At 57.3% G+C, this 139,208-nt stretch overlaps 3 protein-coding genes across 6 annotated transcripts; all 3 read right to left on the bottom strand.

Moving 5' to 3' along the window:
• Window positions 1-431: 431 nt before the first annotated feature.
• Window positions 432-2,854, bottom strand: RPL29 (ribosomal protein L29). Of its 2 annotated transcripts, none has more exons than XM_045862243.2 (4): window positions 2,712-2,854; window positions 2,301-2,345; window positions 1,942-2,006; window positions 432-937 (listed from the first exon to the last, which is right to left on the bottom strand). In XM_045862243.2, the coding sequence occupies exons 2-4, from the start codon at window positions 2,335-2,337 to the stop codon at window positions 548-550; spliced, it is 492 nt and encodes a 163-aa protein (XP_045718199.1). In that variant the 5' UTR covers window positions 2,338-2,345; window positions 2,712-2,854; the 3' UTR covers window positions 432-547. The 2 variants fall into 2 exon arrangements, with proteins under 2 accessions (XP_045718199.1, XP_045718200.1); XM_045862244.3 differs by having other exon boundaries at window positions 2,301-2,416; window positions 2,712-2,782.
• Window positions 2,855-46,664: 43,810 nt separating this feature from the next.
• On the bottom strand, window positions 46,665-52,843 carry DUSP7 (dual specificity phosphatase 7). The gene is made up of 3 exons (XM_045862242.3): window positions 52,154-52,843; window positions 50,247-50,681; window positions 46,665-47,524 (listed from the first exon to the last, which is right to left on the bottom strand). The coding sequence occupies exons 1-3, from the start codon at window positions 52,668-52,670 to the stop codon at window positions 47,217-47,219; spliced, it is 1,260 nt and encodes a 419-aa protein (XP_045718198.1). The 5' UTR covers window positions 52,671-52,843; the 3' UTR covers window positions 46,665-47,216.
• A 16,946-nt stretch (window positions 52,844-69,789) lies between these two features.
• On the bottom strand, window positions 69,790-138,907 carry POC1A (POC1 centriolar protein A). Of its 3 annotated transcripts, none has more exons than XM_064595565.1 (11): window positions 138,495-138,905; window positions 136,280-136,364; window positions 135,185-135,356; window positions 134,617-134,796; window positions 133,215-133,322; window positions 132,135-132,250; window positions 124,507-124,640; window positions 115,078-115,146; window positions 112,884-112,982; window positions 89,289-89,432; window positions 69,791-70,515 (listed from the first exon to the last, which is right to left on the bottom strand). In XM_064595565.1, the coding sequence occupies exons 1-11, from the start codon at window positions 138,510-138,512 to the stop codon at window positions 70,417-70,419; spliced, it is 1,224 nt and encodes a 407-aa protein (XP_064451635.1). In that variant the 5' UTR covers window positions 138,513-138,905; the 3' UTR covers window positions 69,791-70,416. The 3 variants fall into 3 exon arrangements, with proteins under 3 accessions (XP_064451637.1, XP_064451635.1, XP_064451636.1); XM_064595566.1 differs by lacking the exon at window positions 138,495-138,905 and adding an exon at window positions 138,227-138,358; XM_064595567.1 differs by lacking the exon at window positions 89,289-89,432 and having other exon boundaries at window positions 69,790-70,515; window positions 138,495-138,907.
• Between the last annotated feature and the right edge of the window lie 301 nt (window positions 138,908-139,208).

Raw genomic sequence — 139,208 nt, 5'->3', positions numbered from 1 at the left:
CCTAGGACCACTGTACCACTTGCCTCACCAGCTGCTGTAACTTTGCAGAGGGAGCAGCTGATCCGGGAGGCACAGTCAGGTCCGGCCCAGCTGTATTAACAAGGCAGTGAGTGCCCCCACTGCCCTGCGTCCTGGGGCCCGAGCACAACCCAGAGTGGTGGATGCTGGCTGTGTACCCTGGACCACCTCGGGCCGGAGCACAGAACTCAGCAGGGTCCTTCTCTTTATCCCCAGGGTAAACTTCAAGACTTATCAGGGTATTTGGGAATTCTCCTTCCTTACCAGACCGACCGATCCAGCAGGCTATGTGCCCCAGCCTCCCTGAGGCCCTCCACCATGTCTTTCACTAGGTCCCTTTCTTGTACTCCAAGGCCCCATTTCCCCCGACTCCCACCCATATCCCAGTCTCTGGACCACAGACACAGGCCAACTGACAGAGCCTGCCGCAGGTTTATTTGTACAAAGAGCAAAGGAGGACACCAGCCCCATGCAGACAGAAGCCCAGGGGTCACACCAGTCCTGTCCTCACACTGGCAGACACAAGCCTCTACACTGGAGCCTTTGTGGGGGCCTGGGCACCTTTGGGAGCCTGAGCTGCAGCAGGAACAGGAGCTGGAGCTGGAGCTGGAGCCGGAGCCGCAGCCTGGGCCTTGGTTTGAGCCTTGGCCTTGGCCTTTGGCCGGCAGAGCCTGAGACCCTTGGCAATGCGGGCACGAGCACGTTTCCCGAGCTTGGGGTGAGCGATGTAGGCAAGTCGATTGAGCTTGCGGCTGCCGCCCTTTGGGATCTTGGGCTTGACCTCCTTGGGCTTGACAAGGGCCTTGATAGCCTCGGCACGTGCACTAATGGCCTTGGCGTTGTTGGCCTGCATCTTCTTCAGGCCCTTCTTGTTGTGCTTCTTGGCAAAGCGCATGTTCCTCAAGAACTTGGGGTCTACCTGGAAGGCAAGGAAAGGTACAGGCTGTAAGTGCAGCATGTGGGGCCTCAAGCCACCACTGGTGGCCCTCTCCACAGCTGTACCAGGAGACTACTGGGCTCCAGCCAAGGCCTATTGGGGGCGTAGACAACATCAAGTCAAACTTAAAATGCTGAAATACACACCCCTTACAAACTACCTGCAGAGAAACATGTACAACCCCCAAAGCCACCATTCCACCCTGCTAATGCTACATACAGACCATATTTCCAGGGCTACATGCCCAGAGCCCAACTGAGCTCAAAGGCCAAGCGCAGAAGGAAAGAACAAATGAAGGCTGCCCCATCAGCCAGGCTTGCAGGGCTGAGGTTTTCCTGAAACCCCTCAGGGCCATCCCCACCTCTTTAAAGGAAGGAGTCAGTTAAGCACCAAGCCTGGTCCAACAGATACACAGCAAATGAGGTTGAAAAACAGACCAAGATGGGGAAACCGAGGTTCAGAGATTTAATGGTTCATTCCACAGACCAGAGACCAAGGGCACAGGGGACAGACAGGACCCCGTTCTCTTGCTTAGACCCTCCAGCCCCAGCCTTCTCAGCTGAGAACTCCTTGGCACAGCAAGGAAAGCTGCCCCCAAGCCCTGCATGAGGTCAGTTCAAGGCCACAGGCTGGTGGAATGCAAGGTTCTCACAGGGTACCTGGTACACAAAGGTAAGGCCGTTTCTCTCCTTGAAGTGTTGTGGATAAGCAAGGGGCACAAACTACCCTCCGGAGGCAGGTTACACCTGACTAGGGAGTTACAATCTGGGCTGGGAAAAGCCAAGCAACGGTTTATTATGGCTTTGGCAGAACTTGAAGTCCAGGCAAAAGCTGGCTGGAGAGAAAAACTGTGGGCTTTGGTAGTCCAGGCAAGACGAGGGACAGTTATTAACAGTCGCTGCTCAGGCAGATGCTGAAGCCGGAAAGAGAGACAGGAGGCGCTCTCGCTGTGCGACGGGGGCCAAACGGACACCTTTCTCACTCACCCCCTTAAGAGATTCGTATCTTTGTGACCGGGGTTTCTTGATGCCATTTCTGTGCCATTTTCGTGCTGTGGGGAAGCAAAGGTATTAGACCAAGCAAGACTTGCTCTAATAAGACCACACAACGTCACAGCGGGCCAGCCTGGGAAAACCATTACTTCCCAGGGCAGGTCTTCTCGAGAGCTGGAATAGCCCCCATCCCTGAATGCAAAGCACTGTGGGCAGCTCAAGAGGACCCCTGGCTTCTTAAACTACAACCCAGAGGTCATCCTGGCCGAGAACAAAGCCAGCCCCAGGCCCAGAGTGTCCCCAGTCCTTGCCAGGGTCCGAAGTGAGACGGAGGCGGGGCCGGGGGAACTTACACTGGTTGTGCGTGGTGTGGTTCTTGGACTTGGCCATGTCTGCACCTGGGGAAGGAGAGCGGAGATGAGGGCTGGGGGCCCGCCAGGCTGGCTGGGACTCTCACCGCCGCCCCGATCTGGAAGGACGTGAGGCCAGAAGCCAGAATGAAGCTGCAGCGCAGGGGCCCCGCACCTGCGGCCTGCCCCGGCCTCCACTTACTCAGCACGACCCGACGCCGGTCCCGGCCTCCCGAACTCGGGTAAGAGGGCCCTGAAACCAACCCTCCCTCACCAGACTGCGCTCCACCCCAAATCCGCGTTCTCCCTCCCCCATCCACTCCTTGAGAACCCCTCCCTGTCCTTCCCGGTTTTGCGTCCGGCCGCCGGCTAGGAGCCGCGGATGGTTCCCGATACCGCGCAGCCGATTCTCACCGAAGACCGCGGCTCCCGAGGCACCTCGGGCCGGAAGAGAAAGAGAAAGAGGAAAGCCGCGGTGCAGCACGGGAAAGAGGGTCGTCGAGGCCGGAAGGTACTTCTGGAAAAGCTTCCCCCAGCGCCGGGAAGAAAGGTTCCGAAGCCCGGGAGGGTATAAGCCAGACGCGAGGGCGGTACTATGAGTCTGGCCCTGCTTTCTGCAGGTTTTACGTAGCTTATTCCTCCTGGACCAAGCTCTTGGGACCCAGTTCTCGTGAAAGGTCCCGAAGACGAAGGGAGTCTTTGAGGGATGCATGCTAGGCAGGGAGTGACAGACTCGTGTTCTTGAAAAGTACCCTTGGGGGCACCTGGGGGGCTCAGTCGTTAAGCGTCTGCCTTGGGCTCAGGGCATGATCCTGGGTCCTGGGATTGAGCCCCGCATCGGGCTCCCTGCTCAGCAGGGAGCCTGCTTCTCCGTCTACCCCTCCCCCCTGCTCGTGATCTCTCTCTCAAATAAATAAAATCTTCAAAACAAAACAAAACAAGCATTCATGCTTGGCAGGAAAGAAAAAAGCCCATGGGTTTGGAGAGAAGTGAATGATAGGGAGGGAGTTGCCAGGGCTAGGGGAGGCAGAGTTTATTTCCAAAGGAAGGGAAGGCCTTTGAAGACTTTCAATGACAAGATCTGCCTTGTGTCTTTAACAATGCCCTCAGCCCCCACTGCTGTGTGGAGACTGAACGGGGGGGGGGGGGGGGGGGGGGAGTTGTCGGGAGGCAAGGTCTAACTCATTTTGGATGTCCAATAGGCCTATCACATTTAATGCATCTAAGCAGAAACATCTGGATCACTGGCCTCCTCAAAACAAAGCAATAAAAGCCCTGTCCCTCCCAACCTTCCCCATTTCTGTGAACAGTACCAGCATTCACCCAGATGTTCAAGCCCAAAACTCAGGGGCTACTCTGGCCTCCATCCTCTCCCTGATCAGCTGCATCCCAAGTCCAGTACCTATCCACTCTTTTCCACACTCACTGCCCCGATTCGGTTCCAGGTTCCCCCAGCCTGCTCACAGCTCCCCCGCCTCACCTCTGCCCCCTACAGTCCATTCTCCGCACAGTAGCCAGGGGTACTTTTCTTTTTTCTTTTCTTTTCTTTCTTTCTTTCTTTTTCTTGTTTGTTTGTTTTGTAAGATTTTTGTTTATTTATTTGACAGAGAGAGACACAGTGAGAGAAGGAGCACAAGCAGGGGGAAGTGGGAGAGGGAAAAACAGGCTTTCTGGGGAGCAGGGAGCCCGACGCCGGGCTCAATCCAAGGGAGCCTGATACAATGTGATGGGGGGCTCCATTCCAGGACCCTGGGATCATGACCTGAGCCGGAGGCAGACGATTAACTGACTGAGCCACCCAGGCGCCCATGAATGCTTGTTCTGACTTCAGGGCCTTTGCACTTGCTATCCCCTCCCTCTGGACTACCTTCTCCCTGCTCTTTGGATGGCATGCTTTCTTGGAGAGGCCTCCCTAGGATGCCCTATCTAAAATAGATACACTCCACTCCATCTCCCCAGGTGTTTTCTGTCCTATCATTCTCTTTGCTTCCTTCACAGAACTTTCCAGACTCTAATTCTATTCTTTATTTACTTGTGTATGTGTCCATTGACACAAGAGTCATGAGTTCAGGACGGTTTGGTCACTTTTCCTTTCCCATTGCTTGACATAGCACTTGATGCAGAACAGGAACTTAGTAGACACCGGCTGCGGGGACATTTCTTTGGCAAGGTGGATTCATGGAGTGACAGGAGCATATTGCAGAGAGTTGGGGAGTGAAGGGGGGAAAGAAGGATGTGGAGGCCAGACATGGCAGTGACGCCTTACCAAAGCATTCCTGAGAAGGGGGAGAGAAATCTGGCAAGTGTGAGTCAGGAGAAGGAAGAGCACGCTTAGACGCTGGCAGGGGGACCTAGGGCCAAGAAGCAGTTGAGGCCAGAGGGAAGGGGTCCAGAGGAGCAGTCCCGAGGGCTGCTGAGAACAGGAGGGGGTGCCAGTGGGCAGAGGGGGGGGCTGTGGGAAGTAGGGGTGGCACAGTCTCTGTTGGGGAGTCAGGGCCTCAGCTCAGGGAATGGGAGAGCTGGGCCCGGAGGGTGGGACAGGGAGAAGAAAGTTTCACTGCTGCACCCTTGAGAAAGAGGAGCAGGCAGGGTAGGGGCCAGCAGAGGGGGCTGGAATGACTTTAAAGGAAGCAGGTTGCTCCACCGCGTGGCCTTCCAGCTGAGCAGTAGCTGCCACAGTGAGCGCCTAAAAAGTGAGCAGTGACACCTGCTTGGGACTCAGTCTTGCCGGGCTCTTACGACAGTGGCAGAGCAAGCAGTGAGCAGAGAGCCATAGTCCAACGACGGAGGCAGATTCAGAGACAGGTGATGGTCGCACATTGACGTTGGAGCTGCTAGAGGGATTGGCCCAGGGTGGAATCCTGGCTGCCAGGCAAAGGGGGAGCAGTGACAAGAGCCAGGAGCTTTGACGGTGATCTGAGGGGACTTGTTCAGGGGCCAAAGGGGAACATGACCTTGGAGACACTGGCCTGCCATGCTTTTCAAGATAGGAAAGATGGTAGGGCCTGCCCTATGTATAGGGAGAATTTCCTCTCTCTCTTTCCTTCCTTCCTTCCTTCCTTCCTTCCTTCCTTCCTTCCTTCCTTCCTTCCTTCCTTCCTTCCATAAAAGCTCTTTTGGGGCACCTGGGTGGCTCAGTCGGTTAAGCGTCTGCCTTCGGCTCAGGTCATGATCTTGGGATCCTGGGATCGAGCCCCGCATCGGGCTCCCTGCTCAGCGGGGGGTCTGCTTCTCCCTCTGCCCACCACCTCCACCCCTGCCCCATTTGTGCTCTTTCTCCCTTGAGCTCTCTCTCTCAAATAAATAAATAAAATCTTTAAAAAAAAAAAAGCTCTGTTTTAACCTGATTCTATTCATTCAGTCATAATTCGTGGACATCCTTCCTTGTTCATGAAAATCCTTGGTAATCCTATTTTATTTTACACATTTAAAAACATTATTCTGGGAGCGCCTAGCTGGCTCAGTTGGAAGAGCATGAGACTCTTGATCTTGGGGTCGTGAGTTCGAGCCCCACGTTCGGTGTAGAGATTACTTTAAATAAACAAACAAACAAGCTCCCCCCCGCCACATACATTTTTCTGAAAGAGGTCAGTAGAAACATCACCAGATGTCAAAGTAGTCTCTGACACAAAAAAGGTGAAAAATTTAACCCTTCCTCCCGGGTTCACACACTTCTACCCTCTGTGAGAGAGCAGCTCTTGCCCCATCTCAGGTCCATGTGGAGGCCTAGGTCCGCTTGCCAACCTCTGTGGCCTCGCCGTGGGCAGAGCCACTCGCTGGGCTCAGCAGAGTGTCTATCCACCAGGCCCCTTGCCAGTGTCTTGGGCACAAGATGGAGAGGTGAGGCTTGGAGACCAATGAGCCTTCCACCGGGCAGTATGTGACCCACCCATCCAGGCCTTGTCCAGAGCAACAGCCCAACCGCAGCCCAAGTAGGATCCAGTGGGGCCCACTCAGCAAAGTACCAGGGTCGGAGACATCCGGGGTTGTTTCTGCTGCGCCTAGCACAGCCCCAGGTACATGCAGGGACCTGATAAATATTTGAGGAATTAAATGTACACATTTCACAAATCCAGGCAGATGGCAGAATCAGGAGGCAGGAAGCCAGTCAGCCTGGAGGGATTTCACAGAGATAAGAGTCTGCTCTTCTACCAGGTCGGGTCTCTGCTCTCTAAGCCTCAGTCTGAGCGTAACCTGGGGACAAACACAATAATTGCCTCACGGGGGGCGCCTGGGTGGCTCAGTTGTTAAGTGTCTGCCTTCAGCTCAGGTCATGGCCCCAGGGTCCTGGGATTGAGTTCCGCATTGGGCTCTCTGCTCAGCAAGAAGCCTGCTTCTCCCTCTCCCACTCCCCCTGCTTGTGTTCCCTCTCTGGCTGTCTTTCTCTCTGTCAAATAAATAAAACCTTTAACAAAAAAAAATAATTGCCTCACGGGGTGAAACTGGATACTTGGAGCAAAGCACTGGACACTGGGCTCAGTACACATTAGGTGCTCAATCATTATCAGTCCCATCCATGCTTTTTCCCTACAAGGCCTCTGGAGAGGGGGACAAGGCTGAGGGAAAGTGTCAGTGGCAAGTGAGTGCTAGAAATGAGGACAGGATCCAAGGGAGGGCCAGGTTGGGGGGAAGTGACAGTCCTCAGGGGTCCTGGGTCCCCCCAGTCCTGCAGTTCCAGAGAGACAGGGACTCCCAGTGTGCCCAAATAAGAGGGACTGTGAGTGGATTATCAGAACTGGGATGCTTTCTTTGTAGAAGACTGGGGGACAGAGAAGAGGAGCCCCTAACCACTGGATTAGAAATGCCCAAGTTGTGACTGAGGGAGGCAAATACCAGCTCCATGGATGAGGATCATTTATGCAATCAAAATTTCCCCCAAACCACGAAGCAGTGAGTTTCCAGAAACAGTGAGTTCCCTGAGACAAGAGGTGTGTCAGCAGTGGTTTAATTACTGGGGATGGAGGATGAAGTATGGGATAGAAGGATGGGGAATATAACTCTTAAGTTCGCCTAACTCTGGGAGTCTGGGATTCAAAGCTCCTGGAGAAGGAAAGGTGGTGGGCAGGGTTTGACGCCAGGCTGGGGCTCAGGACCTGGCAGGAAGAGAGCACAGTTGAGGTAGAGGCTTAGAGGCGCGGACCATCCCTCAGGTCACTGGGTATGCCTTCAACAGCCTCAGGCCCTGATTTTCCCTGTGGCGGGGCCTCTGGCCGGGGAGGGATGTGGTGTGGGCAGCCGGGGATGCGAGCCTGTGGTCCACACGGGGGCAGCACAGGCCCGTGGATGGAATGATGCGGCTGCTGGCAGGCCGGAGTGCCCCTCTCCTGGGAACCCTCTGAGCCTCCCCAGTCTCTCTCTCTCTCCCTTTTCACACACACACACATACACCTGCTTCTCCACCCGCTCCCCCACCCCACCTATGGATCAAGCCTCGGTCTGCCCATTCTTGGCAGGTGCTCCGGGGTAGGTTGGGTCCCCCGGCTCCAAGCTCCTGGTGGTGATGGGGGTGGGGGTGGGGGGTTTTCCCCAAAGAGAGCTCAGGGCAGAGAAAGCGAAGCCTGTGGGTACCGCCCCTGCTGGCCCACTTCAGAGTGGCTGGAGGACGTGGTTTTGACATCAGGTGGGCTTGGGTTCAAAGCTGACTGCCACCCACCTGCAGAGTGACTTCACAGCTCTGAGCCTCAGTCTCCTCACCTGTAACAGAGAGGGAGAGCAGCACCCAGTGTTGAGCAGGCGGGAAGCATCCCAGAGCCTGGCTGTGCATTCGCGGACCTCACAGCAGCCTTGGAGGGGCGGGGGTGATGGGGTTCTCATTATGTAGTTCACAGATGGAGAGACAAGAGTCCTTGGGCATGACTTGCTAGAGGTCCCACAACCACATGGAGAACTGCTGTGGTCCAGATGCCCACCAGGACCCAGAGGAGCATGGGATGGTGTATGCCCGGTGAGGCCATAGAGGGAGCCCTGTGACACTGACCCCCTCCCCCCAGGGGACCTGGGAGAAGCCTGTGGCCTCTACGGTCAACAGATCTCCCAAGTGGGGGCATCCTCTGGGCTACCCCCTGCCTCAGCTCAGACCCACTCACCCAAGACAGGCCTAGAAAGGGGGTGGGGTGGGGTGGTGGTGGCAGTGACCCTGGGAGGAGGCAGGGGTCAGTTGGCCTCGGGCGGGCAGGGACTGGCAGGATGGGAATGGAGGAGAGGCTCAGCGGCTCAGAGAACTGACTTGCGGGGTGGGGGTGTGTGGAGTAGGTGCATGTGAGGGGGCTGGACAGGGCAGGACTGCACCCCTGAGTGCCTCCCAACACCCCCCCCCCCCCCCCCCCGCCTCTGAGGTGGAAGACACAAAACAGCCAAGGGGACTCCTTCTTAACAAAGAGGGTCTGAAAAGGAAGAATGAAGCCAGGGAGCTGGGAAGGACCCTTTCCTTTCCCTCCCCAGCAGTTTCCAGGGAGCCAGGGTGTTATTGCCGTGGCACCCACAGCCCTTCCACCTCCCCTTACCCCGTCCTGCCTGGATGCCCACCGTCTGGGTCCAGGCTAAAGAGAGGCCGGGGGTGAGGGGAGGATCTTACTGTCAGACTGAAGGACAGAGAGGCCATGAGGGCCGCAGGAGGGTCGTACCCCATGGGGGTGGGCTGGGGGAGGTCTTGGGAAGGCTCTGGGCTTGCCGTTGTCTCCTCCCCATTTAGTGCTTCAGTAAAACCCCCTCCGAGGTCCCAGCACATCATGGATGGAAAGAGGCAGAAGGAGGCCCAGCCCTGTTTAAGGAGGCACAAGGGACACCAGAAAGAGCAGAGGGGAGCTGGGGATCTGAGGAAGGGCACACTCAGGAAGGCTGGGGACCCTAAAGGGCAAGGAGGGCTTGTGACCACAGGCAATGAGCTTTGGCCCAGGCACTGCCCTATCCAAGCTGTCACTGGGTAAACCCTTCAACTTCCCAGGGGCTGCCCCCCACTCCCCTTCTACCCCACCTCCATGTAATAGGTTCAGCCACTCAGGCTGGGGCAGAGGCTTGCCATGCAGCAAAGAGAAAGGATGACCTCGGGATCCACCCAAGAGATCTGTGGATGGACCCCAAGCTTGAAACCCCTTATGTTTGCTGGACCTGAGCTGTGGCCACAATCACCAGGAGCATCTCCTGTGCACAGAGCCTGGAGGGCTGGGAGGAGAGGAAGCTGTAGGCCTAGCACACCAAGATGTGGAACAGAGAGGGTCTATCCCGGCCAGGAGCCTCTGGAGGTTGGAGGAAGAACCTGGAAGTCTCCCTGGCAGAGGAGGCACACTGTTGGGCTTGAAGGCGGGGAGAACAGGCAGAGGTGGGGAGGAGGCAGGGGGCTCTCTGGCACCAGACCCCAGCTGATCGAGGCCTCCCTGAGCTGTACCCCCAAAGCCCCGAGGCCTGGCCCACAGGGGTTATCCCCACCTTCCCAGCACACAGCCCTAAGTCCAGGGCTCCAGCAGGGAAAGGGGCCCCCTGCTGGGGCCTGGAACCAGGAGGTTTGCCTTGCTCATCCCTGGTCATCGCCATACCCTCAGAGTGGCTTCTCTCGCTACTCCCATGCTGCAGGTGGGGAAGCCGAGGCTGATAAAGATGAAATGACTTGCCCAGGGTCACAGCTTCTTCTCAGTCAAAGCCACTTCTGGAAGCTCTTCTGGGCTTGGACGCCACCTGAGACTCTCAAACGGGTGACAGCTTGGGGAAAGGAGGACGATGCCTCTCCTGAGGGAATGACTCCGGGGTAGAGTGTGCTCTGGACCCCACGGCAAGTGGCCGAGAGTGGGGGGCTTACCTCTTCCTCCCAGGACAACACTGGTGAGTCCTTCCTCTCTGTGCCGGCCCCATGCTTGTTCATTAGCTGGCCATCACATTCCGGCCCAGCCCATCCACTGGGGAAGGTTGGAGAGTACGACCCAGATCCTGCCTGACACTTAGCAGCTGGGTGAGCTGGAGCAAATACTGAACCCCTGTGGCTCAGTGTCCCCTCCTGTAAGACTAGGATGAGGACACTACCTACTTGCCAGGTTGTGGTGAGGCTTCAGGGACCTGTTCCAGCCAAGCACTTACCAGGGCCTCTCCCATGGTCTCTGTCGGACTCAGTAGCCCTCCTGGGACCAGGCTTAAAGCAACCAGAAGGCCAGGCAGGCAGCATAGGGGTCCTTCCCCACCCCCCAAACCTTCTCTGGAAACAGGGGAGCTGCCCTCCCCCAAGGTGCCCTGCCCAGGGGGAGAGAGATGGGAGAGCGGGGCTGCCCTGGGATGCCCTGCTCACTGTAGGCAGGCTGAGGAGCAGCTGCTGAGCGGTGATGGCCGTGAGGGGTGTGTGGAGACCCCCGTCACTCCTGGCAACGAGGCCGCAGCTCTGGGAGCCAGCAGCGAGAGCCCGGCGGGCCTGAATGGGCCTGTCTCTGCGCGGCTGCCCGCCTGGCACGGGCCTGGCAGCTCTGGTTTTAATCGTTTTCCACAAGCAGCTCCTGGAGGTGTGGGGGCGGCTTCCCCTTGACTTGCGGCTCCTGGAGGATGAGGCTTGGCTAAATATAACTTGAATTGCTGTGCTCCCACCCTAGCGGGAGGAGGGGCCTGGGGGCTGCGGGGGTGGGAATGTGGCAGCAGCCTGGAGAGGGGGTTCCCTGAGAGGAGATGGAGAAAAGCTGTGCTGGTAGGTGGGCAGGGGTGCAGGATATTGCAGGCAATGTGGCCCTTTCCCACCTCCTTCCCCGACGCCTGCTCCCAGAGCACAGTGCTTACGGAGCAGAGCTAGGGGCCGAGGCTGGCCTGAGCCCTGGGCTCGCATCATGGAGGGGGACCAGCCTGGCTGAGGTGGTGGCAGTGGGCTCCTTCCAGCACAGAGTCTGTGTTAGAGGAGATCCCTTCCACATACTTTTAGGGCAGGAGCCCCCTCCACTCATTCCGGCCTAGACAGGGGCTTGGATCAGGGCTCCTGTCCCCAATTTCTCCCTTCCCTGCCATGAGCCTCATTTGAAAACCGGGTGCAAATGCAAGATGAAGCACTTGACTCCTGGGCCTGCTGAGGCCTCTCCCGATCCCACCTGCTCCATCAGTCTGATGAGACTGGGCTCCCTCTCACCCCCTCGGTGCAGGACTGACAGGGACTATCCTCAGAGCAGGTGGGACTGTGTCAGGGTCCAGGAGGCAAGATTCTTGATATGCTCAGGTAGGCAGGAGTCAGATAGAGGTGGCACACATGGGAAAATTCCACCCATGAACAACTCTCAAGAGCCCATAGGGTACTGGGCACAATTGATACCGGAGGGGATGCGGCCAGAGCGAGACAGACAGGAATCCCAGGCCTCAGGGAGCTTAGGTCTCGCAAGGCAGAGCTCATTCCTATGCCTGTATTGTGGGGTCGGTCACCGGTGGCCATTATATTATTATACATTGTCACTTCCAGATATTCTTTTACATTAAACAAATACTGTATTTAAACAGATAGATAAGGAATAAACACAAATTGAGTTGATTTCTCCCTCAAAAAAAAAAAAAAATCCCAAAGTGGGTGAGCTCGGGAGGCTGACCTCCTCTCTCTGTCTCCTCACCCTGATATTCCATCACATTCATCCAGTAGGAGTCCCAACCCCTGCACCCCTATCACCCCTCCAACCTCCAATCCCAGTGGCACATCCCACAAAGTCATTCTCTCACTCATTGGCAGGCAAGGGTCAAATTTGACTTGGGGTTCCAGACTGGTAGGTGGGGCAGGATACCTGACCTCTGGGAGAGCCAGAGCCGGTTGGGAAGATAAAATGCAATAGAGAGGAATGCAGAACCTGGGAAAGATCCCTCCCTTGGCCCAGGGCTCTTGTACTACATTAACAGAAGCAGAGGATGCAGAAGATGGGAGGTTAACATGTTTGCTCTGTCTCAAGCTCTTCATGTCCACTTGGAGGGCTGAGTCTGCTGTCTGTTCATCCATGCATCCATCCGTACATCTATACATCCATCCAAACAAACATCTATCCATCTATGGTAGGCCGAATAATGGCCCTCAAAAGATGCCTATATTCTAATCTTCAGACCCTGTGAATATGTTACTTAACATGGCAAAGGGGAATTACGATTATGGATGGAATTAAGGTGGCTAATCAGCTGACCTTAAAATAGGGAGATTATCCTAGATTATCTGGGGGGAACCCAATGAAATTACAAGGGTCCTTAAGGGTGGAAAAGGGAGAGGCGCCTGGGTGGCTCAGTCGTTAAGAGTCTGCCTTTGGCTCAGGTCATGATCCCAGGGTCCTGGGATGAAGCCCGGATCGGGCTCTCTGCTCCGAGGGAAGCCTTCTTCTCCCTCTTCCACTCCCCCTGTTTGTGTTCCCTCTCTCTCTCTGTCAAATAAATAAATAAATAAATAAATAAATAAATAAATAAATAAATAAATAAATCTTTAAAGAAAGAAAGAAAGAAACTTCAGGAGGAACACAGCCCTGTCAACGCCTTGATTTTCTCTAGGCAGTGAGAGCCATTTCAGATTTCTAACCTCTGGAACTGTAAGATAATAGATTTGTGTTGATTTCTGCCACGAAGTTTGTGGTAATTTGTTAGAGTGGCCAGAGGAAACGGATACATCATCCAATGATCCAATCCATCAGGCAACCATCTATCCATCCATTTATCCACCCGTCTGTCCATCCAACCAACCATCCATTTCTTTAACAAACATTCCCATTAAAGGAGTGTCTCCTTTGTGGCAGCCGCCAGACTGTGAAAAAGAACAGTGGCCACCTCCCGGGAGGTCCCCATCCACTGAGGGAGACAGACACAGGGTGACGATCCTGGGGTCCTCAGTATACGGCGGTGGAACACAAAGCATTTGGGAAGGATTATGGGAGGACTCATGCTAGCAGGAACAGGACAGGAAGCACAGCAAGACAACCGTGAGTCGATAGGGGTGGGTGCTTATCTGTGTGCACGCACGTGTGTATGTGCGTGTGTCATGGCGTTCTGGCTCCTGGCAGGAGCCTGGAGGCCCCACATCCCTACAGCGGTGGCCACGCAGCAAATGAAGGTTTAGCAGGAAATGCCTGGGTAGCCGTGGCAGTTAGGGTTGTGGAGCACGGAGCAGTCACACCAGAGATTGTCAGCAAGCCCAGGCCCGTGCAAAGGGATGGAGAGGAAGGGGCTTCGGCCCCTTTACTTCTAGACAGTGCTGCCACTTCCGACCTCCAGCCACACTGAGTGTCATGGCAGGGAAGCTCACAAGGCCTTCCAGGCCGCTTCTCCGTGGCTCCCATCTCCTTCTCATGGGACAGATGGGGAAACTGAGGCTCGGGGGAGGGCAGTCTAGGGCACATGCCTAGAATGGAGGCCGCTGGGCCCCCACCCACGTTTGGCTCCAGTGTCCTCTGCAGAGTGAGTGCATCCCCATTTTCCTGGCTTGAAAGATGGTTTCCCACAAGACTCAGAATGGGGCCAGTGAAGGAACAAGGCTCGGGGGAGTCAGGAGACCTGGTTTCAAAGCCGAGGTGAAGGTGGCAAGCCCAGGTTAAGCCCACACCTGGAGTCCCCAGGCCAGGGCTTCACCTATGACCAGACCTCCGACCTGGTCCTGGGTGGCTCCTTGAGGGCCATCCTGATGCTCTCTGTCCCCTGGGCCCTGGCACATAGCACGGCGCCTGCTGGATGGACACACTGTTCCTTGAATGCCCAGCTCTGCTGCTTCCTCATGTGGGGCCTCAGGGAGGTGACTGGCTGGCTGAGCCTCAGTCAGTGCATCTGTAAAGGGGGATGATCACATCAGTTCTCGGGAGGATTCAGCATGTGTGTGAGGGCCCCAGCACATAACACACCATGTGCACCGCCATTATGATTATATGACATATTCTGCTCCTGGGGCCCCTGACGGGCGGGCTCAGTCAGTGGAATGTGCGACTCTTGATCTCGGGTTTGCGAGTTTGAGCCCCACGTTGGGTGTAGAGAGTACTTTAAAAATAACAGTCTTTTTTTTTTAAAAAAAAAAGAAGATATATTCTGCTCCTCCACCCTGACACCTGTTCACTCTTTTCTTCCCAAATCTCAGAGCCACCTTCTCCACCAAGACTACCTACATTCCCGCCTTCATGACTCAGCTCACAAAGCTTCCTTCCAGGAATGTCCTTCCTCTGTCCCTGTGCTCATCCAAAGCCTGTTTTGCCTTTTGCTTTCTGCAAGGGCTCCCTCCCTGCCTTCTTTCCTGGCTGCCACTGACCTCCCACCCCAAGTCAGTCTCTCTCTCTCTCTCTCTTTCACACACACACACACACACACACACACACACGTGCGCGCGACCACACCATGTTCCTCCCCACCCTAGTCCACTCTGCTCCCTCGTTACTGCTACAAGTAGGCTCTGCTTGAACCACAGATCCTTGAGGCCCCGTGGCTCTCGGAGCCTTTCCGCTGCATTCTGGATGTCAGGCCGCCTGCGCCGTGCCGTTCAGAAGCCCAGCATCTGAAGTTCTGGCACATTTCAATGATGCCCAAGGACAGAAAGACAGAACATGGGGAATGAGGATTGCCTCTGACTTTCTGGGCTGTGGGGCCCGTTTCATAGATGGGGAGACAGAAGGATTCGAGGGCAGGTACGGCATGGCTTACCTCCAGGGACTCACATTTTGTCTCATTTTTTCCCCATGGCAACTTGCAAGGGAGGCTTTCTCCATATCCCCCTTTCATAGATGAAGAAAGTCAGGGTCTCAGAGGTGAAGCTCACATAGCTAATTAGTGAGGGAGTCACTAAAAACACCCAGTGAGTCTGTACTTTACAAAAGTAACAACAGCAGAAACTTCTGCCTACAGAGGAATGCTGGGATGTTCTGAGCCTCTCCCGGCTGTCTGCCTTTGGGCCTTTCTGAGCGTGTCCCCTTCCCATCTCATAACCACCACAGGAGGCAGGCCCCTGGGCTATCCCACTGCCTGGAAACACACAGGGTCAGGGTCTCTTTAGGATTCTGGTCTCACTACCCTCCCCCCATTTCTTCTCAGGGACGGTTTTGGGGAAAGAAAAATCTGGAGGTGGAGCTAGGCTGGGAGATGGGTTTGGCATAACTTTTGGCAGCCAGGGAAATGAGCTCCCAAATGCAGGGTCCAGCCTCCCCATGTGGTCCTGCCTCCTTCCTGCCTCTCCCCTACCCTGCTGCCGTGGCTCCGTCCCCGGCTGGGCCCAGATCTCTACTGGAAGACCAGGGTGGACACCTCTGAGGCCCACTCCAGCCAACTGGCTGGGTGACCTCAGTTTAGCCTCTTGACCTCTCTGGACTGTAATTGGTTCTCTGCGCAGCCAGCATCTTTGGGCCTCCAAGGCCCCCAGGGACACAAGGGAGGGGACTTTCAATCCTAGCACAGAAACCAGGAAAGGAAATATGTCAGGGAGGTAGGCCAGGCACTTCCTGCAAGCTGCCTCAGTGCTACCAAGGAACACTCAGGCTTCCTCCTTCAGGCCCTAGCTGCAAAGATGGTGGCTCCCAGCATGCACCTGCCTCAGCCAACCCCACTGTGTCCATCCTGCTCCCCTGCTCAGGCCCCCGGGGCTGGGCTGCTGTCACCGCCCGGGGCACGCCAGGGCTTTCAGTGGGGAGACATCCACCCCAGGCCCCCACACTTGTTGTTCTCTCTGCTGGGAACAGTGCACCCCTCACCTGGCTCAGCCTAAAGGTCATTGCCTCCGGGAAGATCTCCAGGCCCCAACCGAGCCAGGTCCCCTTTCTCCACACCTCCCCCAACACCATGGGCTTTACTCTGCTTGTGCTTTGTCCAGGTCCATCTTCCCCTCTGAGAAGGGGGACTCCCCAAGGGCAGTTTTGGGCCCCCAGCCTCCCCCGGCCTGGGCCGGGGCTCCCAGGAGAGCTCTCAGCTTTGTCTTCTTGGCCATTTCTATTCCCGAACACAGTCCAGTATATTTTCCCCAGAGGAACCAGGCAGAAGGGGGAGGTCAGTCATGCCATCACCCCCCAACTCTTGGACTCCCCTTTCTGAGTCTTTGCCCTGCCCCAGCAGCCCACCCATCTTCCCTGAGGACCCCCGGGGCTGCATAGGCATCCATCCCTTTTCTTCCAGGACCACCCTTGTCAGGAGGATTGTGGGTGGGAAGGGTCCAGGGCTGGGGAAGGGGGCTACCGGAGGATCCCTGACAGACAGCTCCCCTGCCTCCCACCACCCCCGCCCGTGTCCACCGCCTGTGATGGATGAGGGCTGGGGGAGGGGCGACACGGCAATGGCTGCTCCTTGGTCCAAATCCAGGTCACTCCCGGCCCGCTCAGCAGCCGTCGGTAATTAGGGGCCAGCAGGACGTGGGCAGGCGGGTGGCAGGAGGCCTAATTGTCTGATTTTTCAGGTAATTAACGGGAGGCTGTCTGGCCTGTCCCCACAGGGCCCAGCATCCGCCACCCCATCCCCTGGGCAGCCCCAGCCGCCTAATGAGGCCAATTACTGAGTGGTGCCCGGGCCCTCATTAGCCACCTGGAAAGGTCATGTGGAATGGCACTGGGGGCGGGGCTCAGCCAGCCGTGGCAGAGGCTGGGCCACCCCTGGAGATCGGGGTGAGGACGCGCTGGCCGTAGATCCCTGCTGCTGCCCCGTGCAGGGTAGCCCTAGCCTGTCCCACACCTGGGACCTCACTTGTGCCCCTCCTCTCGGGACAGCAGCTTTCGGTCAAATCCTCCCCTGCTGCTTCCCAGCAACGTGGCCTTGGGCATGTCACCCCCGTCTGACTCCGTTTCCCAAATCAGCATTGAGTGCACAGCAGGGTCTCAGTGCATGGCCGCCCACCTTCTTCCAATGATGCCAACTGCCTTACTTTCACTCTCGAGGAAAGGGAACCCGGAGAGGGTTGGGCCTGAGGTCACTGATGTGTCCAGAGCCCGCTCTGCAGGGTTCCCGGAGGCGGCAGGGATGGCCCCCTGGGATTCACCCCAAGGGACTCAGCATGTAGGCAGGCAGTGCTGGGAGGGGTCAAGAGAGGCGGTCAGGTGGAGGAAGGAGGCCTGGGAGGGGCTGGAGAAGAAGGAAATCCCCCAAGTCCTCAGGAAATGGGGGGCTTTGAAGGGCCCCCCAGCCCCTGGATGCTGCAGGACACCCAGAGAAAAGTTGATGGGCATGTGCTAGTGCCCCAACCTGCCATCCGAGACAGGAGGCCATCCTTTCCTGGTTGGGGCGCTCCATTCTTGAACTAGGAGAGCACTGCGCCTTCAGATGTGGAGACTTTGGCTTCTGTGGCTCCTCTGTTTTTAAGAATTCTGTGACCTAATTCCATGCTGACAAATTCCATGCTCTCCCGGCTCCTGTAATCATCAGCTAATGCTACTTTTGGTCCTACTGCCCGCCTAGAATCTAGGTCAAGGGTTTCCAAACTGTGTCCCCCAGGGGCCCTCAGGTGGAAGCAGAGGGAGAAGCTACCCACCCTCCCACTGGAGCATGGGCTTTATCTCTGACGGAAAGTTAGTAGCTGTTCCTGCCACGTGCCAGGCATACCCAGGGATGGCATTTCCTCTTCATAAAAGCCTGTGAAGAAGGTAGCATCACATTCCCATTTTACAGATGAGGATGCTGAGACTATTGGAGGCTGAGCAGCATGTCCTAGGTCTCAGAGCTTATGGGAAGGAGGGCCAGGACGCGGACCCAGTTTCTAGTGCGAGCCATCCGCGATAGGGGTTCCACACTGGAAAGAAAACGAGGTGTAAGGGTTGGAAGGGTGTCGCATTTATCACAGTTAGTTTCCTCCAGGTCAGGGTGTGCAGGCATGCTTGCCTCTCGGCCCCCACCCCGGGGGGGCGTGGTCCCAGCCCCAGGTTACCCAGGGCCCCTGCACCCCACCATGTGGTGTCTGTGTGCGTGAGGGTCCATCTGCCTGGATGCTGCCCTTCCCTCTGCTGTGGGCTCTGCTTTCCCTGCAGTCCAAACCACCAGGATCCAGCCCCGAAATAGCATATGTTTCCAGCTTCTGCTCATCCGAGTCATAAATCGCCGGGTGTGATGTGCTCCTTGCGTCAGCTTGCTTCAAAACGCAGGGTGGGGGTGGCTGAGTGAGTGTAAGGAGCATACAGGGCCTCCTCCACGCTGAGAGACAAAGCTGGGAGCCGGGGTGAGCCCAGGACAGAGGCTCAGGGAGGGAAGTGGGGGGCCAGTCCTCACCAGGCCTGGGCCTGGCCTGGGGGCTCAGCCTGGGGTGGGAGTCAGGGGCTGGTGGCCCAGATTCAACCTGGGCCTAAGGGTTCGGATGAACTGGAGCTGAGGTCAGAGATCAGAGGGTTGGGCCTCAGTCTTAGCAGCCAAAGGTCCAGACTACCTTGGAGTCGTGGGGTCAGAGGGCAAGAGCCATTGCTCAGAACTTGATGAGGCTGGAGAGCCAAGAGCGGTCTGAGGTCAGGGTCAAGACTCAGGCTGATATAAGTTCAGAGGTCAGGATCAGCCTGGTGCTGAGGGCCACAGCTGACTGAGGAGGAGGTCCCCAAAGACCCAGAGAAGCCTTCCGATTTCCTGGAAATGAGCTGGACAGGACTGGTGACAGAGGGATGCCTATGATGAGCAAGACTGGTGTGGGGGGTGCTCCAGGGATTGAACGAGACTCTGAACAGGACTGGGAGCGGATCTAGTGTCCAAAGCTGCTAGGGCAGGGCCGTCCCTGCTCCCAGGATGGGAGCCTCAGCTGTCCGTCGCCACCTGCCCCAGCGGATGGTACTGCCTGTTGCTATCCTCACGACTGTGGCCCCGGTGGGGTGTGGGGGAGCTGCCAGTGAGGATGCGTTGTCGAGGCATCCAGGTGGCATGCCTGCTGTGGATGTGTGTCCCTTCCCTGCCTCCGTGGCAGGGGGGGCCCTCGTGGGCAGAAGTGCGCCAGGGGCCGTGGCCCAGGGCCCTGTGGCTTCCCTGCCTGCCCCACCTGAGCCGCATGCAGGCAGTTTTTCCAGGCCTCCATTCTGCCAGCTGGGTTTTCCCGCCTCTTCCCTGTTCTGGGCCCAGCATGGACAGATATTTGGGGACAAGCCCACACAGCAGCCAGCAGGGATCTGGGGGTGGAGCGGGCAAGCAGGAATGAGAGGCCAGCGGGCAGAGGAGAAGGGTGCCAAGGAGGAAGCCTTATCACAGGCCTCTCTGTTCTCATCTCCCACGGGGCCTGGGCACGGACCCGTCTCAGGCTGTTCACCCGGCACTGGGGCCCTGACCCCCGAGGTCCCCCTACCCCAGGGCACCACAGGGAGATTCAACCAAGGTGGCGGGGGCGGGGGGGCATGAGCATGTGGGAAGGGGAGGGAGCTGGAGGGAGTTGAGAGAAACCCTGGGAGATAGGAGTGGTGGAGATCCCACAAAGGCCATGTGGACAACTAGAGGGCTGCCCTGCCCACCCAGGATGCGAGGCCTTCAGGGTTTGGCTGTGAAAGTCCCGGTCACCTCCTCCAGCTGAGCTATTAATACCCAACTACGACCCACGCACCCTTGTTGGGAGGACGCCGAGTTCCTCGGGGGCTAAAAACGGTCTGAGATGGGGGTGAGCCAGGCCTTCTCCCTCTCTTCTTGTCAGAGGAGATGGGGCCAAAGGCCAGGCTGGCCTGGAAGGGGGGTGGAGCCAGGGTGGGGGTGCAGAGGGTGACAGAGCCCTGGGGATGGCCTGAGGATTCCAGCTTGGAGCAGGAAAGTGCTTGGCCAGGCCAGTCCCCCGAAGGCCTTGCTCGGCGACCTAGGACAGGGGCTTGCCACTGGTCCCACCTGCGAGGTGACCGCCACCTAACTCTCCTGGCTCCTTGCCCCCACCCAGGCCTCCTCCTTCCCCCCAAACCTCAGCTTGGTCTGCCCCAGGCTGCAGTGGGGCTGAGGGCTGCCTGTCTGCTCCTGCCAGGAGGGGCCTGGAGGAGAAAGGGGACTCTGGGGGGTGGGGGGGAAAGTTTGGAGACTCTGGTGGGAGCTGGGCCCCCTAAAGCATAGCCATTCATGTTTCAACTTCGTGTGTGAAGTCTCAGTTATTCACAGCATTCTCTGGGCGGGAATTACTGACAGCCCCATTTTATAGATGAAGAAACTGAGGCTCAGTCATTTCCCCGGAGCCTGAGCTGGATAGACCTGGTTTGTCAGACTCCAAATCCTACCCTGTGTTGCCTCCTGTTACATTATTATAAAAGGTTTCTGGTTTGTTTTGGGGATTCATGAAACAGCCGTTTCCTTCAAAACGCCCCAGTTGCCACAGAGTTCCAGGCCCACTGGAGTGGCTGGACCAAGCCCAGGAGCCCGCACGGGTGCCTTTCTCCTGCACTGGTGAAACCCCTCCCGGGGATCGACAGTCACGCCTTCATTCCTGGGGCCCAAGGGCACATCCTGGGTCGTGTGCTGGTTTTCTGGGCTCCAGGCCTCCCAAGGCCACCTTCTCCCTGCTGTGTCCCCCTCCTTTCCCAAGGGAGATGCTCCAGGATCCAGACACAGACCCCAGCAGAGTACAGACTTGGCGGGGGGAGAGTCCAGATGAGAAAGTGGCTGAGAGGCGTCAGCCCCAGAGGCCCCCCGCCGGAAATCCTGACAGCTGCCTGGGTCGCAGGACCTGGGCACTGGGCCCTGACCCCAGGCTGGCCGTGGCCGTGTCAGGTGTCCAGAGAAGTTGGGGGAGGTGATGGCTAGAGCCAGGGGCAGTCTGCCTGTGGTTATGGAAGCTGTTGACACCTCCTGGGCTGCCAAGGCAGAAAGGGGCCAGGGGTGGGGGGAGGCGTCCTGCCCTGGCCTGGAGGGTTTGAGGAGGAGAGATGGGCCCTGTCTGAGGGCGGAGGCAGGCCCCGTCCTGAGCGTCTGGGAAAGGAAGCAACAGTCCTATCCTAGGCTGAAAGAGACCCGCCCTTGCCTGAGAAATCTGAGGAGGGGGAGAGACCTCTAGTCTTGGGGTCTAGTAGAGGGGATATATTTCCTAGCGGCTGATGGGGACTGGGGTACAGGGGGTTGTCTCAGTCTCACAACAGGGAAGGCTGCCTGCCATCTGGGCTGACAGGGGGAGCTCTGCACCTGCCTCCCCGCTGTCCCCACTCGGCTGGCAGGCAGGTGGCTCTGCATTTCCCCAGTGTTTCTCCTAAGCAGCTGAAAGGGCATGGCTCTGCAGGACAAGGCAGGGGCCCTCTGGCCTCGGGCTGACCATACTGACAGCCCCAGGGCCTCCCTTCACCATCCAAGAAAGAAAGGAGATGGACTAGCCCTGCCTGGATTTTCCTGTCCTGAGGGAGGGTCTCTGCCTCTGTCCTGAGTGTCAGGCCAGGTTTAGAAAACTGGTTCTGGGGGAGCCTTTCCCAGAATGGGCCACACCCCTCGCTCATCCTCATGCACCCTCGGCTCTCCTAACGCCCACGTGCTCACTTGTCTGGAACTGCCTCCTCAGGCAGTCTTCCTGGATTAATAGAGATGACTCCCACACCAGGCCTGGAGTGGCCCTGCTCTGCCCGCCCTGTTTCCTTGGGAGCCCCAGCCAGCAGAGCCTGACCTTATGAAGGCTTTGGGCCTCCATTTCTCCTCTCCTATTTTCCTCTCAATGCTCCTTCCCTCATGGCTCTCTCCTGGACCCCAGGCCTCTGGTCCGCTGACCACACCAGCTCTGGGGTTTGCTGCCATCTCAGCTGTCCTTGCTGCTCGGCCTGGGCGCCGGCTGCCCCCTCTTTGCTCAGTCTCCTCCCCTGTGTCTCTGTCCCTTCTGTCTGCATTTCTCTTTGTCCTTTGCTGACTCAGATGTGACTCCGTCTCAGTGTCCATCTCCGGCCCTCTCTCCCTGTCTGGCTCTCTCCCATCCAGTCTCAGATAGCTCAGCTTTCCTGTCACTGTTGCTCTGAGACCCTGTCCTGGTGGTGTCTTCTCTGCCCACCTGGCCGGGATGCCTGCTGAGACATCTGCTCTGACATCCACTTGCTGGACCCCAGGAAGAGCTCAGGCGACTGTGGTCTCAGCTCTGGCCCAGCTCCAGGGGAGTGGCTGTGATTCCCAGAAGGCAGGAGGGAAAGATAGACCAGAGGGCCGTGTGCTTGCCTGTCCCTCAGAGGGCCTCCCTCTGTTCAGACCACCGGCCATGAGCTGTGCCCAGGATCCCGACTTCCCGCACCACTTAGGGCTGTGTGACCCTGGGTGCGCTCTGAGCTTCAGTTTCCTCTTTCCCAGGGCCGACGGGGCTGGCTGCAGCAGGTGCCACACGATGAAATGACAGCACATTTGCCAGGTACTTGGCCCTGTGTCCGGCACGTAGTAGTACTTTAATAGAGTCCCTGTTACTGTTACTGAGACTGTAATTCCCCAGGGTCCCCAGAGCCATGATGGGTGGAGTGGGGGATGGGCTGAACCGCTGCTGCTTGAAGTGTCCCATGTCCATCCCGAGTCCCACGCCCGTCCCTTCCTCTGGGGGACAGAGGACATTCCCCCACACCTGGGACCTTCCTGTCCTCAGAGTCGGTCTGAATTGCACACCATGGTGCTCACCAAATTAATTACTGCCGGCTTGGGGATATACTTTTTTAAGAAGACATTTTCCAGGGGGAGAAACACGCAGGAGCTATAATTAGTCGGGAAAAGGGAAGAAGAGCGGCGCGTGTGAATCACCAGCTTCAGTGACAGACTGTTAGAGCTGAGCAGAAGTTTTGGGAGAAGCCGCTGGGGTGTGGGACGGGGTGTGGGCCGGCTGGGGTCCTCAGGCGCGAGGCACATTCACCTGTCACCCCAAAGTCTTTCTGCTCTCCCCCATCCCAGACTTGTCAACCCGGTGCCTCATGCAAGTCCCAGCTTCTCGGCTCCCCTGCAGCTCCTGTCTGCCCATCCCCGGGGCTTCTGCCCCCCTCATCCCAAGACCACTGCCAGTCCCTGCTGACGTGGACCTGGGCAGAGACCCTGCAGCTCAGGTGAGGAGGGAGACACTGTAAAGGGTCTGAGCTGCCCGGGGTTTGGAAACCATCTAGTCCAACTTCTCATTCATTCATTCATTCCCTGGTTCATCAAATGCTGAAATACTGCTTGTGCCTGGCCTACAGACAAGCAAACTGAGGCCCAAGGCTACAGAGCTGTGAGTGGAGCAGCTTCTTCGCCTGTCCTGTCACGCCAACTATACCAAGCCAGACCCTGGGCAGGGCCCTGGGCCCCTGAGGTGACCATGACCAGGCCTCCTCTCTTGGGGCCCAGATGCCGATGTGGGAGGCAACCAGGCATCTGCAGGGCAGACGCCCAGTGCCATGAAGTGGGAAGCCCCGGGCTGCAGGAGCTTGGGGGGCGCTCCTGATTCAAGCTGGTGTTCCCAGAGGGCTTCACAGGGGAGGAAGTGAAAGGTGTTCAAAGGCTGCAAATGGCACTGTGGCCCATCATGCCTGGAGGGACCGTAGGTGACTCTGTGGCTGGGCTCAGGGAGCAGCAGGTGGAGAGGGGCTGCTGGGGAGCGCGGCTTCTGGGCCAGGTCATTATGGTGCCCATCCCCCCATGTTTCTTCTGAGCAGCCCAAGAAGGGGCATGACCTGCTGGGTGCCCCTAAGGCGCTGTGTACCACGTGGCCCTGGTCCTTGGGGGCCCTCTGCTAGCTCTTTTTGATATCTGGGACCCACTGACCCAAGGTAGACCGTGTCTGAGCAGTCAGTGGCCAAGGAGATGGGATCCAGTTCTCTCCCTCCGTCTCCCCCGGCTGAGGGCTGGCTACCCAGTTCTCTAGGGGGCCTCAAACCAGGCCTCGGCGGGGGGAGGTACACTAGATCCATGTGGCCTGTGCCTTGGAGCGAGGCCCCAGGTCTCTAGCGAGAGGATACTTCCTCCCCTGGGAGAGTATGGCATCATCCAGCACACAGAGAGCTCCTTCCTAACCCCAGACCAAATTAGCCTTCCAAATTACAGGCTGCATATCCTCCAAATTGAGGATTGGGTGGGAGAACAGAGGCCCAGCTCTTCTTTCCTCTTCCTGCTCACCGAGGACTCTCAGTTGGTCCGTCCACAAATAACAGGACCACGTTAGGAAACAATTCTGGGCGCGCACACTCTCCCATCCCAGGGTACAGGGATCCCCAGGTTCTAGGCCCCAGACCAACATCCAGGCTCAGGACAAGCCTGTCCTCTCCTGGGGTTTGACAATGAGCTCGGAACCAGGACATCTCGTCAAGGCCAGTTCAGAGTCCTGAGGACATTTTGGGGGTTATTCATCCATTCAACACTTTCCGGAAACATTCTCTGTGCTGGGCCTTGTGCTGGGCCCTGAGACGCTGAGTGGCATGGCACTGACAGACATGTGACCAGGCAGGTATGGGACAGAATGAACAGGCTTGTGGTAGGGGGGTACACAGTGGCTGTGGGAACCCTTAGCGGGGTCAGGGAGAGCTTCCTAGAGGAAAGGGGTATATAAGCTGAATCTCTCCTTGGCCCGGAGAAAAGATGGGGTACAGTTTCAGGAGGAAGAACATCAAGTAGGTGGAGGCCCTGGTCTGTTCCGATTCCGGTGTCTTGTCAGCCATGTTGGGCAAGTGGTTTTCATCAGCAGCACGAGGGAGAGGAAGTCTGGGAGCAGGGGTTAGGAGGAGGATGGGTGTGTGTGCAGAAGCAGAGCTGGACCCATAGTCCCAGCCTGAGGGCTCCTGGTAGGTAGAAAGGGAACTGGAGGGTCTCTGGAACCTCCCACACTGGCCTCCCTCAGACCCCTTCCAGACGGCCCCAGACCTGTGGCGAAATAATCCAGTTTGCTGCAAGGAAAACATGGGAGCCTGACTATATTTTTCTGTGTCCTGAAATGAGGGTGACTTTCCATGTTTTTGCTAATTGGTTTGGGATTTTTCATGTTTTTGTTTTAGAAGAAAATTACTGTAGATGCTGAGAATAAATGCAATTATTGTGTGGTGCTGAGTGCACAGAGTAAAAGGAACACCTCCTTGAGCTCGCCCACTTTAGTGTGGCAGAAGAGGCAAGTGAGGCGGGGACACGGAGGGACGGCGGGACCAGGCCACACAGTCACCCCACCTCAGCTCTTGTCCCCCGAGAGCAGGAGAGGGTGGGGTGGCTTCCAGGGTTCAGTAGAGCAGAGGATGCTTGGTGGGGGTTTCTCACAGCAGGAGAGGAGGCGAGGACCTGGGCATTCCTCCAGCTTCTGGTCTTGCTTGCATAGCTCTTGGGACGGAGAGCTCACTGTCTTCTGGCTGCCTGTGGTGAATTTGGCCAGCTGCAGCTCTTTGGCCATCCTTCCTGAGTAGCTTCCAGTTCCCACTCAAGGTTCTCTGCATCCTAACCTCTGCCCGGCCCTCGCCCTCTCGTCTTCACCCCTGCCTGGGGTGAGGCTGGGGCCAGGGTAGACTCCATGGGCAGGGCCCTGGGCTTCTGTAGGCTGCATGGCACTGGATCTGTAGTCTGTAGTCTGTAGTCAGTATTCTGTCCTGAGTGGGTGGTACCTGCAATTCTGGGCCTGGTGTCGGGGAGGGCTTCTGGCCCAGAGCCTCCCTAGCTGCAGCCGGCATGGGAACATGAAGAGAGGCACACGGTCAGCTTCCTGGATGCCTGGCCTGTTGTCCAGCACATTCTGAGTGGCCCAACTTGGCCTGGCTGAGGACGTGGGCCAGTGTGTAGAGGACGGCCCTGACAGACCGTTCCAGGGGCACAGATGACCAGACAGGCCAGGCACCAGATCAGTGCACTGCCTTACTCGGCGGGCTTCTGTGTCTCGTCCTGGGATGGCTGCTGGGCCCTCAGAAATGAATTAGTCACAAACCTGAGCCCTGCCCTCAGAAGCCCATGGCCTGGCCAGGCATGGGAGAGACAACAGACCACAGGAAAAAGCCTGCATCACCGGCTCTACCAGCAAAATCAGCTCAGAGTTTTGGGGGCAAAATCCTACATCATCCAGCTTCCACCCAGCAGCTAGAGAGGGACCTCTAAGTCACCTCCGGCTTCCTGCTCCCTGTGCTTGAGGGGCCATGGCTCCCAGTCGCCGGGCCCCCGAGGCCCTGTGTGCTCTCTGCTCCCTCCACCCCCCAGCCTCTCCTGGAACTCAACCCCTCTCAAGCACTGAGCACTCTCAGGTTTTAATGGTCTCTCTAGTCCTCTGGCCTTTGCCCAGGTTGTTCTGTCTGCCTGGAAAATGTCCTCTCCCTTTCCCTTGCTAACTCCTACTCACTCTCCAGACTCAGCTTCCCAGCCCTCTCCCTGGGCAGCTTTCCGGCCTTCCAGACCATGTCGGCCCCCTCGTGCCTGTCCCCGCAACCCCCTGCATGGCCCTTGGAGCACTCGAGGAACTTTCCATCAGATCTTTAATCCTGTGCTTATTCGACTGGCATCTGCCCCCACCTCGGAGAGCAAGAGGGGCCGGTTTGTCTCATCCCCAGCTGAGCCCGGACCTCATGCTTAATCAATACATGTTAAGTGATGAGTAAATGGATGTAAAAACCAGTGTTTCTATTAATAGAAATTCAAGTTCAGGCACAGGGGGCTGGTAAGATTGAAAATGCATGGGCTGGACTTTGCACAGATGGTTACACTGGCTCCTAAAAACATCACCAAGCCCTGGCCTGCCCCCGCGTCACCCGCGCGGCTGGTTCCAGGCAGCCCTGAAGTTAACAGACAGCGGTGACACTGGCCGTGTGCTGGGAGCTACCTCAGCACCAAGTAAGTACAGAATGTTTTTTCAATGAAACATTATATTTGGATGCAAGAACCCAGGGTATCAAAGATTCACGTGAAGCCAAGATTCATTCATCAACAGATATTTCTTCAGCACTCACTACGTGCCAAGGGTTGGCTGAGCACTGAGGATTTGGCGGTGGACAGACAGACTTGCCTTTGCATCAGCCTGAAACCAGGAACAAAAGCAGGATCAGTGGACCTCACCTTTGATCCTCTGACCAAGGGAAGGGAAGACATTTCCTCCCACGGGATGTGCCATCTCTGAGCATAGCTTCTGTCTGCCAAGAGGCACAGACTGACCCTGTCCTGCGGGGCCTTGAAAGGCCCAGGCCACCCTGAGACCCTGGAGACTCCAGTCATTTTGCTGGGGGCCTGGGCCAGGTGCCCTCGTGCTCTGGGGCCAGTGTTCAAGCAGCAGTGAGAGCTGGGATGGGCCAGTGGACCCCACAGAGGCAGGCTCACCTCCTTCCCCTTCCCCAGGACACCACTCCAAGGCCTGTACACGGGATCCAGCCCCTCGATCAGCTTCTGCCAAGGGTCACATAAGGGACATGTGCAGGTCACGGCTCAAAGCAGCCCCTCCCTGCTGCCGGGTCATGGCTCAGTGAGTCCTGCTGTGTATGTGTGTATCTGGGTAGGGGACACGCAGGAGACAGAGGGGGCTCTGGAAGAACAAGGCCTTGCCTTCCCCTCACACTCCCCCAGACAGGGCCTTGTCTTCTGCTTCCGACCAAAGGCCCCAAGGGCCTTAACCAAGGAGATGACTGAAAACGGGACCAGAGCCCCCCATCCCTACTGGCAAGACTCTTGGGTCAGTGGCCTAGACTCGTCAGCCACTGTGCTAACGTGCTGAGGCTCCTGTCCTCACCCAGCTGTGCCCTGCCCAAGCAGGGAGGGCTCCGAAGGACAGAGAGGGCTCTTCCTGTCAGGACAGTGGGCCATTTATCAGGGAGATAAGCAGTAGCCAGAGGGCAGAGTTGGAGGAAGGAGCTGTCTGCAGGAGATAACCTACAGTCACTCAGAGGGCACGGGAGGGCTTCTGTCCCCAACCTCAGGCCAGCCAGGCCCTGCCCCAGACCCTGCTCAACACCTGCCCCTAAACCTGCTGACCTCGGACATCTGACTGTCTTGCCTCATGGAAAAAGCTGCTGGCCTCCAAGAACAAGGAGCTCGTGCTTCTTCAGTAATGGAGTAGGACCTATCGTCATATTCGGAACCACTGCAGGGCCCCTATGATTCTGCCTCACCTAATTTACAGATGGGGACACTGAGGCCCTGAGGGGTGGGCTTTGGGCTGCTCTTGTCCCGCCCTGGCCCTCAGCCCTCCTGCACAGGGTGGGAGGGGAAATCCGCACGGCACTGTGTTAGTGAGCCCTTCCTATGTCCCAGGTGCCTTCCTGCGTGGCCTCTGTTCTGTCCCCTCCCCGCTGTGGACCAGGCATTGCCTCGTCTGCCTTTTCCAGACGTCACCAACATAAGGCTGAGCCACTGGGAAGTGGCTCGACTAGGGTGTAAACCTGGGGCTCTCAGAGCTGCTTCCAGAGCCTGAGCTGCGGCCAGTGAACAGCACTGTCTGCCCGGAGGGGCCTTGGGTGCCTGGCAGAGGCCAGAACCAACCCACTGGGTGGAGAACAGTTCTGGGATCCCTCTGCCCAGCTAAAATCTGATACCCCAAAACTGTCAGAATTTTCCGAGGCTGCTCTGCTCACCCCAACTCCCTGCGTTGGCACTCAGTAGGGCTCAGTAAATATTTCTGAAATCAACAAGTCAAAAACGAGCTGCCGCAGGAGCATCAATAATGACGTTTCCCCCCTTCGTGAGCTCCTGGAGTTGGTCGGGCCCATACTGGGGGCCGTACTCACTGGTCTCGATATCTCTCTGCTTGGGACATGCCTGTCCATTACCTGCTGGATCAGAAAACATGGGGTCACTCTTGGGAACCAAGACAATTCCAGGCCTTGGACTGTAGGGATGGGGAGGGGGAGGAGGAAGAGGAGGAAGAAGGAGAAGGCCTTTCTCCTGGGCTAGGGGTTAGACTCATCATCATGCCCCATGTGGGCACCTCTGCAGCCCTCGTCAGCGGGGGCTCTACGGGCTGGTGTTTTCAGCGTGTTGGGGGGACCCGGGCTGGTCTGGGGATGAGCCCTGGCTCTCCTTTCTCGGCCCCAGTGTCCCGGGCAGTGATCTGATCCAGAACTGCAGAGGCTTTTCTGGAAAGTATTTTCTACATGAAGGATTGAAGGGGGCGTGCTAGGGAGCCTTGGAATTCATCTGGCAGGCCCTGGGGTGGAGGGTGGCTTTGAGAAGACGGGGGCCCTGTGGCCCATGACCACCACTCATGGGGCGGGGTTCTGGGTACCCTTTAGCCTAGGCCCCATATGGTGCAGGGGAGGTCCCTGGGGGCTGGGGAGGTAGGCTGTGAACATAACAGTTGCACAAAAAGGAGGCCATAGGGGACTGTGTTGGGTAGGGGAGGACGACAGGCAGGTGCAGCATTGCCAGCTTCATCCCCCAGCCCTTCAGGGGTCCCCTACATCCAGGTCCTCCCCTTCCTTCAGTCTGGCTGGGGGCATTGGAGCTCCAGGTGTGGAAGGGCTTTTTCCCCTCTGACACTGATTGGGTCACCTCATATCAACCCAAGGAGAGATAGAGGCCTCCAGTCCTCAGGAGATAAGCACCAGGCTGCCCCCTGAACCAGCAGAGACCAGCCCTGGGAGGACTTCTCCAGAAAATTTCCCATCTTCGGAAGTAGCCCCAGTGGTGGTGTGTGGGAAGAGGGGCAGGGGTTGGCCAACCCCACGCTGAGCTGGGCCAGCCCCTCGGGGGACAGGACAGGCATACGACAATAATATTGACCATAATAAAAACCCTGGGGAGTAGCACTGCTGAGCTCTCCATGTGCCCCAATCACAGCTGAGCTGAGCTCCCATGCCACTCTCATTTAAATCTCAAGACCTGCGCTCTTGAGGTTTGCACAATGACTCATCCCTGTTTTACAGATGAAAAGCCAAGGTCTAGAGGGGTTAAAATCTTGGCCCAGAGTCACAGAGCATCAGTAATCCTAAAGGTACATGTGTACACACTCAAAGGGGCCATGACACTTTTCCAGGGTATGTCCCATTGCTCATAAGCACACTCTTGACAAGGGTGTCTGTGATCGCGGAATCCTTAATGGGTGGGGGAGGGGGCGATCCCTGGGTAACGTGAAGTGTCCACCAATCAGGCTTATACACAGGACAAGACCTCAATGAGGGGGACGTGGAAGCCGGTGCGGAAAGCAGTCCGAGCCTATCGTTGGGGGAAGGTAGTTGCAGGTGGCCCAGACGGACCCCATTGATGTATGTATGTGTTATAAGCCCCAGGCTGGCCCTGGGACACCTTCCTACATGCATGCTGGGGGGCACCAAGACAAGGCCCAAGGCCCACACCTCCCGGCGCCTCGGCATGCCTGTGCACACAAGGACCACTCACAAGGATCCCGCCAGAGTGCTCTTGCATGCTCTCTCTCTCCCTCTCTCCTCTCCCGCCTCCCCTCCCCTCATTCTGGGTCCAGGTCCAGGGTGTGGAGTCCGGGCTGGGGCTGGAGAGCTGGCCCAGGCAGCGGAGGTCTGGCCGTGGCTTTGCCCCTGCCCAGCAGCTTCCTGCCCCCTCTCCTCCTCTGCTTCTCTCTTGCCTGTTCCCACCGCCCTCTCTCCTCTGAGAGGTTCTGAGTTCTCCTCGGTGGCACCAGCCCCACGGGTGACACGTCACGCTGCCTCAGGCGCACACAGTCCTACCTCCCATCCTGGAGTCCCACACTGCCTCCGGGCATCCATCCGGGGTCAGGCTGACCTGTGGTGATTGCAGCCTCACTCAAGCTGCGCTTTGGCCTGGCTGGCTTTGATGTCCCCATCCCCCTGTGGCAGCCCTGGGCCCAGGGGAGTTGTCAGAGGACGGAAGCTTCCCAGGGAGTGGCAGTGTCCAGGGTGGGCATGGAGGATGGAGAAGGTGTGAGGGTGGAGGCGTGAAATGAAGGTTGGGGTGAGGCAGGGGCAGGGTTGTGCCCTTGCAGATAGGCCTCCTGGGGGGCAGGTCATGGCCCCCTGTGCTTCTCTATCTCTGCCCCTAGCCCAATGCCTGTCCGGCCGTTCCCTGCAGCCCTAGGACATAGATGGGTAGGAAGCTAGGCAGGTTCTGTGGTCTTGGGCCAGTCAGGGCACCACGGCAGGCTCAGTGTCCCCATCTGTTAAGTGGAGCAAGGTGATGATGGACTAAGGAGAATGCACAGGTCCTGGAGATGCCCACCAGGAACCAGGGGGACAACGACCACCAACCGCAGGCTTAGCCAGAGCCAGGCCCTTTCCCTCCCTGTCTCCAGCTCCTTTGCTTCGGTACTATCACTCTCTTCTGCTGGGAAACCGACTCGCCCAAGGCCACCCAGCTAGAATGTGCTGGTGCCGGGCTTGGAACCATTTACCTCTCTCAGGCAACCTGTAGTCTGAGTGGAGCCAGGGCCTCCCAGGCACCAGCCCAGGATCAGGGCTGCCCGAACCTATGCTGGCCAGAGGAGGCCCCACGTGTCCGGCCTGCGTGTCTACCCACCCACCCCTCTCAGAGCAGTGCTGATTTCGACAAGGTGCCAGGAAATCCTGCACCTCCCTGGAGCCTGCCAAGAACTGGCTAGGAAGCCAGCTGCCTCTCTGTCCTAGCAGCAGCCCCCGCGGTCTGAGGCCCCAACACCCAGGCATGTCCCTTCCGTGCCTTTTCCTGGTGTGGTGCCCTCCTGTCCCCTTTCTCTAGTGGAAGCGTGTCACCTCCTTCCAGGCCCTCCTCCTAGGAGCTCCCCTGGGAGCTTCAGTGGGTCTACACACCTTCTCTCATGCCCCAGATTCTACCAGCAGGGGCCTCTCGGGTGCCTGGTGCCAGGCCTGGTGGGGCTCCGGACCGTGACTGCCCAAGGGACCAGGGAGGATGCCACACTGTGGGGGGAGCAGAAGGGCTGGAGGCAGGTGCTTCTGTGGGCCTGCTCTAAGCCTAACTCAGAACACTCACTCGGCAGGGTTTTAGGACGAGAAGGCTGGCCCTTAGCTTGGGGTCTCTAGCCTGGAGTTGGTGCCTGTTCATGGCAGTTGCCCAGATCCCCAGTGTTGGCTGTTTCTCCCCTTGCTGGGGGGGGGGGGGGGTGGCGTGAGGGGTCCCTTCTCTCTCCATGACTTCCCTGAGAGCTTGGCCAGCTCCCATGGGCAGGCTGGAGAGTTGTCGGTCCTCCTGGGCTGAAACTCGGGGGTGAGGCAGGGGCTGCAATGATGCGCCAGGGGCAGCCTCGGTCTGGACCAGGCCCATCCCTGGCCTCCTGGGGTCTGCTTGCCTCCTCCCTTGCCATGATCATGGCTGTCTGTGCTTGGTCAGGCTGAGCTGCACTAATGAGCAGTGAGGATGAGGATCTCCTGGGGGCCTGGGGGCTCAGGGGGGGACCTGAGGGGCTGGGGTCTCAGGGGAGACGTCCACTAAGCCTACACCCAGGACCTCGGCCCTGCCTACACCACCCTCCTCCTCAGCAGTGTGGCAGATTGTCTGGGACCAGTCCCACCCCGGACTCTCAACAAGCTAGTCTAATACTGGCCCTTGCTTGGTCTGCCTCCTCCCTGTTCCTGTAACCTGAACACACCCCATGCCCCTGCCCCCACCCCATCCCTGCCCTCAGCCTGTGGCTGCAACAGCCTGCCCCCTCAAGACAACACTGCCTCATATCCCTGCTCCCATCACTCCCCGAGAACAGAGTGTGTCTCAGCCTTGCTGAGCCTCGGTTTCCTCATCTGTAAGATGGGGAGGATGACGCCCATCTCATGGGATTTTTGTGATGCTGAAGTGAGGTGGAGCATACATAATGCTTGGAGCAGGGCCTGTTTAAAGCAAAACCACGCTCCAGGGGAGTGCTCTCCTGATCACACCAGGCCCTGCACGGCCCATGGAAACCTCAGAAGTATTGGTCTGACATTCCCCATTTTCCCGATGAGGAATCTGGGACTTTGCCAGGTTAGCAACGGGCCCGAGGTCACCTGCGGCCACAGCTCCATTCCTGTGACCTGCTCAACCCACACAGGGAGGGCACCCGTGGTCCTCAGCAGAGGGTGGCCTATTTTGCCCTGGGTTTTCAGGGCTGCATCTCAGAGTGTCTGAACCCACGGATGCGAAGCTGTGTGGTTCTGTGTGGCCCTCCAGAAAGGGCTCTGCAGGAGCCCTCTTGGCCCCCGCTCCCTTCTCCCAGGTGGGGAGAACGGGTGGGCTGCAGCTGAATTCATTCCCCTTCTCTCCAGGCGGGGATCCCTGAGGTCGGGGCGGGGGCTGCAGCAGCTGGGACCTGGCCTGGAGCCGCCGAGGCGCCGGGCAAGTGGACTCTGCGGCTCCACTTTGGAATTCCAGGCACATCCAGAGGCTGCAGCAGAGGCTGCCTGGGGGGGAAGCCAGGGCCCGGGCTGCATGGTGGAGAGAGGCCAGAGAAGACACCCACCCCCACCAGCAGCTGCGGCAGCACCATCAGCAGGGTGGGTGCGGTGGGTGCCTACGGGACCCCTACCCGGCCTTTACGCCTGCTCTCGTAACTCCTGGGGCCCCCTCCCGACTACCTGCGGGATCACAGCTCAGTTCCGTGGCTCAGTGCCTCAGCCTCCCTTCTGTTGCTCAAAAGATGGGGGAAAAGAATCCCTCGTCATGAGGATGAAATGAGGTGATGTGTGCCTGGAACAGAGCCTGGCACACAGGGAGGTGAATCCATGTAGTTTCCTCCTCCCTGACTCGGGTGGCCTGTGAGCCCTGGGAGCAGGTGTCATGGCTTAACCATTCCAGGGGAGCCTATGGTGCCGGGGGATTAATCATCTAATCGCTGGGTTGTCCTCCTCACCCATCAGCTTGTATTTCTGTCCCACGGACCCACCAGAGCACATAGGCCAGAAGCTCCACTCCCCTCCTGTTGGGAAAACAAAAGATTTGCAGGCAGCAGGGCCTGGAGGCAAGGGAGGGACAAATGTCTCGGGAGGGCCTGTCCAGACCTAACCTTCTCAGGACCTAGACAGGCAGGGCAAGCCGTGGGCTAATGCCATGTGGAGGCTGGGGAATGGCCAAAGACAGGGAACATGAGGGCAGGTCCCGGTGACCACGAAATGTGTCCCTGTGGGGAGTGCTGTCAAAGTGGCCACCAGGCCCTCTTGGAAAAGGACATCAGTCTCACCCCTTTCCAGAAATTCTTGGAAATAAGCAGGGAAGTGGCACAACGGCTCTGTGGAGAGCAGAGCCCACGCCCCACCTCCCACCACAGCCCCAGTCAAGACCCACAGGCCCAGCACGGTCCCCCAGTGGCCTCCACTGGGTGGGGGGTGGGCAACAGGGTAGAAGACTCAGGGTGAAGTGTGAGCTGGCTCCCTAGAGGAGGGGAGCTCTGAAAGCCCCGCGACTGGGGAGACAGGAGGCTTGAGTCCCAGAGAGGAGACAGGAAGGACCGGGAAGGACAGGGATGTGGGACATAGGCCCAAGCAGTGGGGAGGTGGTGGGTGTGACTAGAGGACGGCTTCCCGTGGGAGGGAACGATGCACTCAGGGGCCTCTGGGGCTGATGTGAGCAAGGGTGGGTGGCTTCCAGGGTCATGAGACCCAGGTCCTGCTTCTAGACATGGTGCCCTGACACCCGCCACCATGAGAAGGGTACTTGTGGAAGGACAGTTTTCTTCCCCACAGCTTGCAGAACTGCCATGCCCCTCCACCTGTAGCCCAGAGAGGGCCTGGTCTGCTGAGTCCCCCAGAGGCTTCTAGACCCCACAGAGCACCCCAGCTGGAGGGCACTGGAAGGACCATCCTGGGAATAAAGGGGGGATTCTGCTTCATTGGTCGAGGGCATCTGGAGCCCATTAGAAGACACAGAAGTCAGGTCGCTGAAGGAGTCTGTGATTCATTAACCATGTCTGCCAAAGGTGGCCCATGGACCAGATGAGGTCTGACAGCTCTATGTTTGCAGCCCTTCTTTTTTTTTTCTTCCAGCCCTTCTTCATACAGACGGGAAACTGAGGTCCAAAGAGGAACTCTCCAAAGACCACAGAGCAAGTTAGGGGCTAACTGCTTCTACTTTCCTTCAAGTGCGGATTTTCTTAGGACAGATTCCCAGGAACGGGACTGCTAGGTTAAAGGTTATGTGTATTTTTAGGCCTTTAGACTCAAGTTGCCAAATGGCCTCCAGAACATATCTCCAGGTCCCCTGCCCCTGGTGGGCTGTGAGGCAGTTCCGAAGGCGAGGAGCCACCCCACCCCACTCTGGCAGCTCAGTTTTACCTGTGACCTGGGATCGAGTCACGTGAGCTCCCCACCCTGTGGTAGAAGGACTTACGGACTTCCAGACCCACAGCCTCACCCGGCCCCTTCCCTGGACCAAACCTCCCTGGACCTCAGTTTCCACCCATATCGTAAAACAGGGACCTGAAGGAGGAGTTTGGAGAACTTACGTGAAGTTTCCATCTCTGAGCAAGAGTCACTACTGGCCGCAGACGCCCAGGAAGCAGAATGTTCCTGGGAATGGGAGCGTGGCTGAGCCCACTGGCCACTGGCTGAGGCCCCAAGATTACCCCAACCCAGAGTTCAGGCTCAGAGCTGAAGGCATCTTGAGTCAGCTTCAAGCTCTCTATTCCCTGAAGAGACACAGCTCAGGGGCTGCCTTGGAATCGAAGACGGTCAAACTGTGCTCAGAGTCCAGGTCTTGGCCGTTTTCGGCTGGAATTACAGCAGGGGCTCAGCCCTTAAGTCCTCCCAGGGCCCTGGGCCTGAGGAGGCTGGGGGAGGCCTTAGGCACGAGGGATTCTGAGGCTGGAGGTCGGTAAGATGGGTAGCTGGGACAGAAGGTGCCCTTGGCCGGGCTTGGCTGGGAGAGCACCCACCTCTATCCCCGGCTGCCTGATGTGGCCCAGGCTGAACCCAGCACCCTCTAGCTGAAGCAGCAGCCCCACCCCCCCACATGCTCCTGGGAGCCCAGAAGGGGTGCCAAGGCAGGCAGGCTCCAGGGAGGGCTGGGCCGGGCATTTCCTGCCGACGGGTGCTAGGCTCCAGTCCCCTGAAGGCGTGATTCTTCAGTCTTAGTCAGAGGAAGTGAGGCAGGGCAAATGGGCGATGTGTGTGCAATGCGGCCTGGCTGGGGGGACAGCAGCAGTAGGAGCAGGGGACAACCCGGGCCCGGCACCTCCCCGACAGCCGTGCACACCAGGTCTGCCCCCGACAGCCAGCCGACTGCCCCACCCCCAGGCAGCTCCCCAGAGACCAGGCCCCAGCCGTGACCGGCCCCTGACTCAGCTCCCTCTTACCCAGTTGCTGAGTCTCTGCTCTGTTGCTCACCTGCCATGTGGCTTAGACATGTCACTTCAACCCTCTGAGCCTTGGGGTTCTCATCTGTGAAGTGGGAAAGTTGGGGAACCCATTCGTCCCTGGCTTTCCCCTGCCCCGACATCAGGAGCCCACCCTCCCGGTTTGGCCCATCCCCAGGTCCTGGGGAAAGAGTCGAGCAGGGTAGAGTCTATGCCCACCTTGAGCAGAAGGGGCAGTCCAGGCCCAGAGGGCAGAGCCCTCTCAAGAACTGGCTGCTCCCACAGTGTATGTCGTGTAGATGTGCCCAGCGGTGATCCCCCAGCCCTCGGCTTTGGCCAAGCTATCTGCATCCCCACCCTTGGCTGGGGCCCAGGCCAATGAGCCTCCGGGCCCTCCACGGGCTGGTGATTTATCAAAAACATGGCTGCCTGCAGGCTCAGGCGGTGAGCACCTGCCACAGGACCAATCCCCATCCCACAGCCCCTGCTTCTGAGTGTGCTTTGGGCCCCTGATGTCTGGATTCTCAGACTTTTCTATGACCCAGCTGTGACCACAGTGGATAGAAGAAGCAGTTTCTGTCTTGGTCCTTGGTCAGGGACCTCTTCCCCAAGGTCCCACCCCTCTCCCAATGGAGAAGCCTAGCAAACCCTGGCCAAATAGAAAAGAGAGGAAGCCTGGGGGCTCAGGGCTCCAACCTCCGGTCCCTAACAAAGGGAGGCAGGAGGTGAGGCTGTGTGTGCCGAGAGCCCTAATCCTCTTGGCCTCTGTACCGACAGGTGCTCTTGAGGGTCTGAGACTAGCTCAAGGACAAGCAAAGGTGGCCTTGAGCTAGCTCACACCATGGAAGGTCCCTTGGAGCAGAGGTTGGGCAGGGGCCTGGTGAAGACTGAACTGGGGAGACCTCCTCTGTTTTCTCCCTGGGCCGGGGGCCCCTCCCTGCCTCTGCTCTCACTGCGGCCAGCACTGGCTGGAGCTGGGGTACAGGTGGGAAGTCTCACCCCTCAGGCTCCCAGACACCCAGCACCCTTCCCGTGAGGCTCCAGGAGGGAAAGAACCAGGGGCACGGCCTGGTGCCCTCATAGTGGCTGGCTCTGCCCCAGCTCCGACTGAGCCGAAAGGGAAAGGTAAGGAAGGCCAGGAGGGTCTCCGGGACAGATGGGACTGGGCCAGATGGAGCCAAGGTGTCGGGCTCTGGCCAGGCTGGGTAGTCGGCCTCCCTGCCCGGGCCTAGGCTAGGCGGGGGCAGCAGGGCTCAGGCTGGTGGGCTGTTGATCCAGCCCAACAATGATGAAATGGCCCCTTTGTCCTGCGGCGCCGAAGTTACTGTGACTGGAGGAGGCGTGACGTGAAAGGGTCATTGTTCCCACTTGGGCGGCCACTCAGGGAGCTGGAGGACCGACCCAGAGCGGGCTCCATGCCAAGGCTGCAGCCCTGCCTGTGGCCTGCGGCTGTCGGAGTGTCCTGGGCTCTCCGACTCCCACCCGTGGCCACCGCCCCGCAGGGCCAGCCCGGGCACAGGTGTCCGCCCACCACAGTGTCCCCCCTCCCTCTGCTGCACTCTCCACGCTCTCTCCATCCGGAATGATATTGCGGGTCACGAATGCGATGCACCTGCGGTGTTGGGGGCTAGGCTCTGCTCTTTGCATACATGTCAACCGTGTGAGGCCAGACGCCTGCGGGCTTGGGGGGTAAAGAAGGTATTTGGTCCTGGGGCAGGAAACCTGCCAGTGACATTTACATCCGGAGGCTGTGGCTTCGGGGAACCCCTGTCCCAACCTTCAAGGTGATGGGAAAGAGGCCCAGAGAAGGGAACTGGGTGGCCCCGGGTCACAAAGCACGAGGCAGTTGGCTGATGGACCTCCGTTCCCTCTGGACCCGTGAAGCCCCCTCCTTGCCAGTCCTCTTCTCCCGTCCCCTCCAATCCATTCTCCCCTGAGCAGCCGGCCCCGAGATCTTTCCAAAACCCAAACCTGATCGGGTCCCTCCTTGGCTGCCACCCTGTCATGGCCTCCCACATCCAGAGAAAGTTCAAGCTTCGGTCCTGGCCTTCAAGGCCTTCACCGTGCCGGAGCAGTCAGCGGGGAGAGGCCCTGTCTACAGTGCCGAGTGTCCCTCAGCCCCTGTGTGGGAGCACTGACCACAGCAAAGACTACTTTCTCTCTCCAGATCCAGCCTTCACTCCTTGCTCCCACGGGCCCTGCCCCCTCGAGGGATCCTCTTCTCCTCCGCTGCTCCTCCAGGTCCTGCTGCCTCCAGCCTCTGGGGTTCAGGTGAAGAGCCAGGACGCTAGGCAGCGGTGGTCAGGAGGGGTTGGTGCAGGCCCAAGTTGGAGTCCCTTCCCCTCCGCCCAGGTGGCCCAGCTGGCTCCACGGCCTAGAACTCTTCTCCTCCCCGACTCGCCACTGCCCCCAGCAGCTAGCATCAGGCTCAGCCTGACCCAGGCTAATTAAACCCTCCCTCAGCCCAGGCGAAGCTCTGGCTCCAGCTCTAGACTTTTTTCCCTGGAGGGATGGAGCTAATGAACCGAGAGGGTTTAATTAATCAATTAGCGTGGCCTCCAGACCCCTCCACTTAGCCGTGGTAGTGACGGATATTTATAAACAGGAGCTGCCAGACCCTTCTCTGGCTGGCTGGAACTGAAGGGGAAAGCAGGCGATCACGGTGGGCGCCGAGGCAGCAAGAACAGGGGCTGCAGAAGCAGGAGACCCAGCCGGTGGCGCAGAGGGGCCCAGTGCCACCTCCTGGGCGCCACCAAAGCCCTGAGCAGGTGCAGAATCACAACACCTGGGCACGCGAGACTCCACAGTGAGGCGTGTACTCCAGGTCCACCTCCGTGGGCACAAGTCACGCAGGACTGACAGCCGGAGGTAGGCAAGTTTCCAGAAGTGCCCCCAGACAACGGCCAGAGGGCTGATGATGCCCAGCTGGACCCAGCACCGTGGCTAGCAAGGCCTCCAGGGGATGGGGCTGCACAGAAGACCACAGAACCCCGGCTGGGGGAAGAGGTTGGGAAGGCTTTCTGGAGGAGGAGGTATTTGAGCTTGGCTCAGGGAAAGAGTAGGGAGGGGTAGCCAACTGAAGGGGCTGTAGGTGACACAGAGTATTCCAGGAGGCGGAAATAGCATACGCAAAGGCCCGGAGGCAGGAACACAGGAGGTTCTCCACCACAAGACGTCACCTTCTCTGGGAAGCCTCCCAGATGGCCTTACCTGGTAGAATTGGTGTCCCCGAGGCTCTGCCCCTCCAGCCTGCACACTCCAGGACAGCCCGGACTCAACCCTCCTCCCCAAGCCTCCTGACCCATTACCAGCTCTCCTCCTCTACCTCCCCTGCCCCGTCCTGGGGAACCCACAGATGGGTCAGTTGAGAGGAGGGACTCCCGATCCAGCCAGACCTGCACCCCGACCCCAGCGGGGCACCTTCCAGGCTTCGCTGCTCTGTCCTGGCTTCTTCCTCTGTTCATCGGGGGTAATCCAGCGCCTCCCTCTGAGGGCTGCTGGGAGGATCAGTTGAGTTTATCATGTAAAGCCAGCAGGGCACCCTGGCCCAGAGCAAGGGCCATGTACCTGCGTTGGTATTGGTACTGTTACTGCCCGAGGACCAGATACTCAGCAAAACTCCCAGGCAGGGCGGCCGCGAGGGACAGCTGGGGCTGCTGACCCGGGCAGGGGCTCCAGCTGAGGAATGGTCCAGTCCCCAGTGCTTTGCTGGGCCCCTGCTGGGTGCCTGGCGCCACCGACACTCAGCTTCTCCAAATCAGCTACAATAATAGCCAAACATAAAAGATAAATGATCCTGCTTTCCTTTCGGAAACCAATTGGAAAAACGGAGCACAGGTGTTTGCCCCGGAAATGCCACTTCTGGGCACGAGGCCCAGAGAAAGAGCCTGAGATGCAGAAAACACTACACCCCGAGTCCTGGCCCAGAGGTCCTGATGCGACAATGAAGACCAGAGGCCACCTGAGTGCCCAGCGGCCAGGGAGGGGCAGTGGTATCCAGCCTCTCTCTTTCTCAGGGGCAGCGGAGAGGGCCACAGACGCCTGGCTCCAGGGATCTAGGGAAAGTGTGAACCAGGCCTCTGCTCCCGCTTGTGCCCTGACCTGGAGCACCATCCCAAGCCCCCCACACTATGCTCTGTGGAGGAGGGCAGAGAAGCGGCTCCAGCCTGCCAGTGCCCAGGTGGGGTGCTGAGGATGGGCAGGACTTGGGAATTTGGGGGGGCTGGTGAGGAGGGACTTTGGACAAGGGTAACAGGCTGAGCAAAGAAATAGAGTGAGAGGGAGGGACTGAGCTCAAGGCCCTTTCTGACATCCCCAGGAAGACACGTAGAATCCCTGATCAAACCATCCTCGGGCAGGCTGGGAGCAGGGAGGCGCAGGCCATAGAGCTAGGACCAGGGACCAGGGCTCACCTGGGAGCAACACTCTAAATTTCTCAGGCCCTCAGGACCAGGGGACACTGTGAGAGAGTCCTCTAGGCAGGTAGATGGAAGGAGCAAGTGTCCTCAAGGGACTGCAGCAAAGGAGTCTACTGGAGCAGACAAGCACCGGGCCTGGCCCTCCCCTCCCCAGGCAGCCCCCTGCCCAAGGCCCCCCAGCCCTGAACTCCAGCCTTCTCTTTTTAGGCTGGGTACTGGTTCCTAGGTTACTCCTGATGCCAGGCTGTCCAGCCCTTGGGAGAGAAGGCAAGGTCTGGGCCATAATCCCTAAGTCCCAGGTCTGAAGGCCGGGCCCTCGGAGTCATTCTCATTTCTCACCTGTGCAAACAGGGAACCTGAGGACTGGATAAGGAGGAGGCCTGTCCGAGATCACACAGCCATCAGTGACGGCTGGCCCTGGGAGGTGGCCCTCGGGGGTCGTCACAGGTAAACTGGCATCATCATGACTCACTTTCCCAAGGCCTCATTGGGAGGAAGGCCCTTCATCCTGCTTTCTCCTCTTAGACCCACAGTTCTTTTTTTTTTTTTTAAGATTTTATTTTTAAGTAATTTCTACACTCAACATGGGACTTGAACCCACAACCCCAAGATCAAGAGTTGCATGCTCCATCAACTGAGCCAGCCAGGCGCCCTGGGACCCACAATTCATATCTCTGCTGTACAGAAGAGCAAGGCTCTGTCCCAGAAGAGTCTTCAGTAGGAGGGGGGGAACTTGGTGACCCCTGCCTCTCTCTGGGTGTTCAATGTGTGAGTACATGTTGAGGGGTGGGGGCAGGTGAGTGGGAATTCAGACCCCGTGGCCAGGGTTCCAGTGGACCCACACTTGTCCTGGCTAAGTCCCATCCTTGGATGTGGCGTGGCGGCTGCCATTCAGGCCATGGACGTGGAGTCAGACAGGCTGGGACCTCTGTCCACACAACGGGTCCTGCCTCCCATGAGCTGCCTCCCACGCTGCTCGTCCTGCCGGTGTGACTCACCCTCTCTTTGTCCACAGCGGCCCAGCCCCCCCACACACACCCTGAGTGACCAGCTCAGCCTCCTCACTGTCCCCTGTCCTGCACATTCCCCTTCAGGCTGTTCTCCACTTAGTAGCTGGGGGATCTTTCTAGTGACAACCAGACCCTATCAGGCTCAGGCTTAAAGCTCGTTAGGGGCTCCCTGGTTCTCTGGACCACACCTGGTCCTCCCTGGCCCATCCAGCCCTGCAGAAGGGGCTGCAGCTTCTCTGCTTGCAGCAGGGATGGAAGGACCCTGGGGCCAGAGGAGGTGCGGGTATGGAAGGGCTGATGGAGATCCTACAGATGCACAGAAGCCACAAGGTAGCCGATGCTCCTGGAGGTGTGTGATGGGGCAGCCCTGGGGAAAGGGGTTGGCTGCCTGAGCAAAGGGTGTTGCAGCAGGCACTGTTGTCCCATGTCGCCTGTGGAGGCTAATCTGACCCAACCAGAGACAATGGGGCTGAGGCCTCATCTTACCTCTTGAGAGTTGCTAATGACGGTCTTTAATGGCCATGCCTGGGAAGGGATGACCTCACCCCACCCGCGCCCTAATGAGAGGAGGCTGGAGTGAGAGGCAGGCGGCTCCTCTGTCACTGTGGGACCTGCTTGGGCTTGTCCTGTCTGAGAAATGAGGGGGCCGTGTGTGTGTGTGTGTGTGTGCGCGCGCACGCGCACGTGCACGCATGCATATGTCCTTGGTCCTTCACAGGGCCGGATAGAGAAGGCTCCCAGCCCGACTGGGGAGGCCGGACCTGGGTGAAAGACTCAGGGCAGCAGTGTGGGGAGGCCTAGCTTCTTCCCTGACTCACTCCATGACCCCATCTGAGCCCCGCTTTCCCTATCTGCATAGGGTTGGGGGGAACAGGACAATTCTGAACCGTCTCCAGGCTCTCAGGTCTGCTGGGTATCAGGAGTCAGATGGGACCAATCCCAGAAGAACTCTGGGAGGAGGTGAGAGGGCTGTGCTCAGGTGGGGTCCAGAACCAGCAGGGGGAATAGATCAAAGATCAGGACCCAGCCAGGCTCCTGGGGTGCCCAGGCTCCAGGGACGCCTGGCTCCCACATCAGGCTTTCCAGCTTCTGCTAAGAGTTTGGTGTGGGTGCTGGTGTCCCGGCCACGTCCAGACTGACGCGGAAGACAGCCCGGTGTAGACCTGGTGTTTGGAGGCAGGCCTGAGTATGCCAGGCAGCCGTGGTGGTAGGGGAGGGGCAGGTCCCAGCACGGGTTCGCTGCACACCTCCACCCTGCCCCATTCATGAGGGATGACTGTGTTTGCACCCTGGGGAGAGGCCCGGGGTGGTGGGGGGGGCAACCCCTCTCCTGATTGCTGCCTGCCCCTCCCCCAAGCTCAGAGCGGGACTGCCCTAGGAAAATGTTCATCTCTTTTGCGGTCAACTTGTCAGACGCCCTGCAGGGGGACTGCTCCGTAGTGCTGCAAGTTCTTTCTCGTGTCCAGCCTTAGTCACTCCTGCTGTTGCGCCTGATTTATCAGAGGACAAGCTGAGGGCCCCATTATCCCGCCACCCAGCCTGACATCACCAAACTTCCCTCAGGCATGTTCCCACTCCTGGGGCAGCGCAGCCGACACAGGAAATGGCTGCTGGATGAATGTGCCCGTGAGTGAGTGGCTCAGATCTTCCTCCCATGAGAAGGCTGGGAAGTGGCTAAGACGAGGAGGGAGGGGGGCGCTGGGCTGAGACGGAGACAGAAACAGGAATCCAAAGGGAGGCAAAGAGGGGGTCAGGAGGAGAGTTGGGACTGAGAGCACATGGACTAAACAGATCCATCTCAGAGAGCCAGCATCCTGGAGCTCAGGGGACATGGGCATCAAGGGCTCCAGCCAGAGATGGCCTGGGAGAGCCAGAGCCCACGGGGGAAGAGCACAGTAGAAACAGGGTGGAGTAACAGGAGCTCAGAGTGGGCTGTGAGGTGGGAACCTGGGAGCCAGGGTAGAGACAGCCAGCCAGAGTAAGCATGGCCCAGCCCAAAGTCACAGAGTGCGGACCCAGAGTCCCAGCCACCCGGCCATGACCTGGTCCTCTGTCCCCACCAGAGAGAAGCTAAAGGGAACCCGCAGCCAGGCATGGTGCTGAGGTGTGAACTTCCTCAGATGAGGACACGGAGGTTGAGCGAGGCCGCCGGGCCTGAGGTCGCACAGGAGGTCAAGCCCCCTCGTCCTCCATTCGAGGAGCTGGCTCGGGAGGCAATGCCGCTCCCACGCCCCAGCCTGTGCTTGGGCATGCTGGTACTGCCAGGCGCTCATTCGGCCTGTCGAGGGCCCAGCCCCCAGCCCGGCCCCTGCGGGCTTCCCCAGCCCCGGCCAAGGGCAGCAAGAGGGAACAAAGGCCCAGTCTCTGCCTGCGCAGGCCCCCACCCCCTTGCCTGCCCCTGGCACAGAAGGGCCAGGGCCCAGAGGCAGCCCAAGTGCAAAAGCAGCACCCGCCCCTTCGCCGAGGCTGTGAGAAGCCCCCTTCCCCCTGCCACGGGCCTGCTGGCTGCACAAGCGTTCCCCCATTCTAAAGATGGGTAAGCTGAGGGGGCGAGGAGCTGGTAGCCACACGTCTGGGATTAGAACTGAGGTCCCTCTGCTTGAAGGACCTGCCCTCTACCCCTCATCAGATGCCTGAAGGCATCACTGTGCTCCAGTTGAACGGAACTCCTGTGCAGAGATGGGGCAGGGACCAAAAAGTAGTCTGGACAGCCCAGCTGGGAGTCTTTGGAAGGAGGTCGGGTTGCCCTTACCCACCGCAGCTGCCTACCGGCGGCCACCCAGTGTGGTCACGGCGGAAGGGGTAAAGCTAGATGAGAGGCAGAGATGAGGAAACTGAGTCAGCACCTGGTCCCTGACTGGGGCTCACTCAATCCAGCCGGAGGCAAAGGAAACATAAACCCCTCCGGAGCCTCCATTCCCCGCTCTGGAGCCCTGTTCCACATGGAGCTAGGCCGCCTACGGAGGGCCTCACACCCCCAGGCCATGGCCACCATCCTTCTCCAGGCCCCTTCCCTCTTTCTTGCTCCCTGCTTCCACCCAGGGGGGGCCCGGCATGGTGGGTGGGCACTCACTTGCTCTGGAGAAGCCAGGCATGGACCCCAGGGTCCATGTCTGTAGGCCCAGACCAGGAAACAAATAGAACATGCTCATCGTGCCCCGAACACAAAAAGCACTGGGTATCTGGGTGTCATTGGTTTCACTTTAGAGATGGAAACGGAGGCTTAGGGAGGCTTGAGGGACCTGAGGCCGCCCAGCTCCTAAGGAGCAAAGCAGGGCTGACCCATCACCAGCCAGGTTTCACATCCCGCTGACTTCCCTGGGACTGTGGGGGTTGGCGAGGGTGGGAGTTGGGAGGATGAGGTGATACGTGCACACCCCCTATTCCACCCACAAGAGCAGCAAGAGGAAAGGTCAGGGCCCCAGGGCCCGGTCCATAGCCCGGGGCCCTGGGGCAAATCTGGCCAGTGCCCAAGTGGACAGCCCTGAGCCATTCAGGGTGAGCAGGGGCTCAGTTGTGTGACCTTGGTCCACAAAACCCCTCCAAGCTTCCATCTCCTGCCAACCAACCAGCCTTTAAAATCCCCCAGAGAAAGTCCTGAGATCCCTACCTGCAGTGCCCGAAGGCTGGGGAAATGCCACACCTCAGCTCCCTTCCCGCCAGGCCCTGCCTCTCCTCCTCCTCCTCCTCCTCCTGGCTTAGCTGCCTTCACACAGGACAGGTGCTGAGACGCCTCCCACCCCCAACTCCCCCCTACCCCCGCCTGGCTGGCCCAGGCCCTTACTGGACACCACAACTTGTTTTAAAGAAAAAATAATATTTATTTGCAATATAAACAAAGTCCCGTTGCTGGTTCGGGATATATATATGTATGTGTGTGGTATATATATGTAGGGTCACAAATTTTCCTTCATAAGATCATAAAGCAAAACTGGCCACCCTCTTGGCATACTCTCATTTACACAAATTTGATGCATCTTTCTGGGTTTTTCTTTTTAAAAGTAAAAAAGAGAAAGAACCATGTACGGCATGGAAGCTTTTTGTCAATTTCTCGACTGTGGCAAGATTTTAATCCGCTGCCTTTAAGAATCCCTGAAAACCGCCCCGTGAGGTAAGACGCGGTGGGGCAGAGTTTCCGTAGCCTCGCTCGCATGCCAAGTGCGGACTCGCTCAGGGACCCCGGCCTGACCACTCACCTCTCCCTGGGCCCCTGTGCAGTCATGACACCTGGTGGTACTGAGGCTGGAGAAGGAACAAAACTGGAGGAGGATAACGGAATCCGTGGCTTTGTTCTGTGGATCCTGGGAGGGGGGTGGACAGAGCCCCACGCCCCTTTCTCTTGTCCATCCTCGCCCCTTCCGCCCCTGCCCTGGGATTGAGACGGGTGCGAGTTTCCTGGTAGTAGAAGGCATGGGCAAGATGAGCGCAGGGCCAGCTTCCACGGGACACGGGGGCTCGGGGTGGCAGCTGGACCGAAGCAACAGCCAGGGTGAGGGACAGAAACTAGGAGGCGGGGCTGGGCCTCCACCACCTAGGCTTCCCCCAGCCGCTGGGCCTCCACTCGCAGTCACAAACAAACGGCGGGGAGAGAGAGAAAGAGACAGACAGAAGTAGTGGGTACTCTAGAGAGGGCCCGGGCTCAGACCCTCCTACGGGCTGAACCCAGAGGGCTAATGCTACTGCTTGACAGTCCCCTGCAGCCCCACCTCCAGCCGGCCTGCCGCAGGGCCTCCCATCTCCTGCCTCCGGGAGTCTGCAGGGGCTGCTGGAGGGCTGAGAATGCAAAGGCCACCCGTCAGCCCACCCATCATGACTTGCAGGGGTCATCACGGGCGAGTGCAGTGCCATGGGGGCTGGGCCAAGAGACGTGGGCACGACTGGGGGGTCTGACGCCAAGGGAGCAGCAAGCCACCCCTTCGAGAAGGGCCTGCTGCTGCAGAAACGGGAGGCTTCACACATGTGCAAAACGCATTTGGTCAAGATCAACACGGGGTTTGTCTTTTCCATTAAAAACAAAAACCAAAAAACCAATAATTGCTTTTTGAAATAGGAAGAAAAACAAAACTGAGAATACTTCTCTTTCTCTCTCACGGGATCAAGGAAGGGATGAAATACTGGTTTATACAATCCACTGTTGCATGTAGCCTGATAATAACACTTTTCATTAAAAAAGAAAAATCAAGAAGAGCTTGAACACTTGCCGTGCTCCAGCGAGCTTGGATTCACCTGCCAAAAGTAAAAAGTAAACTCAGGTCCGTGGATGTGTCTTTAAAAAACAGCCGAACTGGCTGGCCCATCTGCCGATGGAGTGTCCTGGGACAAGGATGAGGCCCTGCTGGCTTCCCGAGGCCATGTGTCCCAGAGCGCAGGGCCTCTCCAGAAAGTCCTGCAGAGGGAGGCCTTGCTGTGGGGTCCGCCCGCCCCAGGGCGGTGAGGGCAGCGAGGGCAGCTCGGCCGCCTGCCCACCCGGGGCCTCCGGGCACCAGCCATGTCCGAGGCTGTCTGGGTTCCGGCTGGACGTAGCAGGAGCGGGCCGCCCACCTGGCCCGAGGGGGTTGGGGGGGGTGGTCGGGAGGGGCCGGCCCCCGCCACCTGTGCCCCAGCCTCACGTGGACTCAAGGGTGTTGAGTGGGAACAGGTTGTGGTTGGTGGGCGTGGAGAAGTAGAGCTGCTCGCTGGGGGTGTGGTTGTCACACGGGCTGCTCAGCCCCAGCGTCCGCTCGAAATCCAGCAGCTGCCCCATAAAGTTGAAGTTGGGCGAGATGTTGGACTTTTTCCTCTTGACGAAGTCGTAGGCGTCGTTGAGCGACAGGTTCATCTTCTGCATCAGGTAGGCCACGGTGACCGTCACCGAGCGGCTGATCCCTGCCAGGCAGTGCACCAGGACACCACACTTCTTGGAGCGGGCCTCGTCTGAAACACATGGGCATGGGTCAGGAGGGAGCCTCCTCCAGGGAGCCGGACGGAGGTGGGGCTGGGGCACAGAGGGCGGCAGGGTCACTGGCTGGTGCTGCCCGACTCTTGGGGGACCTGGTGAAGGCCCACATGGGTGGCACGGCCACTGGGGGTGGAGGGCAAGAGCATGACTGCGGAGAGGGCTCTGCCACGCGTTCGCTTCAGGTCACTGGGTGTCCCTGTGCCTCAGTCTCCTCATCCGTAAAATGGGCCCCCGTGTTCACAGCACCCTTACAAGGACCTGAGCCAAGAGAGGGCTCTCCAAACCCTGGCACCAGTGATGGCCAACAGGCACTGCTCGGCCTGTGCTGAGGGTGTCACCCGTGTCCTCTCGGGCCATCTGCACCACGGTCAGCAAGTTCATTTCATAAATGAGGTCACAGGCGCAAAGACAGAGCGACAAGCCCAAGGCCACAGAGAGGCTCCTCCTAACTCCTAGCACACACCACTGTCAGCCCACGACCCGGCCGGGGGGAGTGAGCTCGTTCTCCTGGTGTGGCTCCCGGGGGGACCCCCTGAGGGCCTCCTGGGAAACAGGCCTGAGGGGAGCCCTTGAAAGGAAATGGGGGGCCTGGCCCTATAGCCAGCTCTGCCCTGTCCCCCGCCCCTTAGCTTTACTCAACAGCCAGGGACTGGGAGGAAGGCCACACCTGAGATTTCGCAAGGGAGGCTTGCTTAGGTGGCCCCCCACCCCCACCCCGGCTTACTAGACTCCCCCCGGCAGGCCCATGCACCAGTGACATCTCCCACCACCACCAACCAGGCTCTGCCAACCGTCAGCTTTCCCCAGTGCCTCTCTCAGGCTCCTTGGCCTGCACACAGTAGGAGCTCAATAAACATGGCTGAGCCACTGAACAATCGGCCCCGTAAGCGCTCCTCCCCTGGACGCGGGGCCGCCGCCTCTCTCTGTGCCCTCAAGAGGCAGCTCCCTGGGGCCCTCAAGGTGCCCACCTCTCTGATTCTGAGCCCACTGGGAGCCAGGCACACAGCTGATGCTCAATCAGTGCACTCCCACAAGATGACGCACAGGTTCACAAGTTGTTCCGTCTCCGGTGCTCATTCCCTCGGGCCTGGCAGAGCTTCCCTCCTCACCCCCACGAGGGTGCCCAAGGCTAAGCATGCAGTAGGTACTTAATCCAGATCCAGGGACTGCCTGGAGGCAAGACTAGCAGGGGAAGAGAGTAGCCGCAGCTTGGTGCAGAGTCGTGCGGTCTGACCTTGAGACTTGGGGCTAACGGGGTGGTGGTGATGAGCCTCCAGTGGTGACACACCACAGTATGGGGAACGCCTGGCCCCCAAACCCACTCCCGGGTGATCCAAAGTGAAACTGCTTCCGCTGGCTTTATTTTTAGCTTTCTCAGGGTGTGGCTGAGCAGCGCACGGGCTAGGGCTTGATCCTGTCCCACTGAGTCCTAGGGGATGCTTGGGCCTCTATTCCTTCACTTGTCCCCCCCCACCCCTACACCCTGTTCTGTCCCCCTCCCCAGATGCAGAGGGGCCTTCAAAAAGGATAAAGGCACCCATGAGCCAGGCTCAGCCCTGGGAGCCTGGGATCCCCCTCTCTGCTCCCCTGTCTTGTTGGGGGGAGAGAGTGAATGATCAGGCAGGACCCAGAGACCTCCTGGCCTTGTCCTCCTGGGCAGAGCTGGGAAGCTCCCAACAGCCCTGGTCACAGCCCCTCCCCCAGGCCTCAGCTTCCTTCCTTCCTCCCAGCCAGGCACCTAGTTTTGGTTCCCAGTAAGCGGATGAGGCGGGGAAGCCTCCCACTTCCTGTTATTAAAGCTAGCCCGGCCCAGCTGACACCAAAACGCCCTCCACTGGACACGGCCCGCCAGCAGGAGAGGACTGCCCAGGCCACCTCCTCTCTGCCACTGGAGGCTGGGCAGAAACACAGGGTCACCAGGCTCAGAGAGCCAAGGGTTCACATTCACCCTGATCTTGTATCCCTTCCCTGAACCCTGGGTAAGAGCTGGGGCCAGGAAGATGACCTGCAGTCTAACAGCCTCCAGCTGGCCACAGAGGAAGCAGGATGGGGAGGTCAAAGATAAGGCAACTCGTGGATCTTGAGTCAGCTGGGGATGTCAGGGGCTGAGGGCTCTAAGCCGAACAGCAGAACATACTGCTCCGGGGGAGGCCTTCTATACTCCAAGCAAGCCCCACAGGCTGCCGGGAGCATCTAGGGCCCTACCAAGTCACTCTGGCTCACAACATTCCCATAGCTGCCCATTCGGGGTCGGCCTTTGGCTCCAGGGCCACCCTTCAGCCCCCTCAGGTACAAAATAAAGCCCAAAGAGGCACGGTGGCAGCCCCCTCCCGGAAAACATGTGTGCCGAGGCGTGATGCAGAGCAAGCAAGACCTGTGGGAGGTCTAAGAGCTGTGATGTTTCAGCTTGCTGAGCCCAAAACAGCAGAGCCAGAAAAACACCAAGCTGGACAGTAGAGTCCGTGGGGTGCCAACAGTTGGGGGGAGTCCAGGGCTCAGGGGACCGCTCGGGTCCTGAGGGCCTTGGTGACTCAGAGCAGGCATGGGTTCGGCCCCGGGCACATGCTGGTACACGCAGGGCACACACAGGCTTCGACAGGCCCAGAGGTTCCCAGTCAGGCGCCAGGGACACCCAAGTCCCACACACACCTCGACGCACCTGCCCACCCACCCCGCCCAGAGCGCAGCAGCACCTACCAATGAAGCTGATGGCCTCGGGGAAGAACTGGGAGAGGTTCTGGCTCCAGTGGTCAGAGATGGGGATCTGCTTGTAGGTGAACTCGCCACCGTGCTCAAAGGCGTTGGGCAGGTTAGGCGTGACATTGAGGATATACTTGATGCCGTACTTGCCGAGCACGTCCAGGTTAGTGGAGTCCTTGGCGCAGCCGAGGTAGAGGTAGGGCAGGATCTGGACGGGGAAGGCTGGTTGGCTGGATGGCACAGGGCTGCCGTCCGACTCAGTAGCACTGCTGGGCAGCTCCCGGTCTGACTCCCCATCTGAGCAGTCGGAGCTGATCCGCAGGCCCCCCAGGCCCAGCACGGAGGTGGGTGGTGAGCCACTTGGTGAGGACGAGCTGTCCACGCTGGTCTCGCAATGCTCTGAATACTCTGTCTGGAACTTGCTGAAACCACCTGTGGCCAGGGGAAGAGGGCCTGGGTGAGAGACTGCCCATGCTGCTGGCCAGTGTCCCCAGCCCAACGGGCTGCACGCGACCAGGGATAGCCGGCGCTGCCCACATCAAGCACTATAACGCCAACAACAGCCAACGTGGGCCGGCTCCTGTGTTCTCTACATCTCTCCCCTGACCCACCTGACAGATGGGAAACTGAGGCCCCAGGAGGTGAAGTAACATGCCTGAGCTCCATACCCTGACCCATAAGGCTTCAGGGCCCCAACCACACCAGCAGCTTTAGGCACTTAAGGCCAGGCCCCAGCTCATTTCTCTTCCACAGCCCCCATGCACACCTGGCACCCATGGGTGCTCAATAACTGCTAAGTGGTAGAGGAAAGCAGACAACCCCATCTCAGGCCAGTACCTGTGGGTGTGCGAACCCCTCTTACCGATGAGACAGCAGGGGCCAGAGCTGTGTCTAGGTCAGTTAGAGGCCCAGAGGGCCTGGGCCTCCTGACTGGGAGTCCAGTCCTTGCCCCCCACCCCCAACCACAGTCAGGGAGGGCAGTGTGAAAGTACTGGTTGGCTCTTTCCACCCACAGTGGCAAGTTTGTAAAAGGGGTCCCAACTCCACCTCTTCCCCTTAGAACTCAAGACCCCCAGCCTAGGAAACCCAGAGGGGGAGGGCTGCTGGGGCTTTAGAGAGACAAGAAATGGGGAGCGCCTTGCAGCTAGGCATGGGCCCTGCGCCCGAGGGTGCCGCAGGCCTCCCCTCCCCTCCCCTCCCTGCCCGCCCGCCGGCTGCCAGCGAGAGGCCATTTTGGAATGTTAATTGGAAACACCGGCTGCAGCCACTCGCCCCCCAGCTGCCTCCCCCTTCCACAAGCTTTAGGGCAGTAGGCTGGGGACTTGGGGGTCCCGGAAAGCCAGGTCAGGGGACACTGCTTATAGTCCTCCCCCAAGTGCCTCCAAGAGGCTGTGATCCCCAAGTAGTGAGGCCAAGGCTGAGATGCCCAGAGTCCCCCAACCCAAACGGTCCCTGTACCTTGGGGGCGGGGATAATGCTGCCAAAGCCTCCTATATCCTGACCCTAGTCTCCCAGGGACACGCATTCTAGGCTGGAGCAGCTGGACCTGGGTGCCCTGTCGTCTTTGGGGTCCCAGGAGGCAGCCCCTTCCTCCTCTGAGGGGCTCAGCAGGAGCCTAGGCGCTGCCATGACCCCAACAAGAAAAAAAAAAAAAAGCCCAGGCCGGGAAAAGTTTGTTCAGCCCACTCGAATCGTGCCGAGAACGAGGTGCAGAGGGGACCCCCGCGCCTGCCTAAACCCGCACCGCGGGGGCCGAGCTCCCGGTAGAGGCGGATGCGAGCCGGGGGCGACGTGGCGCCGGCCGGGCCGGCGGAGCGCACGGAGAGAAAGCAGCCTCCGGCGGGGGCGTCAGGGAGCCGCGGGCGAGCCGCAGTCCCGGACGGGGGTCTCAGTGCTGCCCTCACCTTGGAGGTAGTAGGCCTGGCAGCCGTCGTCGCGTAGCTTTTGCAGGAGCAGGCCAAGCACCGAGGCGGGAGCGCCGGGCTCAGGCTGCCACTCGGCCGTGGCCTCGTCGTAGAGCAGCACGGTGGCCGCCTTGCAGCGCGTGGCGAAGCGCTCCTTGTCGGCGTGGTTGGGGATGATGGAGCGGATGGGCAGGTTGCCCTTGCGCAGGCGGCGCAGCATGAGGCCCGGGATGGCCAGGTTGATGGCCGTCTCGATGTGCGACGACTCGAAGAGCTCGTGCGGCCGGCAGTCGAGCAGCAGCAGGGACGCGCCGCCGCGCGCCTCCAGCTCCTCCTGCAGCCACTCGGCGCTCTTGCAGGGCATGGCCCCCGCACCCGTCGCCGCTCCCGCGCCGGTGCTAGCGCCGGACCCGGACCCCGCACCGGGCTCCGACCCCGCCCCGGTGTCCCCAGCAGCCGACGCCCCCGAGGCCGACATGTGCGCCCGCGCTGGGGGGCCGCGGAGCTGGTTTTTCATGGGGAGCGCGGGCGGCCCGGGGCAGGGGCCGGGCAGCCCTGCCCTGGGACGGCGCCCCGGCCGCGCGGGCCCCAGCCGCGTCTCCGGGCGCCCGCCTCCCGCCGAGCTGCGCGCCCGCCGTCCCGGCCTCCCGGCCTCCGTCCCGCCCGGCCCTCCGCGCGCGCCGCGGCCTGACAGCCCCAATTAAACGGCGGCTCCGGCGGCCGCGCGCCGAGGCGTCCTCCGGGGGGCGGGGCCGCGGGGGCCGGCGCCCGGACTTAAAGGCGCCGCGCCTCCGCCGCGCCTCCGCCGCCCCTCCCCACCGAGGACGCGAGCGCGCTCGCGGCCCCGTGCGCCCCGAGACCTGCGCCCGCCCGGGCCCTCGCCCCACCTCAACCCGGACCTGGCTAAGACCCGCCTGGGGTGCCCAACCAAGACCTTTCCCCTATGCCCGCGCTCCCAGCTCTACTGAGTCCTACCGTGAAGGGCTGCCCTAGGGGCGTCCTGCGCCTGGCATCCTCTCCCCACTTGCACTGTATAACAGTCTCCCCAGGGATAGGGCGGTGGGTGGGGGCGGTCACGCTGAGCCAACGTGCCCTCCTCCTGTCTGTCAACCCCATTCATTCATTTTCTCAGCGAGTTCATTCAACAAATGGAAACTGAACGCCTACTACGTGCCAGGCACTGTGCTTAGGATAAGGTCACCGTTTCAGGCGACTGCCTAGTCCCTTTGATGGCCACAGGCTCCGAGACCTGAAAGGGGGTCCCACCCTAGCAGGCCTGATGGGGAATCAGCAAACAGGGGACTGGAGGAATAGGAGGACCCAGGGCCGCGCCACACTCCGCAGGCAGGAGTGGAGAAATCCTGGAAAGGACCAGCCCTAAGAAGAGAGAGCGAGCCCTTTAAGAAAGCTTTACAGGCGGGGAGGTGACAGGCGCCGAGTGAAGTGCCACGTGACTTTCCCTCGGGGCGGGTGGGCGGAGAGCTCTCCTTTACCATCAGCTCTCCCTCTCCAACCTCCTTCCCAATGCACCAACCCACTTTCGCGGTAGGCGGGAGGGCGTCGCGCAGATGGCCAATCGCGACTGAAGGAGACGGTTGGGGAGGGAGGCGGGGCTCGTCACCGGTTCCACCCAGCGCGGGGAAGTGGGCGGGGTCTCCGCGAGCGCCGTGTATCGGCTCGCAGGCGGGCGGGGCGGAGGAGGTGAATGGAGCCGCAGGTAGCGCTGGAACAAAGCGGCTCGACTCCAGCGGTGCGCGTGCGCACGGACTGCCGCGCTTTCCCTACGGAGCCAGTGTCATCTGCCCAGGGAGGGAGCTAACGGCTGGGCCCTGCAGTCCGCCGCGTCCGTTCCCCGCGGGCGGAGTGCCTCTGCTTCCTTGGGGTTTCAGTCTCCCACTCTGCCCGAGGCTGGTCGGCACACAGCCACCTTGCCTGGACAGAGCCCAGCAAGCCCATCACAGATCTATCCAGCTACGAGAGTACTCCTTGGAGGTCAGGCCCTTGGCTGGCAGTCCGGGTGCTGGTTGTCAGGGACGGAGGCAGCACTCGAAAAGGAAGCCTGAGCAGACCCACACTGGAGGGGACCTGCTGGCTGATGAATTATTCCTCAGCGGGCTTGTTGAGGGCTGGCTGGAGCTTCGGGGACAGCAGTGCCTGATGAGGAATTGGTCGCTGTTCTCACTAGTGGGAAATGGGAGCCTCCACTGTGTCCCCACAGTCCCTGTCCCCGCCGTAGGAGAAAGCACCTTCCTGGACAGAGGAGGGAGGCCCTGCCACCCCTTCCATTAGCTCGTGATGTCTCCCTTGTCTCCCCTTCAGGACTCCTCCAGGGGGTCTGTACAGGCTAGAGGAGAGACCTGTGAGGATGTGGGGAAATGGAGAAACTCCGCAGGAGGTGGGGGCATCCTCCAGCAGGGGTGTTAAGAAGGGACAGAAGAAGAGGCAGGGTTCAGATGAGTCCAGGAGAAAGGAGGCACACGAGGAGAAGGTGACAGTGGGAGCAAAGGAGTGGAAGAGAATTAGCATGGCTGTAGGAGCTGCCGGTGGGGCCCTGGCCCCCATCACTCATCTTGGAGGAGTACCCCAAAGCCTTGGTTTTTGCATGGAAGCCCTGCCTCCAGTCTTGAACAGCTAGACATAAGGCATAAAATGGGTCATAGCAGGGATGTCCTGGGTGCATGTGCATGTATGTGCACGTGCGTGCAAGGGGCGGGGGGAGACACAGAACCCTCTGACTTACAGAGCACAGCAGGAACTAGCCCGTGGTCAGACAGCAGGAGGCCAGGACCGCCTCTGCCCAGGACCTTGCCCTGTAACTGTGAGTCTCTCTCAAGAATGCTGGGAAAGATACCTGGAAGAGAGAGCCTGGTGCCCTGAGCAAGGTCTTGGGATCAAAGACATTCCTCCTCTTCAGGAATGTGGCCTTTCCTGCCCTTCAGGGTTCAGGCCCTCCCCCACCTGCAGCCCCCAGGAGATGTGCCCCACCTCCCCTCTGCCCCCTCACCAGGGTCTCCCTGAGGGGCAGGGTGGGGGACCCCAGAACAGGTCTGGGTCCCTGGGGGTAAGCTGGAGGTGGAGTATGTGTGGGCTCTCTGAGGGCTGTCCCCTTCTCCCACACACCTTCAGGCCTTTGCACCATGGCCTGGACATTTTTTGGCTTCACCCTTGCTGGCCTTCTAGAAGATCCCAGTTCAAGTGTCACCCTCAGGGAGGCCTCCTCTGATCCTCAGGCTAGAATTAGCCCCTTGGGACCCCTGCCCCCATCTTTGCTCTGGAATCTATCACTGTCACTGTTCAACACCCCCCACCAGACCTTCTCCCTTTGGATACCCATTGGCATGTCTACCTCCCCTCAAGCCCATTTGTCCTCCTGCCATCTGGCTCATCCCTTTTCCCCCAAGCGCTAGGCCTGAACCCATGAGTCGTGTTTGGAGCTACCTTCCCTGCCTGCACATGTCCAGGCCCAGAATCAAGCAGTGAAGGAGTCTTACCAGGAGGGCAAGGCTTGGCTATGATAGTGGGATGTCTGATGTGAACTGAGCAGATGTGAACTGGTGTGCACACACCCTGCAACCCGCCCTCTGCCATCCACATGGCTTGATGACCCAGGAGCTGTGTCACTAAGAATAATTTAAGCATCGGGTGCCTAGTGGCTCAGTTGGTTAAGGGTCTGCCTTCAGCTCCGGTCATGATCCCAGGGCCCTGCTCAGCAGGGAGCCTGCTTCTCCCTTTCCCTCTGCCCCTCCCCTCTACTTGTGCTTATGCTCTCTCTCTCGCTCTCTCTCTCGCTCTCTCTCGCTCTCGCTCTCACTCTCTCTCTCAAATAAAATCTTAAGAGAAAAAAAGAATAATTTAAGCATCTTGGAAGCAGACTTTCCTTTTCCCACTAGTGTCCATGGATCTCTTAGAGATGGGCCAACATGTTTTGAACAGCACATGCCAGAGGGAGAGGAGGGGAGGAGGGTCTGTTCCTTGCCCTCCTATCCTAAGGAGGCTAACACAAATTCAGGGTGGGCTCCTGCTGCTTTCAGGAGGGAAGTTTGCAATGGTGATCGATTACACACCCCACCATGAGAGCTGAGCAGGGGCTGGGGAGAGTGCTGGGGACTCCAGCCCATCTGTGCCTGAGACCCAGACTGAGGGTCATTCTGTTTGTCCCAGAACCTTGGGACAGCTTCTTCCCCATCCCCTGGTGAGGTGCCTGCCTGGGTTGCAGTCAGAACAGGTCATGTCTAAACCAGGCCAGGAGAGAACCATGAAAGGCCTGGCAACTCCCCTGCCCTGCACAGAGCTCTGGCTGTGCACGCCTGAGCTTGTACATGTATACACACTCGTATAAGGACACACACAATACAGGCACAAGCACACATAGACCTACCCTGTATCCACATATGCTCACAGGCAGAAACGTGTGTGTGCAGAAATACACAATACACATGTGCAGCTCTCCGTTAGCTGCACACACACACAGACCCTGTATGTCTGCGCACTTGCCACTCTTGTTGCAGGAGTACCCACAGACAGGTGGCCCAGGGGGCTTGTTACAGTCTGGGAGAATCCACGTTCCCCATCCCCAGCTCTCCAGTCACCTGGGCTCACCCTGTCTTTTCGGCTATTCCTGGGATCTCTGCAGTGACAGCCTCTGAATGGAACCAAATTCTGCCCTTGCCTTCCTTCCAGCAGGGAGCCGCCAGGCCCTGGGTGATGGCAGTGCAACATGGGGAAGCTATTAGCCTGGGATGGCTCTCAGGTTGGGGAGCCACGTGCCTATTCATCCTCCCCCCTGCCCTGCCCAGGTGTGTGGGGCAGAGGGCTAGGAGGACAGAGCCCTGGGGAGCAGGTAGGAGAGGGTCACACCCAGGATAAGCAGAGAACAAGAACTGGCAGGATGGAATTCCCCAAGGCTGCCTGGAGAAGGCAAAGGAGAAGAAGTGAGGAGAGCCAGGCCGCTGTGGGGCTTCCCCACCATTCGTGCTCAAACGTTTCCTGCCCTGGGCCAGGGAGTGTGCAGGGAAGGGAACTGGGAATTGGGACCTCAGAGGGGAACGAGACCAGCGTAATTCCTCCCTCTCCCAGCTCCCCGCAGTGGCAGAGTGGGCCCTTAGCCAACCTCCCCGTGTGCAGCTCCCACAGCTCACTTGAGACTGTGCCTCTCTCTGTTGCGTGCCCAGCCCACGGGAGCCAGCCTGAGGACACAGACTAGAGGACAAAGCTATGCTACTCTGCCAGGCTTTGTCCCTGGCCGGCATTACTAGTCAATCACAGCACTTTCTCTTGCTGAGCCCGTCCTCTGGCCTCAAAACTCTTCTAGGCAGGCATGGCCAGCTGATTGTGGTAGATAAGGGAGATAAAACCTATTTGCTAAAGCCTCAATTCATAGCCAGGCCAGCCATGGCCTCTCTGTCCCCAGCCCCACCTCACATCACCCCGACCTCATCCTGCCCCTTACTCTGTGCCCAGACCCAGCATTTCTGCTTCTACACACTTCCTCATTCTGTGCTCCCCCCCCCCCCCCACCCTCTGAGAGCATCTCCAGCTTCTGAGGGGTCACGGCTCCAGGAAGTTTCCCCTGCCTGACTTCAGCAGAGTCTGCTCCTTCTCCTAATCCACCCGGTGTAGTCCCCATTTTCTGCCCTCTCCCCACTTAAGGGTGGTTCAGCCTGGAGGGATTTGGGATGGAGCAGATCCGGCCATGGAGCCTCATGTGTGACTTCACCTGTGTGAGCCCCTGTGTCACTGGAGTTCCCCCCCTGGTCACCCAGAGTCCTGGGCTCCCTGCCAGGCCTTCCTCATGGCCCCGCCCTCCCTCCTCCAAGCTCTCCTCTGCACGAGGGTCCCCTTAAGGGAGATGGGGGCCTACTGGCCTGCTCTCTGCTCAGGGCAGATTTGGGACTGATGCCAAGCAGGCCTGGTTTCTGTCCTGGCACAAAGATCTCATCCTGTGTTGCCCTCATCCTATGGCAGTTTTCACATCCTCAGCCCCGCATTAATCGGAGATTCCCCAGGAAGGAGACCAGAGCAGGGCTTGTCTGTTCTACAGGTGGAGAAGCTGAAGCCTAGGAAGGGAAATGTCTTGCCCAAGGGCCTGGCTCCAGGCCCAGCCAGTTACTCACTTACCCATTGGGCCTGAGGTGAGTCACGGTGGCCCAGGTGATGGGAAGGAAACACATAAACACGGGCAAGTGGAAAGGGCAGTCTTGGAGGTAGGGGTTAGTACCTGCTTAGGGCTCCCAGCTATGAGCTCCCACATACAGACCCCTGTGGGTTTACTGGACAGGCGCACACCTGACTGTCTCAAATCGTGTGCCCTTCTGGCTCCTTGTCCAGGCTTTGCATCAGCCCTGGAAAGGCTGGCAACACATTTGACAGATGGGGACACTGAGGCCCATGGTTACCAATCAAGCTGTGACAGGGGGCTGGGCCCCAGACTAAGAACCCAGAGGTCCTTTCCCCCTAGGTGAGGGGTTCCCAGCTGGCTCTTACTGCGGCTCTGGGCCCCTCCTGCAGGAGGAGACCCAAGCACAGTCCACAGGGAGCCCTTGCTCTACCTGCTCTTTCCATTTCTGGAAGGTGGGGGCAGGGGACCAACACTGGCAGGGTGGGGGACAGACTGAAGGCTTGTGAAGCTATTCACCTCATAACAAGAGGGGGCTTTATCTTGCACATAGCATCTAAGCTATCAAACCCTCTTCCCATGTCCCTGGCACACCTGGCTAATCCATCCCATGACCTGGTTTCCGAATCCACCTTCCCTGACGGTCTCTACTTAGTCCAGGCCCTCCTACCTCTCCCTGGCCCACCTCACCAGCCTCCTTCCCAGCCCCCGCTCTGTCCCCCACACTGCAACCAGAGGCAGCTTTTGAGAATGTGAATCAGACTTGGCCTTTTCCCGCTCCAGAGCTTCCCATTGTCCTGACAGAGTCCCATCTCCTCTCCATGGCCAGTGTGGCCCTTGATGATGTGGCTCAGCCCCTCTCCCCACCACCCTGCCTCTTCTCAGGGGCCAAGATTCTCTGACTGCCCCCACTCTCTCTCCCTCACTCTCCCAGCTCAGCCCTGCCCCCTATGTCGTCCTCCTGCTCTATCGTTAGGGGCTTGGCACTCACTGGTCCCTCTGCTGGAACCCTCTCCTCCCAGCTCTTACCTTTAAATACCATCTTATCCTTCTCCCCAAACCCACTTGTCCTCTAGAGCTGGAGTGGGCATCTAGGAAGTGGCTGAGCCAGCATTAGAACCCTGGCCCCCTTCTAGACTTTGTGTTGTCGGCCGTGAACCCATGGTCCCGTGATTTAAAATGCCTTTGGCTCTCCCCCGAACACTGGGTGATTTGGGAAGCCTCCCACTTCCATTTCCCACTTGGGCCTCAGCCTATCTTGCATGACCTGCCCAGAGTCACTCAGTGAGATTACCTGGAGCCAGAAGAGGCTCCTTGCCATCAAGGGATGGATTCCTGCTCTCGACATGCCTAGCAGGACCTTGTCCCCAACCTCAGGCGGCAGGCTTCAATTGCCCTGTTTCAGAGGGCCCCCCCTCCCTGCCATCCAGGTGCAGCTCCCCCTTTCTCCAAAGATTGAGCCCAAACACCCACCTCTTGGTAGACTCAGAGGTCCCTGGGTCCCCAGCCTGGGTTCCGATCCTGCATACTACTACCCACAAGCCTGGAGGAGGGGCCGGCCTGGGAGTTAGACTAGCTGGGAACCCCATCCACCAACACTGAGGCCATCCCTAGAGGGCCAGCCGCTGCACAGCAGCCCCAGGAAACCAGGCAGGCTGGGCCTGCTTTCCTGGGTATTCAGAAGAACCAGAAGAGAGTGGGAAAGAGCCCAGGTAAGCCCAGGTGGGCCAGGTCCCTGCCCCAAAGCCACACATGAAGGCCACGTGTGTCCTCTTGTGTCCCCCTCCCCAGAATCTTTACTCTGAGCTGATTCCCCCCTCCTTCTGTGACACTTGGGACTTACGGGCAGCACCTCACGAGCCCACCCAGACTCTGAGGGATGGAAGCCAGGGCTTAGGGGGAGTAGGACTCCTTAGCCACCTGCCCATCTGGCCACCATGTTGCCCTTGGCCTCCTGCTCCAGGCTTCTGATCCTTCTGAGGCCACCTCTGCCAGGAAGGGCCTGGAGCCCCCGGGGTTTGAGCAGGGGTGGGAGGCAGGAGGGTGTCTAGGCAGGCATTCCTGGCCAGAGCCAAGGCAGGAAGTAGTGATGGAGTCAGGAGCGGGTGCGTGTGTCCTCGTTCTGTCTTTGCTGATCCAGCCTATGGTTTTTCGATGGGGAGAGCCCGCAGAGGCAGGCCCCTGACAGTAAAGCCAGCCTCTGACAGTAAAGCCGGCCCAACCTCTGAGGCTGAGAGGGTGGAGGAGGGTGGGAATTCCCAGGGTACCTGGCGAGGCGGAAGGGCCAGGGGCCTGGGCTGGGTCTGCTTTGGGTGGGCCGAGGGGTGGAGACTGCTGGGTCTCTCTGTAGCTGCCAGGTCTAATTGCCTCATTAGTATCTGCCTGCCGCCTGGGCCTGTCGGCTCCCTCCCCACCGGCCCACACAGCCCTGTTTTTCAGGAATCCCTCCTACGAGGCATTGGTGGTGACAGTGACGGTGACCACATGAGCATGACGAGGCCAGGGGGAATGGCCTGGGAGCCAGCTGGCCCGGGCCAGGCGCGAGGTTGCGGGTTGAGGCCTCAGCACCCAGCGCCATCCCACGTGGGCTCAGCCGTCTGGCTGCCTGGGCTGGACATGCCGTGCTCCCAGGTAGACTGGCACCCAGTGGCAACACCAGGACACGGTCTAGAGGACTCCCCTTCCCGGCCTGGCCCTACACCTCCTGTCTCCTGCCACAGGGGCACGTGCCCCAACACCTGGCAGAATCCATCCCTGCAAAGACGAGGGTCTCCCGGGAGAGAGGAATCTAATGGACTCAGACTCTCAGGGCCCCAAGCAGGATCCAAGGCGTGAGTGAGCCGTGTGGGTTGGGACAGGGCAGGAGTGAGAGGAGGGGTGGTGGGTGGAGATCGGGGGGCCTGACCAAGAGACCTGGTTCCAATCCTGATTCCACCACCAGCCTCCCCTCTCGGGGCCTCAGTGTCCTTCTTTATAAAGTGGGCGTGCACTAGACCATGCCAACCGCTGTGAGGCAGGAGGAAGCCCACCACTGAAGGGCCCAGCCCCGGGCTGAGCACATATCCCCTGGCTCAACCCTCTTGTGCCCGCACAGTGGGGAGAGGGCCCTGGGGGCAGGCGAGGACCCCCAAGGGAAGGCTTCCTGGAGCAGAGGAATGAGAAGGGGGCCTCTGGCCGCTGTGCCAGGGAGTGTGAGCAGAGTGGGCTTCGGGCAGAGAGGCTGGCCCCAGTAGGGAGGTGAAACAGAGACCGAGGAGACGGAGCGCGTCTGCTGGACCGGGCACTGGTGGCTGCCCTGTCCTGAAGCTGATGTGGTGGGGGCGGTGGCCTGGACGCTCCCACACCTGGGGCCTGCCCGTGCAGGTCCCATCCCGCGGGGCAAGGCCCTGCCCGCCAGCCTCATGCCTTTGACTCTGCGGCCACGCCTGCCCACCCACCTGCCGGCCCCCCCATGATGACGGGTGGGGAGGGAATCAGCGTCATCAGGACCCCCACATGGCTCAAACATGGTCCTCCCTCCAAGCCTTGGCCACACCAGCCCCCTGCTGTCTTCTGTTCACCCTTCCTTAGCTGTCACCCCCATTCAGTTCCCACCTTTTGCTCAGACCCAGCGGACAACAGCCCCTGCTCTGAACTCAGAGAGCCTTTCCCATCGGGGGGCTTTGACCCAGACCTCCTGCCTCCTCAGGGCTTTTCCTGTAGCACTGTCCAAAGTGGGATCCATGGAACACTGGGTCTGCCTAGTACACCTCCATAAAAAAGGTTATGTGGGGCGCCTGGGTGGCTCAGTCAGTTAAGCGGCTGCCTTCGGCTCAGGTCGTGATCTCAGGGTCCTGGGATCAAGTCCCACATCGGATTCCTTGTTCAGTGGGGAGCCTGCTTCTCCCTCTGCCTGCCGCTCCCCCTGCTTGTGCTCTCTCTCTCTGTGTCAAATAAATAAATCTTTAAAAAAAAAAAAAAGTTATGTGGTCAAATGTCTGGAAAACACTATGAGCTCTGTGGCCCAAACTGCATAGCATAGAAATGTGTTAAAGACTCTGACAAGTCCTGCCAGGATCTAGCTGGGTTTATTTTGTTCATCTGGCATTTCCCAAACTCCCACAGGGGCGCCTGGGTGGCTCAGTCTGTTGGGTGTCCAACTCTTGATTTCAGCTCGAGTCATGATCTCAGGGTTGTGGGAGTAAGTCCCCATTGGGCTCCGTGCTTGGTGAGGTGTCTGCTTGTCCCTCTCCCTCTGCTCTCCCCCACCCCCTCTCAAATAAATAAATAAAAATCTTAAAAAAAAAAAAAAAAACGCCAGGGGCGCCTGGGTGGCTCGGTCGTTAAGTGTCTACCTTGGGCTCAGGTCATGATCCCAGGGTCCTGGGATCAAGCCCCGTATCGGGCTCCCTGCTCGGCGGGAAGCCTGCTTCTCCCTCTCCCACTCCGCCTGCTTGTGTTCCCTCTCTTGCGGTGTCTCTGTCAAATAAATAAATAAAATCTTTAAAAAAAACCCCAAAAACCAAAAAACGCTGGAGACCACAGGCTCAGTTTCTCACATAACCTCCACTATCAGCTCATGGGACTATGCCTTTAGAGTGTCCTTCAAGGGAGAAAGTGGCCTTACGTTGCCCAGTGGCTTTTCACACCACATTCTCTTCCTGGGACTGTCCTTCCCATCTTCAGATGGGAAGCTGAGGGTCGTCAAGGTGATCACTCAGAACCCCACACTCTTCCGGCCTGTTGTAGGACCCTGCGGTCTATTTTCCCCCGCAGGCCCAGCCATCCCCACGGGATCAGAAGCTAGCCTGGTGGGGAGGTGAGGATGATACATGGGCACGGGGTGGGTGTGGGGGGCAGGCTGGAGAGGGAGGAGGTAAGCCATACACCCAGCCATACTTCCCCCAACCAGCAGCCGCCAGCCCTTGGCCCTGACCAGCTTTGGTGGCCTCTAGCTCGAAGCTGCACAGGGCAGGACGGGGTGGATGGGGAGGCCTCCGTGTCTCAGCATGGGAGCCACACATAGGGCCCCCTCCCCAAGCCCAGGCCAGAGTTGGGTTACGAGCCCTGAGGGTCTCCTAATGAGTTCCACATGCGAGTAGATGCCTTGGAGAGGAAATGGGAAGGGGCTGGGCCGGGGGAGAGGGACCTGAGAGAGGATTGGAAACACGTGTGGAGGAGGAGGAGGAAGGGGGGAGAAGGGTGAGAGCGGCAAGAGGAGGAGACTTTATTCCCCGAAGTCCTGGTGCCCACCCCCAGCCCAAGAGGTGGGCTGCCAGGCTCCCAGGCCCCTCTCGGAGGCCCCCAGGCCACCAGTCCGCTGGGGGAGGGGTGGGAGAGACCCTCAGAGGGCCTACTCGTCTCTTTCAAGTGGAAAAAGCCCCAACCTCCTAGCCCAGCTTGGCTCAGGGTTCTGAGCCATTAGGGGCAAGATAGAACCAGCTGGGTGGGGGGAGCCCCGGGGGCATAAGGAAGCCCATTCACAGCTAGATAGCCGGCCAGGAGCAAAATGCTTGCTCGGATCCAGCCCCTCTTGGAGCTGGTGTAAGGAGCTTCCCCCACGCCACCAGAGAGCCCTGGGGTGAAAGAGGCCACTGACCTGTCTGCCCTGACCCCCACCTTTGCCTCTCTTGGCTACTGGGTGGGCAGGGAGGCCTGGCATGTAGGTTGGCTGCCCCACCTCCCCTCCCAGTCAGGTAGGGGCCATGCCTGGGCACCTGGAGTGGCCTTTCCTCGTTAGGAAAAGGCTGTGTAGGAGACCATGTTGACATGTGTGTGTCCGGGGGGGGGGGGGGGGTGTCCAGTGAGAGACCCATGGTGGTTAAGGAGCAGAGTCTTGGGACCGTGCAGGGTACAATGGATTACCCCCTCCCCTGGAAGCACTGGTTTTGAGCCCCACGTTTCCAGCTGGCCCACCTGCAGGACTCCGATGCCAGGAGCTGAGCCCTTCAGACTCCACCTCCAGCCCCTTGCCCAGGCCATACTGGAGCCCAGTAAGGACAAGGCCTGCTCTTAGAGCTTTGCATGAATTGTCTCAGTGAATCTTCCCAGCAGCCCTATGAGGCCACTCCTGCCCCCATCCCATGTTACAGATGAGGCGGCTGAGGCACAGAGAGGTGAAGTCGGAGCATTCCTGGCAGCAGGAACAGTGGGTGCAAAGGCCCTGGGGCTGGAATGTGCCTGGTGTGGCCAAGGAACGGTGAGGAGGCTGCAGTGGCTGGAGGGGCAGGAGCGGAAGGTGGAGGGTGGCAAGAGACGGGGCTGGGGGTCAGGCAGGGTTGAGTAGGGCCTCTTGGCCGTGGTACACACTGAGGCCTCCATTGCTGTTGAAGAGGCTGGGGAACCGCTGGGGCGGTTGAGCAGGGGTAGCATGAGCTATCTTACCAGTTCTCTCTTTATTTTACTTTTTACCCCGATAGCTTAGCAGCCCCTGTCCACTCTGATGAGAACAGATGGGGTAGGACGAGAGCAGAATTGGGGGACCAGATAGGAACCGATCAGGCGTCTCGGCAGGTTCTGACTCCCTGGGGGGCGAGCTCTGGGATGGTAGGCAGGCCCAAGCTTCTGGGGGAGGTTGAGAGGGCCCTCACCTGACTTGCACAAGCCTGAGGCTCCCATCCCTCCCATCCCTCAGCCTATGCAGCTGAGGCTACCCCAAACAGAGGCATTTATCCCCCAATGGGAAACTGTAGAATACCTCTCAAAAGGCATGGGCATCCTTGTGGGGTCTCACAAACGGCTCTCCAACACACCCTAACTACCAGGGGTGCTAGACCCAACGCTAGGACCAGGGCAACCCAGGATCAAAGGTCAGCTTCCCAGTTTGAGCTAAGAAGTCCACGGCAGCCGCCCAGACATGGGCTGGCCCAGGGCTCTGCGACAGAAAGCACCTTCTGTTTCCAGTTAGCAGGCACAGAGAGGCTGCCCGGAGGGTCTGGAGGACTAATTACACTGCTTCTCTGGCTCCCAGTTTTCGAGGCTTCTGAGGAGCCAATCCAGGAGCAGTTGTCACAGGAGGAAGATTCTGGGAGCTGAGCTGGGAGTGGGGGGGCACAACAGGCAGGAGGGCATGTCTTTGGGTGCGGTCAGGGTTTAAGGGGCTCAGTGCAGAGGTGGGGTGGGGCATCACAGTTCTTCTAGAACTAGGTGGTTCTAGAGAGACCTGCCCGGGGAGGGGAGCAGAGCATCAGTGGGGTGCATGTGCCCTGGGCCAGGCCTGAGACCAGGAGAGCGACACAGACTGGATAAACATGGCCCCCAACGCTCAGGGGCATCCCTGGCTCTGAAGGCAGTCCAGATTCCAAAGCTGAATCCGGGCAGCCAGTGGGAGGAGAATGGAGATGGACCAGGGCTGATGTCGGGATGCGAGGCAGAGCGTGGGCCCTGGCTCCTGTGGGCCAGCCCCCTACCTACCGGGTACCCACGGAAGATGCCCAAGTCCAACGCACTGTGCCTGATGGAGAAGCTTAGGGCCGAGGAAGGGAAGCTGTTGTAGAACATGACTTCCTTTCCTGCCCAGGTTCCCTATGCCAGCACTCCGGTCTCTCATAGGTGGTAGGAGAATGGGGGTCGGGGGGGCGGCATTCCTGCAACCAGAAAGCACTCCCAGGCAGATGGGGCTCAAGGTGGCCTCACCTAAAGTGAAAGCACTCCTTGGCCTTGCTCTATAAATAGGTTCTTGGGAGAGAGCACACGGCAGCTCCCAGCCCCAAGAGGGGTTGGCATGAACTTCCTAATGGCTTCGCCCCCGTCTCCCTGGCCTGGCTCCAGTCCTATCTTGAGCACGGGCTGGGCCCTCCTCGGCAGGGAGTCAGGGGCAAAGCCTCTAAAAGCCTTCCCCAGAGTGGCCAAGCCAGTGAGCCTAGGTCGCCACGGCCTCCTGGCTGGGGTGGGCAGCGCCCGTCAGGCGACGGGACAGGGCCCTGTGCCAGGACCCAGTGCCCACAGGAAGTGGAACGGCACCCCGGGCCACCGGGCCACCACCGGCCTGCCACTGCTGTCCTGGCAAGGGGGTCCCTCCTCAGCAGCCCAGGGCGGGTGGTGTGGAGCAGGGGGTGCTCAGTAGGAAGTCCCGGGGGGATTTCTGGCCCCCCTAAATGGCCACACACCAATTAAGGCGGGAGCCATCAGGGGCCCATCTTGAGCAAATCATTTAGGAAAATGAGGTTAATGACAGAGAGCCAGGACAACAGGGCCAGTGTGACTCACCGTGCTCTCGCTTGCTCAGCGGGCTGGGTTTCCGGGATTCCGGGTAATCACAAACACCCACCCTCAAGGCCGTGCCGGCCCTGGGGGCGGCCTCGGTGACAGCAGAAGAGGTGGCCTTAGAGTGCCTGCCTCTTGGGTGGGGAGGGGCTGCCCTGAGCAACCCCCTGCCCGCCGGCCGGCCCAAATCCCTCTGCACCCCTGGGGATGCCCAGGGCAGGGCCCACAGCATCAACAGATCCTAACTCTGGCCACGAGTTCCAGAGCCAGCGGGACCCTGGGACCATCAGCACATGGACACATGGACCAACTTCTGGGGAAGGGGCCTGACCTGCCGGAAGTGACAGCACCCCAGGCTGGTGGGGGGGGTCACACATGGACCACACTCGCACTCTGTGCCAGTCACTGCTCTGAGCTCTTCATGCGCCTGCTTAGACTGGCACCATCTTACAGATGGACGCTCCACAAGCTTTAGGAACTCGTCTGAGATCACAGAGCCAGCAGGTGGCAGAGCCAGCATTTGGACTTGGGCAGTGAGTCAGGGGCCCCCGACTCCCAGAGCGAACCCCTGACTCCACTGCTCCGCCCTCTTGGTGGCCTGCATGCACACAGCCCACCAGCACGGAGAGGTCATGAATCTGTGGCAAGCGGGTCCTGGGACAGACGGACAAGGACGGTGCTGGGTGGGAAGATGGCAGAGTTTCCAGGTCAGGCTGGCTGGTCTGTCAGGAGCTCATGGGGAGTGGAGACTCAGGAATGACAGGGGAGCGGGCTTGCCACGGGTGACAACAGGATTCAGGTGCCACTTGCTGGCTCAGTCATCCAGCTGGCCTGAGGGGCCTCCCTCAGTGTCTCTGGCAGAAGTACAGGTTCATCCTGGAACCCCAAGAATCTGGCAAAGGTAGGTGGGGGGGGTCGCAATTTAAATCACCAATCAGGGGCGCCTGGGTGGCTCAGTCACTTAAGGGTCTGCCTTGGGGTCAGGTCATGATCCCAGGGTCCTGGGATCGAGCCCCTCATCGGGCTCCCTGCTCAGCGGGAAGTCTGCCTCTCCCTTTCCATCTGCCTCTCCCGCAACTCAGGCTCTCGCTCTCTCTCTCTAAATAAAGTCCTAAAAAAAAAATCACCAATCACCGACACCTGTTCCTTAAGTTCACGTTAGGAAAACTGGGCCACAAGAGGAGGGGGCGGTGGGAATTGCCTCTGAGATATACCTCCTAACAAAACCCCCTAACCTCACCTGACCTTCCTAGCAAAAAAAAAAAAAAAAGAGAGATGCTTGCAATTGGGCTTTTTTCGGAGCTCAGTTATCAAAATCCACAATCAGGAAAGACGGTGGCTGAGCAGAGGCATTTGCATTTCCAGAAGGCTGCTTTTGAGCTTGGCAGCACCAGTGGGAGGACTGGTAGGAGCCCCTACTACAGGGGAGATGCCAGCAAGGGCTGACAGGGAGACACCACCCGAAAGGCCCTGTCACGTGGCCCCCAACCTTGCCACGCCACCTCAAGCCCACCCAGGCCCCACACTCCTCTCATTTGTGAGGGCCCCCACAGCCGACCAGCCCAGTGTTGCCCAGGGCAGGGTCCTGGAGCACCTTCACGGGGTGGGGGGTGGGGGGTCAGAGCACCTTAGGGTCTCCTGTCCCCTTTCTCTCAGGAACAATCTGGGCCCCTAGATCCTCACTCAGTGCAGTAAGGTCCCAAGTCAGGCCCCACATGAGCAAGAAAAGGAACTCTGGGGAAGAACCTGGCCCCTTCCTAGCTCTGCCCTCTGCGTGTCATACGCTGACCCTCAGGCTTAGAGGAGGTGGGTTTCCATGGTGTTTTAAAGACAAGCACAGCTCTCCAAGAACCATCTTCCCCCCAGCTCCGGGTCTGGCTGGGGGCTCCATCAAGGCAGGTGCGTGAGTGTGCAGGAAACCCCTCAGGAGGGCCCGTGGCTGCCTCCACGTGCGAGAGCCCAGGGTGGGCTGTCTCAGAGCACGCAGACCCATGTGTGGTGAGGGGGCTGACTAACCAGGGCGGGGCTTCCAGGGACAGAGACTATACCCCAGGCCATTTCCCGAATCCCTAGCAGGCTCTCAATCCCCATTTTCTTCACAGAGAAATTCACAACTCAATCCTCGTGTCCACTGAAGGCGGGGAGATGGTAACCCTGGTCTGGCCCGAGAGCAAGTTGCCATACAATGCCTGGAGACATGGTTCCTGTCCCGCCATCCCGTTAGGGGCACCATCTGTGTCTCTGCAGATGACCACCAGAACCCCAACACGGGGACCTCCAGCTTCAGGTCTGGAAGCTACCACAGGTCAGCCAGCATGGGAGGGGATGACAAGGTCGGCCCCACAGGCTGCATCCTGAGCAGGCTCACTTAGGGTTGCCCAGACTCCCTAAAAGCCTTTCCAGAGGGGGAACCCCTGACCTCCCGAGGCATCTGACCGCCTTACCTGCCAATTCAGACCTGCAGGCCTGCCCAGCTCTTCTGCACACGCGGGGTCACGTGGGAGGCCTCGGCAGGTCCCCGGGGGTAACCCCTGGAAGAGCCTGAGCCAGCAGCCTCTTCCCCACTCAGCTCGTGGGGAGTGTGCCTACCTCCTAACTACCTGGAGAGATGCCTACCAGCCCCGCCTAAAACAAGAACCTGAGGCTCAGAGAGGTTATGTCACCAAGCCGAGGCTACACACCTGGCCAAAGGCAGAGTCTGAAGCCTGACCCTGGACTGCGAGCAGCTTTTCCCCCACCAGCTGGAGGAGACCGCTTCCCCATTCCCGCCGTTCATCGGGGCTCCACAGAGGCTGCCTCCGTGTCAGCCCCAGCTCCTAGGCCTTCAGGCTCTGCTCCCACCTGGAAGCCGCAGAGGCTGGGAAGCTCATTAGCTGCGTGGTACTGACAAGTTCCCGAGAAGATCTAACACGGCGCCCCCGGCCCCCAGGGCAGGGCAGGTCTGCTGAAGGACAAATACCTCCCTGGCTGGCTGGGCCCAAAGAAGCCAAATGCTGAAGGCACGGACGGCACCCAGACACATGGAGAACACCGGCCTGGCTCTCCCCGCGCGGACCCTCAGGAGTAATTGGAAATGCAGGTGCCTGAGTCCTCCGGGACCCAATCGACGACACCAGCTAGGGCTGGCCAGAGCGGGGTGGGTGCTGTGCAGGGGCGTCGGCCGTCCTGGCCCCCCCAGTTCCCAGATGCAGATGAGAGTATCCCGAATGCCCAGGGTGACCTGGCAGGGCCCCCCAGAGCCACTCCTTTCATTCTCCTGTTATGGGCCTGGGGCGGGGGCGGGGGTGGGGGGGGTGCGGATGACGACTGATGAAATCTCACTCAGAACAATCCACTTTTATGACAAGTTCAATAAAGTCCATTTTAATTTCAGATTCCTTCACCCTCATGCATACAGAGGCAGAAGCCACCGGGCCCCAGTGAACACACGTGGAGCAGGAATCAAGGCCACACTGCAGAACCCCCCCACCCCCCCGAGTGCTTGCTCCTGGACAAACCTGACTCGGATGGGCCCACATTGGGCCTTTTGTCAGATTAAGAAAAAACTCCTGACTCACCATCCAATGGGCAGCCCACTGCTAAGCTGTCGTGGGTGGGGAAGAGCCAGGCATCAGGCAGAGAGGGGGGTCAAACCCCCGTGAAGCAGCCGGGGGGAGCTGTGACCTTCGGGCCCATTAGGACTCCGAGGTAGCAAACATTTTCAAGTGACTCCTTCACGTTAAACCAAACGCAAGTCCACTCTGCATGTGCGGGCCCTGCCCACGGGGGCCTTCCACTGGCAGGTGGCAAGCCTCCAGGGGCAGAGAGCGGGTGGGGACAGAAGGGCATAACCTCAGGGGCTCAGGGACAGATGTGAGTCCCATAGAGCTGAATCCCCTTGATTTATTGACCCAAGTCCCATAGTACAAATCTCCAGCCTGCCACCCCCCAAAATCGAGCGAGCTCTTGATTCTTGCTCCCCTGATCACGGTGTTGTTCTCTGCATGATTAGCTGCTGGTTCTCCAGGCACTGCTTCAGCTTGTCTTCTGTCAGCGTCAGCCGCTGCTCCAGGATGGAGACTGTCTGCAAAATAAATGGTGGTCAGGCTTCAGAGGATGGAGGGGCTACAGGGCTGCCCCGGGGATCCCCTCAGCTGGGAGGTGAGTGACTGAGCACCCCTGAGCCTAGGAGGGTCAGTCCAGTGAGGACCATTGCAGGAATATGCCCTCTGGGAGATAGGCTCTAACTCCGTCTCGGAGCCCCTTTTCGCCTGTCATGGAAGGACAAGGCCAAGCTCAAGGGAGTCCTGGAGACTAGGAGGGGACTCAGGATGGTGGCCAGCACTTCTTAGCTTGACCCATGTTGGCAACGCTTGTCACCATGTTGGCTTCCAGAGGCTGAGCCCTGGGGCTCCCTGGCCTCTCCCGCACACCCAGCATGGCTGGCCTGGGGACCTAGCTGTCCGGCCTGCCAAATGCCCCCAGCTGTCGGGGCTGCATGTGCCTCATGGGCCAGGGCCAGTCTCGCAGACATGGCTGCTGGGCAAGGCTGCACAAAACCTGCCCACCTTCTCTGGCATTGCACAGAGTGCTGGCAGAGGGCCGGTGCTGTCTGGGAGCCCGTGTGCTCCCCACAGAGCAGCTGGCCCATGGCCCTCAAGGACTCCCCACCCAGGGCCTGCCCACCAGTCCCACGGCCAACCCCAGCCCTCGCCCAGCCCGACCCATGCTGGCCATGACGGCTGAGCTCTGCTTCACCTCCTCCTCGGGGGCGGGGTGAGTGCCTGTGTGTGCCAGGCCCGCAGCCCACATGGGGTGAGTCCGCCGCCAGTGAGGCAGGCTAGGTCCCTGTGCGGTGCAGCCTACAGCCAGCAGGAAGGGGTCAGATTAAGAAACAGTACTTTCTATTAATTTTACCCATTTGTCTGTAGGCTTTCCCAAGAGGTTTTGCCACCTTCCCTGAGGCTCCAAGGAGGCTCTGGGCCTTGGTCCAGTGAAAAGGAAACTTTCCTTTCATACATTTAATAAAACACTGAAACATTCGGGGAGGGAGTTTTCCCTCTCAGGCTGCTGTAAATTCTCACAGCATCCCGCACAGATGTCGGCTACTCCTCCTGGCGGATGGCCCTTTCGAAGTGAGCCGGCCTGGGCTGCAGGGGCTCTGAACCCTGGGGTACAGGCCTGAGCCTGAAAAGGTGCACTGCACCCTGAGACGCAGGGTTGGGCTGAAGGAGATAGTCACACTCCCCCTGTGCTGGCCAGGAGCCGTGGGGGGGGGGGGGGGGTCTGTACCTCGTAAAAGTGGCGGCGGAAACAGCCCCTGGCTGGCCCAGAGCAGCATTCCTGGAAGTTTCCACTGGCGGCTGCGAAAGGCTCGCTGAGCCAAGCTCCAAAATCATTCCTCATCCAGACTTTTTCCGAGGGCCCCGGACTCCAGGCCACAGTGGGGGAGCAGGCCGGCTTTTCCTCTTTGCCCACCTCCCCCCCGCCCCTTTTAACTTTTCACAGGGACCGAAGTCTCAAATGTGGGAGGCAGTGGGTGCTGGGCCAATGTCAACACCAGGGGTGCCACACATTTCACGAGGCCTCTACTTAGTTCCACGGGGGGCCCATACTTCGGCTTGGCAGAAATATGGCCATTTGTCCATATTACATTTCTTTAAAAATAAACGGACACACCTCTTTCATACGCAGCCCCCCGGAAGGACGGTGCCAGCCCGGTTGTGGGCCCTTCCTTTGGGAGCTTTGAGAGGGTGCTTTGTGGCATGTTGTAGACAAAAAAGCTTAAAGTCCACTGCTCCTCAAATCTGCAGCTCCTCCTTCTCCCTGCCATTCTCCGGCTTCTCCCCTTTTCCAGCTGCAAAAGACTCTGGAAGAGTCATCATCTCTGCATTTGGTCTCTACTTCCCCTCTCCCCCACCCCCCCAGCACACTCTGTCAAGATGCTGAGTGGCAGCCACCATCCAGGGATGAAGTCCACCAGGCTCTTCGTGCTCACATTTGATCCCACCCGACCCCCCCGTCTGAGCCGGACAGATGGGCCAGGGAGAGGAGGACAATTTTTGGATATCTGTACATTAGAACGTTGTCCGGCGTTCTCTGCTCCACAAGTTTTCCTTAATAATCCTACTCTAATAAAGCATGAGGCGTCGTTTATGTGGAAAATGGGGTCTCTCAGGGTAAGATGAAACCTAGAAACCCCAATGCCTAATTTTGCTGATGTGCCTTCCCTACACCAGGGAAAAGGTCTCCCCTGCGATGGAATGGCTGCCTTTGGGGCACTTGAGGAGCAGAGGTCAAACACACTCAGGGCTGGCGGTACAGACAGTTAGAGGGCAGGCGGGCCACCTGCAGGGACTAAGCCTAGGCCACCATGGTGCCACCCTGCCTCCCGGCTGCTGGGGCCTATGGGGGGAAGGGGAAAGCATCTGGATAGCACGTGGGCGGGCGAGGGCATCCCCAGCAAGGACGGGTTCTGAGCCGTACCGCATGACCCTGTTCACAGTGTGACCTTCACCTGTTGGTTCAGGGCAACATTCCCGCGCCAAGTGTCAGGCACACAGCAAGCCTCAGTAAATACGTGCTGCCTCAGCGCCCAGAAGGCAGAGGCCTTAGTCCGTTCCTCCGGCTGCCCAGGGCCCCGCCCAGCAGGCTGCTCACCCTGCCTTGTGCTCCAGGTCCTGCCACACGGTGCCCAGAGACCAGAGGCTGGGGAGGAGCACTACTGAAGCAAACAGCTCCATGGTCTTCCAGACACCAAACACCAACCACCCCACCTTCTCACCCTCCTTTCACTCAGGGCAAATGAGAGCTGGCCCTGCAAGCAGGCCTGGGCCCACACGGCCCCTCACCTTTCTCTGTGCAGAGGAACGGTGGGTCAGAGGTCTGGTCCCAGCCTCTCCCCCTTATAAGTCCCACAGCTTCTAAGTCCCCAAGGAGGTGCAGGCTGGGTCTGGTGGCGGATGCCAATGAGGGAAGCAGCCCTGTCTGACCTGGGTGCCTGTGGCCTCTGCCTTTCCAGCAGGGCAAAGGAAAAGTGGAGAAAGGGCTGAGAAGGCCAGGGTTCTGGCTGCTGGGCAGACCTGTCTGGGCAAGGTGACCCATCTCCTAGGCCTCCTGCATGCTGGGGTCCAAACTCCTCCAGAAAGGTCCCTTCTGTCTGTTGACCTTGGAGAAACCAGGCAACTCATTCCCTCTCCCTGGGCCTTGTGCCATCCGGGCAGCTTACTCTAGAGTCCCCTCTGTAATTGGGGTGTGGAGCTCAGACTCAAAGGGAGACTGGTGGGAAGAGCCAGGACGGGCTCTGGGCGGGGGAGGGGGGCGGTCATCCTGATGATTTTTGACACACTCTGCTCCAGGGGGCTGCTCCTGGCAGCTGACGTTCATGGAGTGCTCATGATACGCCAAGCACTCTTCAACAATCCTTCAGGGCGGGAGCCTTCGTCATCCCCATTTTTCACATGAGGAAACCAAGGCACAGTGCTATTAAGCACTTGCCTAAAGTCCCACAGCTTATAAATGACTGGCCAGGGCCGTGAACTGCAGTGGCCCGGCTTCAGAGTTCGCGCTAAGGCACTGGGAGCTGTACCTTGGCTCTGTCCCCATCATGCACGTATAAGGTGAGGCCTGGCCTTATTCCTCCCCACCTGCTCCAGCCATGCCTGAGGGCTACTGGCCATGTAACCCCAGGAGGCCTGTGTGTCCCCCACCCAATGCCCAAACTCAGGCAGCCTGAGGAGGAACCTGTGGATCTCTATTCTTACCCACCAGCAGCCACCTTCTGTCCTGTCCAGGTCACCTGGCCAGGTGGCTCCAGATTAAATGAGCAGAAGCAGTGGGAAGGGACCACCCCCCAGGGTCACCCAGCAGCCCCCTCACACCATTGGGCCACCCTCAGAGGTGGTTCCCAGGCCTCAGATGCCCCCAAGCCCCATAAAGCAGTCTCTCACCTGACTGAATTATCACGAGAGTCACAATTTTGGCTACAAAAAGGCAATGTTCTATGGATAAAAGGGACATACCAACAAGAACCTTTTAGTAGATACGTGATGAGAAAGGACCCGAACACTTGACTTTTAGACGCTTTCTTTCACCGGGGTGCCATGTCACTCAGCACAAGTGATCAGTTCCCAAACACGCTATGGAACTCACCCGATTCCCTGCTGGTGCCCCACCCCCTCACAACACGGGGTTCGACTATTCTCCCCCTGAACCACAGTGACAGGAAGCAGAATTCAGACCCCACGCCTGGACACCATCACCCCTGTCCAACACCGCCCACGTCCAAGGTCACAGCCTTCACCTGCCAGCCACAGGGGAGCCTCATGGGGCAAGGTCACAGGAGACCCACAAGTTTCATCCTCAAAGTCACACCTGTCAGAGGCTCACCTGGGGGCTTGTCTCTGCACCACCTTCTGCTGCTGTCACCAGCAATTCCCAGGAAACCACAGCCCTGGTCACGGGAAATAGTGCCCTTAGAAACATTCCTGCTTGCTGTTGAACGTATTCTGTTGTTTCTCTAGACTGAGGCCTGGCACACTCGGCTTGCTGCCCATTTTTGTAAATAAGGTTTCATTGTCATGCCCATCTGCTTGTGCACCGTCTCCGGCTGCTTTCTGACGAAGCCGGCAGGTTGCAGAGTTGTGATAGAGACCCTCTGGCCCACAAAGCCGGATATTTACTGTTTAGGAAGTTTGCAGACCCTTGCCCCAGACTCTCTTCATGCACTCCTCCTCAGCGTGCAGCCCCTGGGCTGGCCTGTGTCACCGAGGGTGACAAGGACATACACAGCCTCGGCTGGGCCCGCAGGGTGCACACCACGGTGCAGAGGCAAGTACTAAGCAGCAGGACAGAGCAGCAGGGCATGCTGGGAAGAACTGAGGGGTCTGGGCTGGGGAAGTGGCCCTAGGAAGGGAGGGGTGAGCAAAGGCTAAGGAGGAGTTCACCAGGCAAGCGAGCAAGAAGGGCGCTGGGGCCAAAGGATCAGTGAGCATGGAGCCTGGAGGTGGCAGGGAAAGAAACAAACAGTAGGGATGGAGCAAAGGAGGTCCGTGTGCAGGAATGAGGAAGGGCCTCATGGAAGCAGGAGATGGGGCCAGGGCCTGGGCAGCCATGTCAGGTGGCCTTGCCTTTAGCTTCAGGGCACAGGATGGTGTTGGGAGTCCTAGGCTGAGTGGGGAGCAGACCCCTCTGGCTGCCACACAGGGATGCTCTGGGGAGGGCCTGCATGGCTGTGGTTAGGCCTAACCAGACACACCCACGAGGAATGAACTGCCAGCACCTGGTGGTAAATCAGATGGCAGATGGGAGAAGGGACATTCCCTGAGGCCCTGAACACAGGACAGATCACAGGACAGGACGGCCTGCAAGAAAGGTGGAGAATGGGCTCCAGACAGGACAGGTTAAGTGTGAGGCCCCTCTGAGGGCCGGCAGGGGGCCTGAACCAGCAGCAGGGCTATTTTGCATTGCTGACATCATCTTTACTGCTGGGGGTAGAGTGGGGGACACCACGGGGGAGAGCAGTGGACCCACAAGCCCCTGGGCCCCAGACAGAATCCGGGGCACGATGATGCCAGGGACACTGCTGAAACCCCCTGGAAAGCAGCCTGGCCCCTCAGTGGGTGACAAGGAAGGGACAGCCCAACACTGTGGGCCCAACAGGGAGGAGGGTGCTGGAGGTGTTGGGGATCAACGCCAAGAGCATGAGGGAGGCCAGCTCCGGCTGGGGGCAGGGAAGCGTCTCCAGAGGAAAATCCTCCCGGGAGAGGCTGAACAAGGGCATCTCATTCGAATCCTCCTTTTCCTGCTTAGGGGACAGCAGACACTGATCTGTCCCCTGTCAAGTCAACATTAACAGGCGAGCGGCTTGTCTCACTCACAGTTCAAGATGTGTAAGACGGTTCATGTAACACCCTGAAGGGCCTTCTGAGTGGGGTATAAAAATAACCGATTTTAAAGTGACAGGCTTGTATTTTTAGTCCCCTAACAACTTGAGTGATGCTCAAAGAAACGGCACCAAAATGCCAGTCCTCAGCCACATGTCTGGCACCCAGGGCCTCCAGCTCCAAGCGGGAGACAACACAACACGCAGGACGTTTCCACAGACACCGTGGCTCCGCACCTCGCTGCCTTAGACGCCTTTTCCCGACGGGCATCAAGGTCTCTGATGCCTGCCTGAGGCTGCGGGGCCTGGCAGCTGGAACAGCAGAGGCCAGCTCTCACCCTGTCCCCACGCCCAGCAAGGGCTCAGATGGGCCAGTCTGGGTGCCCTGTGTGGGGCGGAGCTTGGGGTGGGTATCGCCACCAACTTCCGAGGTGGCCAAGGGGACAGCCCCCACTCCTGGTGTGTGACAGGGACTCAGGCATCGGTAGTGCTGCCAGAGGCCAAAGTGCGTTTGCAGGGCCTCCGCCTGACCGCGCTCTGCCGGAGAGGGCTGGGAGCCAGGGCTGGGGAGCCAGGATGCTCCCGCGGGCTCTGCTCGGGCATCGTGTGGAGGAGGCGAAGTCCAGTGCTCCCTGAGGGAAGGAATTCCCCACCCTCAGAGGCCCCGCTCGCCTCACGGAGCAGTGCTCAGTCCTCTCGGGACCCCTCTCCCTGCCAGTTCTGCCATTGCGCTTTCCCCGGGCTTGCAGGGCTTCTCCTCTGTCCCTTCTGCCTACTTCCCGGCCTCCCACTTCCTCACGGCATGACCTCCCCTTCTTTCAGCCTTGCTGGCCTCTTGTTTCTCCGCAGACTGTTTCCTTTTGAGGCGGGCTTGTCCTGCATTTTTTTCCTCAGCTCTTTCCCCTAGTCCTCGTTTCTACCTCCTTTTCAGGGCTCTTTTTCATCCCCTTTACACTTGTGTTTGGGGAGAAGGCAAGAAAAGGAGCAGGATGTGTTCACAGAGAGTGAACTCCAAGTGAAGTCCAGGCCCCTGACACGGCTCACCTACTCTGGGGCTGACAGACCTGGGAAGGAGAGCTCCAACTCTGACCAGGACTTGGGAGGGCTTTGTGAGGAGACAACACAAGACGGGCTGGAGGAAATGCGTTTCAAACACCAGCTACAGCAGGTACAAAGGCCCTGAGGCACAGAAGAATATGGCACACCTGGAACTATCAAGGAGGTCAGTGTGGTTGGTCTGGAAGAGAGTGTGGTGGCCACAAGGGAGGTGGAGGGGCCCCAGGGCCCTCAGCCAAAAAGGGACAGGAACAGGGAGGCCTCCACTCCCTGGCACTGCCTTATCACACTCACAGGTCTGAGCAAGTTTCAGTGGCCAGTTTTCAGAGCAGGTTCCAGAGTGAGTCTGGGGGAAGAGGCTCAGCCCGGGAACCGACCGTGGCCAAGTGGTGCCTCAGCTGGACGTGAAATGGAAGGGAGTGAACTGGCACTTCAGAACACAGACCCAGGGCAGACCCCCTGAGCCAGGGGCCTTCCAGCAGTGGCTCCTCCACCCAGAGCACGGCTGCTACTGTGACCTCTGCTGAAAGCCTCTCTCCTGCACAGCCCACAGGCAAATGCAGCAGGAAAACTGGAGCCTAACATCCACAAAGCCCCGAGCGGCCACAGCACACCAGCGGGGGCCCTCCTGACACCCCCACATCTGTCAGGTCCGCCACATGCCGCCAACAAGATGCTCTGGCTCGTAGGGGCTTCTAGGCACTGGCGTGGCCTCGGCACCAGTCCTGTCTGGGCTGGCTTCCGGCGAAGCTGCTCGGCCACGACTAACAGTGAGTAACGTGTTGGAAGAGGGGAGAAAGACGGAGGGAGACGAGCCAGCTGTTCTTTGTGCCTCTCTCAGATATTCGGCCAGTTCCCTACAGAAGGCTCCCACACGCGGAGGCCGCGCTCTAGGCTTCCCCACAGCACTCCCCCGTCCCAGCCTTCTCTCCTGCAGCCCCCTGCCCAGCCAGGGCACTTCTCCACGTCTACCTCCTGCTCTCAGTAGAGCCCTGGGTGGAGCATGGGGCCCCTCTTAGGCGGTTTTTATGGTCACCATCCCCTCCTGGGCCTCCCCAGAACGTGGAAGACAGGTGGCCCAGAGGTGGACAGGGTGGCTGGACAGGAGAGCTCACCTCCGGCCACACGCCCCCCCTCAAGCACTCTGCCGGGCTCGGGGCACGGTGGTGAGGGGAACTAAAGCAGCTCTGGGATGGCAGTGTGGCAGGAAGCCAGGAGACCGAGCCATCGGTGTCTGAAGGGGGCAAGACGGGCAGCGAGGCAAGAGGGTGAAGCGGTTGGGGTGGGGGGTGCCACACGAGCAGGTGTGTGCCAGGGCCACGGAGTGGGGAGACAGTCAGAGGGAGGGAAGTGAAGTATGTAGGGCAGAGGCAGCACTGGGCACAGGCCGGGAGAGAGCAGTGGGAGTGGTGAGTACAGGAGGGTGCTAGAGCGGGTGGGGGCCGCAGGAAGGGCTGACGGGGCGCAGGAAACCAATCCCGTGACTGGACCATGCTGTCCACGACCCTTCTGGCTGCTGAGTCAGGCAGGGCAATGCCCTCACGTCAGGGCTCTGCTTGAGGAGTGTCCTCACGGGATCCAGGCAGGCTACCCCTGCCCCAGGGCCCTCAACGTGCGGTGGGTGCCCTAAGCCCCACCTTCCGCCTCAGCTTCCCGGGACTCCTGGGTCCTTCACCTCCACACTGCTTCTGCCATGTCCCTTTCCTGTGCAGGAGCTCAGGGATAAAGGCCGGACTCAAGGCTCTCATTTGCCTGTTACTACCGCTCTCTCTAACCAAAGCCACCTACCTAAAGCCCCACTCCAACCCTCTTTCCCCTGAAGTCCTCCTGGTCCCAGCCCCACACTTGGTGCCTGTCCTCCTCCTCTCCCAGGATGTCCTGGCCATAGCATGGGGGCGGACCCTTGGAAAATGCTGTCATGGTAACCCCCGGTCCCCACGTTTGTCCTGTGTGGTAAGAGCACAAGCTCCGGAGCTGTCCTTCCTGCGTTCACATCTGAACTTGACTACTAACTTGCTGAGCAGCCTTGGGCAAGTTACCTGACTCAAGGCTTCAGATTCCCCATCTGTACAACGCCTCTCTCCGGGCTCCATTGTCATACCATATTAACAGCTAATATTTATGTGGCCCCTGCTCTGGACATGGGGGTATACTGTGGGCAACATGGCTCCCCACCTGACAGGGGCCACGGCTGAGCTCTGAGCTGTAGGGGGCCTCGGGCACAGATGGGGCTTGATGGGGCCCCGAAGAAGGCAGCCTGTGGTCAGGCCTGGTAGGGACTGAGCCATCAGGGCACGTGGGGGTCTGGCTGCTCCTTAAAGTTCTCTCGTGACGGAAAGTTCCTTTTAATCACTTCCAGGCTTGTGGTTGCTTTGGGCTCCTCCAGGCAGTCTCCTACAGGGGCTAGGGCATCCCAGCCCCCTCCCCCCAACCCAGAAGCCAGATTCCCGGTGGTAGTGTCCCAGGCGCCCTGGGGCTTAGGGAGAGGGCACAGCTGCCCAACCACACTGGGGACCCTGGTTGGTGCCAGGCTGCGGGAAACGTCCTGGCATTGGCCATTGGCTCAACGCCCCTGTCTCGACTGTGCCGTACAGAATGTCTAACTTTCTTTTGGTTTCATGGCAAAGATGGAAAAATGTGGAATTAATCTCCCCTGTAGTATGGTTTTGACTTCACTCAGATTTTAAAGATCTAAAACAGATGCAAGAAAAGGGGAATCTCTTTGCTGTGGGGTCTTGTGAGTTATCAAAACAAAGTGGGGCTGCCAGGCTCAGTGCCCGCACAGCTCTACCTCGTCTCCTGCTAGCCCCAGCTTTGTCTGCTGGTGTATGTCTGTGTGTGTGTGTGTGCACGTGCGTGTGTGCACACGCAGGGCTGTCTTGCAGATGATGCCCTGGCCAGCCATGTCAGGGGTGAACGGGGGCCGGAAGGGCCAGCACGGCTTCCTGGGAATGCAGCCCCGCCCTTCCCACCAGCCAAGACTCTGCCTCTCTGCCCCATCCTCTGTCCAGTGCCCCGTGGTCTGTGGCCTTGGAGTCAAAGGTGCAAATGCCAGCCCTCAACAGCCGTTGACCTCCATCGGTCTGAATGCCAGCTTCACGAAGACAGGGGGTTTTGTCTGTTCTTGCTCACTGCTGTCTTCCTGTTTCTAGGCACAGCTCCTGGCACATAGTACGTGCCACCCTGGGCGCGGGATGGACAAATGCCAGGCCCTGAGTGCCACCAAGATGCAGAGAATTCAGGTCCTCCACCAGTCAGCCCAGGTCCCCTGGAGCCCACCTGGCTAGTGAGGAACCCTCCTCCCACAGCTTGGGCCTTGGACCTGGCAGGCTTGAGGGGACAGCGGGGGAGGGATTGGAGGGTAGGTAGGCCAGAGGGGCCCCTGTCAGTTTGGCCTCAGCAGGATGTGGGGGTGCACAGAGTGGGGTGGGAGTCCAGGAAGCAACCCACTTCCTCCCCCTCCCACCTCAGGCCTCATTTGATGAGGGCTAACAGCTTCGAGCCCTGAACTTCAGAGGGGAAGAAATCGGCGATTCCCTCTCACGCTGACGTCTGACAGACTAACTTGCCCAGGATCACACACAGTCGATGCACAACAAAATGTGTTTCTGAAGAAATTCCTCTCAATCTCTCTGGGCTCAGCAACTGTCTTTTTAACCAACCCCTTTCACCCCCCAGTTTGCTGCTAACAATACAAAATGAGCCTTTGTCCTTCGAGCCCACAGGTCCGTGTTTCTGTTTCATATTATCTCAGGGATATAGGATTTCTCTGACGTTTTTGCAGCCCCCCAGCCCCCACCTCTACTGAGGATTAGCTCTCTTCGGGAAGCACATGAAACACTATTTTCTATTGGTGGATTAGCCATGGGATTAAGGAATCTTGGCTAATTTACTTTCCTTGTGGCTTAAAAGCAGCTCCTTTTAAATGAACACAGACTTTTCCATCTTACTACTTACCCCCACAAGAGAAGGTATAAAAAGTGGGTCCACTCATCACCATCCATAAAACTGAATGCTCCTGGGACCCATGGGGTGCTACCCACACCAGGACAGAAGATCTGAGCTGCATATCCCACCCACACTGGCCTGAGTTCAAGCTCATCTCTTTGTCAGCCCTGGGCAGGCCACCAGGGAGGCAAGGGTCTAACCGGGACAGACCCTAAGGTGCAGGATGCCAATCACTGCTCGGCCACAGGCTCTGCTGTACTCTGACTCCAGGGTGAGTCCAAGACAGGGCTAAGCATGGGGCGTGAACCTTGGCTCGGACCACCTTCTGCATTCCATTTCTTCGGAAGTTGACTTTTCCAACAATCTGTAATCCAATGTGGTAGTTAATTTACCACAACCCGATAAAACACCATCATCCCAAGTCAGACAGACTGTCAGGTAGCTTGTTGGAGGCCTCAGGACCGTCTGGCAAGCAGGCTGTAGCCCTAGCCCAACAGGCCCAGCTCGGGGAAGAAGGGCTCACAGGATTCCCCTGTCCTGTGAAGGACCCACTGGCCCATGGTAGGAAAGCTAGCCTCTCATCTTGGATGGTTTTCTGGAGCCACCAGCTGGGCCCAAATCAGAAAGGGGGGGGCATGGACCCGCTCCCCGAGAAGCCATGCCTCTCTGAGTTGAAAGCATCTTTCTGCCTTTTTTCATCCACCAAGGAAGAGGGTCTGCACCGGCAGTCCAGGCCCGGAGAGGGCCCTCCACGGGGCAGGGGGACGGAAGTGGCCAGCCCAGCTCTAGCTCTCCCTGCCCCTGTTCTAGCGGCGCTTCATTTGGGAGAGTGCCAAATGGACACAGGGTCAGCTGTGACTTGGTTCATCACAGAGCCATGTAGGCCGATTTGGGACTGCCTGTCACAACCAGAACACTCATAGGCCCCTTCATGTGGCCAGTGCTTAGCATCCGTCCCTGGAGGGCCCCTGTGTCCCCAGCGGAGCGCGAGCAAACCACCCGCAGTCCCCTTCTTCCCTCCTCTAGAGTAATCCCAGAGTCAGTCTGAACAAGATGCCCCTGCATGGGCCCTGTTATCCCACTCCAGCCCCCGCTCTCCCTCCCCCTGGCGGAGCCGGCTCAGGGCCTCACAGGAGAACTCTCCTAGGACCGTGAACATTCTGGGGTCCCCCGAGGTAACCGCAGCCATCCCAAGCCCATCTGGTGGGCGGGGGCTTTTGGTCTGCGGCTTCTTTGGAGAGGGGAGGGGTACTTTGGCCATGAGGGCAGACAGCAGAGAAGACGGAGCTGCTGTGCAGCCCCCCCACGCACTCATGAACACGAGCCTGTCCTGCCTTTGAGTCCTGCTAGCAGCACCAGCCTTTGCTTTCTGCAAGGCCAGAGGAGCCTGTGGATACACTGCCAAAAAGAGCAACGGGGCTGCGGAAGGGCCAGGGCCCAGCCCCTCTGCAGCCGGCTAGAGTCAGACCCCAAGTACGCCGCTGACACAGACCACGGAGTGTCCTGTCCCCAGGAAGCAGCCTCTTGACAGAGGAAAAACAAATCTCTTGTCTCCAAACCCCAAGTGGCGGGAGCGCAGGCTGTCCCGAAGTTGACTTTGCCCAAGGGCAGCTCTTGAATGTCTGTACAGAGGACGACAGCTAGACCCCCCCTCTGGTCTAGGTAGGCCAGGTGGCCAGAAGTGCTGATGTGGAGAGAGGGCCCGTGTTTGTGGGACCCGGCAATCACCACCCCAGGTCACTGCCCATCTCTGAGGGCTGCATGCACCCTAGAAACAGGGGTCCTGGCAGGGGGTGGGGGCGGCTGGGCAGGAGACTTTCACTCTGCCCAGCCGACGAGTTGTTCCCTTCCCGACGAGTTCGGTCCGGGCGCACCTGGGAGGGCTGGCCCCCAGCTAAAATGGCACAACTGCTTAAAAATCGAGAGGCTGTTTGTACAAACAACTGTTCATCTGCCCAGGAAAGAGGTATCCCGGGAGTCCCAGAGAGTGGTCAGGCAGGCCCTGCGTTCCCACCTTCCCTACTGGCATGGAACTAGGAGCCTCACCCAAGCAGCCCATCAAAGAGGGAACTGCCAGGACCATGGTGGGGAGGGTCGGGATGTCTCAAAACAAACAGGCCCTTTTATCTAACCCTCCAAAGCACACAGACAAAAATCCTTAGCCTTGTTGAGTTAGATCAGCAGAGTTACAACCTGGATATTTCACAAACTCAAATGTCAAGAGGCCCAAACTGGTGGGGCTGGGTGGGCCTGCCCCCGCCTGCTTCCCACTGCACGCATGTTCTAGTCCTGGAGCCCAGCGGCCCCTGGTGAGTCACAGGAACATGAACGTGACATCACAGCATTGCTGTGGCCAGCCTGAAGCACGGGTGCCATAAAAAAACATAGTTGGAGCAGGAATTTCATGGTTTGGTATTTTTAAAAAGCAGCAAGATGTGAAACTAGAGTCGAAAATAACTCTGCTGTGGGCTTCTGAGGCAAACCCGCCAAGCCGTTTGTTGGGCCAGGCCCCTCGCCGTAGCCTCCTCAGCTCCTGGGTACTGTCCCCGCCTCAGCGCCCCACCCCTTGCCCTTGAGGAAGATCCAGGGACTCTGCAACCCCCAGACACCACCCAAACCTCTGTCACTCAGGAGTCGCAAAGGAGGAAAAGGGGGCCAACACAGGAGGTGAGCTCATGCAGCAAGACCAGCTGTGGAAAGCAGCCTCTCCCTCCTCACTGGTGAGTTTTCCAGCATCTGTAAAAGGGACCCCTAGATCACCTGACACACCCCCACAAGAACGTGAGAAGAAAGGTCTGAGCCTCTGTCTGGATACACATTGAATTCCCAACCGCAAGCAGGCAGGTCTGGCAGCCACAGGGCCCACCCTGGAGTCCTTCCTCAAAGGGAGGGGAGATGGGAAGGCGACTCATGGAAAGAAGGCCCTAAGGAAAGTCCCGGCCCCACGTGAGGTGCCGACCTCTGCTGCCTACCCCATGGGATAGGCGGATGGGCAGTGCCTAAAGGCTCCCCTCTACAGAGGAGGAACCCAAGGCTTATTCAGATCTACACAGACAGAAGGAGACAAAGCTGGGCCAGAGCAGCTGGGGCTTTTTTTCTGGACCCCACAGTCCTCTAAGGTTGAACCAACTTTCTCAGGAAGAGAAGAGCAGGTCAGTGACCCATGGTAGCCATAGGACAGGTGTGTGTGTGTGTGTGTGTGTGTGTACAGGGTCATGAGAGGAAGAGGGGGTACCCACTCAACCTTAGCAGTTCCTGAGAATTCCCATGCCAGGTTTTGAGGAGCAGAAAGTTTCCAAAGAAAAACCTAAACTCGGGGCACCTGGGCGGCTCAGTCAGTTAAACATCTGCCTTCGGCTCAGGTCATGATCTCAGGGTCCTGGGATCGAGCCCCACATTGAGCTGCTTGCTCATGGGGGAACCTGCTTCTCCTTCTACCCCTCCCCCTGCTTGTGTTCTCTCACTCGCTCTCTCAAATAAACAAAATCTTAAAAAGAAAGAAAGAAAGAAAGAAAGAAAGAAAGAAAGAAAGAAAGAAAGAAAGAAAGAAAGAAAAAGAAAGGACAACCTAAAGTCCATTGTTAGGAAATACATTTTCCCCAACAGCCATTAGGATAACTGGATTCAAAGAACAGCTATCACGATAAGTATATGTCTTTGAAGACCTTCAATCTTGGCCCAATGCCTGGGTCCAGGTTCAAGGCTCCCATCTAATGGGCCCCATGACCCAATCCCTGATTTTCAACAGCCCCTGTGTACCCCAGTCCCCCATCACCTCCTGGGCTCCCCTCCCTGGACCTGGGGAAAGATCTCTTCTTTCTCTCCCTCTAGTCAGACCACTAGAGTCTCACTGGCAGCTCAAGGGCATTCCTAGGACTCAAGTCCACCAGCTGCAGAGGCCTGTGGAATGTCCACTCCCGACACTCCTGTGTTACCTGGCCAGCCTGGTACTTTCGCACACTTTCCCAGGAGTGCACGGACTTCGTGCCGTGCTCCACAGAACAGCTGGTGCTGGTCTAACAAATCCAGTTAACCAAGGGCTTCCCAACAGTGCTCAGAGACATGAGCTGGTTCGACGGTCCCCACTTTGTAAGGCTCTGGGGAACAATGTCACCTGCCCAAAGTCACCCAGGGGATGAATGATGGGGTCGGTCCTCAAATCCAGGAGGGCAGGTGTGTCCAAGCTGATGGGCAGGTGGCTCACTCTGCTCCCCACAGTTGGCAGGGCTGTGTAAGGCCAGACAGACCCCAGCTGTCTGGAACATGACATCCAGCTGGGACTGGGGTCCAAGAAGCAGAGTGGAGGAATCAGTGAAGCCCCAAACAGCACCCTCACTGGGGTAAGGAGGGGTGTATCCTACACAAAGAAGGACCAGGGCAAGGGGGTGTACTCTCTGGCCCGGGACCTCAGGGCCACCAGGCTCTGTAATCACAGAGCAAGAAAGTCTGGCCTTAACTCTCAGGAAGATGAAGTTTGGCTTGCAGATGGACTCCTCGATGAAGCCATCCCCGACTACCCCAAAACTCTCTAGCAGGGGAAGCTGGGAGCCCTGGCCTACAGTGGGTTGAGCTCAGGATCACCCGGCATCCTGGAGAAGTCCCAGGCTGAGTGGCCCCTGGGGCCGGTTACTCACACCCTATCCATGCCTGGCATGATGCTAGCTGCTGGGCACCAGGCGGGAAGATGACATGAAGGCCATGAAGGAGAGCCCTTGGAAAGTTGCAGGGCTCAGATAAACAGAGGGAGAAGGAAGATGACGAGGAGGACATGATCCCCACCCTCTGTGGACTTCCCATCTAAAACAACACTGTAGGGAGACCTGCCAGGCCAGGCCAAAGAGCACACCCACTTGGGAGATGGACAAAGGCCTATGAACTTTGCAACGCATTCCAAAGTTATCGCCCCGAACGGGTACACTTTTGAAGAACAATGTATGCATTTTATGGAAAAGGCATTCCTAAAAAAATAAAATGGTACAACCCCAACTGGGGAGTCAAAGGGCTGGATTTCAGATGCTGCACATGGCCCGAGGAGAGTTTACTTCCCGGGGGACGACGAGACTTTTGCCCGCTTGCTGGTCCCAGAGGCAGAGAGGGCTCAAGCAAGGAAGGGAACTTGCCACCTCCGCTGCGAGGGCTGAGGCATGGCTCTTCTGGGCAAGGAGATAGTGGGGACCGGGGCGGGGGGGGCTGTTTCTGGTGCAACTGTGATCCCCCCGCCACCCCTGCCAGGCCCTGACTAATGACAAGGGCAGTACGTGGTGCTGCTGAGCACTGCTCAGAGAGCCTCACAGGAGCTAACACATCCAATCCTCACAGCAGGCCCGTGAAGTGGCTACTCTTATCAGCTCTGTGTTCATTTGGAAACTGAGGCACAGAGGTTAGGCACCTTGCCCAAGGTCACTGGGATGTACACCCAAGCAAGCTGAGTCACCACTCTCCATGGGCGCGCTCAGCCGCCTGACCTCCGGGCCACTGAAGAGGATTGAAACTGGTCCCAGCCCTTCAGACTGGCGCACACGGGCCACGAACATCCAGAGAGGAGGATGCAGTCACTGGGCCACACCAGCCTGCTGAGCAGGAAGGCAGGCTCTGAGGACTGTGAGCTTCCACAACGGGGTGTCCTGCTCAAGTCACCCAGGGGCTGAAGGCTCTGTGACTCACTCAGTAAACATCCCCAGCCACTGCAGCCCCCACAGTTCTTCCTTGGAGGATGTTCTGCGGGATGGAGGACTGAAGGGCAACTTCCCTCGCAGAAGCCTCTTTGAAGTAGACTTCCTTGTGGGGGAGGGAAGGGGCAGTGAGGGGGGTGAGAGAGAGAACAACATGATTCAGACAACTCTGAAGTAGGAGTCCATGTTGGGGTAGCTGAGATAGCCCTGCCCCTCCAGAGCACAGAGGTACACCAAGATGGTGAGGAGTGCTCGCTGAGGGGGTAGCATGGGAGGCCAATACCCACAGACCAAGGAGGCTCAGAGCCCAGCTGAGCGACCTACACGGGGAGCTATGCACAGCAGGGTCAGCCTCTAGAGACAGGAAGCTGGTCCCAAGAGAAAGGAATGCTCAATCCCACAGGAGACAGCTCTGGCTGTCGCTCAGTCACCTCAGCTAGAGCCCCAAATCCAAGAGAGGAGGTACGTCTGGAAAACAACCAGTTACCAAGCTCAAGGACAGCATGCCAGTTAGCACAAATGCACCTCCTACCGCTTTGAAACTAGGCTGTGGAAACCAAGATTCCTCCTCAGGATGTGTCAAGTCCGTCAGGAACATTGAGGAATGCACACTGTTTGGCAGAGCAGGTGACTGGCTGACGGGCCTGGCATCTGGTCGGGGGTGGAGTGCTGTCTGGATCTGCAAAGGGGCTGGACGGTGTGAGGTAGGACAAGGGTGCCACACAGCCATCCGGACCCGGGGCCAGAGGCCCAGGCCACAAGAGAGCCTTCATTATTCTCGGTGATGCCAGTTTCTTACAAAATTACTATCACCCTCTGAACTGCTAACACATAACAAAACCCTGAAACACCGTGACGGGAAATGCTTCCAGTGCTATACTCCAATGAAGTGATCCAATGAAGCTATTTTTAACCATCTTCTCAGACTTAATTTCCAATTTTATCCTATAAAGTTCTAATTGATTCCACCTCCCTTGATCTCTCACTTGGCAAGGCTGTGAAGAACATGAGGCAGGCTCGGCAGTTTCTGACGCGTTCGAGGTGGGGGATGTGCACGTTGCTCATACCTCCCTTAGCACAGGCCTTCTTCTCAAGGGTTAACAGGCTTCCAGAAACGTCTGTCTGATGTACCTTTTGTCCCCACCATCCCCAGGCACTGATGCCTGACCTTTCCCTTCAAAGGTCCTTCCTTCCCTGGGCCCAAGGTGTGCAGTACCAGCCGGGATGCCATGACACGCCGTGGACCACGGGACATGATGCACAGCTTTTCTCACTTGGCCCCAGATCCAGAGGGAAAGGATGGCATGCCACTGAAGCTCCATTTCTGTCAGAGACTCAGGGGTCCTTTGCCTTCTGCCCACCCCCTTGGTCTACCCACGAGCTGGCACAGGAGAAGGCGGTCCGCACCCACAGCTGAGGTGGGGAAGGGGCCTGATGACCTTTAAATCCTGCCTTGCCCGCCCCCACCACCACCACCTCCATGCCCCACGCCAGCCACGCTGGGCTTTGCTCGTTGCTTGGATGTGCCCGTGGCCCCCTCCAGTCCTGCAGGCAGGCTGCTCCCCCTGCCAGGGCCACTCTCATGTGCATGGTGCTGGCTGCCACCTCTTGCCAGGGCATTCTGCTCTTAGGGAAACTGCTGCACTCCGATCCTTATTAGCCACTGCCAGGTGTACCTACGCTCCAGAGGCCGGGGCCCACGTCTGCCTTGCTGATGACACTGATCAGCCACCACCGCGAACATTTACTGAGCAGCTTCCTAGAGCCAGGCATAAGCCAAACACTTCCCACAGACTCATCTCCTTTAACCCTGACCACGAACAGAGTCTGTGACCACCGCATGTCACAGAGGAGCGCACCAGGGCTTAGAGAACTGAAGGGATTTCGCCAAGGTCGCTTGGAGGATAAGAGCAATGCCAGCTCAAAGCCAGAGCCTGGGCTCCCAGATGCCTTGACTCAGTGCTCACAGTTCCCTGGCATGCCCCTGGACTGTGCCCACCCCGCGATGAACGGAATGAATGGGCAGTGTTTCCTTCAAAGCTCTGCTGTGGCCCAGGCCAGCCCTGGGAGGGAACACCCTGGCAGGATCTAGCACTGGTGATTCTGGGGTCCAGTGGCTTGGCCACAGTTCAGATGGCTCTGAGAGCCAGGACCTCAGGGCAAGCACTGCAACTTCATTAATTTGGGCTGGAAAGTAGGTCCATTATGATGATGTTTTTTAAAAATACAGCACCTGCTGCCCAACTTCAAATAGGCCAAATGCCAGGCCAAGTGGGGTGAGTGCACGTCACAGCCTACCTGGGTGAGGACGTCCAGCTGGCCCACAATGTGCTCCAGCGTGCTGGTCAGCGTCTGGGGCATGCTGATGGGCTCCTGGGGCTGGCTCTGCACCGACTCCTGACTCCTGCCTCTGCCGGGAGGGACGGGGAAATCCACATCTGGCTAAAGCCAATGAAAAGAAAGGGAGTCCTTCAGTCCTCATTCAGGGCTTAAAGAAACACAGAAAGAGGAATAGCCCCTCCAAAGGATGAAGTGGAAAACCACCCACAAACTGGAAAACATGAGTTCCAAATACTGGTGAGAAATGCAGTGTGGTGGTACTCCCACATCCGGGCCACGCGCCCCCTTCCAGGACTTCCTTTCTGAGCAGAGGCCAAGAGTGAGGAGTGCCATCCAAGCACATGGCAGTGAGGTCTGGAGGAGCCTGGGAGGGAGGGGCAGGTGGGCTGCTGAGTGCCCTCTGCTGCCTCCTCATGCCGCCCGCACCCCCCAGTAGGCCCCTCAGAGTCCGGGGACCCTGAAGCCCAGGCTGGCTCTGAAGTCACCCCTCTTCCTGGCAAGCTCAAGGCCCATTCCCCTCCCCCAGCATGGGCATGGCCTAGAACTGGGGGGGGGGGGGGGGGGAGGTGTGTTCCAACCCTGCCCAAGGGCAGAACCCCTGGGAAAACAGGCATTTTATGTGAACATCCAGATGGCTAGTGGGAGTCCTGTGCCTGGTGGGACAGGCACCCAGGGCTGTTGTAGATCACATTCCAGGGGTGTGAGGGATCAGTGTTCTTGCCTGAGAAGCTTCAGCTCCCAAATGCAGAAGCCAGCCTAACCTCTGCCACCACCACCCCCAAATACACGCCCACAATCACCGAGCACAGGTGATTTCCTAAGGGGACTCATCCCAGTCCGACATGGGTCCCCCCAAATTCAGGCACCACTCTATATACAGATGAACGCTTCTCCTAGCCCAGGAAGCACTGTGCATGTGTTCAGCAGGGTGGGATTCCCAGAGCCACTGGGTTCCCGAGGACACAGTCGGCAGATGCCCCAGTTTTGGTCTGGAACCTTTGGTCCAGAACCTTCCTTGGAACCCTGAAGGAATGACGTACTTGGTGAGACTCTCACTCTCGGCCGGCCCCAAAGCCCCAGTAACCCATAAAGGCAGCCACACTTGGGGTTCAGGATTTTAAACCACGACCTCACAAACTTCCAAATGTTACCACGTCACTCCCTGGCTTTGCCAGTCCTCCAGGGCTTTCCATTGCCTTTGGGAGAAAATTCGAGCCCCCTGACAAGGCACCCCACTCTAGCCTACCTCCTTCCACAGCTCCCCTCCTGCCCAGTTCCCAAGGTCCCTCCTACTGGAAGGCCCTCATCCACCCTTCCTTTCCCCTGCCTCCAGCATCCTGGCCTCCATTCGCTTTGCAACCCTGAACACCTGATCGGCAGCGCCTCTGTGCCTCCCACACACCTGTGCCGGCCCCACCCCTGCCCTGTTCCTCCAGCCACTCCATCTCCAGGGCCAGGACACACAAGTGGGACAGACGAATGCCGGCGTGCCCACAGGGCCCACTGCCCGTCCATGGGTCCGTGTCCCTCTCCCTGTCTCCTGCCTACGCCCATCACCCCTGTCCCTTCTGAATCTAGGACATCACTGGGCTCACGGCTTGACAGCTACCCATGTGCCACAGAGCCTCGGCAACTCCAACCAGCCAGCAGAGTATACTGGCTATGACTGGGGCTCACCTAGGCTGCCTCCACACGTGCCACCAGCAGTCGGCTTGCATCTCTGAGTCTGCCCATCTCCTGGATGAACCCACAGTGGCCCAGCCCTAGGAAGATGCTCTGCTCTGGACATGCTCACCTGGGCGGGCATCAGAGTCCTCGAAGCGAATCAGCCCAGGACAGGGTTCCCAAGTAGCCAAGGAGGGCAGTTTGGCACATGGACCCTACGGCCTATTTTCCTTTATTTGGAAAGTGTTCTAGTCTCATAGATAGCAAACTCTCCAGTGCATGTCCTTTTGAACCCGGAAAAACACAGGCTCTGGAGGTGAAAGAGAATCTGAAGATGAGACACAGAGCTCGAGGGGTGTTCTCGAAAACAGGAGCAGCGTCCTGCGTGCAAGCCCATCATGGGCGTGTCAGCCGTGTGCTGCAGCCGCGCTGTAAGCCCCTCACCCACCAGGGCCGGCCCCCCCCAGCCCCCCACGCCCCCCGCCAAGTCCTCCAGAAGTCCATGCACTTGGCTAGTGCAGCCCCGACAGGTGTGGGGGTTTTCCTCCCGTTTTGTAATGCAAGCGCTTGACTTCTTGACTGCCCAGGCATCCACTTCAGAGAGGCATCCACTCGAAGAGGCCTATCTTGAATAAACACGCTGCTGCCGCCTGCGACCAGGTAAAGGGCTGGGCCACCCCCCACCACGGAGGCTCCTTGGTTTCCCAGATCTTGGCAGATTTTGATAACTGACCATATGGCCACGTGGTTTTTTCTTAAATTCCCACTCTTTTTTTTTTTTTTTTAAGATTTTATTTATTTATTTGAGAGAGAGAGAGCATGGGGGGGGGAGGGTCCGAGGGAGAAGCAGGCTCCCTGCTGAGCAGGGAGCCCGATGCGGGACTCGATCCCGGGACTCCAGGACCACGACCTGAGCCGAAGGCAGTCGCTTAACCAACTGAGCCACCCAGGTGCCCTTAAATTCCCACTCTTATGTTTAAAATTCACCAATAAAGAGTGAGCCCTGAAAATCCCTAGGCCTCTCCCCTCAATCCCAATAAAAGTGGAACCCCAGGCACTCGCTCTCTCTACCCTCTACCCTCACCCTTGCTGTGTGGCCTCACGTGTGTTATTTCTAGGTCTGGTAAGTAATAAACCTTCATTTTTTCAAAGGTTCCTGATGGTTACTGCTGAAGTGTGTCTTGTAATTATAGTAAGAACTGCGAGGGCCAGTTTCAACCACAACATTGGTTATCGACAGGCAATGGCACACAGTTTCAGATCCCAAAGCCTATGCAGGAGTCCACCCCGAAAGGAAATGTTCCAGAAGCCTCAACCAGCCCTCACCTCCCTGCAGCAGCCCCCAGACCTAGGCGGCAATGTCAAGAGACAGCAGAGAGAGGGCACCTGGGTGGCTCAGTTGGTTAAGCAACTGCCTTCGGCTCAGGTCATGATCCCGGGGTCCCTGAATCGAGTCCCGCATCGGGCTCCCTGCTCGGCAGGGAGTCTGCTTCTCCCTCGGACCCTCCCCCCTCTCATGTGCTCTCTCTCTCATTCTCTGTCAAATAAATAAATAAAATCTTCAAAAATAAATAAATAGGGCGCCTGGGTGGCTCAGTTGGTTAAGCAAGTGCCTTCGGCTCAGGTCATGATCCTGGAGTCCCGGGATCAAGTCCCGCATCGGGCTCCCTGCTCGGCAGGGAGTCTGCTTCTCTCTCTGACCCTCCCTCCTCTCATGTGCTCTCTCTCTCATTCTCTCTCTCTCAAATAAATAAAAAATAAAAAATCTTAAAAAAAAAAAAGAGACAGCAGAGTGCAGTGGGGAAGAGCAGGGATTCAGACAGGCCTTGGCCGACATCTGAGCTCCAGGACTGATCAGCGAGGTGGCCCTGGGCAAGAGGCTTAACCTCCCAGGCCTCTACTTTCTCATCTGCAAGATGAGGGTGATGATTGGGCCTGCCCCCCGCCCCAAAGGGCTGGGCTGTGAAAGGAACTTCTCTAAAATCAGCAGCAGGCCTTTCTTGAGAAGCGGCTCCAGCCCTGTGCCCACTGCTTCCGAAGGACCCCCCCCCCCACTTCCAGACATGCACACTCTTCCTTTGGACAGTGGGTCCCCAGGGCTCCCTCAGGAAAGGCCATGAGAGGGAGGGCGGGAGCCAGGCAGCCCTCTGTCCCAACAGCCAGCATCCTCAAGGAGTGGCCAGACGGGTGCTGCCGGCTGCCTGGGAAGGACAGAATGGAAACTCTGAGTGTTTCTGAAAAACGGCCCAGAAGCTGACAGCGCCGAGCCGAGGCTCTGGAAGCCCAGTGATGATGGGGAGTGGGGGGGAGCAGGGGGAGCACCGCTGACTCGCAGCAGGAACCCTTCTGAGCCCAAACAGAGCCAGCTCCAAAGGTGCACTGAGGACAGCAACTGCGAGCCGAGGCAGGGAGGCAGCCTTCGGAGGGCGGGGCCGCGGGAACCGCCCCGTTCCCCTGCCTGTTCCCCTGCCTGTTCCCCTGCCTACTCCCAGCTCACACGGGCTGCGGCCAGGTTACAACAAGGGAGACAGAAGGTCCGAGGGCAAGGGACCCTCGGGAGGGCCTCCTCACAAGCCCAGGGTCCTGCCTGCCCCAGGCTATTCCTCTGGCCGCGCCGTCTGGTCCTCGCCTTACCTTCCCCGGGACACGGCCCCTTCTGCTTGCTGTCTGCAAGGACAGCACTGCACGCGCCACCAGGCCAGCGCATGTTGTCCACCTGTTACCTGCCGCGTGCCAGTGCTTATACATGTCACTTCATTTAGTCCTTACCGCGGCCCTTTACAGCAGGCATTATTAAGCTTACTTTTCAGATGGGGAAGCAGGCTCGGGGAGGTTAGAGGTCTTGCTCGAAGTCACCCAGGAAATGACAGAGCTGGGATCGGAACCCCCAGCAGAGGCAGTTCCCTGACATCAGGCAGCCTCTGACAGGTGACACGGCCTGCAGTTTTGCCCCCACGTGCCTTCCACATACATCCGGCATCGAACACTTCCTGCATCAACCCCCTGCACCGCTCCCCCCTTCCCGGCCCCCTGCCCGGCACAGAGCTGAACACAGAGCAGGCCCTCCACACACACACTGGCCGCCTCCGAGAGCCCAGGCCACCACGGTGACATTCCTGGGTAATGAAACCTTTGCCAAGGCAAAGGGCCCGCAGCCCTACCCCACAGCACCCTGGAGATGCATGCTTCCCAGGGCTGGGCAAACAAGCGATAAGCAGAGATAAGGAGATGACGAACGGGAGTGGGAAGGGACGCACGCACTGGGCTGTGAGCAATGACAGTGACGGAACACCTGGGGTAGCACGTGAGGGGGAAATGCCGTCAGTGCTTTGCCTGTTCAACATCAAAGGGTCCCAGGGGCCCGGCCCGGCGGTTCTCAGGGACAATGACATCGGCACACACTACGTACCTACACAGCTGCACCGAGCTGACAGCTTTCATTTTTGCCAAATACAAACCTCTTAACATCAACAGAAAAAAAGGTGAAGACTCAGAAGAGCCAAATCTCTTTCACTTCGTGGAAATCTCACTTGGGGTCCGTAGGTGCCCCCTCTCACCCTGCCCTGGTATGGGATCCTAGGCTCTCATAGCAGGTTCATCTTCTGCTCGCCTCAGTTTCTGTTGCCACCGGCCTGTCCCAGGCCACCAGGAGCTCAGCACTTTGCACACAGTAGAAACTGCAGAAATATCTCACTGATCTCAGGCAGCGAACTTGAACACATGGGTCACCAACCCATACATTTATTTATTTATTTATTTTTTAAGATTTTATTTATTTGCGAGAGAGACAATCAGAGACAGAGAGCATGAGAGGGAGGAGGGTCAGAGGGAGAAGCAGACTCCCTGCTGAGCAGGGAGCCCGATGCGGGACTCGATCCCGGGACTCCAGGATCATGACCTGAGCCGAAGGCAGTCGCTTAACCAACTGAGCCACCCAGGCGCCCAACCCATACATTTATTAAAAAAAAAACCAACAAAACAGCTCGTAGGTCTTCCTTGTGACAAGAAATCAACCCATCTGCACTGACTATGGTCTCACTGGTTCATCATCAAGATGTAGCTATGGATAAGGAACCCCTGCCTAGGATGTAGAAAGTTGGGGAAAACATTAAGCCCAACCTAACAAGAAAAAAACCTACAATCCTAAAGAATCATAACTTTCTTAAATCAGAGAACTGAAGTCACAAAACAAACAACTAACCTGAAATCTAAGGAAAGAGAGGCTCTTCTAAGGAAACCGAAGTGAGAGCATCAACTCACCTCTGGCAAAGCATGGGAGGAAGGGACACGGAGTGCTACACAGTGGGTGAGAAGAACTGAGTTAAGCCAACACACTGCTAGAGGCTGAGTGTAGGGAGGGTGAGAGTGAAGAACCCCTGGGAGCCACGGACACAAGGGGGAATTTGTGCCCACCCACAGGTTTCTCATAGACTTCCACTGGGCGTTCATGAAAAAGACTGGGGGCAGGGCAGGAGATGGGAGAAAACCATCCTTGAGGGTGCAGACCTGGAGGAAGGGAGCGGGCACGAAACCTTTCTCCCTACAAAACAAAACCTGTAAGCTACTGGGAAGAGAGCAAAGAAAGATAAAAATCCTCTGCCCTCGGTGGGAGAGGGAAGAAACCATCCTGAGCCAAGATCACTCGGGCCTCCTATGGCTGAGGGAGGGGATGGACTACTAAGAATGCCCTACTACTGAGACCCAGGGATGTAAGGCCTGCCTAAGACTGAAGCTGGGGCCAGCACAACAGAGAAGACCTGCAACAAAGCCAGCCAGCACCAAGAACCAAGGACCAGCAGCCTACTGCTGGGGTAGGGGTGAGAGCATGGAAATAGATGCCCTCTGAGGCACAGGCCCCAGAGGAAGGTTGATAGCTGGGGATGGAGCAGGAACACTGAGAACAATCCTCCTACACCCAGGCCTCACCCTAAGTACACAATAACACTAAACTCAGCTCAACTCCTGATAAGACTATTTACTTCTGTCTCTACTATCCTAACCATGATGTATGCATTTAATCAAAAATTATGAGACATACAAAAAGGCAAGGAAAAAAACCCCACTGTCAGACAGAAAGCAATCAGCAGCGGCGCCTGGATGGCTCAGTCGGAGCGTCTGCCTTCAGCTCAGGTCATGATCCTGGAGTCCCGGGATTGAGCCCCACACTGGGCTCTGCACTCAGCAGGGAGCCTGCTTCTCCCTCTGCGCCTCCCCACTCACGCACGCATGCTCACGCTCTCTCTCTCTCTCTCTCTCTCTCTCAAATAAATAAAATCTTAAAAAACAAGGGGGGGGGCGCCTGGGTGTCTCAGTCGTTAAGCGTCTGCCTTCGGCTCAGGTCATGATCCCAGGGTCCTGGGATCGAGCCCCACATGGGGCTCCCTGCTTGATGGGAAGCCTGCTTCTCCCTCTCCCACTCCCCCTGCTTGTGTTCCTGCTCTCACTATCTCTCTGTCAAATAAATAAATAAAATCTTAAAAAAAAAAAAAAGCATTCAGCAGAATCAGATGACTTTGACACTGGCACTATCAGATATAAAATTTAAAATAACTATGACTAGTATGTTAAAGGTTGTATTGCAAAGTGTGAACAACACACATGGATAGATGGGGAATTCCACCAGGGAGGTAGAAATTATAAGAAAGAGTCCATGAAAATGCTAGAAATCGGAAACCCAGTAACAGAGAGGAAGAATGGCTTTGACGGGCTAATTGGTAGGCTCAGCCCAGCTGAGGAAAATGAATCAATGTCCTTCAACATTGATCAGTTCCTCAAACTGACACAATGCGGGGGGGAACCCCAGAACAGAGCATCCATAAACTGTGAGACAATATCAAATTGTCTAACATGTGTGACTGGAATCCCAGAAGGAAAAGAGAGAGAAAAGAGACATTTCTTATAGAGCAAGTTTGGTGGTAGCAAATTTTCTCAGCTTTTGTCTGAAAAAAAGTCTTTATTTCTCTTTCATTTTTAAGAGGTATTTTTGCTAAGTACAGAATTCTGGGTTGACAGTCTTTTTCTTTCAATACTTTAAAAATGTTACTCCAATGACTTCTGGATTGTATAGTTTCATATGAGAATTCTTCTGTGGTTCTTACCTTTGATCCTCTGTATACAATGTCACTTTTCTGTCTACCTTCAAGATTTTCTCTTAATCTTTGGTTTTCAGAAGCTTGAATGTAATTTGTGCAGAGTTTGTTTTTGTTTTTTATTCAGCCTTTTTTCCTTTTTCTGAGCTTTTTAGATCTGTGGTTTGATGCCTTTCATTAATTTTCAAAAATCCTTGGCCATTATCTTTTCAATAGGACCAAAAATCATGAAATGTGTTATTACTTTCCTACAGTTGCTCTAACAAATTGTCACACTTGGTGACTTAAAACAACAGAAATTTACTCTCTCCGTGTTCTGGAGGCTAGAAGTCCAAAATTAAGGTATCAACAGGGCCCCCTTAGTGCTTAGTGGAAGCACTAAGAGAGAATCCTTTCTTGCCTCTTTCAGCTTCTGGTGGCTCCAGGATTCCCCGGTTTATGACTGCAAAACTGTAGTCTTCTACCTCCATCTTCACATGGCCTTTTCCTCTCTCCATGTATCTCTTGTAAGGACACTTGTCATTGGATTTAAGGCCAACCCAATAATCCAGGATAATCTCATCTCGAGATTTATCTTAACTTCATTGGCAAAGACCCTCTTTCCAAATAAGATCACATTCGCAGGTTCTGGGGGTCAGTCAGGACAGACATATTTTTGAGGAGGCCACCATTCAACCCACTACAAAATGCTTAGATATAAATCTAACAACATATATGCAAAATCTGTACACTGAAAACTATAGTACACTGATGAGTAGAATCAAAGAAGACCAATATCGATGAGGAGATATACCATGTTTGCATACTGAAGGCTCAATTTTGCTGAGATATCAGTTCTCTCTGAAATCAGCTATAGGAAACAAGAAGCCGATTCTAAAATTGATATGAAAAGGCAAAGCAACTAGAGAAGTCAAAAAAATTTTGAAGAAAAGAAGAAAATTAGAAAAATCACATTACCTGATTTTAAGACTTAGTTTAAAGCTACAGCAATCAAGACAGTGTGGTACTGGTAAAAAGAGAGATGCATAGATCAATGGAACAAATGCAGTCCAGAAATATACCCACAGATATCTGGTCAATTAATTTTTAACAAAGGTACACAAACAACTTAGCAAAGACAGTTGCTGGAACAACTGGATATCCATATGTAAAAGAATGAACTTTGGTACATACTTTGTACCACATATAAAAAATAACTAACTCAGGGCACCTGGGTGGCTCAGTCGTTAAGTGTCTGCCTTCGGCTCAGGTCATGATCCTAGGGTCCTGGGATCAAGCCCCATGTCGGGCTCCCTGTTCAGGGGGGAGCCTGCCTCTCCCTCTCCCTCTGCTACTCCCCCTGCTCTCTCTCTCTCAAATAAATATCTTTTGAAAAAAAAAAAAATCACAGTAAGATACCAATATACACCTAGTAGAATGGTCTAAAGTTAAAAAGCCAAAAATACCAAGTGTTGGCGAGGAGGTAGAGAAATTCAAACTCAAGACACTGCTGGGGAGAATGTAAGATGGTACAACCACTTCAGAAAAGAGTCTGACAGTTACTTGAAAGGCTAAATATACACTTGTTATGTCCCAGCCATTCCACAGCTATGTGTCCAAGAGAAAGGGAAATATATGTCCGTATAAAGATAAGTACATAAAAGTTAACAGCAGCTTTATTTGTAATAGCCGAAAATTGAAAATAATCCAGATGTTCACCAACAGGCAGATAAACAAATTGTGGTGTACACATTCTATGGAGTACTACTCAGCAATAAAAAGAAATGAACTATTGATACATGTAACAACATGGGTGAATCTCAAAATAATTAGGCTAAGTGAAAAAAAAAAAAAAGACCAAAAAGAATAATATAACTACATGATTCCATTTACATCAAATTCTGAAAAACACACCGATTTGTAGTGACAGAAAGCAGATTAGTGGTTGCCTATGGCTGGATGGGGAAGGAAAAGATTGATATAAAGAGGCAAAAAAGAATTTTTGGTATGATGGGAATATTCTGTACTTTGATCATGGTGGTGATTAACTGTACATGTCTGTCCAAACTCATAGAGCAATTCACTTTTTTATTTTAGAGAGAGAGAGACAAGGCATGCAAGTGGGGGGAGGAGCAGAGGGGGAAGGAAAGGAAGGGGGTAAGGAATCCCAAGCAGACTCTGCGCTAAGCACAGAGTCCGATTATGTGGGGCTCAATCTCATGACGCTGAAATCATGACCTGAGTTGAAACCAAGAGTCAGATGTTTAACCGGCTGAGCCACCCAGGCACCCCAGCGGTTCATTTTTTAAAATGGTGAGGGCGCCTGGGTAGCTCAGTTGGTTAAGCGACTGCCTTCGGCTCAGGTCATGATCCTGGAGTCCCGGGATCGAGTCCCGCATCGGGCTCCCTGCTCGGCAGGGAGCCTGCTTCTCCCTCTGACCCTCCCCCCTCTCATGTGCTCTCTGTCTCTCTCATTCTCTCTGTCTCAAATAAATAAAATAAAATAAAATAAAATAAAATAAAATAAAATGGTGAATGCTGAGGCGCATGGCTGGCTCAGTCAGTAGAGCATGCAACGCTGGATCTCAGGGTGGTGAGTTCAAATCCCATGTTGGACATAAAGCTTACTCAAAAAAAAAGAATGAATAAATAAAATGGTGAATGCTACGATTTGTATGTTAATAAGCCTGACTTAAAAAAAAAAAGATGCAGTTACAACTGAAATACCCCCAGAAACCCAACCTGCCCATCACATGACACTGCACTTGACATTACCCATCACGGCCACTCTGTACTCAAGGTGAAGATCACTAGCTCTCCATTGGACATCACCAATGGGCAAACCCCCAGGCTAAAGACCCCAGGAGAGGCCCATGAGGCCCACCACTGGCCTGGGGATTACAGTTCCCAGATGCAGAAAACCAGCTCACGTTTCAGGGCAGTTCAATTCCCAAAGCCTCAGTCTCCCTGGTCATCAGTGGAGGTCCCCAGGCAGCGGCCACCCCATCTGTGGAATGTCAGGCCCCAGCCGCTCAGGGTCCCTATGCAGCTTGACAGTCAGGAGCAAGCAAGGTCTGCACACACCTGGCCAGCAGCCAGCAGTGGTCGGAGATTTACCATAAAGATGCTGTGAGCTGATGTGACCGAACACCCCGCTCTGGTTAAGTGGGGTGGTCAATTATTAACACCTGCTCAAGGTGGAAATTTCTCCTTTTCTTTTAATCTCTAACACCGGACCTTGCCGCCTGGTCAGCCTGTTCTGGAAACAAACTGTGTCACAGACAAAAGCACCCAGGAACTGGTCCACGGCTTGACTCTGGGCCAGAAAGGGGAGAGGAAGGTGACTGGGGCCCAAGATCTGGGCTGTTTCACTGGTACCCAACTGGTAAAGAACCAGGCGGCAGTCTGGCTGGCCATGGCCCACTTAAAACACCAAAGCGTGTCAGTGTGTTTCCAAAGCAGGACTGAGCACAAAACTGGAAGAAATGGACAGACACACACACCATGATTCAATCTTTTCAACTTAATCTTTCATTCAACTGCTCATCGCATAGTCTGCTAAGTGAGGGTGCAGAGATTTGTGGACACATTTCTTACTGTCTTTGCCTTGGGCCTTTGGCTCTGACAATTTGCCCTCATGAAAAGTTAATGGGTGTCTATGTCTGCCTGCCTCTGTTTGCTAAACCTGATCCTGGCCAGGAGAGCAGAAAAGAGGACAGAGCTCACTTGAGCTCACACTTCTCTCCAGCTCTTCAAGTGGAAAAAAGGCATGGCCGTTTTCTCGAATCGGAGCTCTAAAGAAACCTGGTACTGTATCCACCACACATATTTGTGGACTAGATATACAACAGCCTTGTTTGCCCTATAATTTAGAGTTCCGGCCTGGAGTCCAACAAGAGAGAAAACTTCTGGTTCTAAGCATAGCGCTGAACCCAAGAGGAATTCTGGTGTCTTAAAATCATCTAATTGTTCGACAATCTTGCCAATGTTCTTCCAAGCCAGCCTAAGTATGAGTATGGGATTTGGTTACCGTGTTGGCTTTTATCTAGAGCATGAATGTGCAAGGGTATTTTCGTGTGTTCCCCATAGCAGGCTCCCAAGGAGGGCAGGGTGCTGGGTCACCTGTGCACACAGAGGGAGCCAAGAGGCTCAGGGACACAGGGCTTGGGGCCAGCAGGGCAGCCTCTGAACTGAATTAAACGCTCTATGACAACGGATCACATTTGGGTAAGAGCCATCCCTTGACCCCAGGCCCCCACTGACCGGAAGGGGATAGGGTGTCCTCTGAACTAAGAATTGTGAAGGGGTTGAAGGATGGGTGTAAAATGGATGAGGGATCCACATGCTTGACCCATTCTGGGACTCCAGGTAGCTCGGCCCACTCACCCCACAGTCCTCTTCTCAGAGAGTGGTCCCTTTGAGGCGAGTGGCATCCTATCATACCTGGGTCAGTCATAGACCTGCCTGGCACGTTGGGAGATGCTAAATGCATAAACCAAGGAACCCTATCTCCTCACCCAGGCTCAAAGCAAGACTGAGGCCTCTATACCCAGGCTCGAACACCACTCCTGGGCTCCACCCCTAGTGACCTCCAGCTGTCCCCCGGCCACACTCTCCGAGAGTTTCCAAGTATCTCCCCCTACACAAGAGGGCTGATGTATAAAGCCAAAGTTTTCAAAGGAGTGAAAGGATTGCCCTGATGAGCAGGAACTGGAAAGTCATTCCAATATCCAAATATGCCCCCCAGAGAAAACAGTGGAGCCGGGAAGGTCTGCCTCACCGCAGTGGCATACCCAGGTGACGGGAGCTCTGAGGGGAGAAAGGAGCAAGGATGAGCGGGGGAAGACCTGGCAACTGCAAATGGGTGGAGGCCATGAGAGAGCAAGCAGGCCATCATGCAGCGAGAACTTTCCTTGGCACAGAGGGGGCCCCTGGCCCTCCTCCCTGGAGGGGTGCTGAGAGAGCAGGAAAACGCCCCAGGCCTTTAGGGGCTGATGCCCTCCAGGCCCTCATACCTGGCATAGCCAGAAACACACACAGGTGGGCTACAAGGCAGAGCCGGGGGCCAGTGACAGGGACCAGAAGAAGGAAGAGGGCAAGAGTGGGGTGGAGTCGTCCACACAGCCCGAGGAGGCCTCAGGAGAAGGCAGGCCCATCATGGGCCTGTGCTTGGGCCAGAGAACACCTGCTGAGTCTGCCCCGGAGCTCCTGGAGCAGACGTGGCCCCTGGAGCACTTGCACAAATGATGCTATTGACAAGCAGAGAAGCCGTCCCGCAGCCTCCCTGGCGGTGTAAGACCATTCCCTCCAAACACGACCTGCTTCTTCCAGGGCCAGCTCTTGCTCAGTTCCAACCCACAGATGTGACCACAGGCCCACTCGGGGCTGGGCGCTGAGCGCCTTAGGGTCACCTGTCCCCTCCGAGACAGAAACACCCACCCTCCCACTGCAAACACCTGAACCATGGCACCCGGGGAGGGAGATGAAGCCCAAGGACTGACTGGAGATTTTCTTTTAAAGAATTAGACTGCTATGAACTAATTTTAGACTTAGAGAAAAGTTGCAAAAAATAGTACAGAGAATTTCCATATATCCCTCCCCCAGGCTTCCCCAGCGCTAACATCTTACATAACCATTAGGACAATGATCAGAGCAGGAAATTAACCCCGGGACAATACCATTAACCAAACTAAGGGCCCCAGGTGAGCTTCACCAGTTTTTCTACTAATGTCCTTGGACCCTGCTGTTCCAGAATCCCAACCAGGACCTCACGCTGCATTATTTCTCCTTGGTCTCCTACAATCTGGGTCAGGTCCTCAGTTTTCCCTTGTCTTTCATGACTTTGACATTTTCGAAGAGTACTGATCCGTTCTGCTGTCATATGTCCCTTGATGTGGGTCTGTCCCGATGTTTTCTCATGATCGGGAAGAGGTTATCCATTTTTTGACGAGAACACCACAAAAGAGAACCGCCTGACATCGCAGAACTCGTGTGGACAGGACGTATTATCAGTGGCGTTGACCTTGACCGATGGTGATGACCTCTCTGCCAGGCTTCTCCAATGTGAAAATACATCTTTCCCTGTGTAGTTCATCTTGGCTTTTAAAATGTGGCTTTTTAAAAGGGAATGTGTTGCTGTCATTACAAACTCTGCGCCGTCAGCCCAGCCTGCTGATGGCTGCAGCTGCCCCACAGATGAGAGGCAGCTAATGAAGATGAGCAGTAGAGCCGATGTCTCTAGAAGACGCCGAAGCTCTCGGTGACAAAGAGGAACAGTAGCAGTTTATTTATAGATCCACTTGAAGACAGCTCATTGTAACTACTGGGGTTGAATTTTTAAAACCTCGGGAACAAAGGCTGGCTATTTTAAACTCTCCTTGCACTTAGTTCAATGGAGAGTGTCAGAGGCACCGACCACACCCGGGCATCACTCCCAAGCTCGGCAATTCAGAATTTGTGTAGCATCTCAGGACACGAGTGCAGCCTGCCAAGACAGATAACCGCCACCGGCTCTGCCTGCCCTGCAGAGGCAGCGGGCCTCTTATGGGCCAAAGTCCTCACCCCCAGGGAGGAGTCGAGGGAGGCTACATCCCACGGGGTCTCTCAGCCTCCCCTTCCTGGAAAATTAACTTGCACACAGCTGTTGTGAACCAAGGTTACATCTCTCCCTGCCTCCCCCTGCAGGCTCCAAAGAGGGATAGCGCCCTCCAGCGGATGCCTGCCCCAGGACAGCCGGCACTAGCTGACACATCTCCAGGCTGGAACAAGGGTGTCCTGGAGCTCGCAGGATACAAATGTCCCGGAGGACAGTGGGACAGTGGCACCCTGGAGCTCCTCCTGCCCCCAGCCCAACTGTGCCTCTAGCCAAGACTGCTCGATCTCTCCAGGCACCAGAACCATGGTGGGGAAGGGAGTCGTGGGTTTTCTCAAAGCCTCCCACGTCCTTATTTGAACAAAAAGCACAGAGCCATATTCTTGACACAATGTGGAAAAATGTGAGTATGGACTATGCATTTGATAGTAAGGGATTATTAATTTTGTTGGATGTGACAAGAGCACTGCAGTTATATAACCAAGAAAAGTCTTTATTTAGGGTAAAATAATGTATCTGGGATTAAACAAAAATACTCCAACTCTTCTAAAAAAAATGGGGGGAGGGAGATGAACAAAATAGACTGGCAAAATGCTGAAGCTAGATGAAAGATACATGGGGGTCTGTTACACTATCCTCTCTACTTTCTGTGTTAGCTTGAAATTCTCTACAACATAGAGATTTTTTGTTTTATTTAGTAAAAAAGAAAAAGCTCCCAGGTGCCTGGAATGAGCTGTGGAGCTGAGGCCAGGCGAGTGAGACCCCAGGAAGAAGCTGAGGACGTGTCCCCAGCCTGGTGTCCTAGCATTTGCAAGCAGAGGAGGCAGGTTTGTCTGAATCCGTCAATGTTCAGGCCGGTCTTTGGCACTCTGCCACAGAGAAATCCCCCAATGGCACCACAGGCATTCTGTGAACCCTGCAGCAATGTCCACACCGCCAAAGAAACTAATTTTAAGATAATCCCCATGGAAACCATCTATTCTGATTTTTTCCATGGTAACCGATGAGAACACAAACACAAGCACTATCTAACACCCTTACACCACATGGGCCAATGCTGCCATCCAATCTGGAGAATTCAAGCTGCAAAGGGCTTTTTTCCACTGAAAATGAGAAGTACTGAAACTTCTAGTCCAGACATGCAGATTCTACCACCTCCATTGCCCAGTCACTGCCCATTCCACCCCATGCACCTGCCCCCAAACTGACAAACCAGGCCAGAAAGTGGTTTCCTTCATTTAACCTAGGACCATCAAAAATACCAAAAGAGCCAGAGCCTGCCTCTTGCCTCATGGGCTCAACCCATGCTGCCCACAGACTGCAGGCATGTGTCCACTGAGCTCGGATTTCCAGAACATTCTGTGTTCTGGTGATAGGCTGGGCACCACATAGAGACCAAGGCCCCAGCCCTCCGGGGAGACAACAGGCCAGCGAATAACTGACTACAGGAAAGAGGAGCTGCTCCAGCAAGGAGAGCGCTCCGGCAGGTGGGGCGGGAAGAATTCACAAGCTGCGGGGCCTCCCGGTGAAGGAAGGCTGCATGGAGGAGAGGTCATCTGGGAAGAAGTAAAACAGCTGAGTCGAGTTCTGCTAGGGAACAGGGGGCAGCCCAAAGAATCATAGTCAGACTTAAGCAATGGGGTCTCTTTTCCACTCATCGTGGCTCATTTCCTCCATTTTCAGGTTTCTGGGTTTGAAAAGATAGCACGGAACTAGAGAAGACACTCAGATCCCAACAGCCTCAGTAGGTGCCACCCTCTCTGGCTTGCAACCATACGTGGTCTCTGTTGGCTCTCCTGGGAAGAAGACTCATTAGCATGGCCTGACAGCGCTGTAGATGCTTGTCACCACTGTCAGCAAAAAGGCAGTGTCACAGCTGTGGTCCTGGGTCACGTGTGCCTTGTAGTAAAACATCACGATACATCACGATATCAGGACCCCACCACTGCCCACTGTCTTGCTCATTTCCCCATGTGCAATGTGGACTCTCCACTGACCTTGAACCCGCACTTTGGGTGCCAGGGGGAAAGGAAAACCTCAAACAGTTATGAGACCCTTGAAAGAGATAACAGAGCTCTGAAAGCTGTGTGTGCATGCCCAGGTTTATGCTCCGGATGTGTCCCCAAGCACGCAGAGCGAGAAGCAAGGGCCCTCCGGGTCCTGTGTGGATTCCAGAGTCAGGTTCTTTGATCTTGCTGACACTGTGAATGTCTTACCATGCCTTGCCTGGGGTTTCCGAGACCATGCCTCCTGTTGGTTTAAGTCATTAAATAGGCTCTCCTTCCTAAGCATCGTGTCACTCTCCTCTGGATAGGAGGAATGGATGAGAATTTTCCAGGGGCAGGAAACTACCACTCCAAGGGGCCACTCCGAGAAGGGTGTACAGCCTCTGTCCCCTCCTACAGTCCCATCCTCTCACCGCCACTGCTGTTACCGCTGTTTTGGGACTTGGTCCTGTTCTTGTTACCTGGAGGCACTTCCCCAAAAGGCTCCAAAAAGCAGACCTTCACCTGAGGCCTTAGATGTTGAGCCACTAGCCCCCAGGTCATCTCACGCTCAGGGGCCAGAGACTCTCACCCGCCAGCTTCCCTAGAGGCCCCGCAGGCTCTGGAGGATGGGGGCTGATGGAGACACCCACTTATGAGGGCAGGAGGCAGGGGCACTGAGGACAATAGGCAGGTGGTTCAAGAGCAGGTCACTGGACTGGTGCAGCGGCACTAACGGGGGGAACGGGAGCCGAGACGGGAAGACCGGCAGCAGAGGCCCACGGAGGGCTGCACTGGGTACCATCCTCGCCCCAGTGAATCCTGGCTGGTAATAAAACCATCCATCTGCTTGCCGTCGTAAGCTGAGCCCAGTGGGTGCCTCTAGGTTTAAAGAGCCCACAGGGAAGCGCTGGGATTTCTTTTACCACTAGACTGAGATTAGAACCAAAGCCATAGTACTTTTCCTCTTTTGGAAAGAGGCGGACTACAATTCTCCAAAATGGGCTGAAAGGGACCCCAGTTCTCCAAGTGCTTCTCCCAAACTGTAATCCCCACGAGCCATGGAAACTTCCCAAGATGGTCAGAGACTCTCTTCTTCCCCCTATGTCCCTGCCCAGGAAGCCATGGTCACAACCGGCTAGACTGTTTTCCAGCAGGCCAGTGACTCTCAGAGTGGGTCCCTGGACCATCGACCATCCTTACCAAGTCAGACACTCTGGGGATGGCGCAAGCTGTGTTTAACAAGCCCTCAGGGTGATTCGGAAGTGCACTGAGGTTTGAGAGCCACGCGAGAGGCTTATTGCAATCCACGTGAAACGGTCAAAGGCCTGTCTCCTTGCTGCACTGCCAAAGGCGACTTCCCCCTTCCAGTAAACACAGTCACTATTTAACATGCTCCTGGTAGCAGCCCTGACCCACCTCCCAGTAAACTCAGTTGTTGCCTCTGGAAGGAAAAGGAGAGGGGATCTGGCCTGCTTCCCAAGAGTGGAGGCAACAGGTCAGAGCCTGAGGGATGGGCCCAGCCCCCCATGCTGATCCCCAGGCCCAGGGTGCCCCTCTGCAGGGAGCATCGGAATCTTTGGTGCTCCTAGACTTGGCACAGCCAAGTTACCCCCACCCCCCTGGCCACTGTCCAAGGATGCTCTGACTCCACCAGGAACTTTCTCTAAAAATTGTAGCTTGGTAACAAATATTGAATCTTCTTTGTTTCTATTCTCCTCTGTCTTCCCGCTGAAACTAAGAAGTCCAGAGCACTTTCCATGACTTCCACTCTGGTAAAGGTGAGGAAAATGCAACCTGAGTGTGAAGTGAGGCATCTGGTCTGGGGGCTGCTGCCACCCAGAGTCAGCAAAGGCCGCTGTGACCAGCCTACCCTGCGCCTGCAGGAGGGTCTTTGACACAGTGAGCCGGGAAAATGGAAAATGCCCAAAGGATGTACCGTAGGCTGGGGTGGGAAGAAATCTGAGTACAGAGAAGCAAGACGAACTGCCTGAGGTTACAGGACACACTTGCCACATCAGGCCAGGCTCCAGCTTCATCATGGATCAGCAAACAGGCACAGTATAGCTCTTAACACTGCCAACCAAGTGGTTACAGGCTGTCAGGAGTCTGGACCCCATGAAACCAGCCCTCTTCCAAGATGCCTAAGTGCCTGGGCCTATCCCGACTCACCTGCTGACAAGAGCCCCTTTTACTAGTCCTGGGAAATTCAGAGCCAGAATCAGGGTCAGTTGAAGAAAGGAGAGGCTCCCTTCTAAGACACATAAATCTGGGGTTCACTCTTGCTGTAAACACCCACAATGCCCTGTCTGCCAAGCATCCCCTCGAATCCATACCTATCCCCACTACTGAAAGCAAATGCCAGCCAGAAATCTGTTCTCAACAAGAGACCCCAGTCCTCCATGTTCCCAAACAGAGGGAAATCCATAAGGCAGTGGAAATGGACCCCAACCCCTGCCTCAACTCTGACTCCTCAGACTACATGCCTGGGGTGAGAACCCAGGAGCCTCAGATCCTCAGCATGGAGTAAGATCCAGTGCCACGACTGGAATTGGAGCCCAAGAACCCTTATGTCAAGCCCACACCTGGGTAGCACCCCAAAACAGAAAGCAGGAGTGGAAGCATGGGTGCAGGAGGTGGCTGGGGCTTCACCCTTAGAACCAGAGGAACTAGGAAGAAGAAAGAGGGAAGGCTGAGCCTTCAGGTCAGGTATTCTTGGCTAACCTCGCCTCCTCCTCCTGGGGACAGTTCTAGCACTGAGGCTCTGGGGGTCCCAGCCACTTTGCTTTGAGAAGTCATGGAGGTGGCAGAGGAAGAGAAGCCTGTTTCCATTCACCTCATGGATTTGCCTTTTCATCTGGGAGCACAGAGGACTTGGGTCTCTCACCAAGAAGCAGAACCAGTTCCTGCAAGGGTCTAAAACCCTCACCAGACCTCACAAAGACGACCTGCAGAGAGGAGTCAACACTGAAAATTATCTCAGTCAGAATCACCCCCTCTACTGCATGTTGTCCCCCAGCTCAGCAAGTTGGGAACACACAATCACCCCAACCGGGCAGGGGGCTCATCCTGCTCTCAGTCTGACAGAGGAAGGAAGAGGAACATTTTAAAAATAGCTAAAGCTTGGTGAGCACTTGCCATGTGCCAGACACGGTTCCAAGTGCCTGCCTGGCATGTACCACCTCGTGAAAGCTCATGAAGGAGGGCCGGGCGTCTCCCCATCTGAGGTTGAGGGGCCCCAGAATTCAAGGTTACTGTCTGAACTGGAGGGTAGCCAGCCTTGAGAACTCAGGAAGCAGTTTTCAGTTTTCCTGAATTACCTGGAATTCTGCATTCTTCCCCTCCCACCCCGCCCAGCACAACCTTCCTTCGCAATTGCATAATGGGCTCTCAGGTGTTTGGAGGAAAGGCAAGAAGAAGAGTAAATCGGAACAAACGCATCTTTGCTATTAAAAGTGGTTTTAAAATGCTTCTGTGGTTGAGGCAGAAATCAGCCCTATGGCAGCTGGGCTTGGGGAGCAGGGGCCAAATCCAAGGTCAGCCAAGACACAGTGACCCTGATGCATCACAGGCTGGCCCCAAAGCACTAACGGCAGGAGGGAGCTAGAACCTGAGTGGCTGAGTGCAGAGAGGACGAAGGGAGGCCTGCACTGCTGCACAGGGCAGAGGTGAGCACTAGACCCTTGAAGACAGCAGCACGAGCACCTGCTGCAGACGACTTGCAGGGCCCACCCCTTGCCCCCACACATGCCCCTCTGGGAGGCACTCATCTGCCCACAGCAGCCCTCCCGACCTTCCTCCAGCCTTGCAGCATGTCACAGGGCAGAACGTGGAGCTTCCTGGCCACCCTCAGCCCAGCTATTAGGCTGGAGTCCTTCCTCTGCAGCCTTCCAAGCAGAAAAAGCTCCCCAGCCACAGCCCTAAATGCTCTCCTCCACAACTCAGCCAGGAATAGAGGGAAAATGGAACCCATTATTCTCATTCTGAAGGGCTGGGAAATGGCTTGTGCTTTTCAACATGAAATGTGCCTAAAAATAAGCTGTGAATTTCAACCAGAGGTTGAAAATAGCTCTGGCAGTGAACAGAGCTCTGTTCAGAGTGAGCTCAAGGATGGCCTTCATTCCAAGAGTGAGAGCTGAATGCTGCAGTCCGAGCAGGGGTCCTGGGCAGGGGGCTTTCCAGGGCAGAGGGGCCGTCACTTGCTCACAGGGCTGCCCTTGCCATGCTCCACTGGTGGAGGCCTGCCCTCCAGCTTTAGAACGCCATATACTATGAGACACACGGTACCTGAGTTGATGGCTCCGTAAGATCCTCAAATGCCCAGGTGTGTCTCGGGCAGCTTTAGGGCCTCAGGCCCAGGGGATAAACAGAGCTAGAGGGGGAGAAGGTCATAGCTGAGCCAAGCCACCCTGGCCAGCCACCAAACCACTCACCAGTTACTATCTCAGAGCCAGGAAAGCCAGCAGGCAGGAAGGGCAAGAACACATCCAATGGTAAGTAAAGGAAACCAAGTTGCTAAAGGTCTTTTTTGTTGTTCACCATCACCTCTGGAAGATTCCAAAGTTTGACAGGCCAAAACGACATTTCTATACAATAGACTTCTATTAGAAACAGTCTAGAGACCTGAGCCCCAGCTGCCGGGGGGAGCCCAAATCTGGCCCAACTGAGCAGGGGCAGGAGCTCGAGTCATCACACTCGGGGCCGCGCTCCGCCTGCCACAGCAGCCCTGACCCCCCCACATTCCTACACTCCTCCTGCCACTGCAATCACTTCCTTTCTGGGCTCACTCCCGAGGCAGGAGTTAGTGTAGTGATTCTCCACTGGGGGCCATTCTGCCACCCCCCCCCCCCCCCGGCCCCGGAAGAGATCTGGCAATGCCTGAAGACATTTTGGGTTGTCACAATGAACGGGGGGTGGGGAGTGCCACCGGCAGCTAGTGGGGAGAGGCCAGGGATGCCGCTAAACATCCCGCAAGGCCCAGAACAGCCCCCGTAGCAGCCAAGGCTGGGTCCGCTGGAGGGGCGGGAACTCATCGGATGCACCCGTTCCTGGCACGTGGCTGCAGGGCACCTGGGCTTCCGAGGCAGCTGAGACACTCTGGCCAGCCATGGAATCGGTCACCAACTCAGTGCCAGGGAAGCCCCAGGGCAGGAAAGGTGAAACTATACTCATCAGTTTCCCTTCCCACCACAGGGGCAAACCTAACCGCTGGCCAAGGCTGGACCAACTGGCTTCCCTGGGCATGCAGGGCTGAAAGAACTCCATGGACGACAGTGGTGATGGTTGGACAACAGTGTGGATGTACGCTCTGGCATGGGTGTGTGTCTGCATGAGGGGCCATAAACCTCCTCAGCATCCCAATGGGACTTGTGACAAATAAGGGAAAAGCCATAAACCACAATTTTAGGACTCATAAGTCAAGTCACTGCGCGGGTTAGCAGAGTTCATCTACGTCCCACATGGGCTCCTCAGAGCCTGCCTAGGAAAGTACTCAGGTCCCACTGTAGAAACAGAGGTGTGGGAAGAATGGGTGCTTTGTCTGGGACCACACAGCCAGGACTCAGACCCAGTTCTCTGACCCCAGAGCCCATATCCTTTCCCCTGTGTGAGCACCACGTGGCGATGCCCAGTGGAACTGTGGCTATAGCTCTGTCGTGGGCCAGGAGGTAGTATGGGAACACACGGTTTTCCTGAGCACCAGTAAGCTATTCACCCATCCATGCCAAACCCTGCCCTGTCCTGCTGGTTTCCCCCACCCTGAAGGCCTTCCTGCTAGATTATCAGGCCCCACAGCTCTGGGACACAAGGCTGCTCCATACCCCTTATCTGAGCAGGACTGAAGGGACAACAGGCAGCTTGTCCAAGCCTCCTGCCTAATAACCACAAGAAAAGGAATATGGCATTCTCCCTTTGCTGGTGATTACTAACCATTCCCAAGAGGCAGGTGGAAGTGCCCTCTCCTGGGACAGGGGGAGAGCTGCCAGGCAGCCCTCTGCCGCCTACAGTTACTAGCTTGAGTAAGGGGGGCCAGTGTGGTGAGCCCCCAGGTCCAGGCATCCAGGTGGGTGACTAAGCCCCAGGCGTCTCATCTGAGAATGAGAGTAGTACCTTTACCCGCCCAGCCTGGGCTTGGCTCACTGTAAATGCCCAGCACATGGGGAGCTGGAAAGGAGATGGCACTCACCCCACAGGATCCAGTCCTGCAGTTTTTGAAAAATGCCTTTCTAGGCAGAAGACCAAACAGCAGCAAGCAGACCGCCATGCAACCCAGTCATCCCCACCAGACCCAAAAGCTGAGAATCGCTACTCATTAGCAAATGTGGAGAGAGAACAAAACCTCCCGGCCCAGAGCAACCCTAGGAAGAAAAGCTTTAAATCTCAACCTGGCCTATTCCTAGAAGTAGCCCCAACACACAGAATGGGGCTGTGTGTGCGTGTGTGTGTGTGTGTGTGTGTGTGTGTGTGTGTGTGTGTGTGAGGCTAGGGTGGGGGATCCCTCCGCTGGAGCCAAAGAAAGGCCAGGATGGACTCAGAGGCTTCCTGGTTCTATTCTGGGCCAGCCTTGACTTGCTGGAGGCCTCGGGCAAGCCACTTCCTGTTGTTCAGGCCAGTTTCCGTGGGTGGGAGAGGCTACACTGCCTCCAGGGTCCAGGAGGGAGCGATTTAAACAGCCGGCAGCCACTGGGGCTTAAAACCCTCAGGGCTCCACATCCTTGGCTTGAAAGCTTACTTCAGCCAAAGCGGAACGCGACTTTATTCAATGAGATCATATCAGTTATCAAATTTTTCCCCAAAACTATTTGTCAAAAAATATCATTAACTATTTGAATTCAGGAACACTAAATGCCCTTTTACCGACAAAGGTACTAAAAATGGTTTGTGGCTGAGGAACTTCCTTTCCATAGTGTAAAAAAAAAAAAAAGGGGAAGTGAGAGCAACAGGGCTGAACTTTTCCCATCCGTCCCAGCTGTGGCTCAGGCCCCACGCCCTCTAGGAACTCTCCATCGGGGTCGTGTGGCCCAAGGCTCCGCATGGGACAGGTCCTCCCTTTCCTCAACCAACAGTAGCCTGTGCCTTGGAAACACCCCCCCCAAGGCACAGGGCCTCACACCCTGCAGTCTTCACGTCTTGTTTGTGCATTCCAGATTTGAAACAAAGTCCCACAAGTGCCAAAAGATTATTTGCTGTTCACCATGACCCACTGGAGTTTCAGGGCTCAGGACACGCCTACTGAGCCACTTACCAGATTCCCGGAGGACGTGGCCAGCGGGGCTGGGGGCCTGGGCACTTTCAGGACTTCTCCATAATCCACAACATCAAAGTTACTCTTCCAAACCATCACCTGCCAAGAGCAACGAGCACAACGACATCACACCAGCCCTACTTCATGGAAGAAAGGAGGCAGGGGTGACCCCCAAAGTTCTGGGCCAGTTGCAAGACAGTCCCCACCTGACACTCCAGCTCAACTCTGGGACCTGTCCCACCTCCCCGGCTTTTTAGACAGGCCTCGAGAAGACGTGGTTGTGCCGTCAGGATGGACTCACTGCATGTTGTCACCAGGTCTTTGCACTTGCCGGTCCCTCCCTGGAGGGTCCCAGCATAAGCGGAGCTGGCTCCTCAAGCTAAAGCGTCTGCTTCAGCAGCATCTTCTCCGAGAGACCTTCCCTGGTCTCCTGCTAATTCTTATCATAGCCCTCTATTGATTTCTTTCATAGCATCAGACTCAATAGTTATTTAATGTCTTTTTCTCTTTTCCTCATTTATCGTCTGTCTCCCCACTGAAACAGAAGCTCCCAAGGGTAGTAGCCTGGCTTTAAGTTACACCAGACCACTACGGTTAAATTCCTGGGTCCACCCTTTACTGTGTGGCTCCAGGCAAGGGACTCAACCTCTCTGTGCCTCAGGTTCCTCATCTGTGAAGAGGGGATGATCCTACTTCCAGCCTCACAGGAGACAGCTTGGCACAGACACTGGTACCCAGGGAGCCATGGGTAACACACCCATTATTCCCCGGTCCACCTGAAGGATCTTCACGTCTTGAGGCTCCCCCAGCAAAAGGTTGGCAAACGGCCCTGGGGAGCAGGGGAGCAACAATGCTCCTGCTAGAGGGTGTCAGCCCCAGGTGGCTGCCCTCTGCCAGGGTCACTTACAGGGTGGCAGGAGCTGTGGGGTGTGGCTGGGGCTCAACGGAGGCCACAGAAGGAGCCCCAAATCCATGTTAAGGTGAAAGCGCAACATGCCCGGGATGCTTTCCTGCTTGCAATGCACCACGAGCCTGGTTCTTTGGGAGGCTGCTTGCCACTCCCAGAGCAGCCCACTGTTTACTGCCCCCCAACTGATGGGCACTTAAGGCCTTCATTCCTGTTTACAAACAGAGTTAGCACGTCCCCCACCCCCTTGTTTGTAGGGCCCTGTGTAACTGCACTAGTCCAACTGCTGAATATATTCCTGGGAGCGGAACAGACTCACATGTCTCTCCAAAAAGGCTCTCAGAGCCGACTTTAAGAAGGCAGCCAGGGAGCTGAGGAGGGGCCAGAGTGGGCGGAAGCCCTACTTTCTACCAGGCTGCCTCTTGTACCATGTGACTTTCTTTTACCAGGACTATTTATAGTGTGACTTTACTGTACTATTTTCCTTTGTTTAAGCAATGAGCCGGGCCTCCACACTCGGGGACAGCTCAGGGGTCCCCTGAGCCTTCCTCCTCCCTTGTTTGGTTAGCACAGGAACCAGTGCTGGGTGGGAAGACGCCCACGGTCTCTTATCCAGGCCGTGCCGAAAAAGCCTCCAACCACCTTCTGCTTTCCTGGCAGAAACTCAACCCGAATCGGTCCATGGGGCTGGGGCTGGAGTTCGCTGGGAGGCCAGTGGGACTTTTCTGGGCTGAGCAGTCAGAGCTGTGAGGCCCAGCATCAAGAGAATGAACATTCTGGGCAGGAGGCACCAGGGCTGACAGGCAGAAAGCCTCGGCACAAAGGGTGACAAAATGGGACAGGACCTCCTCACACAGGTCTTCTCCGGGCAGCCAAGCAGTTTGAAAATGGCGCCCCTCAAACAGCCCACAAGTGCAGCATCCTGGGTCTGCGCACCTCACCCCAAGTTTTGGCCTTCATGGTCACTGCAAGTCACCGAGGAAGCTGGTGAAACCTGGCCCATCCTCAAGGCGCCTTGGCTCCTGTTCTCTTCTGATAAGTATCAGCCAACATTCCTCACACTGTTTTGTTTTGTTTTGTTTTTTAATTTATTTATTTGAGAGAGAGAGAATGAGAGACAGAGAGCATGAGAGGGAGGAGGGTCAGAGGGAGAAGCAGACTCCCTGCTAAGCAGGGAGCCCGATGCGGGACTCGATCCCGGGACTCCAGGATCATGACCTGAGCCGAAGGCAGTCGCTTAACCAACTGAGCCACCCAGGCGCCCCCCTCACACTGTTCTTTACTTACTTGTTCATCAGAACCTCCAGAAGCAAAATACTCCCCCGTTCTTGAAAAGGCAACAGTGGTGGCCGGACCCTATCAGAACAAACAAAAAAGAACGAACACCAAAGGTCACTCTAGCTTCCAAACGCACAGGAAGAAAACCAGCTCATGAACGAGAGCCACAGCAGGACAAGGGGCTGAGGGCTTCATTGAGCCCCAGTCCTTCCCAGGCTTTGGCAGAGGCACCTGTAGGAGCTCAGCCACGGGTGTCACTGCTGAGGCCTCTGTGCCCGAGCACTGCTGACAGCACAAAGGCCAGGCCACAGGGCGGTGGGTGGGCAGAGAAGAATAAGCAGGACAGCGCACGCTGGTGGCCCTGCTGGGTTGACATCACCGTCCCCGCTTCCCAAGGACGAGCTGGAGATCAGAGAGGTGCACTGACTCATCCCAGGCCGAGCACGGGCTCCAGAACTTGGTCCCCCTGGCCCAGGCCGTGCTCCTCCCCTACACCACCCTGTAGCCGACCAGAGAAGCGTGAGGCCCCAAGGAGGAGCCAATGAGCAGAAGCAGGGTGCCGTCAGGGAGTCCAGGGGACACAAGAGGCCCGAAGCAGGGCAGGAAGGAGGCTGGGGAGGGGATTATCAAAGGTGCCTGAGCAGAGGAGCAACAAGACGCATCCCCCTAATGTGCATGTCACGTGCCTTATGTTAGGACCCTGGCGGGAGAAGTGCCCGCTCTGGCTTCCCCGGGGCTGAAGGTCTGCGCGACTACGGTAAGGGTGATGATGCCAGACCAGGGCAGGCAATGCTTGGAGGGCCTGTGAGCACATCCCGACTTCGAGGAGCCAGGTGTGATCTCCCGGCAAAGACGGAAGGCTCTTTCCCACATGTGTGACATCCACCGCAGAAAGATGCACGGAGCAAGAGTCTGTTCACACAACACGGTGGACCAGCAATTCCTCCTAGCCAAATTCAGTCTGCCAGTACCTGGCATTCCTCAAGCAAAACCAGAAAAAAGAGCTTCTCTCCTAACTGATGACAGCACAGCCACTGTCATGGAGGCCACCTCCGTTCCTCCAGACCAGAGCAGGGAGCAGCAAGAGCCCCAGGTGCCCAAATGAGGTGCCTCCGGCCATGGGGCTGGTAGAAGCAGTAGACGCATGGACAAGAGGAACACTGGGACGCACCTTGCACTCGATGCCAGGAAAAACCAGACAAGTTATGGGCTAGAAAAGGGATCTGTGGTCATGGAACAAGACGAGCTTCGGCCTGCCCAGAAGGGACAGACAGGTGGAAAGCTGCCTCCTGGGCCTAAGCGTTCTGGACAGGATGGAACATTCTTCCACTTCCCGAATCTACCCATGGCTCCTCCTCTCCTAGATGCTCATGAGGGTGGTGAGAAAGTTAAGTACAAGGCCAGTTAACAGTGACCTGCACTAACCCACTTAATCTTCGGAGAATGGTTTGCATGCTGACCCCTTCTACAGGTGACATGTCCCAGAGGGGAGACCAAGGCCTGAAAGGTCAGAGACAAAGGCTCCCCCTGTGCCTCTCCCTGCCTTCTCTCACAGGCGGGGCTCCAAAGGCCCGGGGATCAGGGCAGCCGCGAGTCCTACGTGGCCATCCAATAGGACAAAGGAGATCCATCTGTATGACTGGGAACGTCAATGAAATCAGTGAGTGCAAAATGCCAGGTGCAAGGCATCACGGGCTGCTAGCGCAGGGCTGAGTGCGGGAGGGGGTGGGGGAGGGGGCAGGTCGAGCAACCCTCAGGTACTCTTCCAGGTGGACAACCCCCAAGGGTGAACAAGATGAACAGGACTTATGGGGTGGTGGGGGAAGGAAATTTCAGATGACTTTTACTTGATTCTTGGAAATCCTATAATTTCCCAAACTTTGAATCCTTAAACAGTGAGTATATGGCGTTGCTATGTTAATATAAAAGCAAAACAACAAAACTATTTTCATTTTGAGAAAAAACAAAGAAGGAAGAGGGAAAAGAGAAGGAAACCAGGACATGGAGCGTCAAAAGAGCTGGGCTCTTTGCCTGCCCAGAGCTCATGGAGAAACAGCCAGTTTCCAAGAAGTCACAGCAACCAAGGAACCAAACAAATACTCATCAGTCTCCTTTCCTGCTGTCACTCAACCACCAGATGCCAAGCTGGGGACGAGATGCCAGAGGCCAAGCTGTGGCAGGGCCCCTGAAGAAGGCGGCCGGCAGCCCATGGCTTGGTGGGGGACTGGGACCAGAGAGCAGGTGCTAGAGCTTTCCCCAGAGTCCAAATGCCCAGACACTCTGGGGATGGCGCCAGCAGCAGGGAGGCAATAAGGAGGCAGGGCCCGCAGTCCTCCCCAGCAGTGGCTGTTTACCTAGAGGATGGCTCAGCTCCTGCACCGGGTACCTTGGTGTTCCCAGAGAGAGCACCCTTCCACAGAAGCTCTTGCCTGTGTGTCTGTGGCCCACGAAAGCAGCTCTACTGTGGACCAGAGCCAGCAGGGACCGGGATGCAGACCAGGCTTCTCCACCACTGACAACCATCATCCCACCCCTTCTGGGGCCCAGACAACCCCGGCCCCCAATGACCTCACCAGACTCCCCGCTTCCTCCCCTCACTGGTGCTCCAGCTCCACCAGCCTGCTCACTGCTCCTCACCACAAGCTCCAGAGGGTCTCATCTTGCCTTCAGGATCTTTCGGCAACTTTCAGCATTGAGCTCTTAATTCAATTATTTCCAATCTTTCTCAGTTTTAAATAAACTCATTTAAGGCTACACATTTGCCTCTGATTTACTACTTTAGATGCATCCCCAAAGTTTCCAACATGCAATATCCTCACTGGCAGTCACTTCCAGACGTTTAGTTTCCACTGCGATTCTCTTTAGCCCAGCAGTTATCTAGAAGTGCATTCCAGCTGCCAAACCACCAGGGCTTCGGGGGGTCCCTTTCATCACTGACAACGATCAGATGGGATCCACCTTCTTTGAGATCATTCTGCCTTCAAGGTGGCTTACTCTTTTCAGTTAATTAGTCACTCTCAATGTACAATTCACCGGCTCGCGGCAGGGATGTCACCAAGTTGTTTCTTCACCCAGGCAAGACCCAGGGGCCTCTGCAGTGACTTCTGAGCATGACTCTGAGCTCTTGGCTGAGATTTCAGCAGTGTGGTCTGACTGCCAGAGGTGCCCACCTGCCTGACGTCCTGGTCCCCAACTGCCTGCAGGCCACGTCCACTGGCAGGGGGCCCTCACAGGCTCAACCAGATCCTTCCCTCCATCTCCAGATCTGGCCCATCGGTCTTTGGTGAGATGATTCTGCCTGGTCGTCACAAGCGCGGGACGCAGCCTGGCCTCCCACCCCATCCTACTCTCCCTCCGGACCCAGCCACACATGGCCCTCCGGCTTGGCTGGACCCACACCCAGTCACTTCATCACATACTGTCTCTGCTTTGACAACCTCCAGACCCAAGGGACCCACAGAATCTGCTTTCTTCACTCTTGCAACGAAAGCATCAAGCATCAATCAAGAAAGTTAAAAAAAAAAAAAAAAAAGGCAAAACAAAGGAACCCATGGTGTTTAGATTCCATAGCTCCTGGTGACTCTCCCTCCGCAGCCCCTGCCGCCTGTCCAGACCCCTCCGCTCTCCTCACCCCCTTCCACCTGACTCCCTGAGGCCCCCATGCACCTGAAACTTTGACCGCTGTGCCCACAACAGCTATGCTGGCAAAGACCCAGCAGGTACCCCATCCACCACCACCTCACAAGGCTTTTGAAATGTTTTTCACTGGCTGCCAGCAAACAAATAGGAATGTCACACCACATGCCTTGAGTCAGAGGTAAACGAGTGACCATCCAACAAAGATATGGAGACCAAGGAGGCCTGAGAAGCCCCTGGCGTGGGAGCTCTGGTCTCTGAGGCGTCCAGGTTGCTCCTTCCACAAACCCCCACACCAGGGAGGCTCCTGCACTCGCTCATCAGCACCTGCCGTGGGCTGACTCTTATGTCTGAGTAGTGACCCTGTGGACAAGGAGTGGCCTTCGGGAGGAGCTGGGGTCCAGGAATGCTGAAGCTCTCTCCTGACCTTGGCCAAGGACACCTGCTCCCTCCCAATCCTCAATCCTAGGCTGCTGGCAGGGGACAGAAAGCCAGGCTGACCTCTTGGTTTACTCAAGTTGGAGTAAATGAGCTGTTTTCCCTCTTGATGTCCTCTCACCTCTCCCAGGAGGTACCCAACCATCCAAATTGGGTCTGAGACTCCCAGGCATAAACGTAATTCTCCAAAATAAAATGACTACACAGGGGCCACGGAGCGCTGGAAGAAAGGGGGGTGGGGAGCAACGTTCGGAGAGCTTCCTTCCACCTGGAGCCGCCTGAGGGGTAGCACTCGTGCTCCGGGCCACTCTACCACACTGCCATCTCTCCTCTTCAACCCTGTGCCCCTTAATGCCACTTCCCCAGCCCCAGCCTTGGCTCTGGCATGGGGCAAGCTCCCAGTAACCCTGGTGGATCCCATACCCTGAGGCTGTGATTTCACAACAACCAGGCCTCAGAGCACAGCCCCAGGTGCGGACAGCAGCCCTGGTTTGGGGTTCTAGGCCCTCGAGCCATGCCCAGTGGTCCTCGTGCAGCTCAGTCACTCCGCAGCAACACGAACGCCAACTGCCTAGCCAGAAACACCAGATTTAACTCCCACCCACGTCCCGCCCACCATCCTCTCCCAAATAGCTCTGGGGACTTAAACCAAATGAGCATGGCTCAAGATTATGTTTCAGAAAATATAGAAAAATCAATCTGTATTTCTAGCACACTGCCCCCACACTTGCCACACAGAGCTATGGGGGCCTCGCTCGGGGCACAGGGCTTCGCACAACAGCTGTACTTGGTGCAAAAACTCTTCCTTCTCTTGCTCTTCCCTGCTGCAAGGTGAGGGATGGGAGAGGATGAGGCCCCTGTATGCTGACACCCCTAAGACTCTACTGGATCCAGCAAGAAGCAGGGACTCCTCTTCCTCCTGCTTAACTGTCACCACTGTGGCTGATCCCCAGAGCAAGACCTTCCAGAGGCTCAGAGAGGGTAATGGCACCCCTGCCAGCCCACTGCCAAGATACCTGGCCTATCCTGTAGGAGTCAGGCCCTAGAAAAGATGACCTGATGGGCGGGACTAATAAAGGGCACTGCCAACAGACCTGTGGACCAAGGCACCAGCAGGCCATGCCTACTCAGAGCAACCGGTCAGGACAAGTGCGTTTAGGCAGAGTCACCGCAGGGACAGATTTCAGGAACTGTGCGGCCAAAGAGAAGCCAAAGCAAGAGGATGTTCTGGGGGAGATGAGGACAAGCCTAAAGAAAACAAAGAGCTAGATAAACCCTTGAAAGACTCCGTGGGTGATGGAAGGAAGGGAAACGGGCACTCCCCAGCCCAGACGGGGAAGGACTGAGGACTATGGCCCGTGCCCATCAGAGGGGGCGGAGCCATCAGAGACCCCTACCATGGACTCCTTTTCCTACCAAAGACTGCCCACCCAGGGTGCCAGGACCGTGCCCATAATAGAAACGTTCAATGACCTTGTAAAGAGCTCTCACCTAGAGCAGCCTGGGATCTTTTCTAAAAGCTGAAGTGGAAAAGGACAAGTATCTGTGAAGACCTACCATGCCTGGTGCTAGGGAATGTAGACACATGCTCTCCTGTTGTGAGGCAGATGCAGCAGTTCTTACAAATAAGGAAAAGCTTAAGGTCCTGCCCAATGTCCCAGAGTAAGAGGCAAAGCTGGAATGGTCTGACCTTGACACACTTCCTGTCTGCAGCCTCCTGAGCTCAAGACTTTTCGGCTGAACTAGGTGCGAGGGTACCCGTGGCTTCTCCAAACCAGAAACCAGGTGGGTACAAGCTGTTTGTTCCTGGAAATATTGGGGTGTTTCCTTAAAAAAGCTAGGCACCGTCACCTGCCAGACAAGGCTGTGTGAACCCTCCCCCACTGAATGCATCCTAGCACTCGGCTCAGTCAGAGAAGCTTGCAAAGGTGACTGGTGCAGGCTCTTTACCAGCTCAATCCACGGAGAGAGAAATTACTCTGGTGTTCCCAGGGACGAAGGCAGAGGAAAGAGGGCAATGCGCCACATCCAGGCTGGCAGTGCCCTCCCTACTCTGTCCACCCTCCACCTGAGGTGGGCAGATCGGCTGGAGGTAGAGGGCCACCCTATCTCTCAGCCCCAACAGGCTCCTCAGCCTGTCCCACCACCCCCTGCCTTGGCAAAATGTCAGTGTCTGCTCGGGTTGTGTGTGGAAACCTGCGCCACCTGCTGCCTCCTCACTGCTGAAGGCCCTCACACCTTGAGCAGCAGAGCTGTCTGAGGGGCTCGGGCCCCCGGGCTGGAGAGAGCAAAGGGCCTGCCCGGCTCTCGGCCCGGCACCCGGTGGTCAATCAGTTGAAGACGCTCACGTGGTGGAAGCTTCTGAAGAGCCACAAGGGCCCCAGCTACAGCCAAGGAACCATTCCTGGGGTACAGCCTAGGTGGCGCCGAGCTCCCGTGGGGCAGAAGCCTCTCTCAGCCCCTAGCTACATCCCCTGAATGACCCTTCGTAGCTCAGAATCCCAAAGCCGGGACTGCAGGAGAGAAACACCAGAATCCTTGAGGCCCACAATAAACTTATAATTGATGTCCACCCCTAGCCCCACAAAGGGGGCCAGCTTCACATGGGCCGATGGGAGGTATGGCCGACTGCGTGCTAGACAACCACCAAACTGCTGCCATGGCCAGACTTCTGGGCTGATGAGCTGCCCTCAACACAGCACAGGAGACCTGGGCTACACTGGGTGATCCTGATCTTAGCTTGTACTTGGCAAGCACCTCCAACCTGGTGCCCCTGTGCCTTTAGGAGTCCACTAAATGGCCCATCAGACTTCTAGCCTCAACCCAGATCAAAGAGTGTCAGCCCAACAGCACTGCCTCCCCTGAGCCTTCTTGTCCACTGACCCTCCCTCACTGTTCCCCCAGAGGGGCTGACTCAGGCCCTGCCCTCACACGGGACAGAGAGACACTTCCCTGGCATACACCCAGAGCCCCCTCCTGACCAAGGACTGCCTCCTGCCGGCATCAGCTCCCTGTGGCTGGCTCCTCTCAGTGGGCCTGACCCTCAGCCTGCGCTGTCCCTTCCAGAAGGTGTGAAATTAGAAGCATGAGGGGGTATGTTCCACTTGGCAGAACAACTCAATAGCCTTCACTCCCATAGCTCTTCCCTCCCATGTGTAGGGACTGTCCCAAGGAGGGCCTCCAAGTCCAAGCCAGAGTTTCACGGGGTTCCCTCCTGCTGGACCAGAATGAGGTCACGTAGCGGCAAGGCTGGGCCACAAGCAGCCCCAAAGCCTGCAGGCCTCCTACACAGACCAGTAATCTCAAAACAAGAGTGAAATCACAACTCAACAGCTAAAAGCTGGACGTGTGAGACAAGTAGAGTGGAAACCGCAGAGACCTGAATACCAGTCCCAGCTCTGCCACCCTAAGCTGCATGGGACCCCTACAATTCCAAACCTCTCCCTGGGCCTCGGCTGCCCCCCCCCAACCCGGGATCCAAAGCACTTTCAAATCAGCCATCTTCACCCGTGGGACAAAATCCCTGGGCACCAAGGATCCACTCGGGGGCCCTGGGGCTACTCAGTCCCATGTTGTGGGACGTGGCTGGTGGCACCTGAGCCTAATGGGGCCCTTAGCCACCTCCTGGAACAGAATGGGAATGCTCCAGTCCCCAAAGAGCCCAGGTGCGCAGCTTCCTGGAAAGACGGGCCAGGGAATGGACTTCACAAGCAGGGAGCCCAAGAGGACAACACACTGCACGGGGCTGTGCCAACTGCTAGCTGTCCCTCAGCCTAGTTCCCACATTCCCAGCTTCCACAGCAGAGAAGTAACTGCAGTTTCACCAGGTCTCTGTGTCACTTCTCCACGCTTCCTTTCTGTGCTTGATGCTGTGCCCGAACATGGGACTAGCATTAAACACCACATGCAAGGGCTATCAGACTGAGAGGTGAGTCAGCAGTTTAAAGAACCCCCCCCATACCCAACACACACACACACACACACACACACACACACATCCGAAAAGCCCTGGGTGATCACTCGGCATGCATCTGTTTGCATGATGTTTCTGGATATTGCCTTTTCTTTCTGTAGGGAGTTGGGGGACATAGCATCATTCATGTGGCTTTCAAATGTCCTCTTGGTTATAAGATCCCAAACTGGTTACAAGTGACTGAATAATTGACTTGCCAAAGGGCTAACAAGGCGGCTCCCTAACAAGCTTGCAACAAGAGCAGCAATCACCCAGCCCAGAGGCCAGATATTACACCTAGATGGGCCGGCCACTGGGGGGATGGGACCGCTGGTCCTGCACTCCAAATGTGTGACAGGGAGGACAAGCGGTCACCATGGGCTGAGGGGAGCAGGCAGCCTTCCAAGTCCCAAGAGAGCACAAGGAAAAGCCCAGGCTCCCACCCCAAGCCATGGCCAATGGCCCCCATGTGCCCAACTCAGATGGCAGCGGAATCCAGAGCTGCCAGCCCAAGATACATGAGCACAGTGGGGCCTCCCTCAGCCCTCGAGAGTTCATCCCCACTCGCCTCTCTGCCTGCCTCCCGCCCACAGGTGGAGAAGGGGATGAACTCTTGGCACCCCCGGCCCCACTTGGGTGCGGCAGTTATGTCGCAGGAGAAACTCCAATGACCGCTCTGCTCAGCCACACTTTCTGACAGGGTGGTGCAAGAGGCCGGCACCCAGGCCAGTGGCTAGGGAGGGCTACAAGCAACCCACCTCCCCACGGCTGGCCCACGGGGGCTGGTGCTGGTCGCTGCCCACCCAGGGAGTCCAGGCCACCGGCCGCACTGGCAAAAGTCACTCAGAGAGAAGGGCTCTGCTCCCTTGCTTCAATTCCAGGAATTCGCAAACACACACACCCGGGAAGACGTCCCCCTTAGCACCTGCCTCTGAGAGACACCTGTGGTTACTGTCCCCAAAGGCACCGATGTCTGCAGAACCCCCAAGGGACCCTGATTCTGGGCAGGGGTTCCAGGGTTCCAGGGTTCCAGGTTCCAGGGTTCCAGTTCTACTCAACTGTTGGACCAAGGGACACCTAAGGTCACTGTGGGACAGTTTCCATGCAGCCCCCTGGGCGAAGTGTGCCCACCATGTCCAGATGCCTCCCCCCCACCCCCACCCAAGTTAACCCCTACACGCTCTACTCAGCTGCGGCACCAGGCCCAGCATTTCTGCCAGAGGTCATAGGTCCTGTGAGGGGCAAACCTGTTTCTGCATCTCACCCCACTGCCCAGGCTGGAGGGGACCACAGAAACCATCCCCAGCAGGCTCCAAGGGAAGGGCCCCCTCCGGTGAACCCCAGCCCCGCATGGGCCTCGAGACGGCACCTCCGCCCCCCTCCACACCACAGCGCCAGGCTGATGCCCTCACCTGATGCCCGTGGAGCGTGTAGAGCAGCCGGCCCTCCATGAGGTCCAGAATCTTCAAGGTCGAGTCGCTAGAGGCCGTGAGCAGGTAGTTTCCGGACGGGTGAAAGGACAGGGCATTCACCGCCGCGCTGTGCACTGGGGGAGGGACATCAGTCAGGCGCTGGTTGGGAGGCCCAGGGATGCAACTGGAGCCTGAAGACGGGCAACTGGGGCCAACCGAGGCTCAGCACAGGGCTGAGCCAGGGCGGCCACAGCTCCAACGACGTGGGGAGCCCCACAACCAAAGAACAGGAGCGGACTCGTCGAGAGCTGAGGACAGGCAGCAGGAGACATGGGGCAGGCGGGAGCCCACATGACAAGGCCAGAGGGATGGGGCGATTCCCCTTGCTCTCCTGCCACACGGAGCAGTCGGGCTGGAGCAGAACAGAGTGCTCAAACCTAACACCCAAGCTGTCTCTCATACCGCTACTTAGGGGAAACCGAACAGAAAAGACAATCCCTGAGGTGCCAGTACGATGCCCCTGCCCGACGAGAGCATGCGTGTGGGGCAGGCGGGCAGAGCTAAGACACACGTTCAGGAGCCAGTCGGGCCTGGGTTCCAATCCCAGCCTCCCCACTGTCCCTCACCTTAGGACCCTCAGCAAGCACCCTGACATGCTGCACCCGTTTCTCCTGCTGTATCATGGCACCCACGTGTTGGGGCGCGGGGGGGGGGGGGAGCCTGCCTGTGAGGCCTCTGTACAGAGGGAGCCCTCCGATGGGCCTCTCTGCTGCCCCGGGTGTCACACGCAGCTTCCAGGTCCTGCCGCTTTACCCACGCAACAGCTCAACCTCATCTGTGACTTTCTTTTCCCCAGTGGCCTGGCCTGAGCCCGCCCATCCTGGTGACCCTCACTCTGTGAGATCCGGCCACCCCAGCCCTGTCAGCTTCCCAGCTGCTCCACACGGACCTGGGAGACTCTTGCCCACCTCTACCCCTGACCTTGAAGCTCGCTGCTCAGTCACCTCCTCAGGGAAGCCTCCCGACCTCATCGGGGCCACCCCCCTGAATTGTCCCCCTGAAGCATCGTAAGTCCCTGGTGGACGCACTCTTCACTGCAGTGTTTTACGTTCCTGTGTAGCTCTCTGACTCATGGCCAGGTCCCCCATGAGACTGTGTGCTCCGTCAGGCAGGGGCTGTGTCGGGTCCTTGCCTCTCGGCTCAGCGCCTGACACTGAGCAGGACTCAGAAAGTGGCTGGTGAGTAGGTGAGTTGGACCCAGGCAGGCCACATGTGGGGACAACAATGTGAGGACCAGCTCCATCACAGCTTCTGAAAGCAGCTGCTAAAGAAGACCTCAGTGCCTTCATCCCCACCACCACAGGCCAAGTGGGGGACACCAGTGGGGGTGACATAACCAGGGCCCGCTGAATCAGAACTGCTACAAACAGAAAGACAAATTCTAAAACCAACCCCTCACCCTGGCCCTGTGGGTCTGCAAGAACCAGTGCAAGGCCAGAAACACATCCACCACAGGTTGGCCTTCCACAGAGCCCACAGGGGCACATGGAACCCCTCAGAAACCAGCCCAGCTGATGTGCTGATACGCCTGGGGAGTGTGGGTACATGTTCCCAAGCACACTTAGGGGAGACAGCCAGGGCTTTACATAACACAGTATTTATGTCTGAGCACTCTCTAAGCACCACAGCTCCTGGAGCCAGCCTGCAAGGGGGCTGAGGGGGTCTCCACAGAGGCAGAGCACAGCGCCCTCAGCCCGTCGCACTCCCCCCACTCGAGGCCGTGGGGGGTGGGGGAGGTCAGCATCCTCAGTGTTTACCAAGACTTGGGGCATGGAGAGCCAAAGAATACGGCCACGGCTGACCCATCAGGAACTGAACAGGCAGGAGCCAGCCACAAGCAGTGGCAGAAAGAACGTTCATAACGCAGAGCGTGACTGCCACTACCCACAGGTGGAAGGGACGCACATGCAGAGGGAAGTGGACAGAAGCTCCAGACAGAGACCTTCTATAGAGGCCCCTGGGGAGGACAGGAATACAGGGACTTCTCATTTTTACTCTGCATACTTCCAGATTTTTTTTTTTTAACCATCAGAATACAGTCACTGTGATTACACAACTGGGTGAATGATAAAAAGTGAATCTTTCCCTCCCCCGCAAAAGAGTGAGTGGTGTCCAGGGAAGTGGGAGCCCAGTCTGGCTCGGCATCCTCCCGCCAGCCCTTCAGGTCGTGAGTCTACAGGCGAAGAGCTAGTGCCCTGCACTCCCGAGGGGCCCGCAATGCTCGCCAGATTGCTGGTTCACACTGGCAGTGAAGTGGGGTGGGAGGAGGGGAGCCCTGCCACCCTCAACCCCTCTGCCCCACAGCAGGACAGCTCTGAGAGGCGGCCTGCCCTGCATCTATCTCCCCAGGCCCCATCTCCCTTTGGGCCCCTTCAAATGCTGCCCCCGGCGCGTCTCCCTCCCTGAGCCTGGAGAAGGGCACGCTATTCTTGTTTCTGCAGCCCTTGGCAGCCTGGCCTGGAATGAACGCCACCCCGCCCCACCTGAGACAAAGCTGGCAGAGGTGCAGCCGGGCCAGGAGGGTGGATCAGGGAGGGCCCAGGGCTTCCCAGCACCACCAGGGCGGTGGGGTCAGGATGTGGATAGCACGCCAGGGCCCCCCAGCTGGGCAAGTCTACCCCAGGGAGGGAATCTCCCCCAGAGGAAGGGCACCAAAAGCCCTGCTCTGCTATAAATGGCAGGAATATCAAAGGCCTCCTCGCTGGGGTGGAAACATCTGGAACCATTTACTCCAGAAGAGGGCTCAGCTTGGGGGATGAGGATGTATTAGATACCAGGACCCACTGCCGAATTTCCCTCCTCATTCTCCTGCCTCCCACCAGCCCCGCCAGCCTGGGGCAGCCTCTCTGGCTCTATAGGTGGGAGACACATTCTAGGGAGGCCTCATCCTAAGAATCACCCCTGCACGCCAGTCCCCCGGGGAGGCTCCCACCATAAAGTCCTGAGCAGTGACCGTCCAGGAACAATCCACTTCTCATCAGACCCAAAGCTTGCTAGGCCCTCTTCTTGCTTCCATGGCACTGATTGGTGACAACTGACGGCACAGTGCCCCAGAGAAGAGATTCCAACTCATGGTCAGAGATATACCAACATCAAGATTCTACAGGTCACCAGGAACCCAGAGAAGGTGGGACCGAGGCCACTGCAGACCCTGCCCCTAAGCACTGGGAACTGGCCATAGCTTGTGGGCAGCACGTGGCCTAAGGAGAGTCCTAGGTACCCACAATCCACTCTGCCCACACAGCGCTGCACGTACAAGCCCTCAGCAAACCTGGCCCACTGCCCAGGGGGCTCCAAACTGACCAAGGGGCCCAGAGAAGTCCCAGGTACCCAAGTCAGAGGTAGCTTTCTAAGGCAGGCCACACGAGGCCAAGCCCCCGCCCCAGCCCACCACCATCACAAAGGGCGCAGCGCACTTCACCTGGTGGGGCTTCTCATAACATGCAACTGGCCTCCCCAGCGACTTCGGGTTCACAAGGGGCTACGGATTCGTACAATGAAGGTGCTCTGATACCAGCAGGGAAGGATGCTCAAAACCCTGCTGTGTGAATGTCACACCAATGCCCACTTAGGGATGGTGGGAAAGGGCCAGTGAGCTGGCCAGATCACGTGGGACAGTGCACTGCCCTCCTGACCAACGCTTTTGGTCTCAAAACACCAACCAAAGGATACAGGCCCGCCCCACCAACTGACTGCCCAGCTGCCTGAAAATCCTCTGTGACCAGATCTGGGGTAGGGCAGAGGGGTGTGTTAAGAACCAGGGGACAGAGAACCTGGGACTCTGAGCTCTACCTAGAATTTCTGGAGAGGGCCAAACCAAACCCTCCCAGGGGCCTCAGGAAGGAAATGACTAGAATCAACATGGTGTAAGGAAGCCAGCGTGGAGCGGCGGACAGAACGCCACACTCAGAGGCCTTCCGTTGGAAACTCAGATTCCCAGCTTCCCAGCCGTGGGACCATGGACAAGCCTCAAACTGCCTATCTGTGAAATGGGGAGTAGCCCTGTCCTGCTAGCCCCCCCGGGGCCTGTCACTGGCTAGCGGACCTGCACGTGCCTGTGAGCCGCAAACTGCACTACGGGTTCCGGATGGGGGTTGCTGCTCAGATGTCTGAACAGCCTTCTCGTGGGCTCGGAGCATATGGAGCCTAACCCACCTCCGTGGGGCCTGGCACTCCCAGGGATCCGGCAGCCCCACCGTCTCCTCGCTGAATTGGGAAACCAGAACTGCTCCCCACAGGGACAGGTCAGAGCCAAGAAACTCCTTGCCTGAGACAGATGGTGCCAGCTTAACTCCCAACAACCCAGCACGGAACAGGAAGTGTCCTCCGTGACGCGCAACCACGGGGCAGCTGGACACGGGCAGGCTGCAGCTGCTGACCACACACTGCAGTATCAGGAGTCAAAGGGTCTCAGAAAAGCCCAACAAGCTCATGTGCCTCAAGCCCTGTGTAGGTACTCATTCGGAGTCACCAAGGGAGACACTAGATGGTATGGTATTCTTAAAAACTTTCCTCTGGGTTTCCCAGGGGCCAGGGACCGAAAACAGCTCAGGCATCTGCTGCCAGAGCGCCAGGAGTCATTCTCGGGGAATCAGCCTCCAAACAGATGCCCCAGCACCTCTGAGGATGAGGGAGCAGCTGCTACTAAGGGGGTAGGGGGAGCCTCTCAGGTAGAAGGTTTGGCCATGGAGCTCTTTGGGGAAGCCGCTAGACCTGAGCAGACCTGGCCAGGTCCCTCAAGCAGCATAAAGGGTGAGGGGTACGTCCCCCAGCCAATGTGCTCAGATCCACCGAGCTCTCCTTGAGCCCCAGAGGGTAAGCTCAGAGGCAGTGGGATGAGTTTGCTGCCCCGTGCGCCATGCATTGGGCAGGGAGCTGAGGAAACCCGATTGTTTATGAGGTACTCCAAGCCACCCAAGGCGTCTGATCTATATTGGGGTGGCTTAGGAATAAGACACTGGGTAGCTCTGTCATAGGAGCAAAGGACAAGCAAAAACACACTGAAATCTCTCTGCAGAGCCTGTCAGCCTCATGCACCCGGGTCCCCTCAGGACTTGGCTCCTGATGACACCTGAGCCCTCCCACCATCTCCCCGGCCCTGCCAGTCACTGACCTCCCATGCCCACCCACCACAAAGCCTGCCCCCTCAAGAACTCCAGGGACCTCTCTCCAGCACCCGCCACCCTCCTCGACTGCCCTACATCACTCCCCCTCCTGACCACTTCTTTAGGAGACGTTGCATTCCTTCATGCCCCTGGCTCTGCCCCATCAGCCCTCACTCTGGCTGCTTTGTCAACCTTTCCCTCCATGGCCCCTTAAACACAGGGACCCAGGATATCGCCCCAGCCCTTCTCAAGCCCCCAGTTCCTGGGCCCAGGTGGCCACTCAACCCACAGCATCACCTCCTAACTCTATTCAATCTCCAAAGCCTATCTCCCTGGGCCCGATCCCTGCCCCACTCAGATGCCCAGCCCTCCCTCAGATACCGGCTGCAAGCAGCCCACCCACCAATCACCCAGACACACCAGCTTCCCACCCATGTAGGCTCTCGGCACTGCTGTCCTCTCAGACAGATCTTTGCTCCTCAAGCAATGGGACCAGTCCCAGCACGGCCAGCCAGGCTGCAACTTTGGGACCATGGGCCAGAGTATGGCATTCAAGGTCCTCCCCAAAGGGTACCTGCTGGTGCACCCTACAAACACCAGACCCATGCTCCTGATCCATCAGAGGTGAGACTGGACCCTCCCAGGGTCACCTAGAGATCCTCTCCCCTCAGTGTCAAATCTTATGTGGTGAAAAGAAATAATAATAAAAAATTAAAAGACTTACGTGGTACAAACCACATTTCCAGTACTCACTTGAACTCCCCCAACAGATCTTCTCAAACCCCATAAGGTACTATTACCACCCCCTTTACAGATAGGAAGCAGCCTATACTCCTAACCTGCACTGCCTCGTCACCTTCCCTTCCCATCTCTCCTGACCCCACACTCAGTGGCGCCTTCCCGCCCAGCACTCCTCCACACCTGCCAACCTTCCCCCAGTCAACCCTGCAGATGTGCCCGATCTCCAACCCAGGCCTGGCCCAGAGCAGAAGAGAGGCCTCTAAAGCCTGAAGGAGGGGAAAGAGGGGTGTGGTCTCCAAGCAGAGGGCAGACCCCATAGCTGCTCTGTTCTAGAAGCTCTGTCTGAAACGGCGGCTGTGACAAACCCCAGGGCTCTCTGTTGAGGAAGGTACCAGTTATGTGGCTAGCCCCTGCCACCTGGTGGTGGTATCGGGCAATGCAGGCCAGACTCCCTACTCCAGGATCTCCAGGACCCAGACTTGGCAACACGGGCGTCATGAACACAGTACCTGGTTCCTGCACTCCCTAAGCTCTTGACACAGACCAATTCGTTACCCTCCCAACACCATCTGTGAGGGAAGCCCTATCATTGTCCCGGGGGGCCCAGAGGAGTCAAGTGACCTGCCTAACGTCACACAACTAGGAATGCTGAGGCTGGCTGCGGAGCCCACCCTCCACCGTGTGCTTTTTAAGACCAGGAGCCTCTCCCTCTCCTCGGTTACCTCAACATCTTAGAGTCAGCTAAGAAGAGCTCATAGTGGGTGGAAAGGAGAGCTCTGAACCCCAAGTCTCACACCTTTGTCCAGACACATCCTTCCCATTTTCAGGTGCGAATTCTGGAAAGGAGCCCATGGTCTTTAAACTTAGTCCCAAGTCAACAACCTCAGCTCCTCAAACAACTCCAGCTCTACCCCTCCCCAGTCTCAGCCCCAGGCCCACAGGCCCACCCACCATTTTGCCCCCTGCACAACTCCTAGTTCCTCCTATGGCCCCTCGCCAGCTTCCTTCCCTGGCCCCATCCCCACAACGGAGGTGGCTCATGGCCCTCCCCAGTCACACCTGCCCTCAAGACAGTTCCATGCTCTAGTACCCTCCACAAGCTCATTCTAATCACACCCAAGTCCGTCCCTACCCCACCTCCCAGCTGGAACCGGACACAGCCCATGCTGACTGCCTGCCGCTCTGCCTTCCGAGGGCTACCATTAGATCAGGGGACACAGCCCCAGGGCTGCCTCCTGAGCCTGGTCTCTAGCCTAAGTTGACCTTCCGTATGGTCCTTGGCTCCATACCTATGGAGGACACCAGGAGGCCAGAGGTGGCCAAGGTGCCATGAACACTGACTTCTTTTGACAGGCCTGCCCCTTTCCCCTTAGCTCTAGAGACGAGTAGCACGGGTAGCCCCTGAGAAGCGGCCCCTGAGCAGAGCCCTGGCCAGAGATCCACTGCGAGCTCCTCGTCCCGCCCTGCAGTGTGCAGGAGACTCTGCCGGCTCCGGAGCAGGCTCCACAGGGCTTGGTGGGCGCCAGGGAGCGCCAGGGTCCACCTTCGGGCCAGCGTTCCGAGCAGCACGGCCATGGCACAGACTGCCGGCCGCGGGAGATCCCAACGGGCCCGGGCCTTCTCCCCACTGACCGGGGCCGTCCTCAGGCCCGCCTCAGTACCACGGCAACGAGCCGGCCACCTGCCGCCCCAGCCCCGCCGCGGCCGCTCTCGGACACTCACGCTGATAGTGCTGCAAGAGCCGGTGTGTCCGCACGTCCCACACCTTCACCGTGTTGTCCATGCCGCCGGCGGCAATGCACGTGCCGCTGGGGTGGAAGTCCACGAAGGTGACAAAGCTGGAAAGACAGGGGCCACCACACGCTAGAGGAGGACCGTCCTGGCTCGGAACAGACCCCCAAACATCCAGCCCTTTCCAACATCCCTACACGTCCGCTCAGGCTGTTCCCCAAACCCAGAAGACCTCCCTCCTGCCCCGCTTCTTTACCAGGTGGCCAAGGGATAGCAAGGAGAGGGTGAGAACAGTGGCTAACAGTGACCGGACATGGACTCACCAGGGAGCAAATCCCAGCAGCCACTTCTACATACAAGTAGAGAAAGTGGTCTTCAGCCCAAAGGTCAGCCGACAGCTTAGGGTGTTTAGAGTCAGGGTTGGGACCCTCATCAAAGCCCCCTGCCCGCTGAGGCCCAGCCCCAAAGGGCCAGCAGGGCCCCAAGGCCACTGGTTGACTATCTCCAGGAGACAGGCCAAGGGCCCCCAATATCCCCACACGTGACATCCAGGCTGGCATCATGGCCGGCTCTCAGGAGGAGACTTTCCCGGGGGCTCCCAGCCTACCTGCGGAGCGCACAAGCTGGCGTTCATCGAGAAGACCAGAACAGGTGAGGCCCTACTCCAATGCGGGCTCCTCCCTCTCCTGATGATGTGGCACAACGTGAACCGCCACCAAGAACTTACAAGAACCTGACAAGCCTTTCATTTATAAAACCATCACCACAGCTAACATACTAACATGATTTTGGGAGGTCCAGGGTCACCTTCTTTCAGAGAGACAAGTCACAATTCTGAGAACTGGGAAGTGAAAGGAAAAGAGAGGCCCCAAGAATCACATGCCTTAAAGTTAAGCACCCGTTTTTTGTGGGGATGGGGATGAGACTGAACCTCCCGCTCACATAGGAAAAAATTCAGAGACAGAGAGAAGCAGAGACGTGGCCCCACATAAGGCCACTGGGGCCCCTTCATGCCTAGGTCCATGCTTTTCTTGAGCATCTGCAGGAGGAGGACAGGGTCCGGTGACTTACCCGCCATGCTCACAGTAAGAGTGGACACACTCCCGGCTCGTCTTGTCCCATAGTTTGACAGTCTTGTCATCGCTGGCAGACACGATGAGCCGCCCGTCTGGGGAGAACCTGAACCAGGCAGGGCACAAGTCACACCACCGTGGGCACTGCCCACTGTCCTCCACAGCCACCTTCCTGAACTGCCCACCACCAGATCCCAGAACCAGCCAAAGCGTGAACACTGCTCTGACTCTGAGCGATCCTGGGCAAGCGGCTTTCCCTCTGTGAGATGGGTAAGAATGGTACCTACACTCATGGTGAGCAGGGAGCAACGCTGTATGCACAAGGCCCCCAGCACGGCACGTGGCATATGGCAAAGTGCGTGCTGACTGCTCATGCTATTAGCATGAAGGTGGCCCAAAGCCACCATCAGCATCGTTATCCTGTTCTCAGGTCCCCCAAGTCCACATTTGACTCTGAGAACCACCTACCGACAAAAATGTGTGGAGGTCCTGGGGACCCACCACCAAAGGCTGGTGTAGGCTTCACACTGGTTTGCTGGCCTGGCCCCTCCTATTCTCAGGAGCCTGGTGGTGAGGCCTCTCTGAGCAATCAGGGACCTCCCAGGACAAAGGTGCCCTGGAGAACAAGTAACTTGCATGGGGTCCCCAGAAGAACACCATAATAGTCCCCAACCTCTGACTCCCATGGTTTCCCAGCATCCCCAGACCTCCCAACCTCTTCCTCTGGAGCACGGAGATCTCTGTCGAAAGGATCAGAATAGCTGAAAGTGGGCACATTTGTGTCCGCAATCTTTGGACCCTGAAAGGTCCTATGGGTCACCTGGCGCCTATCCCCACAGCACTGCCCCCCACAGCAAAGGGAGAGCCAGCCTCCAGACCAGCCTCCTCAGAAGCCTCAACATCCACCCAGCAGCTCAAGCAAAACCAACTTCTGAGAGGCAGACTCAGCTTCAAACCCCAGCGAGCACCCAGGGGCAAGACACTGCGCTGTTCTGAGCCTCAGTGTCCTCATCTGTAAAATGGGAATGACACTGCCTAGCCTGCAGGCCTGCCATGAAAAGTGAAAACAAACTGTAGAGTGCTACTAGTGACATCATCTTGTCGCTATTGCTCCTAAATGGCCCCTGCCGACTTGCTTCCGGCCGCATTAGTCTGGAGGTCAGGGGCTCAGTCATGGCTGGCAACGAACTCACTTACTTGTCATATGTGAGCCAGAAGCTCCTCAGCAATTTACAGTGTGACAACTTCTTTGCTCCCATTTCCCCAGTAAGGAAGCTGAGGCTCAGGAATATGAAAGAGTAGCTAGTTCGCCCAAGGTCACGCCACTGGCGCCTGGCAGCGCCTCGGTGCCCCTCAAGCCCCAGGTCCCTCCGAGGGTCCGGGCGCAGGATGATGCTCACCTGGCGCAGCGGACCCAGTTGATGTGCTGGCTCAGGGAGAACAGGAATTTCTGGCGATGAGTTGACCACACCTTAACTGTTTTGTCGTCGGAGGCCGTCACAAAAGACTGGCCGTCACTGCAGAAGTGGATGCTCCTCACTGTGGCTGTGTGTGCACGAAACACGGTAGACTCGCCTTTGCTGCAGGGACGGGTATTCCGATTCAGGAGACCCACAACGGTGACAGGAGGGCCCGTGAGCACATCAACGCTCTCCCGATCCCTCAGGGGCCCTTCCCGACGTCCGTGCAGGCCTGCCACCCCAGCCCCCCACAAGGAAGGCCAGAACCACCACCCACCCTGCCCATGTGTGAGCAGCATCAGACGGGAGCCCTTCCAGGATGGCTGCAGTAAGCCCAGAATCCCTCTCCCAACCCTAAGGGGAGGGCTCAACTTCTGACAGCACCCCTTCAGAAGTAGGGCAGATGCCCCACCATGACAAGTCCAGAGCCAGGATGGGGACTGGAGTAGGGACAGCTCTGGTACCAGGACCCCAGGCTCAGACAAGCCCTTCCAAGTCTGTAACTCACACATTGGGTATCCAGATCCGGACAGTCTTGTCTCGGGAGCCTGAGGCCAGCAGGTGTCCCGAAGGGGAGAAGTTCACACAGGTGACAGCGTCCTTGTGGCCCGCAAAGCGGTAGGCGCGTGACTGGGGCTTCATGTGCCAGACCATGAGGCATGAGTCCATGGAGCCACTGGCTGAGAAAGCAGGGATGCTGTGACCCTCAGCTCTAGTGGGCCTTGAGCCTCCAGCAGGACGATGGGGTGAGGGAACAGGAGAAAGACCACACTTCCAGCAACTGCTGAGCTGGGGTTTAGAGCATCGATGGGCTGTCAGCTCTCCAAGCAGCAGGCCCACAAGAGAGCCAGACCAAGAGATGCCCTTCACGTGCGAGGCCTGGGCTGCAACCCAGCGGGCCTCTGAGAAAACTCATCCCCCATGGGGTTCCCCACAGTCACACCCTAAGGGCACTAGAGAGCAAGTCCTCCCAGCCCGACCCAATGGGCCTTTTACCACTGAGAGGGACCAAGTCAATCAGAAACGTAGAGATCCCCAAGACAGATCAAATGACTTCAGTTTGCTCTTTATCTACAGTGACCAGTAGTCTCTGGCAGGGGACCTTGACTATGGGATGAAGGGAGAGCCCTGTCCCTAGAAACAAGAAAGCGGCAGCCATGACAGCTGTGTAGGAACCCCCAAGCGACCAAGGAGCAGGGGTACTCAGCTCTGCTCTTTGCCCTTCTCACTGGATGCTCCCATACTGCTGTGGACAACAGAATCGAGGACCCAAAGAACAGGAGCCATTGTTTAGGGCCATTCTACCAGCCAGACCCAAGAGATGGCTGGGGTATATGCAGTGAAAAGCCCAGACCCTGGGCCCACCCTCCAAGGCTCTGTGCCCTTGGCAAGGCCCCCCAACTCTCTGAGTCCCACACTCTGCATGTAGAATGCAGTTCACAAACCCAGCCCCAGACAGCTGGCCAGCTGAAGCCAGATGCAGGGCTAGACAAAGCACCTGGGTCCTCACAGTGCCCTACCGCCCCCCCCCCCCCCACCTCCTAGCTAGAGACTCTGCCCTCTCAGCTCATAACCTAGTGCCGAGGAAGATGCCTCCTCTTACCCAGCTGCTTTGTGTTGAGACTGAAGTCCACACAGGTAACTGCATCTCGGTGGCCTTTAAAATGCCTCTCCAACGAGGGGTCCTCCTGCAGGAGAGCCAGGGTCAAATGTGTGAAATATGAATGAAGAAGGGGCTTTCCCAGGGCCAAGACTCTTCCTAAAACAGCCAGGGGGGTTTAAAAATGCTCAAGGCATGATCTTGTATATAGAAAATCCTAAGGAATTCGCTAAAAAACTATTAGAGCTAATAAACCAGTTAAGCAAGGTTGCAAGATCAATATATAAAAATCTATTGTAGGACGCCCGGGTGGCTCAGATGGCTGAGCGTCTGCCCTCGGTTCAGGTCATGATCTCCAGGTCCTGGGATCAAGGCCCATGTGGGGCTCCCTGCTCAGCTGGGAGTCTGCTTCTCCCTCTCCCTGCCTCTCCCCCTCTCAAGTGAATAAATAACATCTTAAAAAAATTTTAAAAACTCTATTGTACTTCTGCATATCAGCAATGCACAATCTGAAGAATGATAACAATTCCATTTATGACACATGAAAAAGAATAAACACTTAGAAGTAATTCAACAAGTGGGGCGCCTGGCTGGCTCAGTCAGTAGAGCGTGCGACTCTTGATCTCCGGCTTGTGAGTTTGAGCCTCACATTGGGTGTAGAGGTTACTTAAAAATAAAATCTTTTGGGGGCACCTGGGTGGCTCAGATGGTTAAGCGGCTGCCTTCGGCTCAGGTCATGATCCCAGGGTCCTGGGATCGAGCCCCGCATCAGGCTCCCTGCTCGGCGGGAAGCCTGCTTCTCCCTCTCCCACTCCCCCTGCTTGTGTTCCCTCTCTCACTGTCTCGCTCTGTCAAGTCAATAAATAAAATCTTTAAAAAAAGAATCAAGGAGAGAAAATGGGGGCCTTTCAGCAACCCCCATTTCAGGAATCAGATTCTGAACCCTCAATCGCACTGTAGACTGGCCAACGAACCCAAAGGTCAGCCTGGACAGGCCCCAAGAGGCAGTGCCACCATCTCTACTGTGCCCAACGTCGTCAAGGAAGCAGTAGTTCAGGACACTGCTAGGAAGACATGGAGAAAATATTCCAGACTCTTTCCACACAACAGCAGCTGTCTTAGCACTTGAAGAGTTATAGCCCTGCCATGCAAACATTTCCCCCTACCCCAAATATCAGAAACCTCAAAGAAGCATTTTGGGCGCACCGGGGAGCCCAGCAAAACCTCCTCCTGGGAAAAAAATGCCCTTGGGGCAGAGTAAGACCATTGCCACCCCACAGAGTTGTAACCAGAACAAAGGTCCCCATGGCCCTGTGCCCAGCTCCACCCCCAACACACAGGCCTGAGTCACCCTTTCAAGAAGAAATGGAGTGGCAGCTGGGGTGGAGGGCAACAGAGCAGCAACTGCTTCACCTGAACCTCTTGGGAGAACAAGATAATGCCCACCTCTAGGCTCAATGCGCAGAGGTAAGTTCAGTTCCACCTCTGACCAGGGGACCCCGAAACCTCCCAACATCCTTCCCACCTCCTCATCCCACCCGCCTCTGTGGTTCCTCAGTGGCTGCACCCTAAGGTGGTTTATATATGGAAGGAAGTGGGGAGGGACTTATGGGAAGGGCTAGATTAGGGGTCAAAAAGCCTGGATCCTAAGTCTGGGCCCTCTGCTCAAGGCCCCACATGCCAACAGGCACCACCCGGTCTTCCTGACTCTCAACCCAGCCCAAAGGCCAGACGTGTTTAAACAATCTCTCAAAAAGAGGGGTTTTGGAGTGCTTCCCTCTGGAGGAAACTGGGACTCAGGGCGCCCGGCCCAGATCACACTGCAGACCTGGGCTGTCCCGTCCGAGCACGGTGTTCGCTCAACAAGCCCCTACCCAGCCACCCACTGCTGAGGATGGTGAGACTGAGGCCCGGAGCTGGCCTCCAGCCCGACCTCCAGTCGAAACGTACTAGTACTAGTGTCTCCTCCGCTAGGATGCAAATCCGGGGAGCGGGGACTCGTTGGCCCGCCCCCGTAGTCCGCAAAGGGTCTGGCACTCAGGAGGTGCTCACTACGTGTCCCGACCCAGCGCCCCCTGCACAGACGGTAAACGGGCTGGAGAAGACTGGCTCGGGACGTGGCATCCCACTCGCCCCCTAGCAGCCATCACCTCGGCTAGGCACCCACAGTCCCAGCGGGGAGACTAAGGCCGGGCAACCACCGCCGGCAAGAACTTACAGGGCAAGGTGCCGCCATGGCGGGCCCGGGGCGCCCAAGGCGCCGGAGAAAGCAGCGTCGGCCGTTGCGGCCCGTTCAGTTTCCGCGCCCCCAACCGCCGCCAATAGCAACGCGGGTCGCGTCGCCACGCCCCGCCCACGACGATTAAAGGAGACGCTGCACCTCCGCTTTTTGTCCCCCGGCCGGAAGCAGAGCTGTGTGGCCGGTTCTACGGCCTCCGCGCGCAGCTCCGCCAGACCAGCAGCCCACGGGTGCCGCCGCCAAAGGTCTCCGTCCACTGTCACTAATCCCCTAAGAAATTACAAAACCCAGGATGAGGGGTTCACTGCATCGGCCCCGTAGCTCGGTTTACCGCACGACGAGCACAGCCTTCTGGGAAATGCAGTTTCAAGACGGCCGCCACCTTGTGTGTGCAGAAAAGTGGAACTACTTTTCCCAAGATACCTTGAGGGCGGGCCGGGATTAACCACCGGTAGGAAAGGCTTCAAGGATCCCGGAAGTGGAGGACACGTGGGTCATTGTATCTGTGTCCTCTTAAAGGGCCCTTGAAACCGGGCGTTCGCTCAATACCTTAAGGGCCAATTAGTCGCCCGTCAGAGATTCTTTAAATGGTTCACTCCTCCGAACTTAAAACAAGTGTCATTTAAAAGAACACCAGTCACTTGGAATCACATCCATAGGATTCTCCATGGGTGGAGAAACCTAGGTTCTATT

The sequence above is a fragment of the Mirounga angustirostris genome, unplaced genomic scaffold, assembly GCF_029215605.1.
Source record: "Mirounga angustirostris isolate CCGP_5_RB_7025 unplaced genomic scaffold, mMirAng1.0.hap1 SCAF_1, whole genome shotgun sequence".
In the NCBI taxonomy this organism is placed as follows: domain Eukaryota; kingdom Metazoa; phylum Chordata; class Mammalia; order Carnivora; family Phocidae; genus Mirounga; species Mirounga angustirostris.
Note: the sequence above shows the minus strand (reverse complement) of the source record. Positions and strands in the feature narration are given on the sequence as shown.

Excerpts from the sequence above, each read along its gene's own strand:
- RPL29 (XM_045862243.2), bottom strand. The coding sequence starts at position 2,337 with ATGGCCAAGTCCAAGAACCACACCACGCACAACCAGT. Across the intron at positions 2,007-2,300 it reads CCACACCACGCACAACCAGT|CACGAAAATGGCACAGAAAT; the intron begins GTAAGTTCCCCC and ends GCTTCCCCACAG. Across the intron at positions 938-1,941 it reads GATACGAATCTCTTAAGGGG|GTAGACCCCAAGTTCTTGAG; the intron begins GTGAGTGAGAAA and ends CTTGCCTTCCAG.
- DUSP7 (XM_045862242.3), bottom strand. The coding sequence starts at position 52,670 with ATGAAAAACCAGCTCCGCGGCCCCCCAGCGCGGGCGCACATGTCGGCC. Across the intron at positions 50,682-52,153 it reads CCAGGCCTACTACCTCCAAG|GTGGTTTCAGCAAGTTCCAG; the intron begins GTGAGGGCAGCA and ends CCCTGGCCACAG. Across the intron at positions 47,525-50,246 it reads CGAGGCCATCAGCTTCATTG|ACGAGGCCCGCTCCAAGAAG; the intron begins GTAGGTGCTGCT and ends CATGTGTTTCAG.
- POC1A (XM_064595565.1), bottom strand. Across the intron at positions 134,797-135,184 it reads CGGATCTGGATACCCAATGT|CAAAGGCGAGTCTACCGTGT; the intron begins GTGAGTTACAGA and ends CCGTCCCTGCAG. Across the intron at positions 133,323-134,616 it reads AACTGGGTCCGCTGCGCCAG|GTTCTCCCCAGACGGGCGGC; the intron begins GTGAGCATCATC and ends TGCCTGGTTCAG.